A 144,179-nucleotide genomic window follows, 5' to 3' on the forward strand; every position below is an offset into this window, starting at 1 on the left:
GAGTCACATATAGGCCAGACCGGGTAAGGATGGCAGATTTCCTTCCCTAAAGGACATTAATGAACCAGAGGGGTATTTACAACAAACTGTTGTTGAAGCAAAGTCCATAACTGCTCTTAAAAAGGAATTAGAGAAAATTGAATATTAAAAAGAGCTTTACAGCCAGTGAAGGACTTTTTCACAGTGTAGTCACTGTTGTAATGTGGGAAACGGGGCAGCCAATTTCTGCACAGCAAGCTCCCACAAACAGCAATATAATAATGACCAGATAATTTGTTACTGCCGATGTTGATTGAGGAATAGACATTGGCTAGGGTACCGGGGATAACACCCCTGCTCTTCTTCGAATAGTGCTATGGGATCTTTTACATCTACCTGAGAGGGCAGACGGGGCCTCGGTTTAATGTCCCATCCAAAATTTGACAGTGCAGCACTCTCTCAGTACTACACTGGAGCGTCAGCCTAGATCTTTGTGCTCAAATTTCTGGAGTGGGACTTGAACCCACAATCTCCGACTCAGAGGCGAGGGTGCAGCAGAGAGGCACTATACTCAATGCTTTATGTGGAGAAGCATATTGGTTCACACTTGATGTGCTGAATAACCTGTTTCTCCAAAAACCTGAGCACAAAATTGAGGCTGACACTTTAGCATGGTATTGACGGAGTGCTGAACTGTCAGAGGTGCTGTCTTTTGGATGAGATGTTAAACCGAGGCCCCATCTCACGTGTATGTAAAAGATCCCACAGCACTATTCAAAGAAGAGCAAGGGAATTCTCCCCGCGGTCCTGGGGCCAATATTAATCCTTCAACCAACATCACTAAAACAGATTATCTGGTCATTATCTCGTTGCTGTTTGTGGGAGCTTGTTGTGCGCAAATTGATTGCGCTTCCTGCATTGCAACAGTGACTACACTTCAAAAGTACTTCATTAGCTGTGATCCTGACATCTTGAGGTTGTGCAAAGCACTATATAAATGCAAGTTCTTCTTCTTCTGTGCGGTAATAATCTATGATTCTATGAAAAGCTGGGTGTCACTTTTGCTCTCTATTAAGTTTTGCTGTAGTAACACTCAGTGAACTCTAGGGGAAAAACACAGCCACAACCAGTTTCTAAATGGACTGATATCACTAATGTTGGTGTTAAGCCGTGTCTTTGGCTTACATCACTCAGCCCAATTACCTATTACGAACATACGAACAGTGACGGATAGGTAAAGACCCTCTGGTCCATCGAGCCTGTCCCACACAATTGCGATACCTTGTGTATCACAACATACACTCCACCCCACCTGAAACCTTGTGATCTCCTGGGAGAGGCAAAAAAACAGATATAAAACCCAGGCCAATTTGGGAAAAAAATCTGGGAAATTCCTCTCCGACCCATCTAGGCGATCAAAACTAGTCCAGGAGATCACTCTGGCCATTACCCTACCCTTCTGTAAGAGGTATCTCCGCCGCAGCCAGAAACAAATCCAGCTTTTGCTTGAAGAAATTTAGTGAGTCTACATCCACCACATGAAACGGCAGTTTGTTCCAGAGTTCTACTATTTTCTGGGTAAAGAACCACCTCCTGATGTCTAACCTAGATCTAGCCTTATACAGCTTAAATTTGTGTCCCCTGGTCCCTCCTAACTTATTTAGTTGAAATAAACTGTCAGCTGGAACACCGTCTATTCCCTTCATATCTTATAAACCTCAATTATATCCCCCCCAAGTCTTCGCTGCTCTAAGGTCTAGAGTCCCAACTCAATATTGATTACTGAGACTCTTTTCATGAAGATGTAGAGAGACAATAAACATGACTGCATTTATTGTCCCATGGCAATGTATTCAGATAGATGGGTATCCAGTCTGTTCTGGAAATCCATTGTGGTACATCTGTCATGTAGCCTGTGCCTAAAAGGCTGGCACTGACCTCCCTTGGGCTTGGCGAGCTATTTCTGTGTCGCCCAATTCCAGGCATAGACCACATCAGCATGATGTGTGAAGAAAGTAGCTCATCAAACATTGGGAGTGCATGTCTCATCCGAACCCTACTCTCGCACACACCTTACTCTAATGTCGCTAGAAACCATCACTGCAAGTCTCTGAAATAGTACAGGTGCAACATTTGCATACCCAAGTGATGGTTATAAGATATGATACCCAATCAGCACACAGCCCTGAAAAATCCAACACTTGAATGTTTTGAAGAAAGACGTCACAAAGGGCTTTACAGCCAATGAAGTACTTTGAGTGTAGTCACTGTTGTAATGTAGGAAACGCAAGCAGCCAATTTGCGCACAGCAAGCTCCCACAAACAGCAATGTGATAATGAGCAGGTAATGGGCTGGAGATTCCCCGACATTGCGTCCGGTTTCTCGGCGATATTTTGCCGTTTTTGGCGAAAAACGGTGAACCGAGAAATTTGCTGAAGTCTTGCGCTGGCGGTTTTTAAGTACTGCTGGGGAGCGGACTGCCAGCGTGCAAGACTCAAAAAAGCACTTTCGGCAGATATTTGGCTCACAGCGCACCCGTAGATAGGACGAAGAAACCGCCCGGGAAAAACCTGGGTTGCAGCCCTTGGAACAGCGGTAGGTAAGAAGCCTGCCAAAAAGGTAAGTTAAAGTTTTTATTTTTAAATTCCTTTGCAGCGATTCGATAGTTAAGTGTCTTGTGAATGCTGCGTGATTTTTTACTTTTTGTGTTTTGGAATTTATTTTTCGAAGTGTTTTCCGCCCTTCCTAGGCCCAACTCACAGCGGTATTGGCCTCGGAGAAAAGTTGCAGAAAATTTGCGGTTTGCGCCACGAACCCTCGTGCAACGCAGACTTTTACCGCTGGGCGCATTTTATCCCGAAAGTTAGGCCCGGAATCATAGCGGTATTTTTGGTGGAAAAATACCGCTGTGACCAAAAATGGCATTTCTAGCCCACTATGTTTTTTTTTGTTGATTAAGGAATAAATATTGATCCGGACACCGGGGATAACTCCCGTGCTCTTCTTCGAAATAGTACCACGGGATCTTTTACATCCACCTGAGAGAGCAGACGGGGCCTCGATTAACATCTCATCCGAAAGACGGCACCTCCAACAGTGCAGCACTCCCTCAGCACTGCACTGGAGTGCCAGCCTAGATTTTTGTGCTCAAGTCTCTGGATTGTGTGTAGCATGTAAAGACATTAATCCTGCTCTTGCATAGTAGTGCATCTGAACAAAGAGTGAAGGAGTGGGCATGTACTGCTTCTGTGTGCAAACGTCTTTCTGCAGGGTTGTTGCTTGTGTTGGAGCAGAGGTGCCCACTCCTAACTAATGGCCAGCTCCATTTTGTGCTGGGGGCAGGGGATGGTGGGGGGGGAAGGGCGCTTTGAGGCTGAGCGAATTGATTCCTCATTAATTTACTGCCTTGTTCTCAACTCTGCCACGAGCAATGCCCAGAACTTGACAACCTGCCAACCCCATGGCATGGTCATACCTCCCAAGTGGCAATGGAAAATAGAATAAATGTTACTTGACGCAAGACTCAAGTGGCTAGGAGGGTCCTGAATGTCCGTAGGATGCCAATGAGATCCATATTGTCCTCAACAAAGACCCTCTAGACGGCAACCAGGGCTGAGACAATTTGGCCGCACTGTGTTTAATATACCCGACGGATTTATTGAATATTTTTCTGCATTGTGCTGCTTTAAAATACTTTTGCGAATATAATGCAGCGCCCTTGCTCAACCTCAGGAAAAATAGTCCTTCAAAGTGGGTATCGTTTGCATCTGAACAAATGCTGTGAAGCAGTAAATTAATGAAAATGCAGGCGAGGTTTCAAAGATTTAAAATTCAGTCCCTTCAAGATGCGCTGAACGTAAATGTTGGGCACATAGTGTAAATAAAAGTCAACTACGCATAAAATCAGGAATTAAAGTTATTTACAATCGTGATTGGGCAACGCACGATTAAAGCCACGCTTGTTTCCTAATCAGATGCTCTGGGGAGTTTTTTTGAACGCACATATGTTCTTTACATTGGCCGAGCAATTTCTCATGTACGTTTTTGACACTATGACCCTTTTATCTTTAATGAAATCAGATTGATTGCCAAATCGCTTCACCACATGCTATTTGTTATTCAGGAAAAATAAAGCTCTTGCATCACTTCGTAAACACAAAAAAATCAGTTGTTTACAATGGCAAGGGTCCCATCTGAAACATTCCGCATTTCAATCTTTGTGATCCACAGCTTACTTCAGTTTTTTTTTAAAACCGCAGGATATAAACTCGGCAACTCATTTGGTTAACTTTTTAAATGAACCCAGATACAATAGCGAAGTGGTTCCTGTGCTACGCTGCCTGGAATTGGTTATGATAAGTGCAACCTGCGATCCACAAATGCCTTTTAGTGATTTCTGCGGGCAAGGGGTTCAAGGTTGACCTCCTTTCAAGATGTCCAACGGGGTGCCCACCCCAACATCTCGTTGCTCTTGCTAGGCAAGGGTATTAAGGGATGTGGAACCAAGATAGGTAGATGGAGTCAAGATACAGATCAACCATGATCTAACTGAATGGCAGATAGGCTCGAGGGGCTGAATGGCCTAACTCTGCTCCTATGTTCCATAACAGTTTCAGGATGACCTCTGGCCCTTCAGTTAGGTGCCACTGCTCTTCTGAAAGGGCAATACATCTCCCGATTTCCCCCAATAGAACTGCACCTATTATTAATTGAAGTGGTTGCTTCCATATCGACCAGCACCAACCCATCCAAAATGTCTCTGATACCCATGTCTAACTCAGAAGCTCCCTGGTGCTGTGGCATCTTTCTTTTCGTCCATTCTCGAGATATGGGTGCCCCTAGCAAGGCCAGCATTTAGTGCCCATCCCTGGTTGCCCTTCAGAAAGTGGTGGTGGACTTTATAAGAATATAAGAACATAACCGACAAGACAGACCTTCTTCTTGAACTGCTGCAGTCCATGAGGTGAAGGTGCTCCCACAGTGCTGCTAGGGAGGGAGTTCCAGGATTTTGACCCGGCGACGATGAAGGAACGATGATACATGTCCACGCCAGGGTGGTGCGTGACTTGGAGTGGAACTTGGAGCTGATGGTGCTCACATTCACCTGCCGCCCTGGTCGGTGGTGGAGGTCGTGGGTTTGGGAGGCACTGACGGCACAGACAGGAATCCTGGGTTGGGATGGGCACAGATGTCAACGTTGCCCACCTCTACAATGATCATCCAACGATTATCTGCTCATCCTCTTTAACAAGGCAAAGAAGTTGCGAGCTGGCGAGTGCAGAAGGAGACAAACACCGGCCGACCATGACTGAGTTAGGCATGGGTATCCGAGACAGTTTGGATTGGGTTGGTGCTGATCAGTGTGGAAGCAACCACTTGAATTAATAATAGGTTCAGTTCTATTGGGGGAAATCAGGAGATGTATTGCCCTTTCAGAAGAGCAGTGGCACTTAACTGCAGGGCCAGAGGTCATCTTGAAACTGTTATTCAACATCGGAACAGAGGAAGGCCATTCAGCCCCTCGAGCCTATCTGCCATTCAGTTAGATCATGGTTGATCTGTATCCTGACTCCATCTCCCTCCCTTGGTTCCATATCTTGTAATGCACTTGCCTAACAAAAATCTATCAAACTCAGTTTTGAAAGTTTCAATTGACCTAGCATCAACAGCTTTGTGGGAGAGAGATTTCCACTGCCCTTTGTGTGAAGAAATGCTTCCTGACATCACCCCTTAATGGCCTAGCTCTAATTTTAAGGTTATGCCCCCTTGTTCTGAGCTCCCCATTCTGAGGAAATCGTTTTTCTCTAACTCCCCTATCTCTCAGAGGGTTGTAAATCTGTGGAATTCTCTGCCCCAGTGAGCTGTGGAGGCTGGGTCATTGAATATATTTAAGGTAGAGATAGACATATTTTTGAGCGATAAGGGAGTAAAGGGTAATGGGAAGCGGGCAGGGAAGTGGAGTTGAGCCCAAGATCAGATCAGCCATGATCTTATTGAATGGTGGAGCAGGCTTGAGGGGCCAAATGGTCTACTCCTGCTCCTATTTCTTATGTTCTTATGTTCTTATATCCTTTAATCATCTTAAATACCTCAATTGGATAATCCCTTGACTCTCTATGCTCTAGGAATACAAGCCTAGTCCACACAACTTTTCCTTATGACTTAACCCTTTCAGACCCCGGTAATATTCTGGTGAATCTGCACTGCATCCCCTCCAAGACGAACAGAAAGCAGAGAGTCGGGATAAATGGGTCCTTTTCCGGTTGGAAATCAGTGGTTAGTGGTGTGCCACAGGGATCAGTGCTGGGACCACAACTGTTTACAATATACATAGATGACCTAGAGGAGGGGTCAGAGTGTAGTGCAACAAAATTTGCAGATGACACTAAGATTAGTGGGAAAGCGGGTTGTGTATAGGACTCAGAGAGACTGCAAGGAGATTTGGATAGGTTAAGCGAATGGGCTAAGGTTTGGCAGATGGAATACAATGTCAGAAAGTGTGAGGTCATCCACCTTGGGAAAAAAAACAGTAAAAGGGAATATTATTTGAATGGGGAGAAATTACAACATGCTGTGGTGCAGAGGGACCTGGGGGTCCTTGTGCATGAAACTCTTCAGAAAGTGTGAGGTCATCCACCTTGGGAAAAAAAACAGTAAAAGGGAATATTATTTGAATGGGGAGAAATTACAACATGCTGCGGTGCAGAGGGACCTGGGGGTCCTTGTGCATGAATCCCAAAAGGTTAGTGTGCAGGTGCAGCAGGTAATCAGGAAGGCAAATGGAATGTTGGCCTTCATTGCGAAAGGGATGGAGTACAAAAGCAGGGAGGTGTTGCTGCAACTGTATAAGATATTGGTAAGGCCGCACCTGGAGTACTGCGTGCAGTTTTGTTCACCTTACTTAAGGAAGGATATACTAGCTTTGGAAGGGGTACAGAGACGATTCACTAGGCTGATTCGAGAAATGAGGGGGTTACCTTATGATGATAGATTGAGTTCAGAAGGATGAGGGTTGATCTTATAGAAACATTTAAAATCATGAAAGGGATAGACAAGATAGAGGCAGAGAGGTTGTTTCCATTGGTGGGGGAGACTAGAACTAGGGGGCACAGCCTCAAAATACGGAGGAGCCAATTTAAAACCGAGTTGAGAAAGAATTTCTTCTCCCAGAGGGTTGTGAATCTGTGGAATTCTCTGCCCAAGGAAGCAGTTGAGGCTAGCTCATTGAATGTTTTCAAGTCAAAGATAGATAGATTCTTAAGCAATAAGGGAATTAAGGGTTACAGGGAGAGGGCGGGTAAGTGGAGCTGAGTCCACGACCAGATCAGCCATGATCATATTGAATGGCGGAGCAGGCTCGAGGGGCTAGATGGCCTACTCCTGTTCCTAATTCTTATGTTCTTAAGACCAATATAGCCTCCCTGAGGGGCGGTGTCTAGACCTGAACACAGATCTTTAAATGGGGTCTAACCAGAGCTTTACAAAACTGTAACATAATTTTTTTTTTAAAACATGTACATATAGAAAAGGCCAATAATGGACAGCACAAAGGCCTGTGAAATAGGCCTCTGAATAGTAACCCGCCAGGAACCAACTTCCTATGGTATTTGAGTAAACAGGCATTCACCCTGCCTTCAAAGCCCCAAACAGCTTCAAGTTGTCAAAACCCGCTGTATATACGAGAGATACTCTCGGGACTCAGTAGCACCGAGTATCAGGGAAGGAAATTGTGAAAGTTTCAGGGTCATCACTATAGGCTAATTAAAATTCAGTTCTGACAGGTTTTTCCTACTATTTGTTCCACAGTTTGCTTTTCTAGCCCGGCGTTCTCGCTGTTGTGGTGAAGAGCAGTTTGCTCGGATTTTCGGCACCTCCTGTTCTACCGGATGGCCCTGCTGGTGGAAGCACCAAAGCTAGCCGAAGACAATGGCCAGAAATATCCAGCTTCCGTCCCAGCACAGGGACCAGCAGTTTGGATTTGACTGGCTATTTTTGATATTTCCAAACAACATGTGTTGCAAATTTAGATACTGTGGTCAAGGACGTGCCGGAAATATCTTCAGTTTGGCCCCTTCTTACGTTACCACTCCTTACCCATGACATTTCACTGCAGTTGGCATAAGCATAAGAAAGAAAGCAAGAACTTGCATTTAAGTAATGCCTTTTATGACTTCAGGACATCTCAAAGCGCTTTACAGTTAACTAAGTACTTTTTAAAATCTGGATTTCACAGCACCATTGGCAGCATACAAATGCACACACTCAATCTTATGCATGTGGTTTGTTCTGTCAGGACAGCGTGCAGTTTTACTTGGAGCTGGTGTACTTAGTCACCGCCTTTGTCCCTTCCGACACGGCGTGCTTGGCCAGCTCCCCGGGTAGCAGCAGGCGCACGGCGCTCTGGATCTCCCGGGAGCTGATGGTGCAGCGCTTGTTGTAATGGGCCAGGCGGGAAGCTTCACCCGCGATGGGCTCGAAAATATCGTTCACAAACGAGTTCATGATGCCCATGGCCTTGGAGGAGATGCCGGTGTCGGGGTGAACCTGCTTTATCACTTTGTAGATGTAGATGGAGTAACTCTCCTTCCTCGACTTTCTGCGCTTCTTGCCGCCCTTCGCTGAGGGTTTAGTGATGGCTTTCTTGGCGCCCTTTTTCGGAGCTGGTTTCTTCTCCTCAGGCATCGTCTTGTTCAGTCTGGGCTGCAAAATTCATTCTCAGCTGGCCGGGGAATGCCACCTTGTTGACCTATAGAAAAGAAAAATAGAATTTTCATTTATAGAGCACTTTTCACAACTTCAGGACATTCCAAAGTGCTTTACAGCCAATTAAGTACTTCTGAAATTGAGTCATTGTTATAATGTAGGAAACGCAGCAGCCAATTTGTGCACAGCAAGGCCCCACAAACAGCACGGAGATAGTGATGTTGATTTGAGGGATAAATATTGGCCAGGACACTGGGGATAACTCCCTCTGCTATTCCTCGAAATAGTGTCCTGGGATCTTTCACATCCACCTGACAGGGCAGACAGGGCCTCGGTTTAACGTCGCATCCAAAGGACGTAATTTCTAACAGTGCAGCACTCCCTCAGTACTGCAGTGATGTGTCAGCCTTTATTTTGTGCTCCGATCTCTGAAGTGAGAAGGTGAATTCGCAGTCATCTGACTCAGAGGCCAGAGTGCTATCATTGATCCTCACCCCACAAAATGGAGATGGAGGAGGTGGTGATAGGCCACACCCCCAACTTTCCAGTATGCGCTCCAACTGTAGAGTGGTGACTGATACGTCCTTACTATACAGTATAAATGCACACGAGGCCCATGCATGAGAGAAGGTCAGTCCGTGACCTGTCCTTTATTTCATAGCACTCAAGTGCAGGAAGTGGGTGGAGCTTCCCCTTTTATATCTGAAGGTCGAGGTTAGGAGTGTCTCCCACAAGTTCACCACCTAGTGGTCAGTGTTCTCAAAGTGTACAACTTAGGTCAGATTATACATGGGTTACAATGCTGGTTGAATACATGACAGTGACCAGGGAAATTTATCCCATGGGATTAAAATGTTGTTGTAAGGGGGAAATTACTGTTTAGAACAGCATTGTCTGAGTTTTGTTGCACGCAATTCACAGAACAACTAGTGAATACTGAGGATAATTCAACAATCACACTAATCTAGACTGGAACAATCTAATACTCTTCTGAACCATTATTGACAGTCAGAAACAACTATACAGCAAAAGTAATAAACAATTGCACTGAGGAGCCAGTCTAGGTTGTGTGCTGAAGTCCCTGGAGTGGAGCTATGAACTCACAACCTTCTAACTCAGAGGCGAGAATGCTACCATTGAGCCAATGCTGACACCTTGCATCTGTGGAAATATCACTTATATTCCCAATCACATGATACAATCCGCATATGTTAGTCATTAAACACACCTCACAGCTACAAAACTATTCCAATCTCCTTGTCACTTCTACACACAGAGTGTGTGTTGGAATCCTGGCCAAGTAGTGCCCCCAACTCGCACCACGTCCCGTTCACCCATCACCCTTGGACACAAAGCACTAATTTTGCAAGAGTGGCAGATCTGTGGTGAGACGGCTCATGGCACCAAGGGCTCAGAGCGCTGTTCCTCTCACTAATTCCAATAGCCGACTGACACATGTGAAACATGCCCCGGGAGCTTGGCCAGTAGCACACTTGGCTGAGGGCTGCAGAAATTCCGACAAGGCAGCTGTTATTTAAAGGGGCCACGGATCGCTGTGGAAGACAAACGCTGTGGCGGGTGACACAGCATTCGACTGATTGCCCACGGGGCTACATTAGGGACATGGTCAACACTGCATCCTTTTGATGCTGGAACGCAAGCGGTCCTGCTGCAGGGTGTGTCCCGAAAGGAGGCTGCCCTATTAGAGACACAAGGACGCCCTCATGTGAAAGTTGAGGTACAAACTGCATGGATGGAGGTAGTTCAGATGCTCACTGCAACCAGCCAGGTCTGTCGCTCCTAATAAGGAAGAGATTTGCTGCTATCAGGAGGAAGGCAAAGGAATGTGTACTCATTTGTACACACCCGTCTTGCGGGACAAATGAAATGTGGACGCAAACCTAAAGTGAGAACGACCACAAATTCTGGGAAGTGTAATTCAATACATAACCATTGGATCATGCTAGTCACAGTAAAAATAGTAAAGCAAATTACAATTTAAATAGAGAAAAATTGCAAAGCGGTTGCAGTACAGAGGGACCTGGGGTTCCTTGTGCATGAAACACAAAAAGTTAGTATGCAGGTACAGCAAGTAATCAGGAAGGCAAATGGAATGTTGGCCTTTATTGCAAGGGGGATAGAGTATAAAAGCAAAGAGGTCCTTCTACAAGTGTACAGGGTATTGATCAGGCCAGACCTAGAGTACTGTGTACAGTTTTAGTCTCCGTGTTTAAGGAAGGATATACTTGCATTGGAGGCTGTTCAGAGAAGGTTAACTAGATTGATTCTGGAGATGAGGGGGTTGACTTATGAAGATAGGTTGAGCAGGTTGGGCCTCTACATATTGGAGTTCAGAAGAATGAGAGGTGATCTTATTGAAACATATAAGATTATGAGGGGACGCGACAAGGTGGGTGCAGAGAGGATATTTCCACTCATAGGGGAGACTAGAACTATGGAACTCAGGGCTAGAACCTCCACTTTTTTTGCATGCTTAACGCCCACTTAACTCCCATTTCACTGCTGAAATGATGTATAACGCCCATATATCGCCCATTTTGGCACAAATTGGAAACTGGCGGGCATTTTTCGGAAACTTATCGGCGAGCGTTACTTTCCCCATGGGCTTAACGCTGGGAAAAAATATTACCACCCGTCCACCTTTTTGGGGCAGAATCAGCAGAATGGGCAAAATCAACGCCCATAATATCACTCAGCGCTACTTTCCGCACGGATTTAACGCCGAGATTCAATATTAATGTCCGCCCACAGTTTTTTGTCGTAAAGAGCATATTTACCGAAATTAGCGGCCATGAGATCACCCAGAGTCAATTTCACCACCTCGCACACATATCGCCCACCATATCGCTCGCCCAAAATAACACCCAGAAAAAGTGGAACTAACTGGAACTAATCACAGCGTTATGGACGCCATGTTCTAGATCACACGTCATGTCCTTTGAAAGGCTGCTGTGCTTCAACCTCGGCGGAGTTTAGATGTACTCTGCAAGTCGTTGGAGTTGATGTGAACATCTGTAAAAACATCTTGACTATACAGTGACTGATTGAAATTGAATAGGTGTCTTCGTCAGGACATTCCTTATTTGTGAGCAATCGGTGGAAAACAGAGAGCTACTGCAATGAGACCTGTCCTTTCTCACCCTCTCTTGGTGACCAAATACATGCAACAGACTCGACAACACCGAAGGAATGCTCCACTGCATTATGTGCCCAATGTAAGGCATGACAGACTAATGAGGAGGTCCAGACGTTACACCCACCGCAAGTACAAGGAGAAGATTCTTGCCTCGACTTGCCTGACAAAAAGGCAGATCTGCAGCCTGCCAGCACCATCAGTACTGCACTGTCCGTCGAGGTCAAAGTCACCGCGGCACTGTTGTTCTATGCCTCGGGTTCTTTTCAGGCCACAGCTGGCGACATTTGCGGACTTTCTCAGCATGCCACACATCGCTGCATTAGACAGGTCACTGAAGCCCTGTACGCATGCAAAAGATACTTGATCAGCTTCCCTATGACCAGGGAGGTACAGCGTGAGAGGGCTCTAAAAAAGGAGGGAGAGAGAAAACAGGGAATTATAGACCGGTCAGCCTGACCTCAGTAGTGGGTAAAATGATGGAATCAATTATTAAGGATGTCATAGCAGTGCATCTGGAAAATGGTGACATGATAGGTCCAAGTCAGCATGGATTTGTGAAAGGGAAATCATGCTTGACAAATCTTCTGGAATTTTTTGAGGATGTTTCCAGTAAAGTGGACAAAGGAGAACCAGTTGATGTGGTATATTTGGACTTTCAGAAGGCTTTCGACAAGGTCCCACACAAGAGATTAATGTGCAAAGTTAAAGCACATGGGATTGCGGGTAGTGTGCTGACGTGGATTGAGAACTGGTTGTCAGACAGGAAGCAAAGAGTAGGAGTAAACGGGTACTTTTCAGAATGGCAGGCAGTGACGAGTGGAGTGCCGCAATGTTCTGTGCTGGGGCCCCAGCTGTTTACACTGTACATTAATGATTTAGACGAAGGGATTAAATGCAGTATCTCCAAATTTGCGGATGATACTAAGTTGGGTGGCAGTGTGAGCTGCGAGGAGGATGCTATTAGGCTGCAGAGTGACTTGGATAGGTTAGGTGAGTGGGCAAATGCATGACAGATGAAGTATAATGTGGATAAATGTGAGGTTATCCACTTTGGTGATAAAAACAGAGAGACAGACTATTATCTGAATGGTGACAGATTAGGAAAAGGGAAGGTGCAACGAGACCTGGGTGTCATGGTACATCAGTCATTGAAGGTTGGCATGCAGGTACAGCAGGCGGTTAAGAAAGCAAATGGCATGTTGGCCTTCATAGCGAGGGGATTTGAATACAGGGGCAGGGAGGTGTTGCTACAGTTGTACAGGGCCTTGGTGAGGCCACACCTGGAGTATTGTGTACAGTTTTGGTCTCCTAACTTGAGGAAGGACATTCTTGCTATTGAGGGAGTGCAGCGAAGGTTCACCAGACTGATTCCCGGGATGGCGGGACTGACCTATCAAGAAAGATTGGATCAACTGGGCTTGTATTCACTGGAGTTCAGAAGAATGAGAGGGGACCTCATAGAAACGTTTAAAATTCTGACGGGTTTAGACAGGTTAGATGCAGAAAGAATGTTCCCAATGTTGGGGAAGTCCAGAACCAGGGGTCACAGTCTGAGGAAAAGGGGTAAGCCATTTAGGACCGAGATGAGGAGAAACTTCTTCACCCAGAGAGTGGTGAACCTGTGGAATTCTCTACCACAGAAAGTAGTTGAGGCCAATTCACTAAATATATTCAAAAGGGAGTTAGATGAAGTCCTTACTACTCGGGGGATCAAGGGTTATGGCGAGAAAGCAGGAAGGGGGTACTGAAGTTTCATGTTCAGCCATGAACTCATTGAATGGCGGTGCAGGCTAGAAGGGCTGAATGGCCTGCTCCTGCACCTATTTTCTATGTTTCTATGTTTCTATGTAAAATTCTCCAGAATTGCAAACTTCCCCAAGGTGCAGGGAGCAATAGACTGTACGCACATCGCAATGTGGGCACCTTTTCAGGATGCTGAGGTTTTCAGGAACCTCAAGGGATTCCACTCCCTGAATGTCCAACTGGTTGTCGACCACCAGCAAATTATACTGGCAGTCAATGCTCAATTTCCGGGCAACATCCATGATGCTCACATCCTGCGTGAGAGCACTGTATCTGACTTGTTTAACAATGAGCCACAAGGTCAATGCTGGATGCTTGGTGACAAAGGATATGGCCTCACCACCTGGCTGATGACCCCCCTGCATGACACCCGAGAGGCGATACACGAGAGCCACAGAGCAACTCGCAATATCGTGGAGAAAACCATTGGAGTCTGAAGCAGCGCTTTAGATGCCTGAACCACTCAGGAGGCGAGCTCCAATATCAACCTGAGCAGGTAGCTCAATTCATGGTGGTGTGCTCCATGCTACACAACTTGGCTATCAGGAGGGGACAAGAATTGCCTGATGAGTCTGACAGTCCACCTAACCAGAGAGAGGAAGAGGAGGATGAGGAGGCGGACCCTGACATCGGCCCAGACAATCAGGCTAATGCTGAAGCCATGCCCCCGATGCCCTGTAGACGCATGAAAGGGCCCATGGTGGCATGATAGCTGCAAGAGCCTTACGTCAGGAGCTCATCAATGATCGCTTTGCCTGAATGAACGTTGGTGTTATTTACAAGGCTGACACACTGCTGGGTGTGCCGGTCATACATCAATGGTGGGCATCACCTTGATGACAGTTAAAGTTTCAATTGAGTGAACTTAAGTGTGATTATACCCTTTGATGTTAAGGAATCACCAACGTGTAATGGTGCAGCTATCTGAGCCAATGCGCAACAAGGTTTTGTTAAATAAAAAATATTTAAAGCGAACATTAGTCTGAAATCAACAGTAATTTTGTACAACCAACCCTTTAGAAACATAGAAAATAGGTGCAGGAGTAGGCCATTCGGCCCTTCGAGCCTGCACCGCCATTCAATGAGTTCATGGCTGAACATGCAACTTCAGTACCCCATTCCTGCTTTCTCGCCATACCCCTTGATCCCCCTAGTAGTAAGGACTTCATCTAACTCCTTTTTGAATATATTTAGTGAATTGGCCTCAACAACTTTCTGTGGTAGAGAAAATTCCACAGCTTCCACACTCTCTGGGTGAAGAAGTTTCTCCTCATCTCGGTCCTAAATGGCTTACCCCTTATCCTTAGACTGTGACCCCTGGTTCTGGACTTCCCCAACATTGGGAACATTCTTCCTGCATCCAACCTGTCAAAACCCCGTCAGAATTTTAAACGTTTCTATGAGGTCCCCACTCAATCTTCTGAACTCCAGTGAATACAAGCCCAGTTGATCCAGTCTTTCTTGATAGGTCAGTCCCGCCATCCCGGGAATCAGTCTGGTGAACCTTCGCTGCACTCCCTCAATAGCAAGAATGTCCTTCCTCAGGTTAGGAGACCAAAACTGTACACAATACTTCAGGTGTGGCTTCACCAAGGCCCTGTACAACTGTAACAACACCTCCCTGCCCCTGTACTCAAATCCCCTCGCTATGAAGGCCAACATGCCATTTGCTTTCTTAACCGCCTGCTGTACCTGCATGCCAACCTTCAATGACTGATGTACCATGACACCCAGGTCTCGTTGCACCTCCCCTTTTCCTAATCACCATTCAGATAATAGTCTGTCTCTCTGTTTTTACCACCAAAGTGGATAACCTCACATTTATCCACATTATACTTTCATCTGCCATGCATTTGCCCACTCACCTAACCTATCCAAGTCACTCTGCAGCCTCATAGCATCCTCCTTGCAGCTCACACTGCCACCCAACTTAGTGTCATGTGCAAATTTGGAGATATTACATTTAATCCCCGCGTCTAAATCATTAATGTACAATGTAAACAGCTGGGGCCCCAGCACAGAACCTTGCGGTACCCCACTAGTCACTGCCTGCCATTCTGAAAAGTCCCCATTTACTCCTACTCTTTGCTTCCTGTCTGCCAACCAGTTCTCAATCCATGTCAGCATACTACCCCCAATCCCATGTGCTTTAACTTTGCACATTAATCTCTTGTGTGGGACCTTGTCGAAAGCCTTCTGAAAGTCCAAATATACCACATCAACTGGTTCTCCCTTGTCCACTCTACTGGAAACATCCTCAAAAAATTCCAGAAGATTTGTCAAGCATGATTTCCCTTTCACAAATCCATGCTGTCTTGGACCTATCATGTCACCTCTTTCCAAATGCGCTGCTATGACATCCTTAATAATTGATTCCATCATTTTACCCACTACCGATGTCAGGCTGATCGGTCTATAATTCCCTGTTTTCTCTCTCCCTCCTTTTTTAAAAAGTGGGGTTACATTGGCTACCCTCCACTCCATAGGAACTGATCCAGAGTCAATGGAATGTTGGAAAATGACTGTCAATGCATCCGCTATTTCCAAGGCCACCTCCTTAAGTACTCTGGGATGCAGTCCAACAGGCCCTGGGGATTTATCGGACTTCAATCCCATCAATTTCCCCAACACAATTTCCCGACTAATAAGGATTTCCCTCAGTTCCTCTTCCTTACTAGACCTCTGACCCCTTTTATATCCGTAAGGTTGTTTGTGTCCTCCTTCGTGAATACCGAACCAAAGTACTTGTTCAATTGGTCCGCCATTTCTTTGTTCCCCGTTATGACTTCCCCTGATTCTGACTGCAGGGGACCTACGTTTGTCTTTACTAACCTTTTTCTCTTTACATATCTATAGAAACTTTTGCAATTCGTCTTAATGTTTCCTGCAAGCTTCTTCTCGTACTCTATTTTCCCTGCCCTAATCAAACCCTTTGTCCTCCTCTGCTGAGTTCTAAATTTCTCCCAGTTCCCGGGTTCGCTGCTATTTCTGGCCAATTTGTATGCCACTTCCTTGGCTTTAATACTATCCCTGATTTCCCTTGATAGCCACGGTTGAGCCACCTTCCCTTTTTTATTTTTACACGAGACAGGAATGTACAATTGTTGTCGTTCATCCATGCGGTCTCTAAATGTCTGCCATTGCCCATCCACAGTCAACCCCTTAAGTATCATTCGCCAATCTATCCTAGCCAATTCACGCCTCATACCTTCAAAGTTAGCCTTCTTTAAGTTCTGGACCATGGTCTCTGAATTAACTGTTTCATTCTCCATCCTAATGCAGAATTCCACCATATTATGGTCACTCTTCCCCAAGGGGCCTCGCACAACGAGATTGCTAATTAATCCTCTCTCATTACACAACACCCAGTCTAAGATGGCCTCCCCCCTTAGTTGGTTCCTCGACATATTGGTCTGGAAAACCATCCCTTAAGCACTCCAGGAAATCCTCCTCCACCGTATTGCTTCCAGTTTGGTTAGCCCAATCTATGTGCATATTAAAGTCACCCATTATAACTGCTGCACCTTTATTGCATGCACCCCTAATTTCCTGTTTAATGCCCTCCCCAACATCACTACTACTGTTTGGAGGTCTGTACACAACTCCCACTAATGTTTTTTGCCCTTTGGTGTTCTGCAGCTCTACCCATATAGATTCCACATCATCCAAGCTAATGTCCTTCCTAACTATTGCATTAATCTCCTCCTTAACCAGCAATGCTACCCCACCTCCTTTTCCTTTTATTCTATCCTTCCTGAATGTTGAATACCCCTGGATGTTGAGTTCCCAGCTCTGATCATCCTGGAGCCACGTCTCTGTAATCCCAATCACATCATATTTGTTAACATCTATTTGCACAGTTAATTCATCCACCTTATTACGGATACTCCTTGCATTAAGACACAAAGCCTTCAGGCTTGTTTTTTTAACACCCTTTGTCCTTTTAGAATTTTGCTGTACAGTGGCACTTTTTGTTATTTGCCTTGGGTTTCTCTGCCCTCCACTTTTCCTCATCTCTTTTCTGTCTTTTGCTTTTGTCTCCATTTTGTTTCCCTCTGTCTCCCTGCATTGGTTCCCATCCCCCTGCCATATTAGTTTAACTCCTCCCCAACAGCACTAGCAAACACTCCCCCTAGGACATTGGTTCCGGTCCTGCCCAGGTGCAGACTGTCCGGTTTGTACTGGTCCCACCTCCCCCAGAACCAGTTCCAATGCCCCAGGAATTTGAATCCCTCCCTGCTGCACCACTGCTCAAGCCACGTATTCATCTGCACTATCCCGCGATTCCTACTCTGACTAGCACGTGGCACTGGTAGCAATCGCGAGATTACTACTTTTGAGGTCCTACTTTTTAAATTTAGTTCCTAGCTCTTTAAATTTGTTTCGTAGGACCTCATCCCTTTTTTTTACCTATGTCGTTGGTACCAATGTGCACCACGACAACTGGCTGTTCTCCCTCCCTTTTTAGAATGTCCTGCACCCGCACCGAGACATCCTTGACCCTTGCACCAGGGAGGCAACATACCATCCTGGAGTCTCGGTTGCGGCCACAGAAACGCCTATCTATTCCCCTTACAATTGAATCCCCTATCACTATCGCTCTCCCACTCTTTTTCCTGCCCTCCTGTGCAACAGAGCCAGCCACGGTGCCATGAACTTGGCTGCTGCTGCCCTCCCCTGATGAGTCATCCCCCCCAACAGTACCCAAAGCAGTGTATCTGTTTTGCAGGGGGATGATCACAGGGGACCCCTGCACTACCTTCCTTGCACTGCCCTTCCTGCTGGTCTTGCATTCCCTATCTGGCTGTGGATCCTTTACCTGCGGTACGACCAACTCGCTATACGTGCTACTCACGTCATTCTCAGCATCGTGGATGCTCCAGAGTGAATCCACCCTCAGCTCCAACTCCGCAACGCCCCCACTTCTTCTCCCCTCCTCTACCTCATCCCCTTCCCCTCCTGACTCCAAGCCACCTGGCCGAGGAACTCCTCAGGTGATGCTTCATTGGGGGGAGGGCTGCTTGGACAGATACGGGAGAGGACGGTCCCGAGGTGGGAGCAGCTCTGAGCCAGAAGCAAGATGCTGCTGCTGGCTCTCATGTGTGGTTGGCAATGGGGGTGCGGCACCTTGGGGTGCAGTGCCACGCTCTGGGACCACTGGGAGCCCTCTGCCACCAGTGTTCCTAGCTAACAGCTCCAGGGCCTCCTCCACCCCTTCCATATTATATCTTATTTGTTGGACAACAACTCGGTGCCAACTATGTACTTGGTGCTTAGAAGGCTTTTTGCTTCTGGTGAATCTTCGTCGTGCCTCCCACAACAGCCAGACAAGCACACGCCACAGCCACACACGCTTTCAGTGCCTCTGAGCTCCCTCTCTCTCTGTCTCCTCTTCTGCGCATGTCATGATGACCCTTGATCTCCTGAATCGCAGGAATCAAGCGTTGCCATGCCGTTGCTAAGGACGGCCACACTTTCCGGCAGAAGGTCAAAAAAATTTAACGCTACCGCCCATTTGATATCGCTCACGGTAACGCCCATTTTCAAAAATGGAAACTAGGTGTTTTGAGAATAGGCGAGAAGCCGCGATCTGAAAACCCTTTAACGCCCACGCTGGAAATAACGCCCATTTTTGGGCGATAAACGCAAAAAGTGGAAGTTCTAGCCCATAGTCTTAGAATAAGGGGCCACTCATTTAAAACTGAGATGAGGAGGAATTTCTTCTCTCAGAGCGTTGTAAATCTATGGAATTCTCTGCCCCAGAGAGCTGTGGAGGCAGGGTTTTTGAATATATTTAAGGTGGAGATAGACAGATTTTTGAGCGATAAGGGAGTAAAGGGTTATGGGGAGCGGGCAGGGAAGTGGAACTGAGTCCATGATCAGATCAGCCATGATCTTATTGAATGGCAGAACAGGCTCAATGGACCGAATGGCCTACTCCAGCTCCTATTTCTTATGTTCTTGAAGGTGAAGGTGACCACCAAGAAACAGCAAGTAGATGTCCTGGGTTTCAGCCTGAGGTGGTCTTCTGTTGTTGGAGGGTTTGTCAATGGACTCAGCAGGCATGGCCTGATCTCCTAAGAGCCATCCACCCGTTACTTGTTCTCCTTCAATCAATGCAGACATTGGGGATTGCCACAAAACAAAGGCTGCTTCCTGATAATGGCCCAATAGCCATTGATATGCTTTATGATGTTTCTGAACCTTGATTGATTGTAGGCACCTTCTGTTCAACTACATTGGTAAGAGAAAACTTGATTCCTACACGAGTGTCATCCAAGATGCCTTGAACTTGAAAGCTCAGTATTGTTTCCAACTAATGCCTCCTATCCACAAGGAAACAGTGAATGGCTTCCCCTCACTTGATGCACGTGTCCACTGTAAACTGCCAGATTTTGCCGTTGTCCCTTGTGGTTGCTTGCAAAAAGCTAGGCTGGCATTAAAGTTTAATGCTTTGTGGTAGCCTTCACTGTTATGGGAATAGGCAGCCCTGTTCAAGATGTTGCCGCTATATGGTAGTGGATCAGATGGCACGAGTAAGGGCTACGGTGGTGTTACTGGGCGAGTAATCCAGAGGCCTGGACTAATCCTGGCAGTTTGAGAATTTGAATTCAGTTTTTAAAATCTGGAAATAAAATGCTGTTGTTAACATGAAGCTGTCGGACTGCCGTAAAAATACAACTGGTTCACTAATGTACTCTCGGGAAGGAACTCTGCCATCCTTACCCGGTCTGGCCTATTTGTGACTCCAGTTCCACACCAATATGGTTGACTCTTAACTGCTCTTTGAAGTGGCCCAGCAAACCACTCAGTTGTATCAAGCCGCTACACTTCCACCTTTCAAGAAGGCGGCTCACCACCAGCTTCCCGAGGACAATTGGGGATGGGCAATAAATGCCGGCCTTGCCAGCGATGCCCACATCCCAAGAATGTATTAAAAAATGTTCTGTTCTGAAGCGGAGGCAGCAAACGGTTTCCTCAGACGTGGCCAGGCAAGTGTGGCATGGGTCTACAAACGTGGATCCTGGGCTATTGTCAGGCGTGGACAAAACGCCTCATGTGTCAATGCACCTGCATTTGTTGTCTCCTCGTGAATTCCTCATCCCCGTCTACATCATGTAGCACTATCAGAGCCCCAAAGAAAGTCCCTTGCTCACCCCTTTATCTGGTGTTCCTTAAAATGACAGCAGCAGCCAAGAATAATACTGGAAAATATTGGCAGAAAAGAGAAGAATATTCTGTTTTGTACATGGAGTGACACAATTAAATAGACTAGTAACTTTCTTTAACATATCAACAACAAAACATTGCATTTATATAGCACCTTTACTATAGTAAAACGTCCCACGGGGCATCACAGGAGCAATTATCAAACAACATTTGACACCGAGCCACATAGAGACATTCGGACAAATGACAAAAACTTGGGCGAAGAAAGGTAGGCTTTAAGGGGTATCTTAAAAGAAGAGAGATAGAGATACAAAAGACTTAGGGAGGGAATTCCAGAACTTAGGGCCTAGGCAGCTGAAGGCACGGCTGACAATGGAGAGGCGATGGAAATCGAGGATACACAAGAGGCCAGAATTTGAGGAACGCTGAGATCTTGACGGGGGCGGTTGTAGAGCTGGAGGAGATTACAGAGATAGGGAGGGGTGAGTTAATGGAGGGATTTCAACACAAAGATGAGAATTTTAAATCTGAGACGTTGCTGGACCGGAAGCCAATGTAGGTCAGCGAGCACAGGGGTGAGCGGGACTTGGTGCGAGTTAGGACACGGGCAGCCGAGTTTTGGATCACCTCCAGTTTACGTAGGGTAGAATGTGGGAGGCCAACCAGGAGTGCGTTGGAATAGTCAAGTCTAGAGGTAACCATTTTTCTGCCCTGCCTTCCTCTCCTCACCTTATTGATGGGTTACGGTTTGGTGGGTGCAGAATTCCTCCGGCATTTCACCCAAAAAGGCATATCCGTGAATGCTGACAGGCTATTTCATCATTGGGAGAGGAGAAGCAACCATCATTGTCTAATGTGAGCCTTTCCTCACACAGTATGCATACAGATGCACTTAACACAACCAATGTCTGCCACTAAACAAGCTAAAGGTTGAACTTACATTGCAAAACTGTTTTAATGCATTTAGGCTCCCGATGATTGTTTACACTATGGGATAGAAATCAGTGCACCAAGTATTATTTAATTTTAATATTCGTTCATAGGATGTGGGCGTAGCTGGCAAGGCCTGTATTTATTGCCCATCCCTAATTGCCCCTTGAGAAAGTGGTGGCGAGCCATCATTTCAGAGAGCAGTTAAGAGTCAATCACATTGCTGTGGGTGTGGAGTCACATGTCCTTCCCTAATCATCATGATTGGCAGTCCCTCGGAATCGAGGAAGACTTGCTTCCACTCTAAAAGTGAGTTCTCAGGTGGCTGTACAGTCCAATGTGGGAATTACAGTCTCTGTCACAGGTGGGGCAGAGAGTGGTTGAAGGAAAGGGTGGGTGGGGAGCCTGGTTTGCCGTACGCTCCTTCCGCTGCCTGAGCTTGTTTTCTACACGCTCTCAGCGACGAGACTCGAGGTGCTCAGCGCCCTCCCGGATGCACTTCCTCCACTTAGGGCGGTCTTTGGCCAGGGATTTCCAGCTGCCGGTGGGGATGTTACATTTTATCAAGGAGGCTTTGAGGATGTCCTTGAAATGTTTCCTCTGCCCACCTGGGGCTCGCTTGCCATGTAGGAGTTCCGAGTAGAGCGCTTGGTTAGAGAGTCGCGTGTCGGGCATGCAGGAAATGTGGCCCGCCCAACGGAGCTGGTCGAGCGTGGTCAGTGCTTCGATGCTGGGGATGTTGGCCTGAGCGAGTACACTGACTTTGGTGCATCTGTCCTCCCAGGAGATTTGCAGGATCTTGCATAGGCAGCATTGGTGGTACTTCTCCAGTGCTTTGAAAAAGGACATTAGCGAACCAGATGAGTTTTTACGACAATCCAGTAATTTCATGGTCACCATTGCTGCTCCTGGCTTGTTAATTCCGGATTTATTTAATTAACTGAATTTAAATTCCCCAGCTACAGTGGTGGGATTTGAACTCATGACTGGGGATTACTAGTCCAGTAGCATAACCACTATGCAACCGTACCGATTGTGCACATATACTTCAAGATCGTGGAACTGCTGCATGTTGCTGCACTGCAGACCTTCCCTGATGTTGGGGTCGGTGGTGAGTGGGCCCCACACAAGCCAGCAATGCAGACAAGCACTGGCAGCAGTATTGGATGCCACAGGCCACGGATAGGCCCATCCGTGGCCCATGGTATCCAATGCTGTTGCCAGCGCTTGTTCTCGTTTGCTGCTGTTTCCACTCTGCCTGATGGTGCAGGGGTTAAACCAACTCGAGACTCTGTGTAGCCAGAGACATTAGAGCAACCTTGCTTACAAAGAAAGAACTTGCATTTAAATCGCACCTTTCGTGACCTCAGGATGTCTCAAAGCGCTTTACAGCCAGTGAAGTAGTTTTGAAGTGCAGTCACTGTTGCCATGTAGACAGGGCCTCAGTTTAGCATCTCATCTGAATGACGGCACTGCTGCACTTCCTCGGTGCTGCACTGGAATGTCAGCCTAGATTATGCGCGCAAATCTCTGCTGAGGGACTTGAACCCACAGTCTTCTGACTCAGGGCTGAGAGTGCGACCCACTGAACCATGGCTGGCTCCAAATTGCGACACTGCTGCAGGAATCGGGAGCGGACTGCGACAGCAGGAATCGGTAGCGGTCTGCGACAGCAGCACTCCATTGCAAATGCCACATTGAGTAGTGCAAAGTCATCAAAATCATAGGCAGTCCCTTGGAATCGAGGAAGACTTGCTTCCCTCTGGTGGCTGAACAGTCCGATACGAAAGCCACAGTTTTTGTCACAGGTAAGACAGATATTCGTCGAGGGGAGGGGTGGGTGGGGCTAGTTTGCCGCGCGCTCCTTCTGCTGTCTACGCCTGACCTCTTCAGGCTCTTTGCGTTGAGACTCGAAGAACTCAACGCCCTCCCGGATGCACTTTCCCCGCCTCGGACGGTCTTTGGCCAGGGTCTCCCAGGTGTCAGTGGTGATGTCGCACTTTACCAGGGAGGCTTTGAGGGTGTCCTTGTAACGCTTCTGCTGCCCACCTTTGGCTCGTTTACCATGAAGGAGCTCCGCATAGAGCATTTGCTTCGGGAGTCTCGTATCTGGCATGCGTACTATGTGGCCTGCCCAGCGAAGCTGATTGAGTGTGGTCAGTGCTTCAATAGCCTGGACGAGGACACTGACGTTGGTGCGCCTATCCTCCCAGGAGAGTAATACTGGTGTCATTTTACCTCCTGTTGCCCGTCTGTACCCTTTAGTCTGTTTCACTTGAGATCTCCCTTTGTGAATGTTTCCCGTGCTCATTCGCGCCTTTTGCCTGTTCATATCACAAGAAAAGAGGCTGGTGTGTGCGCCTGCTTCCAGCTATCAATCATCATTACAATGTTAACTTCCCCGGGCCAGGGAGGCCAGGGGCTACTGAGGTATGGATGATGGAAGCTCTGTGACCTCGGGCCGAGATTCGGGGAAGGGCTAATTATCTTTAACAAAGCCAGCGGATTATGGGTCTCCGGGCACAGCGATACACAAGGGTGCTGTCAATTCACATTTGGTCAGGAGCCGGGGAGGCATAATTAAAGTTACAATCATGTTGGTACATCGCAGATATCACCGAGGCTGGAAAACAAGGCAACTTCAGGCATTAATGGTAAAGTATTGGTTGATATAATTTCAAACAAACTGGTTCTCGGTGAAATGGCGAGGAAATTAGAAACCAAACTTAACATGACGTTTACAAAACAGAAACACACTGGATTTCCGGTTCTGGTCATGTCGGGGCGCGAATGGCGGAGGGGTGGTAAAGTTGGCGCCGGGCAATGGTTTGCACCAGTCACAAAATTCACCAGCTGGGCCCTGAGTGTGGGGCGGAGCTCTCTCAGGTCGCTAGGCCGGCTGAGCAACTGAAAATCTCGAGCCAAAGAGCCGACCTCGGAGCCCCCTAAGAGAGGCTTGTTTGAAGAAAAGGAAATCGGCACAAAACACACACAAAATACTCCCAGTACCATGACCAGCCCACATTACGGTAAATTGCAAAAATTAAAAATAAACAAAACAATCACACGTACTTCTCTCACCACTGCCGGGACAGCTCTGATCGCATGGTTTTCCAGGCGGTCCCACTAGGGCGCGCTACGGACCGCCAGAGGGTCGCGCCAATTCAAAATTGAAGCGCAGTCGAAACCGGTGGCGTTCCACACCGACTCGGTGAACCCGGGCGGTGCTGTTCGGCGCCCCCCCCGCAAAACCGGCAACTAATTCACCCAGCGGGGCCGCTGGGAGCTGGCCGCCTGCGCGGAAACCATCCCTGCCGCCATTGCTGCCCCTATGGGGCACTAACTGGGGCACAACAGAAGACCGAAAATCCAGACCTCAGTGCTTTTCCACTGGCAATCACGGGAGACTGGGGATTGTTCCTCCCCCTCGGCCCCACGCTTGTCTGCCTCCCCATCCCTGCTCCTCCACTGCTAATGCCGCCATTCCTATCACAGTGGTTAGGAATGAGGCTACAATGAACCGGGAGCACAATTCTGGTACCGGGCTCAGAGTGCTGGCTTCAGCAGTATAGACTCAGAGAGGTAGAACACGGTCTCCCATGGTCCAAACTAAACTAGCACCGACGTTATGTAATGTATGTAAACTTACTAATGTGTAAGACTTGCCACCAGTGGGTGCACCTGTGGGAGACCCAAGGGTCACCTGCACACCCTGGGCAAGCAGGTATAAAAGGCAGTCCACCATGCTGCTTCCTCACTCTGGAGTTACATTGAAGAGACCAAGGTCACAACAGTTTGAGCTTACAGCACAGTCTTGTGGAGTTATTCTGAACATGACAGACGTAAACGCGTCCGAGAAGTGGTCCTGTCGCTAGGCGCAGTGGGATCTTCCTCATTTACAACCTGGGCTGCATTCCACAGCGCCGGTGGACGCAAACAAATGCGACCGGCCGCAATCAATGCACGTGTGGTGAACCGCAACTTAGGGCCTATGGGCTTTCTCAGCTGGCTGGGGATTAGCACCAATAGGCCAGCGAGTGGGAAAGGACCTTATCAGCCGATATAAAAAAAAACGTGCATTTATCTTTCATAACCTCGGGACATCCCAAAGTGTTTTACAGCCAATGAAATACTTTTGATGTGTAGTCAACAACAACAACAACAACTTATAATTATATAGCGCCCTTAACGTAGTGAAACATCCCAAGGACCTTCACAGGAGCATTATGAGACAAAAAAATGTGACACCAAGCCACATAAGGAGAAATTAGATCAGGTGACCAAAGGCTTGGTCAAAGAGATAGGTTTTAAGAAGCGTCTTGAAGGAGGAAAGAGAGGTTGAGAGGCAGAGAGGTTTAGCCAGGGAGTTCCAGAGCTTTTTCACTATTGTAATATAGGAAATGCAGCAGTCAATTTACACACAGCACAAGAGTACAGTAGCATAGTGGTTATGTCACTGGACTGATAATCCAGAATCCTGGACAAATAATCTGGAGATATGAGTTCAAATCCCACCACGGCAGCTGGGGAATTTAAATTCAAGTAAATAATGTAAAATAAATAAATATGATATAAAAAGCCAGTAATGGTGACCATGGAGCTAATATCCATCTGGTTCACTAATGTCCTTTAGGGAAGGAAATTTGCTATCCTTACCTGGTCTGGTCTATATGTGACTCCAGACCCATGTGCAATGTGGTTGACTCTTAACTGCCCTCTGAAATGGAGGCTCACCACCTCATTCTCGAGGGCAATTAGAGATGGCCAATAAATGCTGGCCTTGCTGGTGATGCCCACATCCCATGAACAAATACATTTTAAAAATCAAGATCTCACAAATAGCAATGTGATAATGATCAGATAATCTGGAGTTTTACTTGTTATGTTGATTGAGGGATAAATATTAGCCAGGACACCGGGGATATCTCCCCTGCTCTTCTTTGAAATAGTGCCATGGGATCTTTTAAATCCACCTGAGAGAGCAGAAGGGGCCTCGGTTTAACGTCTCATCCAAAAGAGGGGACCTCCGACAGTGCAGCACTCCCTCAGCACTACACTGGAGTGTCAGCCTAAATCGTGTGGTGAACTCTCTGGAGCGGGGTTCTGACTCAGAGCCCTAGGGCCAAGGAGTGCGAAGTTGCTGAGCACTGGGGAACGGCCAGATTTATATTTGCTGCCAGCGAAGTTGTTGCACTGGGAGATATCGAGGGAGAACCGGCTGTGGTTTGCAACTTCCCAGAGGCAATGGCCACGTCTCGTTTGGATTGCGGCGACGTCACTGAGATCAGTGTCAGCACTGTGGGGTACACAGGTATTAGAGGGGGTAATCCACAGAACACATGCATAGAACACGCGCACAGAACACGCGCACAGAGAACTCGCGCACAGAGAACTCGCGCACAGAGAACGCGCACAGAACACGCACACAGAACACACGCACAGAACGCCTGTTGCGAAGAGAAGTTAAGTGGCCCATTCAACCTTCTGTCCAATAAGATGGACAAAGAGCACACTGAGTACATGACCCTTTGCACCAGTAGTGCGATGCCCACTACAGGCCTGCCTTGCCCACAAGCTGACGATTGTCACCTTCGACACCTGCAATTCCTGCATTTGTGTCATTAACCGCAGCAGGAAAAATGCAAAGAAGAAATGTATAATCCTGTTAGTTACGATTTTTATTTATCTTTGCTACATTTTTGACATTGTGCAATTTTTAACAAAATTGACAAATTGCGCGAGAAAAATGTGCAATGGAGGAATGAAAGAATTTATATAGATGGTGAAACAACAACAACTTGCATTTATATAGCACCTTTAATATAGGCACTTCACAGGAGTATTATGAGCCAAAAAAGTAACAACAAGCTACATAAGAAAATATTAGGGCAGGTGACCAAAAGCTTGTTTAAAGAGGTAGGTTTTAAGGAGCGTCTTAAAAGAGGAAAGAGAGGCAGAGAGGCGGAGAGGTTTAGGGAGGAAGTTCCAGAGCTTGGGGCCTAGGCAACAGAAGGTATGGCCACCAATAGTTGAGCGATTATAATCAGTGTTGCTCCGGAGGGCAGAATTAGAGGAGCGCAGACATCTCGGGGGGTTGTGGGGCTGGAGGAGATTACAGAGATAGGGTTGGGTGAGGCCATGGAGGGATTTGAAAGCAAGGATGAGAATTTTGAAATCGAGGCGTTGCTTAACTGGGAGCCAATGTAGGTCAGCGAGCTCAGGGGTGATGGGTGAGCGGGACTTGGTGCGAGTTAGGAGAAGTAATCATTACCTTCTTACTGCTAACTGTCTTCTTAAACCCCTCTCCCCAGTCTCCACCCTCACCTCCGACAATAATTGTGAGAAGCTCATGGATTTCTTTGTCTCTAAGATTCAGCCACCTCTGCATCTTGCCTTCCTTCCTCTAGCCAACCGGGCCAAACTTCCTCTAAGGATCCCCCCCTGCCCTAGCCCTGACCACACATGTTTCTCCAGTTTCTCTCCGATCTCTCATAATGACCTCGCTGAGCTCATCTTGTCCATAAGACCTGTTTCCTGCTCCCTTGACCCTATTCCCACCAAACTGCTGACCACCCAACTCCCTTTTCTGGCTCCTATGTTAGCTGATATTGTTAACGGTTCTCTCTCCTCGGGTACTGTCCCCCTCTCCTTCAAATCTGCCGTCATTACCCCTCTCCTCAAAAAAACAACCCTCGACCCCTCCGTCCTTGCAAACTACCGCCCCATCTCCAACCTCCATTTCCTCTCTAAATCTTGAATGTGTTGTCACCTCCCAAATCCGTGCCCGTCTTTCCCGCAACTCCAAGTTTGAATCCCTCCAATCCGGTTTCCGCGCCTACCACAGTACCGAAACGGCTCTCATCAAAGTCACAAATGACATCCTTTGTGACTGTGACAAAGGCAAACTATCCCTCCTCATTCTTCTTGATCTGCCTGCAGCCTTTGACACGGTTGACCACTCTATTCTTCTCCAACGCCTCTCCACCATCGTCCAGCTGGGTGGGACTGCACTCGCCTGGTTCCATTCTTATCTATCTAATCGTAGCCAGAGAATCACCTGCAACGGCTTCTCTTCCCGCCCCCGCATCGTTACCTCTGGTGTCCCCCAAGGATCTATCCTTGGCCTTCTCCTATTTCTCATCTAAATGTTGCCTCTTGGCGACATCATCTGAAAACACAACGTCAGTTTCCACATGCACACTGGTGACACCCAGCTCTACCTCACCACCCCTTCTCTCAACCACCGCGCTCTCTAAAGTGTCAGACTGCTTGTCCGACATCTAGTTCTGGATGAGCAGAAATTTTCTCCAATTAAATATTGGGAAGACCGAAGCCATTGTTTTCGGCCCCTGCCACTAACTCCGTTCCCTAGACACAGACTCCATCCCTCTCCACAACTTCTGTCTGAAGCTGAACCAGACTGTCTGCAACCTTGGTGTCATATTTGACTCTGAAATGAACTTTCGATCACATATCCGCGGCATAACTAAGACTGCCTATTTCCACCTTCATAACATCAGCCGTCTTTACCCTTGCCTCAGCTCATCCACTGCTGAAACCCTCATCCATGTCTTTATTACCTCGAGACTTGACTATTCCAATGCACTCTTGGCTGGCCTCCCAAATTCTACCCTATGTAAACTAGAGGTGATCCAAAATTCGGCTGCCCGTGTCCTAAGTCCCATTCACCCATCACCCCTGCACTCGCTGAACTACATTGGCTCCCGGTTAAGCAACACCTTGATTTCAAAATTCTCATCCTGTTTACAAGTACCTCCATAGCCTCATCCCTCCCTATCTCTGTAATCCCTTTCAGCCCCACAACCCCCCCCCACCGAGATGTCTGCGCTCCTCTAATTATGCCCTCTTGAGCATCCCTGATTATAATCGCTCAACCATCGGTGGCCGTGTCTTCAGCTGCCTGGGCCCCAAGCTCTGGAACTCCCTCCCTAAACCTCTCCGCCTCTCTACCTCTCTTTCCTACTTTAAGATTCTCTTAAATCCTAACTCTTTGACCAAGCTTTTGGTCACCTGTGCTAATTTCTCCTTATGTGGCCTGGTGTCAAAATTTGGTCTCATAATATTCCTGTGAAGTGCCTTGGGACACTTCACTATGTTAAAGGCGCTATATAAATACAAGTTTTTGATCTGGTTGTTGTTCTTAAATAACCAGGCGCTTGCTGCACTCAGCTCAACAATCCAGTGCGTTCAGGGATAGGTGTGTTGCAACAGCTCTGTAGAACACGGATATAACTTAATGGAGTAATTCTGCGATCAGGCACAGTGTGCACTGCTGTCATTTCACACAATAGGAACACTGCTCTGGCTGGCAGCACCGCCATCATATTCCACCTTTTGTTCAACAACAATACGTTGCATTTATGTAGCACCATTCACATGGTAAAATGTGCTTCATAGGAACGTATTGGACACTGGGCCAGATAAACAGGTATTGAGATAGAATGAGGTAAGTTTTAAGGAGTGTCTTCAAGGAGGAAAGAGAGGTAAAAGAAAGAAAGAAAAAAAGACTTGCATTTATATAGCACCTTTCATGACCACCGGATGTCTCAAAGTGCTTTACAGCCAATGAAATACTTTTTTGGACCACAGTCACTGTTGTAATGTGGGAAACATGGCAGCTAACTTGCGCACAGCAAACTCCCACAAACAGCAACAGATAATCTGCTTTTGTTATGTTGGTTGAGGGATAAATACTGGCCAGGACACCGGGGATAACTCCCCTGCTCTTCTTCGAAATAGCGCCATGGGATCCACCTGACAGAGCAGTCGGGGCCTCGGTTTAATGTCTCATCCAAATGACGACACCTCCGACAGTGCAGCACTCCCTCAGTACTGCACTGGGAGTGTCAGCCTAGATTTATGTGCTCAAGTCCCTGGTAGAGAGATTTAGGGAGGGAATTCCAGAGCTTAGGGCCTAGGCAGCTGAAGGCTCGGAATCCAATGGTGGGACGATGAAAATCGGGGATGTTCAAGAGGCCAGAATTGGAGGAGCGCTGATAGCTCAGCAGGTAGTAGGGCTTGAGCAGGTTACAGGGATAGGGAGGGGTGAGGCCATGCAGGCATTTGAAAACAAGGATGAGAATTTTAAAATCAAAATATGTGCAGGCTGCAAAAAGTCAGAGCTGGATGATTAATTCTTGGGGCCTGGGGCACAAATATTTAGCGCCCTCCCCCCATCTGCACCCCCCCCCCCCAATCCATTGAAACACAAACTGCTACAACAAATACCAGCATTTATAATGAATCTGCTGCCTCTGCCACAGTCCCTCCTCACTGTTGTTTTAAACGCGAGGCGGGAGTGGAGGAGGTGCAGACACTCTGGGAACCCTGAGGATTGACAGGGTAGGTGCTGAGAGGTTGTTTCCCCTGGGCTGGGGTGTCTAGAACTAGGGGGCACAGTCTCAAGATAAGGAGTCGGCCATTTAGGACCGACATGGGGAGGAATTTCTTCACTCAGAGGGCTGTGAATCTTTGGAATTCTCTGCCCCAGAGGGCTGTGGATGCTGAGTCTCTGAATATATTCAAGGCTGAGATCGATAGATTTTTGGAGTCTAGGAGAATCAAGGTATATGGAGATCGGACGGGAAAGTGGAGTTGAGGTCGATGATCAGCCATGATCTTATTGAATGGCAGAGCAGGCTTGAGGGGCCACAGGGCCTACTCCTGCTCCTATTTCTTATATTCTTACATGGCGTGAATGCTGCTCGCATCGTTTTTCTGTCATTTCCGCGGCTTACTCATGGCGGAAGAGTGGGAGAAGTTACATCAGAAATTCCCCCGCTAGGTTTCGTATCAAACAACACACTTAAAGAGTTAATGGCTACAATCAGTTCATTCACAATTCCCTGTGCAGTATGCAAACCTGCTGGCAGAGCTGTGAATAATTATGCAAATGAACTGACCCCAGAGAATTGAGTGCCATTAGCACATTTCCTTTCTGGCAGCACTTGCTCTAGCTCTTAACCATTTAGAACTGGCTTACACCAGTGCGCCGATTATCAGCCCCGGTGGCTCATTAACATTGATTTCCCCTGCCGAAGAGGATGCGGCCAGAGGGAGCCAAAAGACAACAGATTACTGATTCTGCCAGCTGACTAGAGAGCCGCACCTCCTCAGGCCCGAGACGCACAAGCGACCCCCGGAATCCATTCCCAAATTCAATGGGGAAAATCAGACTCTAACCCCCTGCCTGCTCCAGTATCATTGTCAGCAAATGTGCTGTCACTGAGCCACATAGACCCTGGGCGATACTCAGTTAGCCAAAGACATCTTCGACTGTAGCAGGGCCGCCATATTCGGCCTCGCTGATTGAGGAGGACAGAACAAATAAAAATCAAGGTGTCTATCCTGACCAATAGTTTATTCCTGATAATCTATCCTGATCACTAGTCTATTCCTGATCAACAGTCTATTCCTGATCAATAATCTATCCTGATCAACAGTCTATTCCAGATCAGCAGTATATTCGTGATCAATAGTCTATTCCTGATCAATAATTTATCCTGATCAATAGTCTATTCCTGATCTATAGTCTATTCTGATCAATAGCCTATTCCTGATCAATAATCATTCCCGATCAATAGCCTATTCGTGATCAATAGCCTATTTGTGATCAATAGTCTATTCTGATCAATAGCCTATTCCTGATCAACAAACTATCCTGATCAATAGTCTATTCCTGATCAACAGTCTATTCCTGATCAACAGTCTATCCTGATCAATAGTCTATTCCTGATCAACAATCTATTCCTGATCAATAGTCTATTCGCGATCAATAGTCTATCCTGATCAAGTCTATCCCTGATCAATAGTCTATCCTGATCAATAGTCTATTTATGATCAACAGTCTATTCCTAATCAATAGTCTATTCCTGATCAATAGTTTATTCCTGATCAATAGTCTATCCTGATCAAGTCTATTCCTGATCAATAGTCTATCCTGATCAATAGTCTATTCCTGATCAATAGTCTATCCTGATCAACAGTCTATGCCTGATCAATAGTCATTCCTGATCAATAGTCTATTCCTGATCAACAGTCTATCCCTGATCAACAGTCCAATTCTGATCAATAGTCTATCCTGATCAATAGTCTATTCCTGATCAATAGTCTATTCCTGATCAACAGTCCAATTCTGATCAATAGTCTATCCTGATCAATAGTCTATTCCTGATCAATAGTCTATTCCTGATCAACAGTCTATTCCTGATCAATAATCTATTCCTGATCAATAGTCTATTCCTGATCAAACCTAGAAAATGCAAGTGTGCAGATGTCAGCTGAGTCAGGATTGAGTTGGACTGTGACACTCCCTGCCCTCCTGCCACAACTGAATAGCCTGCTGACATTTCCTGTCTAAACTCATACATAGTGGACTAAGGGTTTATTTCCATAGGTGGAGGGGTCTATTACGAGGGGGCATAGTTTTATAGTGGTTGGTGGAAGGTTTAGAGGGGATTTGAGGGGGGCCTTCTTTACGCAGAGGGTTGTGGGGATCTGGAACTCGCTGCCTGGAAGAGTGGTGGATGCAGAAACCCTCACCACTTTTAAGAGATGGTTAAAGTGCAGTAACCTGCAGGGTTACAGACCTGGAGATGGTAATTGGGATTAGACTGGATGACCTTTGGTTGGACGACGCAGATATAATGGTAAGTACTGCAGGGAATAGAATACGGCCAGGGTGATCTCCTGGACTAATGTCGATTGCCTGGATAGGTCGGAGAGGAATTTTCCCAGATTTTTTTCTCCCTAAATTGACCTGGGTTTTTATCTGGTTTTTGCCTCTCCCAGGACATCACATGGCTCCGGTTGGGGTGGAGTGTAGATGTTTTCAGTATAAGGGGTGTCGCAGTTGTGTGAGGCGGACTGGTTGGGCTGGGTGCTCTTTGCCTTTCCGTCATTGTTCATAGCTTTATATGTAACCTTTAGGACTGCTGACCAAGGGCCTTGCGGCTCTTTGTCAGCCGGCGCGGGCACGATGGGCCGAAATGGCCTCCTTTCTGTGCTGTAAATGACTCTATGTTTCTATGAAAAATATCTACTAGGGTGAGGTACCAGAGTGCGCCCAGCATGTCGAGGTGCCAGAAGTTATGATGAACCTTTATAAAACACTGGTTTGGCCTCAACTGGAGTATGGTGCCCAATTCTGGGCACCGCACTTTAGGAAGGATGTAAAGGCCTTGGAGAGGGCGCAGAAAAGATTTTAGAGAATGATTGCAGGAATGAGGGACTTCTGTTGCGTGGATAGACTGGAGAAGCTGAGGTTATTCTGCTTAGAGCAGAGAAGGTTGAGAGGAGATTTGATCGAGGTGTTCAAAACCATGAGGGGTCTGGACAGAGTAGATAGAAGAAACTGTTCCCATTGGCGGAAGGGTCGAGAACCAGAGGGCATAGTTTTAAGGTGATTGGCAAAAGCGAGTGTTTAGGATCTGGAATGCACTGACTGAAAGGGTGGTGGAGGCAGACTCAATCGTCGCTTTCAAAAGGGATATTTTTCCTTTTGTTTTGCCTCTCCCGGGAGATTACATGGTTGCTGAGTGATTGGAAGTATCTCGCTATGATGCTTCAGGCACCTTGCGTTGTGGGGCAGCCTTGATGGACCAGCTGGTCTTTATCTGCCCATCATTTTCATATCTTCGTATATTGTCCCTTCCCTGTCATCTACTTACCACCAGGACACCTCTCTTCTCATCCCTGCCCTTGCCTACATAACCTGAAATCCTTCTGTGTTAATTCGCGTGAGCAGCTTGGCTGCCACTCCAGACCCAAGCCCTTCTATACTCCTTCTTTTCCTTCCTAGAATCATAGAATCATAGACATTTACAGCACGGAAGGAAGCCATTTTGGCCCATCGTGTCTGCACCAGCCGACCAAGAGTTACCCAGCCTAATCCCACTTTCCAGCTCTTGGTCCGTAGCCCTGTAGGTTATGGCACTTTAAGTGCACATCCAAGTGTTTTTTAAATGTGGTGAGGGTTTCTGCCTCTACTATCCTTTCAGGCAGTGAGTTCCAGACCCCCACCACCCTCTGGGTGAAGAAATTTCCCCTCAAATCCCCACTAAACCTTCTACCAATTACTTTAAATCTGTGCTCCCTGGTTGTTGACCCTTCTGCCAAGGGAAATTGGTCCGTCCTATCCACTCTACCATACCCCTATAATTCTATACACCTCAATCAGGTCTCCCCTCAGCCTCTCCTATCTTTCCTCATAGCCAACATTCTCCAGTCCAGGCAACATTCGTATAAATCTCCTCTGCACACTTTCCAGTGCAATCACATCTTTCCTGTATTATGGTGAACAGAACTGCATGCCATACCCAAGCTGCAGCCGAATCAACCTCCTTGCTCTTGTATTCCATGCCTCGACTAATAAAGGCAAGTATTCCATATGCCTTCTTAACCACCTTATCTACCTGGCCTGCTACCTTCAGGGACCTGTGGACCTGCACTCCAAGATCCCTTTGTTCCTCTACACTTTTCAGTGTTGTATCATTTAATGTGTATTCCCTTACCTTGTTAGACCTCCCCAAATACATTACCTCACACTTATCTGGATTGAATTCCATTTGCCACTGTTCTGCCCAACTGACCAGTACCTTGATATCTTCCTGCAGTCCGCAGCTTTCTTCTTTATCAACCACACAGCCTATTTTAGTGTCATCTGCAAACTTCTTAATCATACCCCCAACATTCAAGTCCATCATCATCATCAGCATCATCATCATCACAGGCAGTCCCTCGGAATTGAGGAAGACTTGCTTGCACTCTTAGCATGAGTTCTTAGGTAGCTGTACAGTCCAATACGAGAACCACAGTCTCTGTCACAGGTGGGACAGACAGTGGTTGAAGGAAAGGGTGGGCAGGGAGTCTGGTTTGCCGGATGCTCCTTCCGCTGCCTGCGCTTGAATTCTGCATGCTCTCAGCGACGAGACTCGAGGTGCTCAGCGCCCTCCCAAATGCACTTCCTCCATTTAGGGCGATCTTTGGCCAGGGACTCCCAGGTGTCAGTGGGGATGTCGCACTTTATCAGGGAGGTTTTGAGGGTGTCCTTGTAATGTTTCTGCTGCCCACCTCTGGCTCGTTTGCCGTGGACGAGTTCTGAGTAGAACGCTTGCTTTGAGAGTCTCGTGTCTGGCATGCGAACTATGTGGCCTGCCCAGCGGAGCTGATCAAGTGTGGTCAGCTCTTCAATGCTGGGGATGTTGGCCTGGACGAGGATATTAACATTCAAGTCCAAGTCATTGATATATACCACAAAAAGTAAGGGACCTAGCATTGAGCCCTACAGAACCCCACTGGATACAGCCTTCTAGTCACAAAACACCCATCAACCATAACCCTTTGCTTCCTGGCTCAGTCATTTTTGGATCCAACTTGCCACTTTGCCCTGGATCCCATGGGCTTTTACTTTCGTGACCAGTCTGCCATGTGGGACCTTATCAAAAGGCATTGCTAAAATCCATATACACTATATCATATGTATTGCCCTTATCGACCCTCCTGGTTACCTCCTCGAAAAATTCAATCAAGTTAGTCAGACACAACCATCCCTTAACTAATCCATGCTGACTGTCCTTGATTAATCCATGTCTTTCCAAATGAAGATTTATCCTGTCCCTCAGAACTTTTTCCAATAGTTTTCCGACCACTGAGGTTAGGCTGACTGGCCTGTAATTACTTGGTCTATTCCTTTCTCCCTTTTTAAACAAAGGTACAACATTAGCAGCCCTCCAGTCCTCTGGCACCACACCTGTAGCCAGAGAGGACTGGAAAATGATGGTCAGAGCCTCTGCTATTTCCTCTTTTGCTTCTTGCTTCTCTTAACAGCCTGGGGTACATTTCATCCAGGCCCTGGGGATTTATCCACTTTTAAAGCTGCTCAGCCCCTTAATACTTCCTCTCTCACTATGCTTATCTCTTCTAATATTTCACACTCCTCCTCCCTCATTGCAAAGTCTGCATCACCCGTCTCTTTTGTGAAAACTGATGCAAAGTATTCATTAAGAATCATACCCATGTCTTCTGCCTCTACACACAGATTTCCTTTGTGGTCTCTAATAAGCCCCACTCTTTCTCTAATTATCCTCTTGCTCTTAATGTATTTATAAAACACCTTTGGGTTTTCCCTGATTTTACTTGTCAACGTTCTTTCATGCTCTCTCTTTGCTTTCCTGATATCTTTTTTTCTTTATCTTACCCTGTATGTCTCTTGACATCCAGGGGGCTCTAGATTTGTTAGCCCCACCCTATTTTTAAGGGAACATACTTGCTTTGTACCCTCAGGATCTGCTCCTTGAATGCCTCCCACTGCTCTGACACTGATTTACCATCAAGAAGCCATTTCCAATCCACTTTAGCCAAATCCCATCTCAGCTCAGCAAAATTGGCTTTACCCCAATTGAGAACTTTTATTCCTGGTCCCCCTTTGTCCTTTTCCATAACTACCCTAAATCTTACTGAATTATGATCACTAGCACCAAAATGCTCTCCCACTGATACCCCTTCCACCTGCCCCTCTTCATTCCCCAAAAACAAGTCCAGAACTTCTTGGCCTCTCTCTCCTGGTTCCTCCCCAGGGCATCATGTTGGGATCACTACAGTTCCTATTTTCGATCAATGACTTGGATTCAGAATCGCAATGCAGTCCGATTTGCAGATGACGCCGAACTAAGAGGAGCAATTGAACTAAAGGAAGCACCTCAGGAATTACAGAACGGGTTAAGCAAAATATGTGGGTGGACCAAACAAAGGCAGATGAAAGTTAATGCAAGCAAATGTAATGAATGGCACATACAAAGACAAAATGGGTGACCTATCTACTTAAAGACTCCATTCTGTGTAGTGTTAGGACTAAGCCATTTAGGGAATTCAGAGAGCTGATCTTATCGAAACGTATAAGATTATGAGGGGGCTTGACAAGGTAGATGCAGAGAGGATGTTTCTACTGATGGGGGAGACTAGAACTAGAGGGCATGATCTTAGAATAAGGGGCCGCCCATTTAAGACTGAGATGAGGAAAAATGTATTTTCTCAGAGGGTTGTAAATTTGTGGAAGTCGCTGCCTCAGAGAGCTGTGGAAGCTGGGGCATTGAATAAATTTAAGACAGAAACAGACAGTTTCTTAAACGTTAAGGGGATAAGAGGTTATGGGGAGCGGGTGGGGAAGTGGACCTGAGTCCATGATCGGATCAGCCATGATCTTACTGAATGGCGGAGCAGGCTCGAGGGGCCGTATGGCCTACTCCTGTTCCTATTTCTTATGTTCTTATGTCTGGAAGGTGATCTTATGGAGGTTTATAAGATAATAAACACTTTGGGAAAGGTTAATCTGAAATGCTATTTTCAATTATACAGTGGGTATAGAACAAGGGCACATAGGTTGAATTGAGTAAAAGCTAATTGAAGTACAGATATCAGGCAGTTCCATGCAGTGAGTGATCAACACTTGGAACAGACATCCAGTTGAAGCAATGGAGGTAAAAAATCTCTGAATCATTTAACAAACAATGGATAGAAACATAGAAACATAGAAAATAGGTGCAGGAGTAGGCCATTCGGCCCTTCTAGCCTGCACCGCCATTCAATGAGTTCATGGCTGAACATGCTACTTCAGTACCCCATTCCTGCTTTCTTGCCATACCCCTTGATCCCCCGAGTAGTAAGGACTACATCTAACTCCCTTTTTGAATATATTTAGTGAATTGGCCTCAACAACTTTCTGTGGTAGAGAATTCCACAAGTTCACCACTCTCTGGGTGAAGAAGTTTCTCCTCATCTCGGTCCTAAATGGCTTACCCCTTATCCTTAGACTGTGACCTCTGGTTCTGGACTTCCCCAACATTGTGAACATTCTTCCTGCATCTAACCTGTCTAAACCCATCAGAATTTTAAACGTTTCTATCAGGTCCCCTCTCATTCTTCTGAACTCCAGTGAATACAAGCCCAGTTGATTTAGTCTTTCTTGATAGATCAGTCCCGCCATACCGGGAATCAGTCTGGTGAACAAAAATGGGCTGACTGATCTTCATCTGAAAATATCTTGTGAATATTAATTGCTTAGTGTCGTAGTCAGATGATCCATCACCCCTGTGCTCGCTGACCTACATTGGCTCCTGGTTAAGCAATGCCTCGATTTCAAAATTCTCATCCTTATTTACAAATCCCTCCGTGGCCCTCGCCCCTCCCTATCTCTGTATTCGCCTCCAGCCCCACAACCCCCGAGATGTCTGCGCTCCTCTAATTCTGCCCTCTTGAGCAATCCCTGATTATAATCGTTCAACCATTGGTGGTCGTACCTTCTGTTGCCTAGGCCCCAAGCTCTGGAACTCCCTCTCTAAACCTCTCCGCCTCTCTACCTCTCTACCTCTCTTTCCTCCTTCAAGACGCTCCTTAAAACCTAGCTCTTTGACCTGAGCTTTAGGTCACCTGCGCTAATCTTTCTTTATGGGGCTCGGTGTCAATTTTTTTTAATCTCATAATGCTCCTGTGAAGCGCCTTGGGACATTTCACTACGTTAAAGGTGCTATATAAATACAAACAGTTTGATTACAATACCGAATAGATCCCAGTGATCTGGTCAATACCAGGTATTGCCACTAGATGGATTGGAGAGAGATGCTTGTTCGCTTTGTACTAGTGTCAATAAAGTTTTTTGCCTTTGAGAGAACTGCCATGGCTGTCATGTGTGTGCTTGCTCAGACTGCCGAAGTGAGATGGCTGAAGATCGCTTAGGATGATCATGTGATGCCATCGACACAATGCTGGAGCAGTATTTTCTTTGGCAAAACCAAGTTGACTTTATTGGATTTAACCAGATATACCTTCACAGTATAAGGGTGCCATTATGTGGCAGGTCCAGCCTGGGATTGAAGCCTGGATTGTGCGATGTGCCGGCAGACCTGAGTTATTGCCGGCTTCAGGCAGCAACAAAGGAGCTCTGTGCACACACGGAATTGCATGTGTGCAGACCTTCAGTCACTAGTTAAACTCTAATGTTGGGTGAGCGCAGACAGGATTGACAGCTCTCAGCTACCAAAAAAACATTCAAGTTGAAGTTTAAAACGTTCCCAGTGGAACGCCCACGACCTTTTACGACTTGCCTCGGCACCAGGCTGGTGTTTCGCTGCTGGGGTCTGGAGTCCGCGAGCTATGAAAATACATCTGGGAGGGGGGGGCAGGGTGAGTGGAGGCGGGGTGAGGGGCGGGGGCAGGGTGAGGGGGAGGCGGGGTGAGGGAGAGGCGGGGTGAGGGGGGCTGCCCTCACACTGCTTACCTCTAGTGCTTTTAGGGATTAGATTGTACGTCCAACTCCCGAGCCACAATGCTGCTTTTGCACCGATGTTTTTCTGAAACCCTTTCCTATTAATAGAACGGAACTACGCTACAACAGCCCGATAAAGCCCCAAGGTGTCAGCCTTCGCTCAGTGGGTAGCACTCTTTAATCTGAGTCAGAAGCTTGTGGGTTCAAGTCCCGCTCCAGAGACCTGAGCACATAAATCTAGGCTGACACTCCCAGTGCAGTGCTGAGGGAGTGTTGCACTGTCGGAAGTGGCGTTTCTCAAATGAAAGGTTAAACCGAGGCCCCGCCTGCTCTCTCAGGTGGATGTAAAAGATCCCATGGCACTATTTCGAAGAAGAGCAGGGGAGTTATCCCCGGTGTCCTGACCAATATTTATCCCTCAATCAACATAACTAAAACAAATTATCTGGTCATTATCACATTGCTGTTTGTGTGCGCAAATTGGCTGCCGCGTTTCCTACATTACAGCAGTGACTACACTCCAAAAATATTTAAATGGCTGTAAAGCGCTTTGGGATGTCCTGAGGTTGTTAAAGGCGCTATATAAATGCAAGATCTTTCTTCTTTCCTCGGTTACAGTACATGTCCATTAATGAGCTCAGGTAATTAAAGGCTCTTCAAAAAAGGGAGCAGTGGTTTTTGGGAAAGACAGTTTTGCATAATTAGCTGTGCCTATCTCCCAATTGTTTAAGGTGCCGCCTGACTCAAATGTTTTGACTTTTGAGACACAAACGGGCCAATGATCCCCTTCATTTTTTGGGGGGCGGGGGAGGGTGTGCACGGTTCTTTCAAAGAGCTGCGTGGCCCATTCAGCTTCGCGCACGCGCAAAATCTAACGTTGGAAAAGCCGGCCCTGGGCTGCGCAGGACCGGCAGAGAGCTGCAACTTAGAGGGAACATTGAAAGGGACACTTCTAGGGGAAGCTGGGTGAGCAACTGAGGGGGCAAGGTATAGAAGCACCTCCGACAGTGCAGCACTCCCTCAGCACTGCACTGGAGTGTCAGCCAGGATTTTATGCTCAAGTCTCTGGATAGAAAGCCAAAAATCAGCTTCACCACGAGAATATGGTGGGAAAACAGCGATGCATTTCAGTGCCTTTGGCACAATGGTAAATAAATGAGAAGAGTTTTCCAAAATGTTTTCATAAAGCTGCTGCCCCTTTAAAGCGGCCACTGTAAACATTGATATTATTTACAACACAAATGTTGACAGCAATACTTCTTCATCCCAACATTTTCATATTATGTAATGCTGATAGTGTTAGCTGAAGTGGGATGGGAGGAGGCTTGTGTGGAGCATAAACAGCGGCATAAACCAGTTGGGCCGAATGGCCTGTTTGTGCTGTAAATACTTTGTAATACTTTGCAACAGAGAAACCATTCACATATATGTCCTTAGGCCAAGAGCAGCTAACACTGCCAGGCATGTACATACAAGATTCATAGTCTATAGAATCATAGAAAATTACGTGACAGAAGGTACTTGTTTGTATATAGTAGTAATTACCGTCCAGATACTAAAATGCATAAATGCATGACAGATTTTCCACCCTCAAATAAAACTTGACCTACTCAAAGTGCTGGGTTCCCTCTGATGCCAGCTCATGGGTAAACTCCCAAGTGCTCCCTACAAAGTTATCTCAGTGATTGATTTCCACACATATCATTAAAACGTGTTGATTCGAAAGGATACGGCATAAGTAAGCACAACAATCCCAGCATCATTTTCCGGAAGATTCTGGAATAGGGAAGTGGAATTGAGGCCAGGAGTTCACCCCTCTTGAGAAAGGACTTTAGGTTTAAGATAGAGAAAAGCTAAACCAACTATATTACAGGGACGCTGAATACAACCTCATGTTCTGGGTATAGAAAGAAAGATTTTCATTTCTACAGTGCTTTTCATGACCTCAGAATGTCCCAAAGCACTTTACAGCCAATGAAGTACTTTTTGAAGAGTGGTCACTGTTGTAATGTAGGAAATGCAGCAGCCAATTTACACTGTAAGCGGTTTCCCTTAGGTGTTTTCGACACCCCCCCACGTTACACTAGTTCTAGACCTGGGAGTGATTACTGTACTGAACAGATGAATGAGTCACGGACAAATACCTCGGTCTCAACCGGCAATGCTTTATTAAAGCTAAACACACACCTGCATCCAGTAAAACCACACACACCCTGGTGTGTAAAACAAACAAATGCAGTACAATATACAGTGTGGCCTGTCTAACAGGCCCCTAACGCAAAGTACCCACATATAAAACACCCCCCCCATAAACCCCTAAGAATTTGGTTGGGAGAACATACGATACCCCCTCACACCATGGCTGTGATCTTAAAAGATGTGTGTGCAGAAATGCTCACCAATTTCATTGGCTTACTCACTGCTTCTTCCAATGAAAAGGTGTCTCTTCTGGTTTCTTCTCTCCGTCCCAATACAGAGGGTTGGATTCTTGTCGGGGCGAAGCAGCGAGGGAAGAGAGAGAGAGGTTTCCTGTGGGTGTGTCTTCTGCTTTTACCCAATAAAGTTCCTTGTTTTTGAGGCTTCCTGTGTTTGAGTCCAGTGATGGGTTTTCGCTTCCAGGCAGTCTGGGCTTAATGGCTCTCTATTGTTCTAGTAACTCATCCAGGTAATTGGTCCGATCACTGATTGACAAGGTCACCTTGCCTAACAATTGACTCCATTAGCCCACCTCCTGCCTTATGTTGGCCATTGTCATTCCAGACTCCCTGCCCATCATTCTAAGTCCAACATGGAGCAGCACCTGGGCCCCTCCCACAAACAGCTTCCAGCTTTCTTTCTGTGGTGAGAAAAATATTAAACGCAATGTCCAGACAATGTCCAATATATCCTTGGGGATTCGATGCTTCCAGTCCTTACAGCACACAGTTATGACCAGATCATCTGTTTTAGCGATGTTGGTTGAAGGCTAAATATTGGCCGGGATGCCGGGGAGAACTTCCCTGCTCTTCTTTGGAATAGTGCCATGGGATCTTTTACATCCACCTGAGAGAGCAGACGGAGCCTCAGTTTAATGTCACATCCGAATGACGGCACCTCCAACAGTGCAGCACTCCCTCAGCACTGCACTGGAGTGTCAGCCTAGATTTTGTTCTCAAGTCTTTGGATAGAAGGCGAAGAGTCAGCTTCACCACGAGAATATTGTCAGCAAATAAATCAAAAGAGTTTGCCAAACATTTGTCATAAAGGTGCTGTCCTTTTAACGCTGCCACTGTAAACATTGATATTATTTACAATACAGGGGTCCACAGGAATACTTCTTCATACCAACATTTTCATATTACACAATTTCATTGTAGCCACTGTCTGACATCAACATCAATAGGTAGAGGTGTTTATAGACACAATTATAAGGGGAAATAAGGGACAGAGAATGTTGTTTTCTGTCTCTGCCTTATTTCAATATTCAATGAGCTAGAAATTCAGTTCTCATCGAAAACGGTATTTTTTCACCAAAATTACCATTATCGCTTCGCTATCGCTATCAGACCGGAAATTCCCGCTTTAATTTGCGTAGCGGTAACAGTCGGCATTGCACGAGGATTCGCAGTGCAAACCGCGATCCTCGCCAACTTTAGTCCGAAGCCGATACCGCTGCGAGTTGGGCCGTGGGAGGGCGGGGAAACACCAAAATATAAATTGGAAAAAACAAAAAAGCAAAATTCACAAAACATTTACAAGTCACTTATCGATCAAATCGCTGAAAAAGAATTTTAAAATAAAAATTTTAACCTACCTTTTTTGCAGGTCTTCATACTTACCGCTGCTCCAAGGGCTGCAACGCAGCTTTTTACATGTCGGTATTTTTTGCGCAGAATACGGGTGCGGAGAGAGCCAAATGTTTGGCGAAAACGCTATTTCGGGTCTTGCATGGCAGCGCTCCTCTCTCCAGCCATATTTGAAAACCGCTGCTGCAAAACGTAACCAAAATTCCCGCCAACCGGATTTTCGCCAAATATGGTGAAATAGCACCCAAACAAACGGTCGCAAAGTCGACAAATTTCTAGCCCAATATGTAAATGGTCATGTAAATGACTTGAAATGTAGAAGCGGATTTAAGAACCCGGGAGAGACAGGCGGTGAGAATAAGCAGGAACGTTGCCACCATGCACTGTCCATGGGGGAGAGAGCAGGAAGGCGATCTGTGCCTGGACCACACCGCTCTGATACCAACGGCAAAGGCCTCCACAACAAGTGGATTGTGGATGGATTCTCTCTCCTGTGCTCTTTACCCTTCCAAAAGAGCGAGGGCACTTACAAACTGTGGATGAGTGGAATATTTCCTTCTTACCTCAGCCCAAAGCATCTGGCAAAATGACTGCTAACGCAGGGTGACCTTTTTATGATTACGCTACACATAGATTAATAGATAGGTGGCAGTTGTGGCAATATCAATTTATCACTGAGACGGAAATCATGTCAGATTTTCCCTGTATCGGCATCTGTGCCAATCTAGCAGCAAATCACGATCAGCTACCCTGAAGACCAACAGTGGAATTCCATAATACTCAAGCATGGTTCCACTGTCCATTAACATCTATCGTCTTGGCCTGAGTAGGATTAGCACCAATTATTTAAAGAATCTTCTCAACTCTACAACTGGGGGGGCGGGGGGGGGGGAGGTCCACGTCTATTAGTTTGATAGAGGGCAGGCTCGCTTCCACAAGGTCCCTTAATGAATTCCTTCAAGCGAAAGCTAGACCTGTTTCTGGCTGGGGCGGGCATCACCTCTTACAGAAGGGAATGTAATGGCCACGATGATCTCCTGGACTAGTTTCGATCGCCTAGATGGGTCAGGAGGAATTTCCCAGATTTTTTCCCCTAAATTGGCCAGGGTTTTTTAATCTGTTTTTTTTTTTGCCTCTCCCAGGGGGTCACATGGTTCCGGGTGGGGTGGAGTGTATATGTTGTGATACACAAGGTATCGCAATTGTGTGGGACAGGCTCGATGGACCCAGATAGTCTTTGCCTGTCCATCATTGTTCATAATGATGTGGGGGGTGGGGAGAGAGAGAGAGAACAAGCATGAGAGAGAGAGAGTGATATAGGTAGAGAACGAGCACGAAAGAGAGAGAGAGAGAGAGAGAGAGAGAGAGAGACAACGAGCACGAAAGAGAGAGAGAGAACAAGCACGAGAGAGAGAGAATTAGGATAAGAGATAGATAGAGAGAATGAGTATGTGAGAGAGAGAGAGAAAGAGAGAATGAGCACGAGAGAGAGAGAGTGATATAGATAGAGAATGAGTATGAGAGAGAAAGAGAGAGAGAGAGAGAACGAGCACAAGAGACAGAGAAAGAGAATGAGCACGAGGGAGAGAGAGCGATAGAGATAGATAGATGACTTTCATTGCCAATCTGTATAGGATCAATGTGAGCCCAGTGCTTTATTAAAAGGGGATACATTTTACCCACGATACCAACCGCTCACCAAGGTCACGTGGTCTGTTTGATTAGAAGCATTACAAAAATCTAACTTAAGAATGTAGTACAGGTATTAAAAATTCAAACACTAGAATTTGGTGGTTGACAAAGACCTCCCCTCCCCCACCCCCGCAATGATTCCTCAATACTTATGTGCGCATCTTTTCCTACTAGCTAGCTAGATGAAGGAACGGCGATATATTTCCAAGTCAGGCTGGTGTGTGACTTGGAGGGGAACTTGGAGGTGATGGTGTTCCCATGCGCCTGCTGCCCTTGTCCTTCGAGGTGGTAGAGGCTGTGGGTTTGGGAGGTGCTGCCGAAGAAGCCTTGGCGAGTTGCTGCAGTGCATCCTGTAGATGGTGCACACTGCAGCCACGGTGCGCCGGTGGCGGAGCGAATGTTTAAGGTGGAGGATAGGGTGCTAATCAAGCGGGCTGATTCGTCCTGGACAGTGTCGCACTTCTTGAGTGTTGTTGGAGCTGCACTCATCCAGGCAAGTGGAGAAAATACCATCACACTCCTGACTTGTGCCTTGCAGATGGTGGAAAGGCTTTGGGGAGTCAGGAGGTGAGACATTAGCCGCAGAATACCCAGCCTCTGACCCGCTCTTGTTGCCACAGTATATATGGGGCTGCTCTAGTTAAGTTTCTGGTCAATGGTGACCCCCAGGATGTTGATGGTGAGGGAGTCACTTGGCAATGGTTTATTTCTTCTCCGTAGCCTGGTTTCTGCCCCAGCTGAAATCAGCTAAGTCAGCACAGAACCTGAGACCTCTTGGCATGCTGAACCCGAACCCGAACCCTCACATTTCTGTTTTTTAAAACAAAACGGCAGCTGGAGATAGTACCACTCCGCCTAATTATACAGAAACCCAAATGAGTGAACAATGTGCATTTATTGCATGGCAGACTCCAACACAGATCCTAGCAACGGTCTCGGAAATTGGAAACTGCGACCATAACCTGGAAAAGGATGAGGAAAAACACCTCATAAAGGATTGCTTGTGAGCTGAGAGAGACCGACCTTTGAGATAAGTTTTTGCACATATTGAAAATCAATTAAATTATATTAGATATTGGATTTCAGCTCAGTTCACAATGTCGCCCATTATTCAAGATGTTTTCTTCTAAAACAAAACTGGCAGTGGATCAAAGGTTATAGAGGTACGCTTTAGATTCTCCAGTAATTCGAGGTAGTGATGTCATATGTTTCATTTACTTAGAAGCCATTAATGCTTAGAATAACCAATTTATTGCACTGTGGAGTTGTAGTTATGTCTTAAAATGATATACACTTGGACAAAGACCTCCTTGTTCCTTCCACAATGAGCATTATGAGTGGAGCACAAATATCAATTGTGCTATCAATTTGTGCTTAAAAAAATATATAACCCACTACATTACATTCCGTGCCGATGCATTTGAGCGGTTCATTTGTGCACTTATCAAGAAAATGGCTACATTCTTGTGGCAAAAACCCAAGAATTTGCACTAATAACTGTATTTTTTTACGACAGGCGTGCTGCTAAACAGCTAGATACAAAAGACAGGCAACTCTTAAAGGGCCACCGACAAAATCATCTTTGCTCGCCCGTTTGGTTGAAGATCAGAGTGATCTGATCAACAATGCAATTGTTGCTTGTATTGTTTGGTCCATTTTTTAAAATACCACCTGCGCTACCTGAAAAGGGCAGTGGGAAGGAAGCAGATTCAACAGTAACTTTCTAAAGGGAGTTGGATTAGATACTTGAAAAGGATAAATTTGCAGGGCTACAGGGAAAGAGCAGGAGGAGTGAGACTAAGTTGGATAGAGAAAGAAAGACTTGCATTTCTATCATGCCTTTCACAACCACCAGATGTCACAAAGCGCTTTACAGCCAATGAAGTACTTTTTTTGAAGTGTAGTCACTGTTGGAATGTAGGAAATGTGGCAGCCAATTTTTCCCACAAACCGCAATGTGATAATGACCAGATAATCTGTTTTTGTGATGTTGATTGAGGGATAAATATTGGCCAGGACACCGGGAATAACTACACTGCTCTTCTTTGAAATAGTGCCAGGGGATCTTTAACATCCAGCTGAGAGCGCAGACGGGGCCTCGGTTTAACATCTCATCCGAAAGGCGGCACACCTCAGACAGTGTAGCACTGTACTGGAGTGTCAGCCTGGATTTTTGTGCTCAAGTCTCTGGAGTGTGACTTGCATCCACAACCTTGTGACTCAGAGGCGAGTGTGCTGCCCACTGAGCCACTGATTGACACACCAGTACAGGCACGATGGGCCGAAAGGCCTCTCCTTCTATGCTGTATGATTGTATGAAAAATCTGGAGCTAAACAGCGAACGCAGATATGGAGCGTTGAGTATGGTGACTGTTGCCATGTGACTTTTCCTATTGGCGGGATGGCTTTGCCAGAAACCCAGCCGATAGAATGGAACATTTTCAATCATTACACTCCTGAGCTTTGCCAAGGAATAAGCCTGGCTGAAAAGCCTTCACTGAGGTGATAAAATCTCCATAAACAACATTAATTACACAACACGTAGCGAATTAGTCACCTACTTTATTGGCCTAGAACATTGCTATTTTGCAACAAAATCTGACCTAACCCTTCTGTCGGAGGCATTTCTGAACAAGAAAGACTTGTTTTAAAAAAAAATTGGCTGCCACATTTAGAATTATTTCATTTCTTGGTTAAAAAATGTAAACTTGTTTTTGTTACTATTTAGACCTAGAAATTCAGATCGTTTGCCCCTCCCGTTAGCATCCCCGGGGGCATGAACGACCTTTCGCCCGGGTACAGCGCCACTAACAACTCCCGGTAAATTCCGCGGGAGTTTATCGGCGGTGGTAACCCGTGGCTCCCCGCTCCGCTGCGCCAGCGATGACCACATCATCACCGCGTGCAACGCTCCATTAGCACCCCGGACGCTAAATTGGTATCGCCCCCTGAAGCTGCGCCGGACGATGACAGCGATAGCGCCAGGGGACGTGAATCGGGCGGTCAGCTGCTCGCGGGGCGTTAGTTAAAGGGGAGGCTCAGAGCTTGCGAAAAAAACAATTGTCCGATTTTTGGGCGCCGCGATCGCGGGGGTCTGTGCTGCAATCAGTCGGCCCAGCACTCTGCTGGAGTGTCGGGCTGTTGGAACGGCACCCTCGCTCCCCTGTGGTCAAGGTAGGTGCCTTTCATTACTGCAAAGTTTGCAGCTTGGATCTTTCCTTTAATTAAGGGGAGAGCCCCTCCTATGCGGCAGCGCTACGCAGCCTAACGCGTAGTGCTGTGTCCTGCTCCCAACGCGTCCGCCCCAGAAAGGAAGAGGAGCACGTTATTTTGCGCTCCACTTTTATTTCGGGGGCGGCAACCCCAATATCTCGCAAGAGGCCAGACTTCTGCCCCTGGCGCAAAGTCTCGCCTCTCACAAGTGTTACCGTTCCCAACAGGAATTGCTCCCCCCTTTGAATTTTAAGTGCATGTCAAAAGACCGTGACAAGTGTACAATTCAGATCTTAAACTAGTAGGGCATGGAAAAGAAACACACTCAGTTCAACAGGACAATATACAAAGGAAAAGGTGACAGTTACCTCACAACTACGCTATACGTCCACTGACAAAGTATAGTCATGGAGAAGGCTGGGAGCAAAATGAGCAGTAGTCATTAGGAGGTGTTACGGATTTAATCCTATGTTACATGTACTATTAGCAAAGGTCAGGAACTTTAGCAGCCATACATTACTGTGGAGGTGCAGTTGCCATGGCACTGCGCTACAAGTGAATTGGTGGAATGCCAATTATTTGGTAATTGTCCTTCATCTCCTCAGTGCCATGATGGACTCTCGTTCCTCCACTTCTGTCCTTTGATCAGCAACTGTGTGATTTGTGAACACGGAGCCTGGCCAACCATAATTCTCTGGCCCTTCCAAAAGGAGATGGGAGAGGCAGAGCTGAATGGCCGCCGCAAGACAAAGACACAGAGTTCTATAATCAGTGGGGAAGGGAGTAAATTTTTCACAGCCATTGTCCATCTGGCGACATTTCATTACAGCCCGCACCCTTTAAAGGAGCTCGCTAAGAAATTGTCTGCTGGGAAAAAAAGGCCTGCATGTAGTGTTCAAATGCAACTCTTTCCCCTGTGGAGTAATACACCGTGAAGATTCTTTCTCCGCTGACTTGATAAACTGGGCTCAAGTGGACCGTCGACGTGCTGTGTTTGCTTTCTGTTCCATGTCATTTTCAGTTACTATTACCTCATGTTTCCTCCTGTGCGGTGAGTTTAGATTTAGAAGTGTGTGTGTGTTTTTCTCGCTCTCGTCATATTTCCTTTTTTATCCCCAAAAAAAGCGGGGTTGATGTCATGGGTACCTGCACCGCTTCCAGATAAACCCTTTTAATGGTCCGCTTTTACGCTAGTGGAATATTTATGCTGGAAGCCCATGCTAAATGGTGATGATGTTCACACAATACACCTGCTGTTACACACAGAAGGCTGCCCCTCTCCTCCTTGTTTCTCTGCAAGCATATCAAAGGAGGTTTTCTGTTAGGAATTTATACCCTGCTACAGGAAGCCTTTCTGAATAGTAGAGGGGGGGAAAAAAGCTCTTTGTTGTGATTTCTTTACTTAAAATGTAAGTCACTCTCAACGCTCACTACATGTGCATACCATATGTCACTTTGGTCTTCATTAATATTGTGTAATAGGCTGTGGCCTTAATTAGGAAGAAGTAATTAAGATCAACACTGATTGCATCCAATTTTGCTTAAAGGGATCCTCAGGGATAACGCCCTTCAGTAATCCCTGCGATCTGTTGCTTCTGAAGTTCTTGACCTTTTTGTATAACCTGGGATTAAAAGGTGAAAAGTAGCACCCGCATTGAGATTCCAATGAATTCGTCTTCAAGTACAAAAAATATTTGTTTTATGAATGACGTAAAGAAATGTGTTTTTTTTTAAGCATCTCACCTCCCAGTTGCAGTCACTGCCATTCTGCTGAGGTTTCTAAGGCTGAAGCGAGGTTGTTTGATGTTCCTTCAGTTACTCCTAGCCCTCAGTAACACTCCTCCATCTATGGTGGTTATTCCTTGGTGCTATGAGGAATACTGGCAGATGAAGCCAAGCCAGGAAACATTGGCTCTGAAATTCCTGGGCAATGGGAGGGAGAATGCAAATTTGGTGGAGGGGGATAATTCGGAATAGGACCCGATTCCACTGGGTCTTTTGACCCCTTTTGCTTTCTAAAAACGTTCTGAAATTCAGACGGGCAAAGGCGAGCAGTCTTTTGACGTTGGCCCTTTTTGACCTGCTGCCATAGAAAGAGGTGGGATTTGGGCTGGAGGGTGTACAACGTCCACCACGAGAACTCCCTCCAGTTTTGCCTTTCCTAGTGTAATGTCTGCCCCTGTTGTTTGTAGAGCTGTTGCACCGTGAGTGGCTTAGCCAGTCACGTGATATTCACAAGACTCAATAAAACCCCAGTTAATTGAGTTCAGGTTCTCCACGATGAGGTGTGCAGTTGTGAGCCTGGTGGATGAACTGGTAGTGTTCAGTTTGATTGTTAGACCTTTGCTAATAAACCAGCTAGTTCTTTACAGCAAGTGTGTAGCTGTGAATTCTTAAGAAAAAGAACACATGAAGCAAAACACTCCACCTATGGCACGAGTAAAGCACGGCTGTGTGAAGCAGTATTGGGTTGGGGACCCAATGGCACAATTCCCTGGCAGCAAGCGATTGCGGAGCGACCCGACTGCAGTTAGGAAAGCAGCTCCTGGATAAAATCCCAGAATTTTTCTTTAAAAATTCAAGCCTGAAACGCCCGTCCCCCTCACCCCACTTCTGCCCTCACAACCCAGAGACAGAGCTCGGCCATACCTGACCTACTGAAGGGCAGATGTCCAGGGAGTCCTACCAATGGCTTTTGTGTAAATGACTTTGACCCTGGGAGTTTGGACCCGGTGAGCACTGTGTCAGCTCAGACAGGCGGGGGTGGGGCGAGACGTGGGTAACCTGACCCCGCCGCACGCTGTGCCATGGAATGGGGCCCCAGAAATTGCAGGGTCAGGGCACAGTCTCTGATAGGTTGCAAAATAAAGATGGCAGCTTTGAGGGGGACAGCAGTTGCCATGTGGTAATTGAAAGAACATAGGAACCGGAGTAGGCCATTCAGCCCCTCGACACTGTTCCACCATTCAATGAAATCTAACTCCACGGGGTTTGAAGCTGACTGGGGTTGGGTATATACCCATATTCCTTTCAATTGAATGAAATTGAAAGACATAAATCATCACCCTGAATACAGAAAGGGGAGGGGTATGAGGACAGATTGGAAAGGCTGGGTTTGTTAGAACAGAGGAGGATGAGAGGAGACCTCATTGAGGTATACAAAATCTTGAGGGGCCTGGACATAGTGGATTGTAAGGGCCTATTTCCATTGATTGTGATTCCTGTGATTGAAAGGCTACATTAGAGGGAGCAGCGTGCCGAGGCCTGGCCCGGCCTGGAAATCAGCGCAGTCCCAGCCTGCAAGACCATCAGCAGGCCGGGGCCATGGGAGGGAGCAGCATCCGGCAGCATACCACTGCAGGAGGGCGACTGCTGCGAAGTCAGGTCGCTGACTGCAGTGCGGGCAGGCACAGCAGGAGGGGCGAAGGAGCGACAAGAGTTTGTAGATGGAAGTGACCGAGGCCCAGGAGAAGCGTGAGTATGGGTCCCAGAAGAGGCGAGGGCCCAGGGGCAGCACGGGCCAGCCCACACTGCGATATGTGTGCGCACTAGGTCCTTGCAGCAGAGCTAGTCTCCAGTCGTCTTGGATAACCCTTGCCACTAGACCAAGACCTAGCTCTGTCAAGTCCGTGTGGTGGCTGGTGTGCAACGGCCACCACACATTAAAAAAATCCACGCACAGGCATCTTCCACCCTCCAAGATGTAGTTCAGGATCTGGAATATTAGGTCCTTCATTGAAACACCTGTGAACTCATTCCTTTTTGGGGTGTGGAAGCAAGTCATCCTCGCTTCGAGGGACTGCCTATGATGATGATGATGATGATTTCCATTGGTAGAGGGGTTTATTATGAGGGGGCATAGTTTTAAGGTGGGTGGTGAAAGGTTTAGAGGGGATTTGAGGGGGGGCTTCTTTACGCAGTGGGTTGTGGAGATCTGGAATTCGCTGCCTGGAAGAGTGGTGGATGCAGAAACCCTCACCACTTTTAAGAGATGGTTGGATGGGCACTTAAAGTGCAGTAACCTGCAGGGTTACGGATCCAGAGCTGGTAATTAGGATTAGACTGGATGACCTTTTGTTGGCCGATGCAGTATTAATGGTAAGTACTGCAGGGAATCGAATATGGCCAGGGTGATCTCCTTGCCTAGTGTCGATTGCCTGGATGGGTCGGAGAGGAATTTTCCCAATTTTTTTTCTTCCTACATTGGCTTGGGTTTTTATCTGGTTTTTGCCTCTCCAGGAGATCATATGGCTCCGGTTGAGGTGGAGTGTAAAATGTTTCAGTACAAGGGGTGTCGCAGTTGTGTGGGGCGGACTGGTTGGGCTGGGTGCTCTTTGCCTTTCCGTCATTGTTCATAGGTTTATATGTAACCTTTAGGGCTGCTGACCAAGGGCCATGTGGCTCTTTGTCGGCCGGCGCGGACACGATGTAAATTCCTATGTTTCTAGAACTGCTCTAGGACAAGGACATTCTGGCAGGATTGTGGCTGATGGCGCTGTGTGACACAACCACTCACAGATGTGAACCAGCAGCATGAGGTGGCTCACACTCTGATTGTTGCTTCCTACCCTGCAGGAAATGCAGGCATCAATAAACCCCTCCCTCAAAATCGATATCTGAGCAAACTTCACGGTTTGTCTACAAGTACCATGATAGTTCCATTAAAATCGCCCCAAAATATGTCTAGTATTGTTGTTCCACTAACAATCAATGACGTGTAGAAGAACTAGGGAGATTTTCCACTTTAGCGATGGAGAGAGTTAAGTATTATTTTTAAATTATTTGTTATTGGGATGTGGAAATCGCTGGCAAGGCTTATATTTATTGCCCACCCCTAATTGGCCTGAGTAGTTTGATACAACTGAGGGGCTTACTAGGCCACATCAGAGTTCATCATCATCAGAGGCAGTCCCTCGAAACGAGGAAACAGAACATAAGAATATAAGAAATAGGAACAGGAGTAGGCCATACGTCCCCTCAAGCCTGTTTCGCCATTCAATGAGATCATGGCTGATCTGATCATGGACTCAGCTCCACTTCCCTGCCTGCTCCCCATAACCCCTTATCCCCTTATCGTTTTTGTTTTAAATTTATTCAATGTCCCAGCTTCCACAGCTCTCTGAGGCAGTGAATTCCACAGATCCACAACCCTCTGAGAGAATAAATGTCTCCTCATCTCTGTTTTAAATGGGCGGCCCCTTATTCTAAGATCATGCCCTCTAGTTCTATCCTCCCCCATCAGTGGAAACATCCTCTCTGCATCCACCTTGTCAAGCCCCCTCATAATCTTATACGTTTCGATAAGATCACCTCTCATTCTTCTGAATTCCAATGAGTATAGGCCAAACCTACTCAACCTTTCCTCATAGTCAACCCCCTCATCCCCAGAATCAACCTAGTGAACCTTCTCTGAACTGCCTCCAAAGCAAGTATATCCTTTCGTAAATATGGAAACCAAAACTGCACACAGTATTCCAGGTGTGGCCTCACCAATACCCTGTATAGCTGTAGCAAGACTTCCCTGCTTTTATACTCCACCCCCTTTGCAATAAAGGCCAAGATACCATTGGCCTTCCTGATCACTTGCTGTACCTGCATACTATCCTTTTGTGTTTCATGCACAAGTACCCCCAGGTCCCGCTGTACTGCGGCACTTTGTAATCTTTCTCCATTTAAATAATAACTTTCATTTTTTTTCTGCCAAAGTGCATGCCCTCACACGTTCCACGCCAAAAAGGGATGAGTTCACAGGTGATTCAATGAAGGACCTAATATTCCAGATCTCGAACTAAATCTTGAAGGGTGGAAGGTGCCTGTGCGTGAATTTTTTTAATGTGTGGTGGCCGTTGCACCCCAGCCACCACACGGGTTTGACAGAGTTAGGTCTTGGTCCAGTGGCAAGGGTTAACCAAGACAAAAAAAATTTAGAGGGAACATCAGAGGTAGTTAAGTGTCAACCATGTTGGAGTGGGACTGGAGTCAATTACAGACCAGACGGCAGGTTCCCTTCCCTAAAAGAACATTGGTGAACCAGTTGGCTCTTTACAACAGCTTCATGTTCACTTTTACTGATGCCGTGCTTTTTAATTCCAGATTTTTAAAACTTAATTCAAATTCTCAAACTGGCCTGGTGGGAGATGAACTCACATTTCCTAGATTATTACGGCCATCCAATCCTCCACGCCCAATTTTCCTCTATGGGCTCCATCCAGGCACTGCTTTATACTCAAGCGTTAAGAGCAAAATATGCTCCAGTAATTCCAGCGACGTATGTTTTAACTTATTCCAAAATATTCTGAAGGGAATCTGTGGAGGCTGAGGAGGAGCAGGAGGGGATGCAAATTCAGATTCTGCAGACCTGTGTATCATGCTGTGAAATTGCATTGCGAAGACTAAGATGAACTGCATACACAAGACTCCCGAAACATACAAGGTTCCCTGCTGTCATCATGCAATCAACCCCCAGATACCACATACAAGGCTGCTTTCTAACTCTTTGTCGAAGGCCACTCTATCTCTGCCAGACTACAGATAAACGCCCAGAGGATGTAAGGAGCCACAAATCTCCTGGGAGCCAAGGGTGATGGAGAGGTGGACTTACTTGTATTACAAGTGGAACAACTGCATGGTGCGATTAGATGTTGCCAGGCTTGGAAATTTGACTATTAGTAAGTAGTTCTTTTCGGAGGACTAATCAATCTCAGTATGGAGTTACAGAACATCAGATAAAAGGCACTGAAAGACCATTGTACTTTTCGGAGGATCACAAGATACTTACAGATGAGGAAGGCCATTCGGCCCATCTTAATACATCCATCCAGAACAACACGACATTCCCCACCCTGCTGCATCTTGTGGTTTTTACAATGATTCTGGCGTTTTCATCCCAACCACTCTGCCTGGAGTCCATTCCAAATGTTGGTCAGCCTCTGCATGAAGAAGAGCCTCCTGGTATCAGTCCTAAAGTTGTTTGCTACTAACCTGAACCTGTGAGTGACCCCCATGTCCTATTTCTACTGTATATTTTAAAGTAGAATTGCTGATGATCCTTTTCCAGGCCGTTTACTATCCGGTAACATCACCCTAGGTGCCTCCATCCCATGTTGAAAAACCCAAGGGCGGAATTTTCGGTTCTGCTCATCTCGGGGCGGTAATGGCGGCGGGGCGGTAAAGTTTGCGCCCGGGAACAGTTTGCGCCTCAGTCAGCAAAATTCATCAGCTGGGCCCTGAGTGTGGGGCGGGGTGCTGAGGGAGGCGGAGCAAGCGAAAATCTCGAGCTAAACAGCCGGCCTCGGAGTGCTGTAAGTGAGGCCTGGGAGGGGAAGGGAAAGAAACCTGAAAAAAAGCACCCAAAACATTCCCAATGCATAGCCCACACCGCCACAACATAAATCGCAAAATGAAATAAACAACAATCGCACTTACCCGAGGTGGACATTACTTACCCCGCTGCAGCCGCTGCAGGTCAGATTGCCCGTTTTCACAGACGGAGCGCTACAGATCGGGCGGCAGCCAAAAGTCAAGCTGGTGTCGCAACCAGGGGTGTTGCACACCGGCTCGCCTCTTCCGGGCGGTAATGCTCTGCGCCCTGTCGATACCGGCACCAAAAGTCCTGGCGGGACACTAGAATGCTTACCGCTACCATCGCCACCACTGCGGAGCACTAACAGGGGCAGCAGAAGACTGAAAATCCAGCCCCAAGTCTCTTCAGTCTTTCCTCATAATTCAAACACTGGGATCAGCTCTTCTCTACATTGTCTCTGGTGCTTGTATCTGTCCTGTGCCTCAGTGACCAGAACTGGACACAGTACTCAAGGTGCATCCTGCCAAGAGCACAGTGCAGTTTGACCACAACTTCCTCCGCTTTCACTTATTGACGATGTAGTTCTGTTAGCTGCTGCACAGACATGTTGAGCTTCGAGTCAATCAAGACTCCTCGGTCTCTTTCCACTTCATCCTCGTGAAATAAATACAAAGTAATGGTTACCAAAATTGGACACCCTACCCCCGAGGGGCTGAGGCCAATCATAGCTCACCAACCGCTGCCTGATTCAGGGCAGCCAAGCCAGCATGGGTCAGGTATCAAACCTGGCACCTTTTGGTTTAATGGCTTGGTGCTACATAAGGTGGTACCTTCACCCGGTTAGTCCAGCAGTGTCCAACCTTTTAGAGCAAGCAGCCAGTTACAGATGGCGCGACCAGTGAGTGGGCCCCATACCATTGCACAAAAATTTGAGGCCCCAGATACAAAAACGCAAGACAGTCTCCCTTGTTCTGGACGCCCCCAGCAGGGGGAATAGTTCCTCTCTGTCCACCTTATCAAATCCTTTAAACGGCTCAATTAGATCAAAATAGCTTCACCCTCATGGTGAGGCATGGGGCGAGTGGCGTGATTCGACTGCCCACCATGCATCCCATATCCACCTGGGGTTAAGATCGAACCACAAGTTTCAGATATCCAACTGGTGCCCCCTTTCACCCAGATGTGTGCAGCTCACAGTCGGGTCTGTGGGCATCTCTTCAACCCCTATTCCCCAGGAACCTTTGAATATTGTTTTGAAGATGGTGCTATCTAATAAATTTCAGAACACACTTTTACTTCACAGTCGCTAATTTCAGTCTACATTTGGAGCCAACAACAACACCAACAACTTTCATTTATATAGTGTAGTAAAACGTGTTATCAAACAAAGTTGACACCGAGCCACATAAAGAGATATTAGGACAGATGACCAAAAGTTTGGTCAAAGAGATAGGTTTTAAGGAGCAGCTTAAAATAGGAGAGAGAGGTAGAGAAGTGGAGAGGTTTAGGGAGGGAGTTCCAGAGCTTTGGGGCCCAGGCAGCTGAAGGCACGGCCACCGATGGTGGATCGATGGAAATCGGAGATGCGGAAGAGGGCAGAGTTGGAGGAGTGCAGAGATCTCAGAGGGTTGGAAGAGATTATAGAGATAGGGAGGGCAAGGCCATGGAAGGACTTGAAAACAAGAATGACAATTCTAAAATTGAGGCGTTGCCAGATGGGGAGATAATGTAGGTCAGCGAGCACAGTGGTGATGGGTGAGCAGGACTTGGTGCGAGTGAGGATCGCAGGCGAATTGCCTGCAATCTTCTCTCCATTGATTGCAATGTGGGAATAATTGTGCGCAGTTCACTGCGATATTCTATATGCACTGGCGGAAGGGCACATTCTCCAGCCCCAGCTCACACGCTAAATATTAACCCCAAGCTCAACTATTTCCTATGCTCTGTCATCCTGTTCTATTCCCTTCATGTGGGACTGAAAAAAATAACTTGCACCTTACATGATCTCAGGAAGCCCCAAAGCACTTTTCAGCCAATGAAGTACTTTTTGAAGTGTAGTCACTGTTGTAATGTAGGAAGCGTGCCAGCCAATTGGCCAACAGCAAGCTCCCACAAACAGTATTGTGATAGTGACCAGATGATCTATTTAAGTAGTGTTAGTTGAGTGCTGAATATTGACCAGGACAATGGGGAGAACTCCCCTGCTCTTCCTCAGATAGTGTCCTGAGATCTTTTATGTCCACCTGAGAGGGGAAGGTGGGGCCTCGATTTAACATCTCATCTGAAAGACAGCACCTCCGACAGTGCAGTGTCCTTCATTACTGCACTGGAGTGTCAGCTTCGGTTGTGTGCTCAAATCTTTGGACTGGATCTTGAACCCACAACCATGTGACTCAGAGACGAGAGTGCTACCAACTGAGCCATGGGTGACACCTAAGTGATGCCCACATGTGTCTGGGTCTGTAATGTTCCCATGGGTCTATTTCTACTTCTATTTCTCATCTACAGGCTACCCCTTGGAAATATCATCTAAAAATACATCAGGTCCCACATGTACACTGCCGATACTCAGCTCTATCTCACCACCACCACTCTTGACTCTTCCACTGTCTCTGATTTGTCACGCTGCTTGTCTGACATCTAATACTGGATGAGCAGAAATTTCCTCCAACTAATATTGGGAAGACTGAAGGCATTGCCTTTGGTCCGCACCATAAATTCTGTTCCCTGACCATTGTTTCCATCCCTGCCTGAAGCCGAGCCTGACCGTGTGCAACCTTGGTGTTGTGTTTGACCCTGAGATGAGCTTCCAACCACACATCCTCTTCATCAGCAAAACTGCCTACTTGGACCTCCGTAACATCACCCGACTCCAACCCTGCTTTAACTCATCTGCTGCTGAAACCCTCATCCATGCCTTTGTTCCTCCAGACTTGACTATTAAAACGCTCTCCTGGCCAGCCTCCCATCTTCCACCTTACATAAACTTGTGCTTATCCAAAACTCTGCTGTCCATATCTAAACTCGCACCAATTTTCGTTCACCCATCACCTCTGCCTTAGAAACATAGTAACAGGAGTAGTCCATTTAGCCCCTCAAGCCTGTTTCTCCATTCAATGAGATCACGGCTGATCTGTGACCTAACTCCAAATACCCACCTTTGCCCCAGATCCCTTAATTCCTTTGCTTAACAGAAATCTATCAATCTCAGGTTTAAAATTAACAATTGATCTAGCATCAATTGCCTTTTGCTGAAGAGAGTTCCAAACTTCTATCACTATTTGTGTGTCAAAGTATTTCCTAATTTCACTCCTGAAAGGCCTGGCTCTAGTTTTTATGCTATGTCCCCTAGACCTTGATTAACAACCAACAGAAATAGTTTATTTCTATCTACCCTACGAGTTCCCCTTAATATCTTGAAAATGTTGTTCAAATCATCCCCTAATCTTCTAAATTCCAGGGAATCCAACCCTAGTTTGTGTAATCTCTCCTCGTAATTTAACCCTTGGAGTCCAGTAAATCTACGCTGCACTCCCTCCAAGGCCAATATATCCTCCAGGTGTGGTCTAACCAGGACTTCATATAGCTGCAGCATGACTTCTAACCCCTTGTATTCTCATCATCATTATCATCATCATAGGCAGTCCCTCGAAATCGAGGACGACTTCTCTAAAAGTGAGTTTGCAGGTGGCTGTACAGTCCAATCCAGGAATTACAGTCTCTGTCACAGATGGGACAGAGAGTAGTTGAAGGAAAGGGTGGGTGAGGAGTTTGGTTTGCCGCACGCTCCTTCCGCTGCCTGCGCTTGTTTTCTGCATGCTCTCGGCGACGAGACTCAAGGTGCTCAACGCCCTCCTGGATGCTCTTCCTCCACCTAGGGCGGTCTTGGGCCAGGGATTCCCAGGTGCCGGTGAAGAAGTTGCACTTTATCAAGGAGGCTTTGAGGGTGTCCTTGAAACGTTTCCTCTGCCCATCTGGGGCTCGCTTCCCGTGTTGGAGTTCCGAGTAGAGCACTTGCTTTGGGAGTCTTGTGTCGGGCATGCGGACGACGTGGCCCGCCCAACGGAGCTGGTCGAGAGTGGTCAGTGCTTCGATGCTGTATTCTAGTTCCTTGTATTCTAGTCTTCTAGATAGAAACACAGAAACATAGAAAATAGGTGCAGGAGTAGGCCATTCGGCCCTTCTAGCCTGCACCGCCATTCAATGAGTTCATGGCTGAACATGCAACTTCAGTACCCCATTCCTGCTTTCTCACCATACCCCTTGATTCCCCTAGTAGTAAGGACTTCATCTAACTCCTTTTTGAATATATTTAGTGAATTGGCCTCAACAACTTTCTGTGGTAGAGAATTCCACAGGTTCACCACTCTCTGGATGAAGAAATTCCTCCTCATTTCAGTCCTAAATGGCTTCCCCCTTATCCTTAGACTGTGTCCCCTGGTTCTGGACTTTCCCAACATTGGGAACATTCTTCCTGCATCTAACCTGTCTAACCCCGTCAGAATTTTAAACGTTTCTATGAGGTCCCCTCTCATTCTTCTGAACTCCAGTGAATACAAGCCCAGTTGATCCAGTCTTTCTTGATAGGTCAGTCCTGCCATCCCGGGAATCAGTCTGGTGAACCTTCGCTGCACTCCCTCAATAGCAAGAATGTCCTTCCTCAGGTTAGGAGACCAAAACTGTACACAATACTCCAGGTGTGGCCTCACCAAGGCCCTGTACAATTGTAGCAACACCTCCCTGCCCCTGTACTCAAATCCCCTCGCTATGAAGGCCAACATGCCATTTGCTTTCTTAACCGCCTGCTGTACCTGCATGCCAACCTTCAATGACTGATGTACCATGACACCCAGGTCTCTTTGCACCTCCCCTTTTCCTAATCTGTCACCATTCAGATAATAGTCTGTCTCTCTGTTTTTACCACCAAAGTGGATAACCTCACATTTATCCACATTATACTTCATCTGCCATGCATTTGCCCACTCACCTAACCTATCCAAGTCGCTCTGCAGCCTCATAGCATCCTCCTCGCAGCTCACACTGCCACCCAACTTAGTGTCATCCGCAAATTTGGAGATACTACATTGAATCCCCTCGTCTAAATCATTAATGTACAGTGTAAACAGCTGGGGCCCCAGCACAGAACCTTGCGGTACCCCACTAGTCACTGCCTGCCATTCTGAAAAGTCCCCATTTACTCCTACTCTTTGCTTCCTGTCTGACAATCAGTTCTCAATCCATGTCAGCACACTACCCCCAATCCCATGTGCTTTAACTTTGCACATTAATCTCTTGTGTGGGACCTTGTCGAAAGCCTTCTGAAAGTCCAAATATACCACATCAACTGGTTCTCCCTTGTCCACTCTACTGGAAACATCCTCAAAAAATTCCAGAAGATTTGTCAAGCATGATTTCCCTTTCACAAATCCATGCTGACTTGGACCTATCATATTACCTCTTTCCAAATGCACTGCTATGACATCCTTAATAATTGATTCCATCATTTTACCCACTACCGATGTCAGGCTGACCGGTCTATAATTCCCTGTTTTCTCTCTCCCTCCTTTTTTAAAAAGTGGGGTTACATTGGCTACCCTCCACTCCATAGGAACTGATCCAGAGTCAATGGAATGTTGGAAAATGACTGTCAATGCCTCCACTATTTCCAAGGCCACCTCCTTAAGTACTCTGGGATGTAGTCCATCAGGCCCTGGGGATTTATCGGCCTTCAATCCCATCAATTTCCCCAACACAATTTCCTGACTAATAAGGATTTCCCTCAGTTCCTCCTCCTTACTACACCCTCCGACCCCTTTTATATCCGGAAGGTTGTTTGTGTCATCCTCAGTGAATACCGAACCAAAGTACTTGTTCAATTGGTCCGCCATTTCTTTGTTCCCCGTTATGACTTCCCCTGATTCTGACTGCAGGGGACCTACGTTTGTCTTTACTAACCTTTTTCTCTTTACATATCTATAGAAACTTTTGCAATCCGTCTTAATGTTCCCTGCAAACTTCTTCTCGTACTCCATTTTCCCTGCCCTAATCAAACCCTTTGTCCTCCTCTGCTGAGTTCTAAATTCCTCCCAGTCCCCGGGTTCGCTGCTATTTATGACCAATTTGTATGCCACTTCCTTGGCTTTAATGCTATCCCTGATTTCCCTTGATAGCCACGGTTGAGCCACCTTCCCTTTTTTATTTTTACGCCAGACAGGAATGTACAATTGTTGTAGTTCATCCATGCGGTCTCTAAATGTCTGCCATTGCCCATCCACAGTCAACCCCTTCAGCATCCTTCGCCAATCTATCCTAGCCAATTCACGCCTCATACCTTCAAAGTTACCCTTCTTTAAGTTCTGGACCATGGTCTCTGAATTAACTGTTTCATTCTCCATCCTAATGCAGAATTCCACCATATTATGGTCACTCTTCCCCAAGGGACCTCGCACAATGAGGTTGCTAATTAATCCTCTCTCATTACACAACACCCAGTCTAACATGGACTCCCCCCTAGTTGGTTCCTCGACATATTGGTCTAAAAAACCATCACTTATGCACTCCAGGAAATCCTCCTCCACCGTATTGCTTCCAGTTTGGTTAACCCAATCTATGTGCATATTAAAGTCACCCATTATAACTGCTGCACCTTTATTGCACGCATCCCTAATTTCATGTTTGATGCCCTCCCCAACATCACTACTACTGTTTGGAGGTCTGTACACAACTCCCACTAACGTTTTTTGCCCTTTAGTATTCTGCAGCTCTACCCATATAGATTCCACATCATCCAAGCTAATGTCCTTCCGAACTATTGCCTTAATTTGCTCCTTAACCAGCAATGCTACCCCACCTCCTTTTCCTTTTATTCTATCTTTCCTGAATGTTGAATACCCCTGGATGTTGAGTTCCCAGCCCTGATCATCCTGGAGCCACGTCTCCGTAATCCCAATCACATCATATTTGTTAACATATTTGCACAGTTAATTCATCCACCTTATTGCGGATACTCCTTGCATTAAGACATAACGGCCAACATTCCAGTAGCCTTTTTGATTATTTTTTTGTACCTGTCCATGACATTTTAATGATCTATGTACATGAACCCCCAAATCTCTTTGGACCTCTTCTGCTTCTAACTTTTCAACATTTCGAAAGGACACTGATCTACACTGGCTTTCAGTCTGACAACGGCCAAATTTTAAAATCCTCATCCTTGTTTTCAAATCCCTCCATGGCCTCATCTTTCCCTATCTCTGTAACCTCCTCCAGCCCTACAAGCCTTCAAGATCTTTGCACTTCTCCAATTCTGGCCTCTTGCTTTCAGCTGCCTGGGCCCTAAGCTCTGGAACTTCCTCCCTAGACCTCTCTGCCTCTCTAGCTCTCTCTCCTCCTTTAAAATGCCCCTTAAAACCTCCCTCTTAGACCTAGTTTTTGGTCATCTGTTCTTCTGTGGCTCGGTGTCAACATTTTTGTTTATTGATAACGTTCCTGTGAAGCGCCTTGGGATGTTCTGCTGCGTGAAGGTGCTATAGAAATGCAACTTGTTGTTGAATCAGACGGAGCTTAATAGAGGCGTCTTCGACAGTACTCTCCCACCCTCGGATTTCTATTGCTTCACACCCCACTAAATAAATATGCACATAGTTGTGAATTCCTGCCGACACCAATGCTTGGGGTCCTTGATATTATGTTCGCATTCTGAGCATCTGACCTTCAAGCAGTATAATTATTTGGCAATGCATTGTTGCCCTTCTAAAATTAATGTAGGTTTCTATAATTCATGCGTATAACATTTACAAGCCTCAAGCAGATTTCGAGATTTGAATGATTTTCTTCTTTCTCCTCCAGAGCTGTGGATGTGTAAAATTGGCTCCCAGCTAAAGCTTTTTAAAAGGTGTCAATTAACACCTTTCAAAAAGAGCTGAATGAGCATCTGGTTAAGAATGGGATTGAGAGCTCGTACGATAAGCGCCAACAGAGATGAATAAATGGTGTGAGGAACCCGAGCTGCGAAGCCCTTGGAAATATCAAGCCAAAGCACGCAATTGGTCAACAATGAATAATACAAGCAGTGAGATTAGTTTGGAATACTGGATGGTTGCCTTGCTTACCTTTGGCAGGTGAAATAAACTCTTCAGAATCGTTCCTCGGGACATTTAATGGGTTGGGGCAGAGTCCACGACAGAGCCCGCTACTTGTTCCACGGAAGGAACGAGTTGCGTCAAACAAAGTCACTTTTCTTGCTTCGAGCTTTCTGCTATTTAAATAAAATATGCATTAGTTGTAAATGATCAAACATATTGGGGCAGGTTCTCCTGTTCATGTGCCTGTGGATGTCGGATCACATGGACATGGCCAATGCAGGAAAATCCAGTGGAGAGGACTGCATGCAGAGAAGGGCTCCCATCCAATTTTCTGTCCATTTAATTTTCTGGATGGAACAATAAAAGGGATTCCATTAGGGATTTGCCCTCCTCCATCCACATTTAATTCTCCTGCATAAGCTGTACTCAATCCAATAGCCCCAGGAGCAGGAACAGAAAAATCTGCCCCACTATTTAAATTCATTGGACAAAGCAAATAAACCTACAACTCAAAATACAGAAGGACCTACAAGGCACAAGTCAGGAGTGTGATGGAATACTGTCCACTCGCCTGGATGAGCGCGGCTCCAACAATACTCAAGAAGCTCGACATCATCCAGGACAAAGAAATCCGCTTGATTGGCACCCCATTCACCACCTTAAACATTCACTCCCTCCACCACCGGCGCACCGTGGCTGCAGTGTGTACCATCTACAAGATACACTGCAGCAACTCGCCAAGGCTTCTTTGCAGCACCTCTCAAACCCGCGACCTCTAGCACCTCGAAGGACAAGGGCAGTAGGTGCAAGGGAGAACCACCCAATCTCCAAGTTCCCCTCCAAGTCACACACCATCCTGACTTGGAAATATATCGCCGTTCCTTCATCGTTGCTGAGTCAAAGTCCTGGAACTCCCTCCCTAACAGTGCTATGGGAGCACCTTCACCACACGGACTCCAGTGGTTCAAGAACGCGGCTCACCACCACCTTCTCAAGGGTATTTAGAGATGGGCAATAAATGCTGGCCTTGCCACGACGCCCACATCCCATGAATACATTTTTTTAAAGATATTGTCCATTAAACTATATCAGCAGCAGTGATGTGGATACATTCCTTTGTGTCCTTATTTTAGAACATCGAGAATCATCGTCTTCAGGTGGGACGGTGTGGTAATAAATGCAATTTCTTTCTTTAATGTATCATGGTTGTCAGCCAGAGCTCTTTGGGTAACACCCTCGCCTCTGACACAGAAGGTTGTGGTTTCAGATGAGATGTTAAACCGAGGCCCCGCCTGCCCTCTCAGGTGGGTGTAAAAGATCCCATGGCACTATTTCAAAAAAGAGCAGGGGAGTTATCCCCGGTGTCCTGGCCAATATTTATCTCTCAATCAACATCACTAAAACAGATTATCTGGTCATTAACACATTGCTGTTTGTGGGAGCTTGCTGTGCACAAATTGGCTGGCATGTTTCCTACATAACAACAGTGACTACACTTCAAAAAGTACTTCATTGGCTGTGAAGCACTATGGGACGTCCAGTGGTCGGGACAGGCACGATAGAAATGCAAGTCTTTCTATGGGTTGTTGAGATTTAAACAGCTTTTATATATGAAATGGCCGCGATCAAGTGGTAGAACAGAGACAATAGGGGTGGGAATAATATCTGGAGATATGAGGCAGTTGACAATGTCAGCAAGCAAGTGGCCAAGAAGGCGAGGTGAGCTAGTTAGGAGTTGGCACAACAGAGGTCATGGTCGCAAGTGGTGGGCTTCAGGGGGAAAATGCGACTGATGAGAGAAAAGAGAGTTTTGGGAAAGAAGTTGCTGAGTGTTGGGAAGAAAGGGAAGAACATACTGTAGTAGAAAGATGTTCAAAAATATATCATATAATACTTCACCTTTCAAACCACTCAATCATTTCCTTTGTCAAATAACTACCCAATTATTTGAGACTTTTTGGGAGCTGTGTATGGAGGTTTTTATTTTATTCCTTCTGGGATGTGGGCATCGCTGGCAAGGCTGGCATTTATTGCCCATCCCTAATCGCCCTTGAGAAGGTGGTGGTGAGCCACCTTTTTGAACCACTGCAGTCCGTGTGGTGAAGGTGCTCCCACAGTGCTGTTAGGGAGGGAGTTCCAGAATTTTATCCCAGCGACGATAAAGGAACGGCAATATACTTCCAAGTCAGGATGGTGTGTGACTTGGAGAGGAACTTGGAGGTTGGGTGGTGTTCCCATGCATCTGCTGCCCTTGTCCTTCTAGGTGGTAGAGGTCGCAGGTGTGGGAGGTGCTGCCGAAGAAGCCTTGGCGAGTTGCTGCAGTGCATCTTGTAGATGGTGCACACTGCAACCATGGTGCGCAGGTGGTGGAGGGTGTGAATGTTGGAAGGTGTTGGATGGGCTGCCAATCAAGCAGGCTGCTTTGCCCTGGATGGTGTCGAGTTTCTTGAGTGTTGTTGGAGCTGCAGTGGAGAGTATTCCATCACACTCCTGACTCGTGCCTTGTAGATGGTGGAAAGTCTTTACGGGGTCAGGAGGTGAGATACTTGCCACAGAATACCCAGCCTCTGACCCACTCTTGCTGCCACAGTAAAGTGGTCCAGTTAAGTTTCTGGTCAATGGTCCTCAGAATTAGAGGAGCGCAGACATCTCGGGGGGTTGTGTGGCTGGAGGGGATTAGAGTTAGGGACGGGCGAGGCCATGGAGGGATTTGAAAATAAGAATGAGAATTTTGAAATCGAGGCGTTGCTTAACCAGAGATCAATGTAGGTCAGCGAGAACAGGGGTGATGGGTGAGCGGGGCTTGGTGCGAGTTAGGAAATGGGAAGCGGAGTTTTGGATCACCTCCAGTTTACGTAGTGTAGAATGTGGGAGGCCAGCCAGGAGTGCGTTGGAATAGTCAGGTCGAGAGGTAACAAAGGCATGGATGAGGGTTTCAGCAGCGGATGAGTTGAGGCAAGGGCGGAGACGGGTGATGTTACGGAGGTGGAAATAGGAGGTCTTAGCTATGCTGCGGATATTTGGTTGAAATCTTATTTCAGGATCAAATATGACACCAAGGTTGCGAACAGTCTCTACAAAAGAGAAGGCTGAGGGGGTGACCTGGCAGAGGTCTTCAAGATTATGAAAGGGTTTTATAGGTTAGATGTAGAGAAGATGTTTCCACTTGCAGGCGAGACCAGAACTAGGGGCCATAAATATAGGACAGTCACTAATAAGTCCAATCGGGAACTCAGGAGAAACCTCTTTACCCAGAGAGTGGTGAGAATGTGAAACTCGCTGCCACAGGGAGTGGTTGAGGCGAATAGCATAGTTGCATTTAAGGGGAAGCTGGATAAGCACATGAGGGACAAAAGAATAGAAGGATGTGTTGATGGGGTTAGATAAAGAGGTCTGGGAAGAGGCCCGTTTGCAGCAAACACCTGCATGGACCTGTTGGGCCGAATGGCCTGTTTCTGTGCTGTAAATACTTTGTAACACTCTATGAAACATCCCAAAACATTTCATGCAATAAACTACTTTTGAAGTGCAACTACTGTTACTATGTAGTCTTAAATGTAGCCAAGGCAATGGCGGAGGGAGGGGGCGGGGAGGGGGGGTGGGGGGGGGGCGCTTACAGTAGCCTTGAGAGGGGGGATCAGGGAGAAATCAGCCAGTATTCCTGCTCGTGATCACAAACGTGTGTGAGTGGATACTGATTGAGGACACAATCCAGTTCAACTCTGACTCTCTCCTCCCACAGTTGAACAGCCTATTGGTGCTTAACTGCTATTTTTTCACACAAATGTTGTGGAAATTTGAAATTTTCTTCTCCAAATGGCTGCGGATATTGGGACAATTGAAGTTTTCAAGACTGAGATCGATAGATTTTTCTTGCGGGTAAATGGAGTTGCGGTTCAGATCAGCCATGTTCTAATTGAATGGCAGAGCAGGCCTACTCCTTTTCCTATGTCCCTATGTCATGAATCATGCATGAAGTGGGGTATTCATCATCAAAGGCAGTCCCTCGGAATCGAGGAAGACTTGCTTCCATTACTGAAGTGAGCTTTTTGGTGGCTGAACAGTCCAATAAGAGAGTCACATAATCTGTCACAGGTCGAACAGATAGTCATTGAGGGAAGGGGTGGGTGGGACTGGTTTGCTGCATGCTCTTTCCGCTGCCTGCGCTTGATTTCTGCATGTTCTCGGCAGTGAGACTCGAGATGCTCAGCACCCTCTCGGATGCACTTCCTCCACTTAGGGCGGTCTTGAGCCAAAGACTCCCAGGTGTCAGTGGGGATGTCGCACTTTATCAGGGAGGTTTTGAGGGTGTCCTTGTAGCGTTGCCGCTGCCCATCTTTGGCTCGTTTGCTGTGAAGGAGCTCCGAGTAGAGCAGTTGTTTTGGGAGTCTCATGTCTGGCATGCGGACAATGTGGCCTGCCCAGCGGAACTGATCGAGTGTGGTCAGTGCTTCAATGCTGGGGATGTTGGTGTGGTCGAGGACGCTAACGTTGGTGCGCCTGTCCTCCCAGGGGATTTGTAGGATCTTGCGGAGACATCTTTGGTGATATTTCTCCAGCGACTTGAGGTGTCTGCTGTACATAGTCCATGTCTCTGAGCCATACAGGAGGGCAGGTATTACTACAGCCCCGTAGACCATGAGCTTAGTGGCAGTTTTAAGGGCCTGGTCTTCAAACACTCTTTTCCTCAGGCGGCCTCAGGTGGTGCACTGGAGGCTGTGTTAGATCTCGTCGTGGATGCCTGCTCTTGTTGATGGGAGGCTCCTGAGAAAAGGGAAGTGGTCCATGATGTCCAGGGCCGGGCCGTGATCTTGATGACTGGGGGGCAGTGCTGTGCGGTGAGGACAGGCTGGTGGAGGACCTTTGTCTTACGGATGTTTAGCGTAAGGTCCATGTTTTCGTATGCCTCAGTAAATACGTCGACTATGTCCTGGAGTTCAGCCTCCGTGTGTGCACAGACGCAGGCGTCGTCCGCATACTGTAGCTCGACGACAGAGGTTGGGGTGGTCTTGGACCTGGCCTGGAGACGGCGAAGGTTGAACAAGTTCCCGCTGGTTCTGTAGTTTAGTTCCACTCCAGCGGGGAGCTTGTTGACTGTGAGACAGGGCATGGCGGCGAGAATTGGGGTATTGGAGGGCTGCTGGCACATGTGGAACGTTACCTCGTGGTGAATCGCCACCTTCAAGAAAGTTGCGTAAAACGCTAGAGGGGAAAAAACACTACAGAATGATGACATTGATTCCCTATGCTTCATCTACCCACACAATGCATCAACCTTCACTCAAAAAGAATACGCAAAGAAATCAGTAGCATTTAAAATAATGCCATGTTACTATTTTAAAATTTGACAATGGTCAGATCTTCTTCTGACGAGATAGATTGGCATCCATTCTCCTTAATGTAGGAGCAACATAATAGACGCTGCCATCGGCAAGACAACCAGGTGTTTCACACCATTAGGCAACTCGACAATAGGTCAGCCTTTTCTTTTCACTAACAGCAGATGGTTGCAGCGACACAAGAGTGTGATTAGAACCATATATGATTCAAAGATAATAGATTGGAACCTTCAATGGTACTTCAAAAGCCCGAGGCTCAATTCTGAAATGCAGACATAATCATCAAATGAAACAGAATTACTAATGCCGATGATGAATATATCTACATCCGTCTTCTTTAATTGGATGGTCTCAATGCTGCAATTTTTCCCCTTTAGCTGCTATAATCACCGATAATGATCAACTTTCAGGCTTCTGATTACTAGAAAAATGTTTCAGATTTGTTTTTTTTATAGCAATGAAAATTATAACAGAGTAACCACAAAAATTACCACCATTACAGGGGATATTCATGATCCGATCCCTAAGGTGCTTGTCCACTGAGAAAACCCATCAAGTTACATTAGTCCTTCATTCAATAGAACTGTCAGTCCATGTTTAAGAATATGGAAAATATTCCCCAATCAGATATTGATTTCGTTCCTTGTTTAATTTGGTACTTAAATACTAAACCCAAAGCAATTACGCTGATTTTTTAAAATGTTTTTATTAAAAATTATTGAGAAGTGTGTTCAATGGCCAAAGTCCACAGTGTAGGACACCAGCAAGTTTGAGAAGAACGGGAGAGAAGATGATCGACATCAAGAGGTAGTGAGATACCAAGCACGGGTTTTAAAACATAAGAACATAAGAAATAGGAGCAGGAGTAGGCCATTTGGCCCCTCAAGCCTGCTCCGCCATTCAATAAGATCATGGCTGATCTGATCATGAACTCAACTCCACATCCCTGCCCGCTCCCCATAACCCTGAACTCCCTTTTCGTTCAAAAATCTCTATCTCCACCTTAAATATATTCAATGGCCCAACCTCCACAGCTCTCTGGGATAGAGAATTCCAAAGATTCATGATCCTCTGAGAGAAGAAATTCCTCCTCATCTCCGTTTTAAATGAGCGACCCCTTATTCTTAAACTATGTCCCCTAGTTCTAGATTTACCCACGAGGGGAAACATCCTCTCTGCATCTACCCTGTCAAGCCCCCTCAGAATCTTATTCATTTCAATAAGATCACCTCTCAGTCTTTTAAACTCCAGTGAGTATAGGCCCAACATGCCCAACCTTTCTTCATATGACAACCCCTTCATCTCAGGAATCAACCTAGTGAACCTTCTCTGAACAGCCTCCAATGCAAGTATATCCTTCCTTAAATAAGGAGACCAAAACTATACGCAGTACTCCAGGTGTGGCCTCACCAATACCCTGTACAGTTGTAGCAGGACTTCTCTGCTTTTATACTCTCTCCCCTTTGGCCAACATTCTATTTGCCTTCCTAACTACTTGCTGTACCTGCGTACTAACTTTTTGTGGTTTATGTACAAGGACCCCAGATCCCTCTGTACCACAGTATTTTATAATCTCTCCCCATTTAAATAATAATTTGTTTTATTTTTCCTACCAAAGTGGATAACCTCACATTTCCCCACATTATACTCCATCTGCCAAATTTGTGCCCATTCACTTAGCCTGTATCCCTTTGTCGATTCTCCTCACAACTTGCTTTCCCACCTCTCTTTGTATCATCAGCAAATTTGGCTACATTACACTCGGTCCCTTCATCCAAGTCATAAAAGACTGCAGACAGCAGGTAGTAGAGTAGACTGAGGGAGAGCAGCAGTTCCATATCTGGGGTTATGGTGAAAATGGTGCGTTGGTACATAGAGGAGGAAAAGTAGGGTGGAAAATCTGGGAGCTTAGGAGGAACAAGCAAATAAACGTTCAGAGCAAAATAAAGGTAAAAAAAAATACAATAGAACAACAACAACAACTTGTATTTATATAGCGCCTTTGATGTAGTGAAACATCCCAAAGTGCTTCACAGGAGTATTATGCGATATTAGTTTAACACCGAGCTGTATAAGTAGAAATTTACGCAGGTGAAGTATGTGTTAAGGAGCATCTTGAAGGAGGAAAGAGAGGTAGAGAGGCAGAGAGGTTTAGGCAGAGAGTTCCTGAGCTTGGGGCCTAAGCAACAGAAGACACGGCCACCAATAATCAGGGATGCGCAAGAGGGCAGAATTAGAGGAGCACATACATCTCTGGGGGTTGTGGGGCTAGGAGAGATTACAGAGATAGGGAGGGGAAAGAGGTAGAAAGAGGTACAAAGCTAGAGGGGTCAGAAGAATTCCTTAACGGACAACAGGTTGCTTCTTTGTATCCTGTCCAAGGGCATGAGACATGAGCTAAAAGAGCTTTCCAATTTTGTGAACAATATTAAAATATTGGATGGACTTGGTCATTATGGAAGATTGCAAGCTGCTGGGAAAGAAATATTTAGCACCAACAGTTTCCAGGAGGCTGCTTCAGTAATTGGGGGGAGCGGGAGAGGTGGAGGGCTGTTAAATTTTATGAGATAATGTACCTGGCATGGAGCTTGGCTTGACGTGAGTGCACAGCGGGAAGTCGGGCCTGGAATGTTGCCATGCCTGATTCTCGCCATCCATTAGTCTTACTGGCCAGTAACTCATGCTGGCCCTGAACAAGCACACTGATCCCTACACCTGAATACCAGATATGTACTTGGGCAAAACTCTCAGAGGGGTCTATGAGGAAACTGTGAAATCAGCCGTATCAAAATGACCTAAGCATTCAATGAGACCCTGAAGGTTTTGGTTGAGATTCAACTCTGGGTCATACCTCTTGATAAAATGATCTTTCTTATTAAGCTGACATAATGGTGACAGACAGTAACTCTTCTTTACCTATGGCAGACAGGACTGTCAAAGATCCATTCGTCAAATGCTTCAGAGACCACCTCAGTTTCTTCAAAATGGTTAGAATAGTTTAAATATTTGAACTCACTTTTTATTGCACAACAGGCACCTTTCACTTCTGGTTCAGAAGGCTGTGGTTACAAGTCCCGTACCAGGAGATTGAGTTCAGAATCTGCAGTGATCTTCCAATGCAGGACTGAGGCAGTACAGCATTGTCAAAGATGCTGCCCTGCGGATACAATGTTAAACCAAGATCCCATCGACCTGTTCAAGTGGGATGTTATGGATCCTATGACACTATTCAATAAAGAACAGGGTGTTCTCAATATTCATTTGTCCCATATTCCTCCCTTAATCATTACCAGCAAAAACTGGTCAATTATCTAATTGCTGCTCTTTTGGATTTTTGGATCATGCTGTGTGGAAAATGGCTGCTGCTTTTAGCTGTATAACAATGACTGCCCTCCAAAATAATTCTTAAAAAAGAAAAGAAAGACTTGCATTTATATAGCGCCTTTCATGACCCCCAGGACATCTCAAAGCGCTTTACAGCCAATGAAGTACTTTTTAAGTAAAGCCACTGTTGTAATGTAGCAGCCAAATTGTGCACAGCAAGCTTCCACAAACAGCACCGTGATAATGATCATATAATCTGTTTTTAGTGATGTGGATTGAGGGATAACTATTGGCAAGGAGAACTCCTTTTCTCTTTATCAAAATAGTGCCATGGGATCTTTTACATTCACCTGAGAGCGCAGACGGGAGTCTCGATTTAACGTCTCATCCGAAAGACGGCACATCTGACAGTGCAGCACTCCCTCAGAGCTGCACTAGAGTGTCAGCCTGGATTTATGTGCTCATGTCACTGGAGTGGGACTTGAACCCACAACCTTCTGACTCAGAGGCGAGAGTGCTACCCACTGAGCCAGAGCTGACACACGTGAAGTGATTTGGCATGATATGTTGAAGTGGTATGTAAAGGCAAGTCTTCATTTCTTCCAATAAAATCATTCCAAATCTTTGAAATATAATTCTTACCTTGCTTGATGAAACAGTGTTTAGGACCTGTTGCTTACGATGAGTGATAAAAGCTGATTCCCAGATTCGGCCCTTCCAGCAAGGAACATTTCTAGGTGGGAGAGCTCGTTCACAAGTCTCAGGCTGATTTCCATCCATTTGTTTCAACTATTTTAGTTGTGCACTTTAAACAAATGCCCCCTGCAAGGGGGGGTCACACTCCAAAATACATTTTTTTCCAGTGCCCCTTTTTTTTGGGGGGGTGGGGGGTTTAGGGCACTAAAAACAGAAATTATACAAGTGCCCCCTGGCTAAAAGGTGGGGGCACTAAAACTGGCAAATTGAATAAATTAAACTTTAAACTTAAATGATCAAATTAAAATGTGGTTGCCGGGGCTGATGATGCACTCCAGTCTCTCTGGCGCCCACCTCTCGCGCGAACATCGCGTGCTCCACCTCCAGGGACATCCTGGCTCGGATGTAACCGCGGAAGAGAGGCAGGCAGTCGGGCTGAACGACCCCCTCGACCTCCCGCTGCCTGGACCGGCTGATGGCCCCCTTGGCCGTGCCTCCATTTGTTTCATGTTTAATAAAGAGAAATGAATGAAGTTAATGGATCATTGGTGACTATCTCATTCACTCTCTCATCCATGTATCTCACCTGTGAGCATCTGCTTCATGGCCCAGAATTGTATTTGTTCAGCTGCAGCACTCTGGGCTACTATTACAGAACTGGGTCAATGGGTGCCAGTCGTTCACTGAACTCGTTGATATCCTTTCAGTACCTGTATTGTGAGATCGTATTGTGTCGTACCAAATGACATTGCTTACTCAATGCTGCACACTAGTTTCCTGTTTGATAGTTAGCTGTAACTGAAAGCGAGTTGCTCTGTTCCATCCTTTTGTGTTTTATAATTGAGTTCTGCTTCCCAACTAAACTGTCCACCAATTGTCCAAGTTTGTTTCACAATGGAGGAGGCGCCCTCATCTCAGTGGTTAATGGCAAGTAATCGAGTTGCTTAATTTTGGCCTTGTTCAAACAGTGCAGCAAAACATTAAGTAGAGAAATGAAGATGAAGGCAAAACAATTCAAAGTTGCTGAATTCAAAAACCAACAACATCCAAAAACAGATGATCTGGTCATTATCACATTGCTGCTTGTGGGAGCTTGCTGTGCGCAAACTGCCACTGCGTTTCCGACATTACAACAGCGACTACACTCCAAAAAGTGCTTTGTTGGCTGTAAGTCGGGTTTACAATCCTTCAGGATTGTCCTGGAGTCTCCAGGGATTGATCTTTGGGTCACTGCTGGGAGAACAATCATCGGGACCTTAAAAAAATGTAACATCGCCACCGACTCTTAGAATCCCTGGCCCAAGACCGCTCAAAGTGGAGGAAAAGCATTCGTGAAAGTGCCAAACGCTTCGACTCTCTTCGTCGGGAGCCAAGTACAAACAGCGGAAGGAGCGTATGACAAATCTCGCACCCCACCCACCCGTCCCCCCAACCTGCCCAACCCGTGACAGAGACTGTAGGTCCCACTTGGACTCATCAGTCACCTGAGAACTCATTTTAGTGTGGAAACAAGTCATCCTCGACTCCGGGGGACTGCTGAAGAAGAAAAAGTGGGACATTAAAACAAATTGTGTGTGTTTTAAAATTTTCTTTGAACACTTTCACTTATTAGTTATAAAGAAACATGGGACATGGACAAAAGGGGCTGGTTGACTGGTTGACTGAAATTGAGAATCATCCAGTCGGTTGATGAAGACTCTGTTCACTCTCATTGGCCGCGGAAAGGCGGTGCGCCATGAAGATGGACATATTGGTCGACCAATAGTAGAGGTAAGGCAGGTCATGTGATAAAACCTACAGAAATAGGTCCAAGCCGAGTTGGCAACCCTGGCTGTAAGGCGCTTCGGGACATCCTGAGGTCCTGAAAGGCGCTATATAAATGCAAGTCTTCCTTGTTTTCCCCTTTTCTTTTAGCACCCAGTTCCCTGTTTGCTGTTTCATTTGTGTTGCTTGCTTCAAATTATTGGACGGTTCCATTTTTTTGTACAAAAGAAAGAATGGAAAAAATCAGGAATGGACTGTAGAATAATCCTTCTTAGGTTGTGAGATTGATTTGTGTGTGATAGGAGGTGATTGGTGTTAGCAGGCTGTGTAACAAGGAGAATCTCGGCCCAGGCTTATGTCCCATACAAATTCCAGCAGATAACCAGCGATAATTGGAAGTTGATAATGGAGGTTCCACCGCATTTTAATAATCGGTCATGCGGTTAATTTAAATTTCATGCTTTCCAAGTTATTGCGAATATAGTTATTATAAAAAATGATAGCAGGACAGTTCCATGCATTCACCTCCCATTCAGCAGAACAACGACATGTCTTAGTGCTACTTTGAATTCAGCCGACAATGTTAATATTGGTTTAATTATGGCGCTCAGCTCTGCCACAACTGATTAAAATAGAAGGTGTTATTTTCCAACTTTGCACTCACTACGAGAGTCTTGCCCACTGAGAGCACATATTGGAAGCTACATTTGTGCACTGTGTTCGATTTTCTGACCTTAACAGTGCACAGCAGTTTCCAGTGCTTTGTCATGCATGCAAATCATGCCTCATATTCAAAAAATACATAATAAGAAAAAAAAATAATGGCGCTGAAATTCCGATCTCCCGGGTCCGTAATAAGTTTCTACGGACCCAGGAAGACTTCGGAATACCCGATTTTCGGCGTGCAATACGCATGCGCTGAAAACGGCTTTTCCAATCTGTCAAGTTTCTGGCTTGACAGATCTCGCGCATATCGGGAGCGAGGACACTGGCAGGGCAAGATTTCCGATATTTACGCATATCTTGCCCAGAAAATGTCCTCAAAAATCTTGCGCCTGAAAAAGCAGGCAGATAGCCTACTTTTACAGGCGTAAGTGTTTAAAAATACACAAAAACATTTTAAAATAAAGTTATAAAAACACATTTTATTATTAAAAACCCTCCCCACTACGGTAAGTTTATTTTAAGGCATAATTAAAAAAACTTAAAAAAAAAATATTTTCCCAACTGTATTTTTTAATTTTTTTTATTAATGTTTTGTGTGTTTGGGGCGGGGGGGGGGGTTCTCATTCATAATAATTGGAACTCCAACTTAGTTCCCATCATTTTGAATGAGAAAATACTGCACCTTGGTTGGCTGCCCAGAGCCATGTGACTACAGCTCCAGCATACGGGACTTCCCAATGTGCACGCGCTCCGATGCGCAGTGAGTGAAGGCCTCAGGATCGGAAGTTCGAGCGAGCGCAGCACCTTCAGGTAAGTGCGCATTTTTTTTCCTTTTTTCAGTAGTTTGCCCACGGGAAGACCTCGATCGGAATTTCAGGCCCAATATTATGTCTGTTTTCAGAGAAATTGTCCCAGCAAAGAAATCCTCCTGCTACTTTGAGACATTCTTACAGTATAGCAATGAATTCAAACGCCACTTCAGCATCGTCTCCTCAGACCTCCAACCCTACGATCTCCATTCTAAACCCTGGTACATTTCTGCCTTGTTAGGCACTCTTAAGAGGTACGTACGTTTTTTGTTGCCCTTATCACACAACACATTTGTACCTACAGTGCTCATGTGTTATCTCCCGACACTTCCACTTGACTGCTGATCACCAAGTACACTTCATATTCTACCCTACGTAAATTAGAGGTGATCCAAAACCCAGCGGCCCATGTCCTAACTCGTACCAAGTCCCGCTAACCGATATTGGCTCCCGGTTAAGCAACGCCTCGATTTCAAACTTTTTGTCCTTATTTTCAAATCACTCCATGGCCTCGCCCCTCCCTATCTCTGTAATACCCTCCAGCCCCACAACCCCCCCCCCCCCCGAGATGTCTGCTCTCCTCTAATTCTGCCCTCTTGAGCATCCCTGATTATAATCGCTCAACCATTGGTGGACGTGCCTTCTGTTGCCTAGGCCCCAAGCTCTGGATCTCCCTCCCTAAACCTCTCCGCCTCTCTTTCTTCCTTCAAGACGGAACTCTTTGACCAAGCTTTTGGTCACCTGCGCTAATGTCTACTTATGCAGCTCGGTGTCAAATTTATGTCTCATAATACTCCTATGGAAGCGTCTTGGGATATTTCACTACGTTAAAGGCACTATATAAATACAAGTTGTTGTTGTTGTTGTAGGATTACAAACAGAGATGGTAAAACTGGCTCCGCCAATTGCCCAGTGAATAAATGCACTGCTCAAAATAGTACTCTGGCAGGCAGCCAAGTAAGGTACCCGGTTTAGTCCTTGCTCTCTGCAGAAATATGCGATCTCAGCTCAACAATTGGCCACAACATCCCCAGGGCAAAGATTGAATGAATGAAAATAACTTTGCCTAGTAATGCTCAGCCTTTCCGCTGGCCGTTAAGGCCCGTTTCGGCGTGAGAAAATGGCGGCTGCCTCACTGCCGCCCACCTCCGGCGCGGGACTCGGTGGCCGCCATTTTGGTAAGGGCCGTAGCGCTGCCATTGGCAGATCTTTCCCCAGAAATGTAAGTCAGCAGAGCGTGCACGCCCATGCTGAAATAAAAGATGATACAAAGCAGGCTTTCCAATCTAGCTTTATATATCGATCCATCCAATATAATATCAAGAAATCAATTCATCACCCATGTGCATTCTCATAGTGAATGTCTGTGTGTGCCTTTGCCTATCCTACTGATGTCATGCAGTGCTACCCCAGTGGCTGCAGCATGGCTGATGGAAGGCTGCTGATAGCCTTGCTGGTGAACCTTGATAAGCATTAAATCAAGTGATGGCTTCTTCTGTTGCTGCTTCTTCTGCTTCTTCCTCCTCTTCCTCCATCTCTTCCTCCTCACCCTCCACTGGCTGAGCCAGCTGGATTTCTTGGGTGTGTGGAATGAGGAAGGCACAGGGGTAGAGTTGTGGTGAGGGGAGGGCGGGAAAGCAAGAGGTGCATGCGTACACCATGCGCACCTTGTGAATCACAAGATACTGAGGTGGAAGTGGGATTGTGAGAAGGAGAATGACATGAGGATACCAGAATCTTTTATCCTTTCAGCCCCGCTGTTGGCCAAGGGCTCAGCCATGCTTCTGTCAAGAATGGCCAGCACCGTCTCTTCCAAGGTGGTGAGGTGAAGCTCGGAATGGGAGATGTGCCTCGTGTTTGCTGCAGATTATTGGTAGGTGAGTGATGGGCGGGGGGGCGGATGTGCAATGAGCAATGTATGTGGCTCGTGATGCAGTTGGTAGGAGACAGCTTTCAAAGATGCATTCACTGACCATAACCACTGATCTGAGGTCATGAAGCTTCTTTGGGCACTGGAGCCAGGTCGTGGGGGTGGCAGTGATGGCCTCAGTGATCTGGTCCCACAGCCTTCTTTCTGGAGGGCCTCTTGGCCCCTGTGGGTAGAGGACCTCTCTTGCAGTGTTGATCCCCTGCACAAGGCTGGAGTGCTGTGTGCGAGGCCCTGGGTGACCCTTCCCTGGCTTGTTGAGGCATTTGTTTTAGTGCTGAAGCACTTTTCCCAGTTTTCTATGGTGCAAAATTGAGTTCAGCTTTATGAGCTGAAAACTGCCATTTGGGAATTATTTTTAAAGATTCAGAAGTGGAGCACTAAGGGCTTAAAAACTGCCTATTTAAAAAATATATATATATTATCCTTTTGGAAGGCAGTTCCCCTTTAACAGACCGATACTGCTTTCTAAACTTTAAGACAATGCTGCTCTTGCTTCAGGGACACTACAGCCACGCAACATTGGGCCCCCTGCTGAGAGTTGCGCCGGAAAATCAGTCTTGCAAAGTACGTTTAGTGCTGGAGTAAGTTAAATTAGCAGGCAGCACCAAAATACGGGTGCTATGATTTCGGGCAGCCACTAACTTTGGCCCATGGTGGCACCAGCAGGTTTCCGGCCTACTGCACTTTCCAGGCCCTTGTATTTATATAGTGCCTTTCACGTCCTGTGAATACCCTAAAATGCTCCACAGCCAATGGATTGCGTTCAAAGTGTCATCATTGTTATGTGGCAAACATGGCAGCCAATCTGTGCACAATAAAGCCACACAGCAACAACAACAACTTGTATTTATATAGCACCTTTAACATAGTGAAACGTCCCAAGGCACTTCACAGAGGTATTATGGGAGAAAATTTGACACTGAGCTGCATAAGTAGAAATTAGCACAGGTGACCAAAAGCTTGGTCAAAAAGATATGTTTTAAGGAGCATCTTGAAGGAGGAAAGAGAGAGTTGCTCAGGAGGGCGGAATTAGAATTAAATAATCAGTTCATGTGCTTTGGTGGTGTTGGTTGAAAGATGAATTCTGCCCACACACCAGGAGAACTCCCTTGCATTCTTCAAATAACGCCATGGGATCATTTTACACAGAAAAATTCAACCATCCCCAATCATAATTGCTCTCCTGGATGTCACACTCAGCTGTATTGCCCCTACAATGAATATCAAGGTCAGAGTTCACATATGTGGCCAATGAGGTGAGGTTCCAGAGGGGGCTTCCAGGAGGTATGAGTCAGCACCTTCAGCAAAAGAGGGAAGCAAATCAGAAGAAAATAAAAGAGATGGTAAATCAGTGGAAAAAAACTTAAAAGCAGGGACTGGCTTTTTGGTTTGCTGCCGCTTCTGTTTTCACCCCGGAGGGGCGTTAATGGCGGTGGAAAGCATTTGCGGTCGGGCAGCCAGCTTTCAGTGCCCCGTCTGGACATTCGCTGGTGGGTTCATGGAGCAGTACCGCCCGGGAGAGGCGAACCAGTGTTCAATGCCCCTGGTTGCGACACCTGCTTGAAATTTTAAATTTGCCCGATACGTAGCGCCCCGCAGCGCGCCCGAGTGGGACCGCCTGGGAAAGCTGGTATTCCGAGATATACCGGTCACAGGGCGGGAAGGAATGTCGACCCGAGGCTAGTGTGATTGTTTTTTTATTTTTGCGATTCATGTTGTGGTGGCATCAATCAAATAGTGGGAATGTTTTTGGTAGGGGTTTTTTTTTCCAGAGTTTTTTTCCCCACGGAAAACTTAGGGCGCTCCGAAGCCGGCTGCCAACTTTGGGATTTTCAGTTGCTCAGCCGGCCTAGTGCCCGAAGACCAGGTGTGGAACTCCTCCCTTAGCGCTCCGCTCCACACTCATGGCCCAGCCGGTGAATTTTGCGGCTGGAGATGCAAACCTTTTCCCCAGCGCAAAATTTACCGTCCCGTCTGGGTTAACGCCTCAACAAAGGCGCGACCAAATTTCCACCCCCAGGACTTTCTCATGAGGCCTCATCATGGACTGCATATAGTGTTAAAAGATGTTGTCATTGCATAGAGCTTTCTGGTTCATAACACTTGAAACCCACTGAGTGAGGCCCAATTGTTTTTCGGCCCCAGTTTTGGCACCATCCAGTACCTTGTAAACAATTCTCCAACCACTTAGCAACAACTGCTCTGCATTTTGATCATTTGGAGTTCTTGCTGTCATTACAAACCGCAGGCCTAACCCCTGCACTCGCACAAACCTGTAATTAGATTTACGCAGGACGCAGCCCAACGGGCTTGGGTTGATTTGTGGTTCTCCCTGCACTGGGCCCTGTTTGCAGAAAATGTCGAGGCGCTCGGAAGCAATTTGCATTCCTGCTGACCTTGTGAGAACACTTGTGAGGGGCTTGTCTTCATTTTTAAAGGCAGATTTTAACAAACTCTCTCCCCCAAGCATCTGTCTTTCTGTCCTATACAACTATGTAATGCATACGCAATAATAAGCCCGATGGTAAAGTTTCCAGCACATTATTTACAAAATAGTATTTTACCACAGAACCTCAATTTTAAGCCCCCCCCCCCCCACCCCTCCATGAGCAGGGGAGAGTCAAGGGGACAAGTTAAAATATCAAAATCAAGAAACCCAACCCCATTCCAGCCCCTTTAACTTTTAATAGGCAGAAATCAGGCCACTGACGATGGCAAAAGGCAGGCAGGGGCCTAATTAACATGCCTGATGACATCATTGGTGCCGCAACTTATCTTTAACGAGGAGCGAGGGGGAGGCCCAAGCTGTCGACTCCCGGAGTGCTATCGACCCCGTTCTTTCAGCAGGAGAGCTCCCCTCAGGCCTTCGATCTCCCCAGCCCTAATGGGAAAAATGGAAAGAGCAGAATACCTTTTTAAAAAGGTGGGAGACTGGTAAATGTTGGTGTTCAGAGGGACATCGGTGTCCTTCTACACGAATCACAGAAAGTTAACACGCGGGTACAGCAAGCAATTAGGAAGGCACAAGTGTAAGGAGGTATTGCTGCAATTATATAGGGCTTCAGTGAAACCACACCTATTGTGTACAGTATTGGTCTCTTTACCTAAAGAAGGATATACTTGCCTTGGAGGCAGCCACAAATTCTGCCCTCTTGAGCACACCTGATTATAACTGTTCGACCATTGGTGGCCGTGCCTTCAGCTGCCTGGGCCCTAAGCTCTGGAACTCCCTCCCTAAACCTCTCCGCCTCTTGACCTCTCTTTCCTCCTTTAAGGCGCTCCTTAAAGCCTACCTCTTTGACCAAGCTTTTGGTTATCTGCCGTAATTTCTTCTTATGTGGCTCGGTGCCAAATTTATTTGTTTTGTCATAACACTGCTATGAAGCACCTTGGGACACTTTACTATATTAAAAGGTGCTATATAAATAAAAGTTGTTGTTGCAGTAGATTAAATCCTGGGATGAGAAGGCTGTCATATCAGAAGAGATTTTGTAGAATGGGCCTCTATTCCCTGATGTTTAGAAGAATGAGAGGTGATCGCAATTAAATGTATAAAATTCTTAGTGGGCTTAACAGGGTAGATGCTGAGAGATTATTTCCCCTGGCTGGAGAATCTAAAACTCGGGATCACAGTCTTGGGATAAAGGGTTGGCCATTTAGGACTGAGATGAGAAATTGCTTCACTCAGAGGGTGGTGAATCTTTGGAATTCTCTAGCCAGAGGGCTGTGGATGCTCAGTTATTGAGTATATTCAAGGCTGAGATCAATAGATTTTTGGACACTGGGAATCAAGGGATACAGGAAAAGGGTGGGAATGGGGAGTTGAGGTTGAAGATCAGCCATGATCTTATTGAATAGCGGAGCAGGCTCGAGGGGCCAAATGGCCTACTCCTGCTTCATACGTTTTTCTGATCACTTCCCAGAGACTTCCCTCCTCCCCCCTCCCTTCCCCCTCCAGTCTCACCCCACCCTCCAAATCACGAGCCCCAACCCCCCCAACCCGGTCCCAATCGTGAGCCTGGAGCTGATGCATCTGTCCGAGAGCTCGCCGACTGGCAGGCGGTAGACAGCCCAACAATATTATAATGTGGTCCTGCCGCGAAGATCGGCAGCACCTCCGCGTCCCCGCCCTTGCCGAGTTCTTCAGCCAATCACGTGCTCCCCGCAGCCTCCCTGGCTCCCCATTAATATCGTGGCCCACTGATACCTAACAAATTCACAGCTCAGTGGTGGATTTTCAGAATCTCAACACGATGAAGGGGTTTGCACTCTGCAGAGATCCTATCCTCATGAAATAATCATTGAGGTTTGACTAATAATTCAATATCTTCAAAAATAACTGATACACAAACAGCCCCAACATTGGCAAACCTCAACAAGTGAGTTAACAGTGTCCATGCTTAGCCATGCCTCAGTCAGCATCACTCTCGCCTCTGAGTCAGAAGATTGTGGATTCAAGGCCCATTCCAAAGACTTGAGCTCAAAATCTAGGCTGACACTCCAATGCAGTACTGAGGTGCCATGTATATACATTCTGTTTGCAGCCACCAGATGGCATCATTGTTGGAGGCCACTGAGCAGTACGCACATGGTGCTGCTCAGGTATAAAAGGCCAGCCATTTTGTGAGTCAGGCATTTTGTGCCTAAATAAAGCAGAGCCAAGGTTGTACCTTGCTTAATTAAACAGTACTCAGTTTGAACCTTTATTGCATATATAATACGAGGGAAGGCTGCCTTTTGGATGAGACGTTAAACCGAGGTCCCATCTGCTCTCTCAAGTGGCTGTAAAAGATCCCATGAAACTATTCAAAGAAGAGCAGAGTTCTCATCGGTATACTGGCCAATATTTATCCCTCAACCAATATCACTAAAACAGATTATCAAATGATCTATATCCCATTGCTGTTTATGAGACCTTGTTGTGTCCAAATTACAACAACAACTATGCTTCAAAAAGTACTTCATTGACTGTCAAATGCTTCAAGACATTCTGAGGAGCAGTTGGTTTAGGAATTAAATCATTTGAATGCAAGAGAAACATGATGATTAAAGGAGAATAATCAATTGATTGAATTTCTGTTACTTGTTCCATTCTTCCTTAAAATCAAAGCTTAATAAACATTCAGATAACGACTGATACCATTGATCTCTGAAAAATGATGCAGATGATTTTAAATGAAGTGTCACTAACTTCCTAACCAATATTATGATTGTTGCCTCTTTACAACCAAATTGGTTGCAGCTGCACAATGTAAGGTCTTATTAAGTTGACTGTTTTAGTGTTCAATTCAATCACATGCAGGTAGAGTCTTACATGCTGAAAAAGTTTGAGTACAGTATATACTTCCATGTGTTTGTTCCTCCCAAAAATAGGACTGCAATATAGATGGTGCTTATAGCCTTTAGCAGTGGAACCATTAACATAAAGACAGACAGTTGAGGGGCCAGAAGAAATGGTGAAAATTGAGAGAGGACAGACTCATAACCATTGGGGCACTAGGGTTATGCAATAAGAACATAAAAAATTGGAGTAGGAGTAGGCCATTCGGACCCTCGAGCCTGCTCCGCCATTCAATATCATGGCTGATCTTCTACCTCCACTCCACTTTCCTGCACTATCTCCATATCCCTTAATTTCAAAAAACCTATCAATCTCTGTCTTGAATATACTCAATGATTCAGCATCCACAGCCCTCGGGTCGAGAATTCCAAAGATTCACCACCATCTGACTAAAGAAATTTCTCCTCATCTCAGTCCAAAATAGCCGACCCGTTATGCTGTGACCCCTGGTTCTAGATTCCCCAGCCATGTGAAACATCTACCCTGTCAAGCCCTGTAAGAATTTTCTATGTTTCAACATCACCTCTCATTCTTCTAAACTCTAGAGAATATAGGCCTAATAATTTTGTCCAAGTCAGAGAAAAATACAGCAATTAAGACCACAGATGGACAACTTTAGCTGCAAGTAGAGCCTCATTAATTGGCATTATCTCTAACTGGATAAAGATGGTGCACATTGAAGAAGAACAAGAGGCAGGAAACAAAGGACATTCTTCACAACTTTCATTGGAACCGCTAAATGAAAATCTGTTGTACTTCACAGCTTCGAAAGTGTGCAGCATGCTATACATATATATATATATATACAGGCAACTCTCGATTATCCGGGTCCCTCGGGGATTGGGCTATGCCGGTTTTTCCGTTGGGGTGAGTCTACATTTTAAAGTTAAAACTTTAATGAATAAATACAATCGTTAGGGCAAGTTTAAATTTATAAGTTAAAACATTAATGAATCAATACAAACGGTAACAAAAGATGGACATTACCAGCATGCATGTACAGGTTCTGTGCCTGGAACCTGGTGCCGGTCCTGTCCCCGTTCCCAACGTCAGCGGCGGCCACGAGAGACAGCGGCTGCAGTAGCGTACACACACACACCGGCAGAGGAGGGTGACTTTTACAGTGAGTGTGAGAGAAAGAATGTGTGAGAGAGAGTGAATGAGCAAATACAAATGAGCTCAGTGTTTGGAAGGAGATTGTTCCAAATTATTTGGAGCTGTCTTTTCACTTGTTAGCAACATAATTTGAAATCCCATTACAACTGTTTCCCATTGAATTCGTGTACGGATAAAGGAGAGTTGTGTGTATATGTGTGTGTATGTGTGTGTATATATATATAAAAATATATATATTTTTTTAATTTTTTTTTTTTAGCCAATCGTTCCAATTCTTTGTCAAATCACAAACGCCAGAGGTCACCTTGCACACATCAAGGATCACTCTGCGCCAATGCTCTTAGCCAAAAGGCCTAGAGCCACTGCACCATTCCTGGAAGTACTGCAATACCAGGTTCGTGCCATGGAGGTGGATGGGTCAGGTCCCCCACACACACCTCCGTGGAGGTGGATGGGTCAGGTCCCCCACACACCTCCGTGGAGGTGGATGGGTCAAGCCACCCAACCCACCTCCTATTTCCAAAAAGCAAGCATATACCTTCCTGATCCAGGGAGAACCACTTTGGGATCATGGTGGCCACTCCCCTGTCAGGTCAGTTACGCATGATCTTAGCCAAAAGGCCGAGAAGCGATAAATATATATGTATTCCAAGCTGAGGCATATTATTGCCTCCTCCCTGTTTAGATGCATTTCTAGATAGGTTTGCAAACCTGTGCCTAGTTCTCTAAGTTATGCTGTTTGTTCTTGACCTCCAGCTGGGTCCTTGATTGGTCAACACTTCGTGAACGTTCTACGTGACATTCCGTTATGTCAGGCTCCCCCGACCCTTTCCCCTCGGTGAGCTCCTCCTGTTTAATGTATATGGCAGTATGTATGAAAATGAGCATCACAAACAGGAGTATAAAACCAACCATGAAAAAAGTTATCATGGGGAGAAAAGGGGAGTGCCAGAAATTCGGAAATGTACAGGGAAGGAGCTGGATAGGGAGATCTATGAAATGAAATAGAGGAAGGCTAAGAAGCAGCTAAGAAATGTAATGGAAAATATAAAGGAACATAACAAAGCGTTCTTTATGCGTATCAGGAGCAAAAGCAAAACACAGTGATCTTGGGCCATTTACCAATGTCTGAGGATGGGGTAGTGACAGAATTACTGAATCATTATTTTGTGACTGTTTTTACCATTGAAGAGGGTGGGGAGGGAGGTGTCTGAGCTGAGAGAGGAGGATAAGTGAGCAAACAGACTCAAAGTGCTCCGTATCACAAAGGAAATCACAGTAGACAGGATTAGGAAGTTGAAAGTATATAAGGTTCCAGGTTCTGACAGTTTCAGTCCAAGCGCGCTGATGAAAGTTGGACGAGGAGATTAGAGGCGCATGGGAACACCGCCACCTCCAAGTTCCCCTCCAAGCCATGCACCATCCTGACTTGGAAATAGATCAGCCGTTCCTTCATAGTCGCTGGGTCAAAATCCTGGAACTCCCTCCCGAACGGCACCACACGGACTGCAGCGGTTCAAGAAGGCGGCTCACCACCACCTTCTCGAGGGTAATTAGGGATGGGCAATAAATGCCGGCCTTTCCAGTGACACCCACATCCTGGAAATGTATTTTTAAAAAGCCCTCACCAATGTCATCCAAGGCTCGTTGGAATTGGGTAATCCCATTGGATTGGAAAGTAGCAAATGTGACTTCCACCTTTAAAAAGAAGCAAGGGATGAACCCCCAGGTTACAGGCCCATGAGCCTTACCTCACATGGGGAATGTGTCCAACACACTGATTGAAGGAGAATGTAAGCAATAACCTAGAAGGACATGGTCTGATTTGAAAGCTTGGATTCAGAAGGAAAACATTGTGTCTGACCAAATTCATGTGCCCCTTTAGGAGGATTTCTATCTGGAATTCAGGAAGGCACTGGATGCTGTCTCACATACCAGGTGCATGCCCAGAGGATGGAATCTTATCATAGAATGGTACAGCACAGAAGGAGGCCATTCGGGCCCCCCATGCCTGTGCCGGCTCTTTGGTAGCGCTATCCAATTAGTCCCACTCCCTTGCTCGCTCTTATTTTAAACCCCCCAGAGCCATAACCTTCCCTATCTCTGTAACCTCCTCCAGCTGTACAACCACTTCTCCCCTACTCCAAACTCTCCATTCTGGCCCCAAATGCATCCCCCCCCAGAACAGAGATGTAATAATTAGAAGTGGTTTCCTGAGGCCGATTCCTGAAGCCAGAGGGTTGAATTAAGAGGAAAGATCGCTTTCTCTCAGACTTTACTTTCTGGAAAAGATAAGGGTGGGAGGAATTTGATAGAAGTTTATAAGACTTTCACAGATATGAAAAGTTTGGATTCAGGAAAGTTCGGCCATCAGGCACATGATTCAATGACTAGGGGACATAGTTCACAGTTAATGGTGTTTAAAGAAAATAGGATGTTTAGGCAACATTTGTTTAGTAAAAGGATGATGGAATTGTGCAACAGATGTCCCAGGGGGAAGGCAGGCAGGAAGAGGGCAGTTTACAGAAAAGAACTGAATGAATTCCTGTTCGGAAATGGGTTACAGCACTATTAAATGCAGAATTCTGGTTGGGAAATTAATGAGGTTAGATGGAGCAATGGCCTTCTCCAATGCAATACTGTGTTACTGTGGGTCATAATTTGAGGCCCCGATGGGCATGTACAAGGTGCATACGCACCCGTAAGGGCCATGCAAGTCCCGCGGGAAACCCCAGAACTTGCGATCTGTCAAGAATCTTGGGGGCGCTAACGGGAGGGGTAAATGACCCCAATTTCTGCCCTTGTACTTTTAATTAGTCTTGAGTAACTACCTTACAGATGGAATCGTAAACCAGCTTCCTGTTGGATAAAACACTGTGGGCCATTGCTATTTGGCCATCTCTATAAATCATCTGTAATTATTATTACATTATGTTTCTTTTTCATTAAGTTTTGACTCCTCCCAGTGTTAGGATCTGGTCTTTCTGCTACCATCGGACTCATGTTTCCTGGAGCACTGGGAATCAGCAGAAAGAAAGCAACTGGATGTTGGTTTAAACTGTTGAGGAATCGAGGTGAAGATCTAAAGCCTATGGTGCAAGTCGTGCTGAAGGTTGGAAAGAACAGGAAAGAAGATGGGGCATATCCAGAATTTTTGGGTGGGCGATGCCAACTGTGGGTAGGTTATAGAACGAAGTGGTGACTAAAGGAGGTTGGGAATTCCACAGTACTTGAATTGCTGGGAAAGAAAGAGATGCGATGAGAGGAATGTAATAAACAGTTTGAATTGCCAGCACCAGCGAATAGAGAATCGTTAAACGTTTCTGCTGGTGTTAACTCCCTCAGCCGATAAAGGTGACACCGTTAATTATAGAGCAGATTATCACACTGGCACCAAACCCAGGAATATCCCAGCAAAATCCCACAAACCTACGTTAGAATTTTTTTGAACAAAGTAGTCTCTACCTTTTATTGAAGTGTTGACAGAACAGTGACATTATACAGACATCACATTCACATTTAGTTTACCACTAGATCTGCTGCATGGAACTTGAAACATTTGATACCACCTGTCCTATAATGAACAGGAAATTCAGATATTTATTTTCTGCTAATATAAATGTAAGAAGTTGATCTCTGCTATTTTATACACAGTATTGTAACATTCATTAAACCGTGTCTCGGGTGCAGAATAGGACAGGGAATAGGAAAATATAATTACCAAAATGATGTTACTTGATAGTCCACAGAACAGATTCACAGATGATCTCTTATCCATTTGTTCTAACCAATACCTTTTCACATCCTATAGGATATAAGGGACCTTTTATTGTATATTGGCAGTAAAAGAAAAGACTTTCATTTATATAGCACCTTTCATAACCTCAGGATGTCCCAAAGCACTTTACAGTCAATGAAGTGCTTTTTGAAGTGTAGTCATTGTTTTAAAGCAGGAATCGCGGCATCCAATTTACACACAGCAAGCTCCCACAAACAGCATTGTGATAATGGCCAGATAATTTGTTTTAGTGATGTTGATTCAGGGATAAATCTTGATCAAGACAACGGGGATAACTGCCCTGCACTTCTTTGAAATAGTGCCGTGGAATCTTTTACGCCCACCTGAGTGAGCAGACGGGACCTTGGTTCAACGTCTCATCTGAAAGACAGCACCTCCAACAGTGTAACGGTAATGAATATTTTGAAGTGTAGCCACTGTTGTAATGTAGGGAAAAGTAATAAAAGCGTACAAATGATTTAATTACTACTGAAATTGTTGTATTTGTAAATGTCCGATGCAGACCAGAGATGTAACACACCCAGAATGGAGAACCTGGCAGTCAACATCCAGGCCCAGGGAAAGGAGGCACCCCCTTAGCAAGGGTCACCAACCCTGGTCGGGTGTATTCCTGGAGGTTTCACCACAAGATCTCCCATCTGGAACTGCCCCGCTCCCCCCACTCTCTCGCCATTGCTCCATCTTCCAGCCCCAGTGCCTTCTCCCGCCATTTGCAAAGAGAGCAGAATATTTGGGGGGAGTTTTAACGTGGATCAGCGCGTGAGTTTGGCTGTGGGTGAGGGAGTTAAGTTCGCCAAAAATGTTATCGCGTGAGGAAGTCGGCTCCAGCCCGCCGATTTCCAGGTCTAACTCAAGCGCGTTGGGCTGGTTGGACGTAATCACCTCAGGAGAGGTAGCTTAGCTATTAATATATGTGTGGCTTAGTGGGTAGCACCCTCGCTTCTGAGTCGGAAGGTTGTGGGTTCAAGTCCCACTCCAGGGACTTGAGCACATAAATCTAGGCTGACACTCCAGTGCAGAGCTGAGGGAAACATAGAAATTAGGTGCAGGTGCAGGTGTAGGCCATTCGGCCCTTCAAGCCTGCACTGTTGGAGGTGCCGTCTTTCAGATGAGATGTTAAACCGAGGCCCCGTCTGCTCTCTCAGGTGGATTTAAAAAATCCCATGGCACTATTTCAAAGAAGAGCAAGGGAGTTATCCCCGGTGTCCTGGCCAAAATTTATCCCTCAATCAACATAATAAAAACAGAGGATCTGGTCATTATCACATTGCTGTTTGTGGGAGCTTGCTGTGCGCAAATTGGCTGCCGTGTTTCCCACATTACAACAGTGACTACACTCCAAAAGCCTTGAAACACCTGGTGGCCGAGAAAGTCACTATATAAATGCAAGTCTTTTTTTTAATTGTTCAAATTGGAGCAATATTCAAACACACTTTTAAATTTAATGGCACATCCACGAGTTTCCCGGGCTTCCTGAAAGTCGCCAGTGAAAGCAAAGCGAGAGCAGAAACGGCATTCGTGGGGCGGATTAAAGGTCATGTAATTACTGCAATAAATACTCAGTGCTCAGTGCTGTGTCCTTACCTACTGGTGGGAAGGGTTTTGTTCACTGCACTTTTGCTGAGAGCTTACTTTCTGCACTTTGGAGGTTTTCAGTATCAGATCAGGATGGGCAGCACCATGGTGCCTTAGATTGAAGGCCAAGCAAAGAGCAAGGTGACCAGCAGCAGTGTTACTGCTGGAAGACCTGCAGCCGGATATCAGCGAGAGGGGGGCAGAGAGTGGTCAGAAAGGGGGGGCAGGGAGACGGGCAAGGAGGGGAGCAGAGAGGGGGGCAGAGAGGGGAGCATGGAGGGGGCAGAAGAGAGGGGGCAGCAGGGAGAGGAGCAGACAGGGAGGCAGAGAGGAGGCAGCGAGGGGAGGCAGGGAGGGAGCAGAGAGGGGCAAAGAGAAGTGCAGAGAGGGTGGCAGAGGAGAGGGGGTGTGGAGACAGGGGGTCAGAGAGGGGGCAGAGAAAGGAGCAGCAGAGAGGGGGCTGCAGGGAGGGGGCAGCAGAACGAGGCGGAGAGAGAGGGAGCAGCAGAGCGGGGAGCGGCGCAGGGGTCGATCTCGCAGGGGGCACTTCCTGCAGGCAAAGGCTGAGCGTCCTTGACCTGTTGAAACAGCAGTGCCTCCAGAGGCTCAAGTTGTCGCGTCAGGTGGTGACAGACATCTGCAGCCTCCTAGAAGAAGACCTGCCCCCTGCTGGACCTGGTGACCACGAGTTACCGGTGGCCATCAAATTGACAGCAGCAATTAGCTTCTTTTGTCTCCGGATCCTTCCAAGGCTCTGCCAGGGACACATCCAGGATCTCCCCGTCTACTCTTGCTCACTTGTGAACTGCGAGATGCCAGGTAAAACCCAACTATCTGCCTAACTGCTCCCACCGAAGCACGAGTATCTGACCTGGTGTACCCTCAGAACGAATCAGCTCCTCTGAGGATTCATCTTCCACAAGGTCCACGCACATCTGCTCAATGTGTGAAGGCCCTGTTAGAGAGAAGAAATATGAACTAGTACAGGCGAGGTGAGAATGTTGCAACTTACCATGATGAAGATGATCATATTTCACTCGCTGCAGAAATCAAGTTAACATGACTGAGTGTTGTATGATATGTATATGCATTATATTTGATTCTGTCACCAGGTAGCTGGGAGGTCCCCGTCTCCCCATCTAGGATGGCCAGGGACAACACCAACTTTTATTTAATAGCGCCTTTAACATAGTAAAACATCCTAAGGCACTTTACAGCAGTGTTATAAGATAAAATAAATCAATTTGACACCGAACCACATAAGAAGAAATTACGGCAGATGACCAAAAGCTTTGTCAAAGAAATAGGTTTTAAGGAGCACCTTAAAGGAGGAAAGAGAGGTAGACAGGTGGAGAGATGCCACTGGTCTCTCACACTGCCTCCTCGCCAGTTGTCAGTTGTCAGATCTGTTGAGGACCCTGTCCAGTTCTCTCCCTCTCCCTGGTGTTCTGAGCTCTCGTCTCTTGCAATGAGCGAGTGTAATGGCCTGTGTTCACCCGATGAATGGAGTGCATTTGGTGAGGGTGACTATCAGGGAGAGGCATGGCATTGCATAAGGATGAGGGCGAGTGGGAGTGGCGGATGGATAGATGAGGGTGTGAGAAAGCGCATAGAAAGAGAAGGAAGGGTGTAGTTGCAAGGTAATTGGGTGCGAGGAGTGATGTAATGGAGTGGGCTTGAGAAGGCAGAGTGAGGGCGTGAGGTGATGAGCACAGCAGGATGTAGGAGAATGTGCAACACACCTTTCCTGACTTGGTTAGGTCATTAAAGCAGGTCCTGCACTGAATCCAAGATGGTGGTAGTAGATTCATGCAGCTGACCTCCAGGGCCACTTGCAGCTACATCTTCTCTGTGTCAGCAGCAGGCTGTCTCCTCCCGTTGCTGAGGAAAAGTATCTCTCTCCTACTCCTCACTTCCCCCAGCAGTACATTAATGGAGGTGTCCTTAGAGCATTCTGAATCCATTCTCACAGTTCCTCCAAATTCCACCTTCAGATTGGCCCTCTATATACTGGAGTTGAGCTCCAATCTCGCAGCTCCTCATCACGCCTACTGCCGCACGATCAACACCAAACCCAGGAGTAACATAATAATGAGGTGCCTGCATTAACATGGCACAAATAGACACGCTGAACTTACGTCCAGGTTTCCCACGCGATATCGGACGCCCACCCCCTGCTCCCAACATACCTCCGAGCTAATATCGGGGCCTTTGATACCCAGTTGGATTAATCTTGACTGTTGGTGAAATAGCCCTTTATCCCCATCTGCAATATTTTTACAACTAATAACTGAAAGTGTTGAAAGAAAATGAAAAAAAACCCGCAATGTTTTTGTTCCTGGGTTTGCTGGCGGCAGTGGGTTGGAGATTAATTGTCCATTCTTGGAGACTCCAGGGCAGTCCTGGAGGGTTGACAACCCTCGACTCTGCACTGGCACCACTGTGAAATAAATAGAATATAAAGCGCACCTTGCGAGCCTGCGTTGTGTTATGTGTTCCCTGGTGTGGGGGGCACTGGCAAAGCCAGCGTTTATTGCCCATCCCTAATTGCGCTGAGAAGGAGTTGGCAGTCGGCCTCCTCCAGCCGGTACTGCAGCCCTTGTGGCCAAAGTGCACAGACAGTTGTTTCTTTGTATCAGGGAGAGGCTCGCCGGGTCAGAGGGCACTAAGAGTCAATCGCCTTGTGCGGGACTGCAGTCATGTGTAGGTAAGAAGGGGGCAGGACCTCTTCCCCAAAGAACGTAAGGATATACTTGCTTTGGAGGCAGTTCAGAGAAGGTTCACTAGGTGGATTCTGGAGATGAGAGGGTTGACTTATGAGGAAAGGTTGAGGAGGTTGGGTCTCTACTTATTGGAATTCAGAAGAATGAGAGGTGATCTTATTGAAATGTATAAGATTATGGGGGGGCTTGACAAGATGGATGCAGAGAGGATGTTTCCACTGATGGGGGAGACTAGAACTAGAGGGCACGATCTTAGAATAAGGGGCCGCCCATTTAAAACTGAGATGAGAAGGAATTTCTTCTCTGAGGGTTGTGAATCTGTAGAATTTGCTGCCTCAGAGAGCTGTGGAAGCTGGGACATTGAATAAATTTAAGACCGAAATAGACAGTTTCTTAAACGATAAGGGGATAAGGGGTTATGGAGAGCGGGCAGGGAAGTGGAGCTGAGTCCATGATCGGATCAGCCATGATCGTATTGAATGGCGGAGCAGGCTCGAGGGGCCGTATGGCCTACTCCTGCTCCTATTTCTTATGTTTTTATGGAACCAGTTGGGCTTCTATGAAATCTGGCAACGCTCGTGGTGGTTTTTGTCTGGTGTCGCTCCATAAATGACCCGATTTATTGAATTCAATCGGACAACTTGTTGGTATTTGTACTCACGACTTCTGGGTTGCCAGCCCAGGCCTATAATCACTAAGAAACACTTGCATTTATATAGCGCCTTCCACAACCACCACCGGACGTCCCAAAGCGCTTTACAGCCAATGAAGTGTAGTCACTGTTGTAATGTAGGAAACTCGACTACCATCCCTAACATTTGACATGTCAGCGCCCATTGTTTAATCACACGAACCTCAGGAATGAAATGCATTAGTTGTATGCACGGTCCAAGCCACTGAATCAATCTTTTAATCTGTGTGCACCTGTTTTACTTCACTGCTACGAACCTCTCTTTCATTTGTATTTACTTACTCCTTATAGTACGTCTGGCTATCCTCATTTACTTTCATTTCCTCCTCGTTTTTTTTCTACCTTTTGTTTTTCTTAATTTGTTTCTCCTGGGCTGCCGAAGCCTGCTTAATATTATTTCGCTGGCAGATTGAGCTGCTGGTGTGAGGTTGCGCTGGAACGGCATGTACTTTACTTTGCAAATGCCACGGGTAAAATGAAGTATAATTTCAATCATATACATCTCCAAGATAAAACGCAACGCTGTCTCTCTCAATCAGTCTCAGCAAGAGCAGGGAAGTTTTCCAAAACAAAGGAACAATTCTGCATATACAGTATCTAATTTCTTGCTAGTGTATTTATTATCTTTGAATGTAAGGCACCGATTGGTCAGTTTTTATCAAAAATGAAAGCTCTGCTGAATTATTGTAATCAATATTTCAAACAAAGGAAATTGCACAAATGAGGCATATTTATATATAAAAGAATCTTTGCATCAAGGACCCATTTTGTCTCTACTTTGGCGGTCATGTTTATACATAGGAATTGCTAGACAATAAACGACCTGGGGGGAGAAATTGGGCTCCTTTGTGCCTCCAGTTAGCACCTCCAGGGGCGATAACAGGACGCAAATGGCTTTGCGACCGGGTGCGGCGAGATCAGCGATGGCGGGAGTTTTGCGGCGGGGGTACGGCGATGCGCCCCGATCTCCTTCGTGATGTCATCGCCCCCAGGTAGCGCCCCGGACGCAAACTTGTGTTCCGCCCCCCTGCAGCATCGCCGGGGCAGAAACACCGACGGCTGCAGGAGGCGTCCATCGAGAGGCCGGGCGCTTCGGGTGCGATGCTTAAAGGTGAGGCGGTCAAGGTAAGGACATAAAAAATCTCAAGTCTCTCTTCCCAAATTTTTTGACCTTGTTTCCTGCCCACGATTAATCAGCCCGGCACTCTGCTGCAGTGCATTGGGCCGGATCGCGGTTGCTGTCGGGGAGAAGGTAAGTCGTCTTTTGCAGAGCCTGCAGCGATGGCCTTTCCCTTTAAGGGAGGGAGGGCGCCTTTCAACCCATTGCGCACGCTGCACACCTACACCCCGCCTGCTGCCTCTTGCGCTCCAGGAAGGAAGTAGAGCGTGTGATTTAGTGCTCCCCTTCCTTCCTGGTGCACTCCCCAATTTCTCCCCACCAAGATCCATCGAGTTCACCTTCTACCATCCTGGTAGTCACACGATACAATAATAATGGAATTGTTGACTAATCGTAGCAATCAATGAGTCTACAGCAGACCCAGACACGACATGAGGAGAGGTGGAGAGCTTGGGGAACCACAGCACGCTGCACTCACCACACGCCATGTCTCAAATTACTCATATCGTGTTATTTCACTGAAATAAATCTATCTAATTTGCATTTCCGCCATCTCCCTCGGAAGCCTGTTCCATAGATTGACCACTCGCTCACTGAAATATATTTCAGCAGATTCGTTTTGAATTTACCCCCTTTCAAGTGAAGGCCGTGTTCTGGAGAAGATGAAACAGCTTGTCAAGGTGGACATTATTTAGTCCTTATCGGAATCTAAAGCAGCGATCATAACACCTCTCAATCTTTGCTTTTCCAGCGAGAACATGCTGATTTACATAATTGCAGATGTCACCGGTATATATGCAAATTTCTTACAGACAATTGGCTCAAATTTCTTATTCATAAAATCGCAATAATTCACAAAATGAGGAGGTAAGCTACATACTCATAACATACGAGAAAATCAGATGGCAAAACTGCCAATAAGGAGCTACCAAAGACAAGATGAGTACGAGCTGTCTGCAAAATTGACCAATGAGAGAATAACGAGAGGAACCAATAAAATTGCACCAAACATCTTCTGCAAATACTTTTCACCTCCATCTTGCTATCTCCACTAAGCTGTGCTGTTGCCACTGGATATAAGGTTTGTGACACAATAAAATGCATTAGAAAATTAAATACAATGTAGGAAAGGTGATTCAAGTTACCTATAAGAAAGACTTGGATTTATATAGCGCCTTTCACGACCACCGGACATCTCAAAGCGCTTTACAGTCGATGAAGTACTTTTGGAGTGTAGTCACTGTTGTAATGTAAGAAACGCGGCAGCCAATTTGCGCACAGCAAGATCCCACAAACAGCAATGTTATGACCAGATAATCTGTTTTTGTTATGTTGACTGAGGGATAAATATTGGCCAGGACACCGGGGATAACTCTCCTGCTCCTCTTCGAAATAGTGCCGTGAGATCTTTTACGTCCACCGGCGAGGGCAGACTGGGCCTTGGTTTAACGTCTCATCCGAAAGACGGCACCTCCAACAATGCAGCACTTCCTGAGCACTGCACTGGAATGTCAGCCCAAATTTTTTATGTGCTCAAGTTCCTGGAGTGGGACTTGAATCCACAATCTTCTTAACCTATGGTTAAACTTAACTGTGGTATAACTCCCATGTGCTTTCTACGATTGACCAAACAATTAGCCATTCGCAAAACATACCAAGACTTCTTATTCTAAGCTCTTCTCCACTCCAGTGTATTGATGGAAAATTCTGATGTTTAAACGTGTTTTTGGGGACAGTGAAAGTAACCAGAATTGATTTTGCGCAGAACAGCAGTACAAAACTAAAATGCATACCTTTTAACATTTACTGAGGAAATTTTCCTGACAAAAGCAATGATAAAATTCATGAGCTAATTTAGTTAGTACATACAGCATGTTGCATTTATGGCAAATTAAAAGTTACATCTAAAATATGGTATTGTTTAAGCTTTATATTTTGTAAAGCACGCTAAATACTTACAACAGCTGCATTTCATTCATTTACATTTATCTCGGTGAATGAAAAGAACAAACAGTTAAACAAATTAATATAAACAGTGAACATGTTGGAAGGACCATCCCTTCTTCAAAGGTGGAGGAAAGCTCTAAATATAATTTCTGAGTCTTCTACTTGTTTATTGGAGTAGAAACTTTAGTAACATTCACAAAAAGAGAAAATGCCCATCTTTATTCTCATCCTTGATTTCAAATCTCTCCATAGGAACACAGAAATACAGAAACATAGAAATTTACAGGGCAGAAGTAGGCCATTTCGGCCCATCATGTCCCCGCCGGCTGTCAAAGAGCCGCACGACTCGGTCAGCAGGCCTGAAGGTTATATATAAACCTATGAACAATAAACAATGGTCTCACCCCTCCCTATCTCTGTGATCTCCACTAGACCCACAACCCCCTGAGATATCTGCAGTCCTCCAATTCTGGCCTCGTGAGCATCCCTGATTATAATCACTCCACCACTGGTGGCCGTGACTTCTGTTGCCTGGGCCCTAAGTTCTGGAACTCCCTGCCTAAACCTCTCCGCCTCTCTACCTCTCTTTCCACCTTTATGATGCTCCTTAAAGCCTACTTCTGTGTGCTCTGATATCTCCGTATGTGGCTCGGTGTCGAAGTTTATTTAAGAACACTCCTGTGAAGAGCCTTGGGGTGTTTTACTATGTTAAATTGAAGTTGTTCTTGTTGCACAGTGCATGTTTGAAGGCTGTTCAGCAATGGGGTAAGTCAATGTTGAGTATGACCCTGTGCTCATCCAATGTCTATACATGGTCATTTTCCAGTAGGGGCTATCGGATGGCAAACACTGGCCGATTCTCTCTCCTCTTTAACCCAAAGATACCCCTATAGTGCTTCTCCTCTCACTCAGTACAAACTAGGAACGTTCCTGCTCCACATAGCTCACTGGTAAACCACGTGATGCCTTTACCACCGAGCCCCCAAGTGAAAAGATCTTTAAACAAGAAGTATTTCATCAATCCCAATTTTCTGAAAATGAGAACTTGGTCTCCATTTCTTTCATAACTTTTGGCTCTTTTACTGGTTGTAATCTTTTTATTCATTTTAAGGTTTTATATAACCAACAAAAATATTAGCCTGTAATGTGCGCCGTACAATGTTATTGTACAAACCTTGAACTAGTTTGTATCAAATTCTTCTGCCCACTCCTTTAATTGAGGCATTAGCCTTTGGGCATTGAAGCAAGCTCCATTGAAACAATGGATGAGAAAATATGATTGGAGCACGTTAATGGAATTGTCTCATAATATCTCAATAAAATTCACAGCCTATAATAATCAGAATAACAAAGAAAAATATATGTACTCCCATCAAGCTGGAGGCGAATGCGAACACAGACCATCAATTAATGACTAAATGACTAGTAATTCACAGTTTCCGTATCAAGCTGCTGCTTCAGGTAATTTGATTTTAAAATTTTGAGTTTATTTTCCCCGCAAAGTTGTGTGAGCGGATCCCGGGGAATAAATGTTTCGGTCGTTGGCCATTGAGGCTAATCAGGTTTGCGCGGGTAAAGTTACCACTGCGGCAATGAAGAAGTGTTTTACGGATAATGAGATCCCCTGAAGCAAGGATTGGGTGTGTGGTCTGAGAGAACCTGAAGACGGCTGGAGTCATTTTGCAAGATCATTTCAAGCGAGCAGCCAAAGAATTAAGGCAACATAATGGGACCAGGTGGCCACTAACTGCTGCAGACAAGAAACAAGTATTTAAGGAGGGAGAGGTGGGGGGAGGAAAGGAGTAATCGCCACCTTTTAATCAGAGGTAGCTTTCTTAGGGCAAGTGAGGGATTTAGCCAGAAGCCACAGGAGTTACTCACATTAACAACAACAGAAACACCGATGACCATTCCACTGAGCTAATAAGTATTTTACTGGAGTTAATAATCACATACAGTGCTTGGGAAAGAAATGATTGCGGCTGTTTAATAATGTGCCTTTGTGTTCTTGCTCTTTCGCTATCATATGAAATCTTTGCAGGGTTTAGTCTGTATGTCTCATCTGGAATGAGTCCCTCAATCATATTCAGCACTTCTAAAGCCTGCTGTGATTGCCAATATACTCCATTCAAGACTGACTTAAGAACATTCTGCTTTGAACTGCATAACCAGAGCAAATCGCTCGAAACCTGCCTCAATAAAAGGGTAGAACAGCAATGTTCTTTCTTCAGCAGGTTGACATGAATGTCTGGAAAACTCTTACACTTGAAAAGACAGGAGATCTATTAAAACAGATTACGTTCAATAAAACTGCCTCTAAAATCGATATAATCTAACTCGACTGTAACGATTAAGCTACAGACTGCAGTTAAGGGGATGAGTGACACTGCGCTGTATCATAGTAAACCGGTTGCTCCTGAATGCATTTACGCAGGTTTTGCACAGGGACCCCGATTCACTTCAACCACCAGACTGTCCACGCTCAAGAGCTGCATTTTGCTGATGTAATCACATAAATTTGTTCATCCCATCAAGAGGGAAAACTGCAGGCGTGACTTCAGGTTTGATTTATTCGAGGAGTATTGCATCCAGTGCGTCTCCAACCTGTTTCCTGTTTATACTGTTGCGTATTTAGTGCTGAGAAGCCTGGGTGAAGGCCCGAGACCGATAATGCCTTCAAGGTTGAAAAAAGCAGGAGAGAAGCTGCAGTAAATCAAAAGGAATCATTCAGGTGGTGATAAGTGTGGCTTTTACCAGTCTGTAAGTTGTAGGAGGAAGGCAAGAATTAGGCCAATGATGAGATCCATAGTTCCAAGGCCTTGGAAACAAATGGTTTCTATGTTATGGTTTATACAGTGAGACATCACTGAATACTTTTCACCATAGGTGTTGGTTTTCCTTGCATTCATTTGCTGGGGTGTCGTTTCTTCCTTATCAAGATGAAGAACATGACTGCTGGGGAATGGAATGCTTTTCCAATATAAGAGGGTACAGACTAGATTCAAAAGACCTTTCTATGCCCCAAACCTCAGGGGACTATCACCTTTGTGCATTTCACACGCATCCTTGTGCCATTCCTGAGCAAGACTGCCAATGAGTCATAAGAACATAAGAACATAAGAAATAGGAGCAGGAGTAGGCCATACAGCCCCTCGAGCCTGCTCCGCCATTCAATAAGATCATGGCTGATCTGATCATGGACTCAGCTCCACTTCCCCGCCCGCTCCCCATAACCCCTTATCGCCTTATCATTTAAGAAACTGTCTATTTCTGTCTTAAATTTATTCAATATCCCAGCTTCCACAGCTCTCTGAGGCAGTGAATTCCACAGATTTACAACCCTCTGAGAGAAGAAATTTCTCCTCATCTCTGTTTTAAATGGATGGCCCCTTATTCTAAGATCATGCCCTCTAGTTCTAGTCTCCCCCATCAGTGGAAACATCCTCTCTGTATCCACCTTGTCAAGCCCCCGTCATAATCGTATACGTTTCGATAAGATCACCTCTCATTCTTCTGATTTCCAATGAGTAGAAGCCCAACCTACTCAACCTTTCCTCATAAGTCAACCCCGATTGAGATTGCCCAATCCGTGCTTCACTCTAGGAAGATCACAACCAGCAAAGAGACGGGACTTATATGCATTAGTCTGGGCCAGATCAAACCCAGGACCCAGAAGTGAGAGATTAGTGTTAAAACCCACCACACCAACCAGGACTTCTGTCAAACAGCAAAATTATCCAACTGCATGTTTCCATCGAGTGATTAGAAATGATATCATTATGGCCATACAGAAAGTAGTATTGTTAGCATTATAGCAGAAGTGCTGTCGCTGCTTTGGCAGAAATTATGACATCTTCAGCAGGCTATTCTTTTCAAAGGATTGTATTTGTGTTCGCAAAGCTGAGGATTTCTCAAGAACCGAGTGCAATGCTAGATCTTTGATGTTTAGAGGATTGTGTATATTGGTGGATGGGCGATCAATCCGGGATTGGCTGGTATTGTTTTTATGTATTGGAAGGTCAGGCATTATCGTAAAAGAAAGCAAGTCTTGCAATTATATAGATCCTTTCATGACCACCAGATCGCTCAAAGCGCTTTACAGCCAATGAAGTACTTTTGAATTGTAGTCACTGTTGTAATCTAGGAAACGCGGCAGCCAATTTGCACACGGCAAGCTCCCACAAACAGCAATGTGATAATGACCAGATAATCTGTTTTGGTTATGTTGATCGAGGGATAAATAATGGCCAGAATACTGGAGATAATTCCCCTGCTCTTCTTCAAAATAGTGCCATTGGATTTTTTCCGTCCACCTGAGAGAGCAGACGAGGCCTCGGTTTAACATCTCATCCGAAAGACAGCACCTCCGACAGTGCAGCACTCCTTCATACTGCACTGGAGCATCAGCCTAGAATTATGTGCTTGAGTCCCTGGAGTGGGACTTGAACCCACAACCTTCTGACCCAGAGGCAAGAGTGCTGCCCACTGAGCCACAGCTGACACATTTTAGGAAATGAGTCTTTCATTATATTCAGACTTAGAATTTATCAAATTTGGGCAGGTATTATACAAAGCAACTGATTACTTTGCATAGCAGTTACGCACTGTGAGGATGCATGTATTCATTTCTTACACCATTTTATTTGTATGGTTTATTGCAAATTACCATTTAATTCATGTTTGGGTGAGAAAACTGCTTCTTTAAAAGTCAAGAAATAATGAAATGTATTGTCGGGAGAGATAGAGGAACTCGAGATTCAATTAAAGAGTACAGCCAAATGTCAGGTCAGGGTAGGAGAAATGAAGGAATGGAAGGGGGTTGGTGTTAGGTGGAACAATGTTAGTTGGGAGGATGAAGTGGCATACAAGGGCAGGGAGTGGCGGGAGGGTGGGACAGTAGTGAGGATGATACGAGGTGTGTTTGGGCAGGGAACAGCAATGGAGAGGAAGGTCAGTGGGGTATATGGGAAGGGTAATGAAGGGGGTGGTGTGGAGGGGGGGGGGGGTAGAAATCGCAGGTTTTCTCAGCAGGGTAGAAACAATACAGAATAGAGTTACGGGTGTCTGGGCAGGATAGTCGGCATACAAACTGGATTAGTGTCTGAACAGCACTGTATTGACAGACGTCTTTTGACATGGTACAGAAGAGATTTACAAGAATGGTCCCAGGGATGAGGGAACACAGATATGTGGATAGACTGGAGAAGCTGGGGTTATTCTCCTTAGACCAGAGAAGAGGAAACTTGGTAGAGGTGTTTAAAATCACGAACGTGTTTAGATAGAGTAAATAAAGAGAAACTGTATCCACTAGTCGATAACCAGAGGGCACAGATTTAAGGTGATTGGCAAAAGAACCAGAGGCAACACGAGGAAAAACTTCTTTGCAAAGCGAGTGGTTCGGATCTGGAACACACTGCCTGATAGGGTGGTGGAGACAGATGCAACAGTAGCCTTCAAAAGGGAAATGGATAAATACTTGAGGGAGAAGAAAATTGCCGGGATATGTGGAAAGAGCGGGGATTGGGACTAACGGGATTGCTCTTCGAAAGAGCCAGCATAGACTCGATGGGCCAAATGTCCTCCTTCTGCACTGTACTATTCTATGATTCCATGGGAAGGCCTGAAACATTATCTGTTTGTCCCACAGATGCTGCCTGTCCTGCTGAATATTCGCAGCTTTTTCTGTTTTCATTTTCAGACTTGCAGTATCTGCGGTGTTTTAGATTTTTGTCTGAAAATGCTCTACTTCGTGCACTGCACAGCATAGAATCATAGAATCGTAGAAAATTATGGCACAGAAGGAGGCCATTCGGCCCATCGTGTCTGTGCCCGTCAAAAAGGAGCTATCCAGCCTAATCCACCTTTCAGCACTGGGTCCGTAGCCCTGTAAGATATGGCTCTTTAAATCTACATCCAAGTTCCTTTTAAATGTGATGAGGGTTTCTGCCTCTACCACCCTTTCAGGCAGTGAGTTCCAGACCCCACCACCCTCTGGGTGAAGACATTTTTCCTCATCTCTCCTTTAATCCTTCCACCAACTGCTTTAAATCTATGCCCCCTGGTTATTGACCCCTCTGCTAAGGGAAATAGGTCTTTCCTTTCCACGCTATCTCGGCCCCTCATAGTTTTGTACACCTCAATTAAATCTCCCCTCAGCCTCCTCTGTTCCAAGGAAAATAACCCCAGCCTATCTAATCCTTCCTCATAGCTAAAGTTTTCCAGTCCTGGTAACATCCTCGTAAATATCCTCTGCACCCTTTCTAGTGCAATCGCATCCTTCCTGTAACGTGGTGACTGGAACTGCACACAGTACTCAAGCTGTGGCCTAACTAGTGTTAGAAACAGTTCTAGCATAACTTCCCTGCTCTTGTAGTCGATACCTCAGTTAATAAAGGAAAGCATTCCATATGCGTTTTAAACTACATTATCGACCTGTCCTGCTACCGTTAAGGATCTATGGACATAAACTCCAAGGTCCCTCTGTTCCTCCGCATCTCTCAGTATCCTCCCAATTATTGTGTATCCCTTGCCTTGTTGCCCCTCCCCAAATGCATTACCTCACACTTTTCCGCATTGAATTTCATTTGCCACTTTTCTGCCCAACTGATCAGTTCATCGATATCTTCCTGCAGTCTGAAGCTTTTCTCCTCACTGTCAACCACACGGCCAATTTTTGTATCATCTGCAAATGCCTTTATCGTGGCCCCTACATTTAAGTCTAAATCATTAATATATACCATAAAAAGGAAGGGACCAAGTACTGAGCCCCGTGGAACCCCACTGGAAACACCCTCCCAGTCACAAAAACTCCCCTCAACCATTAACCTTTGCTTCCTGCCACTGAACCAATTTTGGATCCAATTTGCCACTTTGCCCTGGATCCCATGGGCTTTACCTTGGATCCCATGGGCTTTTACTTTTTCCCATGGGACTTTTACTCAGTGCCCTGTAGGTTATTTGAAACAGTTTTTCAATACTACAGTCGCACACTGGATTAAAATCGTATCATGGAATTCATGTCCAATGATGTTTTACAACAGTCTGAGATGGTTTGTTGTAGTCCTCATATAAATCATGTGCTCCTATGTCACAGAAATCCCGCATGTAATTTCCATTCCTGCTAACATAACCTGTTTGGAAAAAGCCCCCTGCTGCTGAACAAAAATAATGAATTGGTAGGAATTTACAGTAAAATATGAGCCAGAATGGTTTTTTTTGGTACAGTTTCTGAGATATAAAGGCATTTCATATCATCACTGCTTTTACTTTCCTCGCGTTTGGTAAACGAGAAACAAGGGGGGATTATACAGAAGGCAGGTCCGAGAAAGTTGTGTTATTAACAAACTGATGTGTCCAGTTTGGGCGGGAAAGTATTGATTTAACCGCAGTGAATGGAAATCGAGAACCGATTGGAATTTTCAAATTCTCTTCTTGCAACTGAAAATTGTCGCGTGGAAAGAATTTGGGTGGAACGTTCTACGAGGTTTAATAGGGTTATTTTTCTGTTCGGAGATATGCAGTAATAGCTAACTTCACATAGATTGGGATTCAGCCCTGTGGGAGCAGCAGCTTTTTAACTCCAGTCCCAGCAGTAATTGAGAGAGCACAGTTGCACTTTCAGCCTGGAGCCAAGCTGTAGGGTTTGCTACAAAGACCTCTGGCCTTTAGCTCTTGCATTTCAAAGTCATCTCCTTACAATGATACACAGCACATGACAATGTAGCTCCTCAGAAGGAGTCAGGCTCGTTTTTTTTGGTGGGGGGAATTATGGAGATCTGACAACACCCTACTTCTGTAGCCTTTCGCTCACAAAGGGTGTTGCCTGAGCAAGGGGGATTCTTTATTTCCTCTGGTTTAAGAAATGAAGGGTGCAGACGGCAATGCAGGTTCAAGGGTCAACTGAGTACCCTGACCTACTGAGCAAAATGCATCTGAGGTGCAAGAAATCAGTGACAGCAAGTCAATCGGTCTGCACTCGTTCAGTTTGGACCCATCTCGCTGCATCATCAATCAAGAGCTGTGACAATCCGCCCATATACTTCAGCTCTTTGCAACTTGCCCACAGAGGTTACAGGAACTTGTTTCATTGCAATAACCTTATCGAGAACATTGTGCAGGACAATTTTTGTGCGTTGCAGGTAAACGCACGAAGGAGACTCTCCATTTCTGAATAACTGCCCAATGATCACTAGAGCTGGTTCATTTCACAATGAAAGGCCAAAAGAAAACGCAAACTGATACTTGATCGAATTAAACATTTTATTTATCCATTGTCCACAACAGTCAGTACGTCACAAACATTCCTTCTCTTTTCTTGCATGTTCCTCCCTACTTAAGAGTTTACAGATTATTTCCCAGCCTATCAGTTTGTTTTTGGTTAGTTTACGTAGAAGAAAAAAGTTAGCAGGGCATGTAAATGTGAGAAGATCACATTCTCGGTGGTAAATATGCAAAGACAAAAGAGGCTGTAAGGCTCTTCAGTGAGATGTGGAACATTGTCCAGCGAGAGTGCCACAAAAGGCAGTCACACACAGAGAGCCATAATTCAAATGGCCAGCAGTACAGAGACATGCAGCTAGTGGGAAGCTAATTATGATTGACAGATCGCCAGAGATCAAAGGCTGCTTTCCTCTGGGTGCCAAACTGGTCACAGTCCCAAAGAGTTAACAGAAACCCTATACAAGCATTCTCAAAAGTCTCATTTACTGTCAAACACAGGAATGATACATCAGCACTATTGTCAATATGTGTCTTGGCAAATTGTTCAGTACAGTGGAGCCTAAAGCCTGCTTGTGATCGAGATAAAGATAGATTTTCATGTGCCTGTGTGTGGCGTGTGGTATGTAGGGGGGTGGTGGGGGAGTATTTCACTAACTTAAGCGCCTTTAGAAATATTATTAAAGTACCAAACCCTACATGCTGAATTTAATTGAATCAGTTGCTTGGATTGATACACTTCCATTATCTAAAAGTTTCTTTTTATATAAATGTATAATATTTTAAATAATGACAAAAAAGACAAACGCTTTGTAGATATGTATATATATATATAACCTGTAGAAGTATAAATATTCTGTTAATATTATTTAATGCTTTATACGAGTCTCTTCTAATTTTCTCTCACTTGGGATCTGACTGAAACTTACAAGGATGTCTTTCTCATTCATTCGCACCAGGACGAGAGCTGGTAATTCACGACTCCCTCGTCATCTCTCTTTTGGGCTGCAAACAGAAGATGGACAACCAATCCCCGCACCCCGCCCCCTGCCTGTGGCTCTGATGGTAAATGTAATGTCAAATAAAACCTGAGCTATGTAGTAGCACCAGAATTACACCAGGGCTTAAGGGGTTCAATTAGGAGGACTGGTTGCATATGCTGGGCTTGAGTGTAGAAGGTTGAGGGGTGATCTAGCCAAGGTGTTTAAAATGACAACAGGATTGGATAGAGTAGATAGGTGGAATACAAAACAAGGGGGCGTAATCTTAAAACTAGAGCCAGGACATTTTGGAGGGCAATCAGGAAGCACTTTTTCACACAAAGGGTAGTGGAAATCTGGAACTCTTTTGCAGATAAGCATTGGTTAGAATCAGCACTACACAATGTATGCATGTATGTATACAACCTCCCCTCCTAAACACAGGGCTGAGATTACATGGAATATTTAAATACAGCCACTGACTGTTAGCAATGCAAACACTTAGGAATCCCTAGGTGCATTGACAGCATCAAATCAAAGTGCAGGCACTGCGTTTATAAATAAATGATACTGTCCCTATATTGCACTTTCGATGTACTCACAACAGAAAATCCAACAGATCAGCTCCTTTCCATACCGATTATGTCCGAAATACATTTACTGGCAAAGACTGACTTCCATTGACACAGCAGGAGTCAACACTTTTCTATCAGTACAAAACACACTCACTACATAAAAGAACAGTAAGAAGCACTCAATAACAACAACAACTTTTACGTAAATCGCGCCTTTAACGTAGTAAAATGTCCTTGATGGACACCAGAGGTAACTGCAAATGTAATGCCCCTATTTAAAAAAGGAGGCCGACAAAAAGCAGGGAACTATAGACCAGTTAGTCTAACATCTGTGTTTGGGAAAATGTTGGAGTCCATTATTAAAGAATTGGTAGCGGAACATTTGGAAAAGCATAATTCGGTCAGGCAGAGTCAGCATGGATTTATGAAGGGGAAGTCATGTTTGACATGCTAGAATTCTTTGAGGATGTAACGAGAAGGGTGGATAAAGGGGAACCAGTGGATGTGGTGTATTTGGATTTCCAGAAGGCATTTGACAAGGTGCCACATAAAAGGTTACTGCACAAGATAAAAGTTCACGGGGATAGCATGGATAGAGGATTGGCTAACTAACAGAGAACAGAGAGTTGGGATAAATGGTTGATTCTTGGGTTGGCAATCAGTAATTAGTGGGGTACCGCAGGGTTCAGTGCTGGGACATCAACTATTTACAATCTATATTAACGACTTGGAAGAAGGGACCGAGTGTAACGTAGCCAAGTTTGCTGACAATACAAAGATGGGAGGAACAGCAATGTGTGAGGAGGACACAGGAAATCTGCAAAAGGACATAGACAGGCTAAGTGAGTGGGCAAAAATTTGGCAGATGGAGAATAATGTCGGAAAGTGTGAGATCATGCACTTTGGCAGAAAAAAAAAATCAAAGAGCATGTTATTATTTAAATGGAGAAAGATTGCAAAGTACTGCAGTACAGCGGGACCTGGGGGTACTTGTGCATGAAGCACAAAAGGTTAGTATGCAGATACAGCACGTGATCAGGAAGGCCAATGGAATCTTGGCTTTTATTGCAAGGGGGATGGAGTATAAAAGCATGGAAGTCTTGCTACAGTTATACAGGATATTGGTGAGGTCACACCTGGAATACTGCGTGCAGTTTCATTTCCATATTTACGAAAGGATATATTTGCTTTGGAGGCAGCTCAGAGAACGTTCACTAGGTTGATTCTAGAGATGAGGGGGTTGACCTATGAGGAAAGGTTGAGTAGGTTGGGCCTCTACTCATTGGAATTCAGAAGATTGAGAGGTGATCTTTGTCATTTATTCAAATATCATTGTAACCCATGTATAAGCTGACCTAAGTTGTACACCTTGAGAACATTGACCACAAGGGGGTGAACTTGTGGGAGACACTCCTAACCTGGACTTTCAGGTATAAAAGGGGAAGCTCCAACCACCTTCATCACTTGAGGTCTTAATAAAGATAATAAAGGTAACTGGTCACAGAGTGACCTTCTCTCAAGTATGGGTCTCATGTGCATTTATACTGTATAGTAAGGACATATCATTGGCGACGAGAAACTTGGATTTAAACCAAGCGAGCATGGCCACTAGCAACACAGAAGAGAGGTACTGTTTTGGTGATGATTGCGACGACTTTATTGAGAGAAGACAGCAAAGTTTTGTCACTAAGGAATAGTTGGGACAGGATTCGCCGACAAACGCAGGGCTCATCTCCTGACAGTTTGTGGATCCAGAACGTACTCCCTGATGAAGGACCTTCTAGCGCCAGAGAAGCTGGCGGACAAGACGTTCGAAGAGCTCAGTAAGTTGATCGGGGAACACCTTAAACCGGCGAGCAGCCTCTACTCATTGGAATTCAGAAGATTGAGAGGTGATCTTTGTCATTTATTCAACTATCATTGTAACCCATGTATAAGCTGACCTAAGTTGTACACCTTGAGATCATTGACCACAAGGGGGTGAACTTGTGGGAGACACTCACCGGCGGCGAGAAGGGCAAAGCGTTCCAGACTTCATGGCAGATCTCCAGCGACTGGCGAGTCTATGTAAGTTCCCAGATGCATGCAGAGCGGAGATGCTGCGAGACTTTTTTATTGAGGGCATCGGGCACACTGGGGTTTTCAGGAAACTGATTGAGACCAAAGACTTGACCTTGGAAGTGGCGGCTCTGATAGCCCTGACATTTATCTCAGGGGAGGAAGAGACCAGACTGATGTATGACAAAAATCTTGGTTCAAATGCAGCAAATGACCTGGGAGTCAACATTGTTAACGCGGCACACAGTTCTCTAGGCAGACAAGGGCAATCGGACATGCCCCAACATGTAGTCGAACCCAAAGGGGGGAGTTCAACAGAGAATATGGCTAGCTGAATGGCAATTCATGCCATCACAATGGACAATGCGGCCAGTAATGGGGCCATCAACACCTGTTAATGGTGCGCTTAAGGACAGTTACAGAGACAGTCAGAGACGATCGACTGGTAATGGACTTTTTGTTTCCAACAACGGGGTTTCCAGCTCATGCTGGAGGTGTGGAGGCAGACACCCAGCCAGAGCTTGCAGGTATCAGCAATACACCTGCAGAAACTGCAACGTCAGCGGTCACTTGGCACGTATGTGCAGGAAGCCTGCAGCCAGGTTGATGTACGAGGAGGATGGGCCCGATGTAAGCCCTACGAGGCCAAATGAATACTGGGGGACATCGCTGGAAGCTGAAGTTCAGTGAGTTCATGTGGAGCACATATACAGTTCATATACCAGGACGCCACCGATAATGATGAAAGTGCTCCTCAATGGCATCCCAGTATTAATGGAGCTAGACATAGGGGCCAGCCAGTCCCTGATGAGTATCAAACAGTTCGAAAGGTTGTGGGTGTCCAAGGCCAGGAGGTCAAAATTATTGCCGATTGATGCACTGCTACGGATATATACAAAGGAGATCATTCCGGTGCTAGGCAGCACCACGGTAGTCGTGACCCACAAAGATTCGGAGAACAGCTTGCCACTCTGGATTGTCCTGGGAGACGGTCCTGCACTACTGGGGAGGAGTTGGCTTGCTGTCATGAACGGAAATGGGGCGATGTCAAAGCAATATCCTCTGTGGAGCGAGTATCATGCTCACAGATCCTGGACAAATTTGACTCATTATTTCAACCTGGCATCAGCACTTTCATGGGGGCCAAGGTAGTGATTCACATAAACCCGGACGCCAGGCCAGTACATCACAAGGCCAGAGCGGTGCCGTACGTGATGCGGGAAAAGATAGAATGCGAATTGGACCGCCTGCTGAGGGAAGGCATCATCTCGCCAGTCGAATTCAGTGACTGGGCGAGTCCGATCGTGCCGGTGCTCAAGGCGGATGGATCGGTCAGGATATGTGGCGATTACAAGGCCACCATAAATCGGGTGTCACTCCAAGACCAGTACCCGCTACCGAGAGCGGAGGACCTCTTTGAGACCCTATCCGGTGGCAAACTTTTTTCAAAATTGGACCTGACCTCAGCTTACATGACCAGGAGCTGGCGAGTGAGTCGAAGAAGCTGACCACCATCATGACACACAAGGAGTTGTTTGAGTACAACAGATGTCCGTTCGGGATTCGTTCGGCCGCCGCGATCTTTCAGCGAAATATGGAAAGCCTCCTCAAGTCGATTCCAAGGACGGTGGTTTTTCAGGACAACATCCTCATCGCGGGTTGCGATACTAAAGAACACCTTCACAACCTGGAGGAGGTGCTACGCAGACTGGACCGGGTAGGGCTGCGACTGAAAAAGGCGAAGTGCGTCTTCTTAGCTCCAGAGGTAGAATTCCTGGGGAGGAGGGTAGCAGCAGACGGGATCAGACCTACTGCGTCCAAAAGGGAAGCGATCCAGAGAGCACCCAGACCCCATAACACAACGGAGCTGCCTGGGGCTCCTGAACTATTTTGGTAACTTTCTTCCCAAATTGAGCACGCTGCTAGAGCCGCTACACGTGCTCCTACGCAAAGGTCGCGATTGGGTCTTGGGGAACAGCCAGGAAAGGGCTTTTGATCGAGCATGCAATTTGTTATGCTCCAACAAACTGTTAACGTTATATGACCCATGTAAGAAACTTGTTTTAATGTGCGATGCATCGTCCTATGGGGTCAGGTGTGTGTTGCAGCATGTGAATGCCAAGGGTCAGTTACAGCCGGTAGCTTATGCCTCCAGAAGTCTGTCCCAGGCAGAAAGGGGCTACGGTATGGTAGAAAAGGAGCGCTTGTATGTGTATATGCAGTAAAAAAAAATGCACCAGTACCTGTTTGGCAGGAAATTTGAGCTGGAGACAGATCACAAACCCCTCACGTCCCTTTTGGCCGACAACAAGGCCATAAATGCAAAAGCATCGGCCCGCATACAGAGGTGGGCACTCACGTTAGCCGCTGATGATTACACAATTCAGCACAAACCGGGCACTGAAAACTGCGCCGATGCACTCAGCAAGCTCCCACTAACCACCACTGAGGGGGCAACTGAGCATGATGCTGAGATGGTCATGGCTGTTGAAGATTTCGAAAGCGAAGGATCACCTGTGACAGCCCGTCTGATTAAAGTCTGGACAAATAAAGATCCGCTACTGTCGTTAGTAAAGAAATGTGTCCTGAATGGGGACTGGGCAGCCACGTACAGGCATGCCCTGAGGAATTTAAACCGTTTCATAGGCGCAAGGATGAACTCTCGATTCAGGCCGATTGCCTACTGAGGGGAAACCGCGTAGTCATGGCCCGGATGGGCAGAGAGGTGTTTATCAGAAAACTTCACAATGAGCACCCGGGCATTGTCATGATGAAGGCAATTGCCAGGTCACACGTTTGGTGGGTGGCCAGGGATAGATGCAGACCTGGAACTTTGTGTTCGCAGGTGCAACACGTGTGCTCAGCTGGGCAACGCACCCAGGGAAAGTCCCCCTTAGCCCCTGGTCCTGGCCTGCCAAGCCATGGTCACGCATCCATGTGGACTACACAGGTCTTTTCATGGGAAAATTTTTTTGGTTGTAGTAGACGCCTACTCCAAATGGATTGAGTGTGCCATTTTAAATTCAAGCACATCCTCTGCCACGGTAGAAAGTCTACGGACAATGTTCGCCGCCCATGGTCTAGCGGATATCTTGGTCAGCGTTAATGGCCCATGCTTCACAAGCACAGAATTCCAGGACTTCATGGCAGGCAATGGAATCAACCATGTCAGAACAGCACCGTTCAAGCCGGCCTCAAACAGCCAGGCAGAACAAGCAGTGCAGATAATCCAACAGGGGATGCTCATAATCCAACAGGGGATGTTCAGAATCCAAGGGGGTTCCCTACAAAGCCGCTTATCACGCCTCCTGTTGGCCAATAGATCCCGACCACACTCGATCACAGGGGTTCCACCCGCAGAGCTGCGGTACCGCAAACAGCAGACACTCAGGCCAGCGCCCAACAGCCGAAGCCCCAACTCAGGCGCTCTACAAGGGAGCGTAAACCACCAGAGAGACTTAACCTGTGATCCCAATAAGACTTTAGGGGGGAGGTGATGTCATGTATTCAACTATTATTGTAACCCATGTATAAGGTGACCTAAGTTGTACACCTTGAGAACATTGACCACAGGGGGCGAACTTGTAGGAGACACTCCCAACCTGGATTTTCAGGTATAAAAGGGGAAGCTCCACCCACCTTCATCACTTGAGGTCTTGGTAATAAAGGTAACTGGTCACAGAATGACCTTCTCTCAAGTATGGGCCTCATGTGCATTTATACTGTATAGTAAGGACATATCAATCTTATCGAAACATGTAAGATTATGAGGGGGCTTGACAAGGTGGATGCAGAGAAAATATTTCCACGATGAGGGATGTTATATATGCATGTGTGTAGTCACTCTCTGTGTAGTCACTGTATAGTTGCATAAGATGGAGACTTGTTACCTGATGTACTATCAATAAGGTTTACACTGTGTATATACTATGCTGGCACTACTAGAGGGTGCAACTGGTGGAGACCGGGGTTTCCTGCCCCTGTGGCACAGGCTGTCAACCAGAGGGCACTGTGGTGGGAGACCTGCATAGGGTGTACTGCTGACCAGTTGTGGACCTGAGGCCTACCGCCTTGTCAGGGACTTGCTGGCACCCACGCAGTCCAAGGATAAGACATACGATGAGCTGACTGAACTAATTCGCGACCAACTAAAACCAAAACAGAGCATCCTCATGGCCAGGCACAGATTCTACACTCACTGCAGACCTGAGGGCCAGCAGATTGAAAAATATGCTGCCGACCTCAGAAGACTTGCGGCACCATGTGATTTTGGCACGCACCTCAATGAAGCTTTGCAAGACATCTTCGTTATAGGAATTGGCCACGAGGGCCTCCTTCACAAGCTATTATATGCCAACACCACAGTCAACCTGCAGAAGGCCATCAGCATTAGTCAGGCGTTCATGTCCTCGACCTGTAACACCAAGCAAATTATTCATCCTATGGACTCAAACCCGGCAAGTACTGTACAAAGAATGGTGCCTTTCAAAGGCAAGACTGTAGAACGTGGCTCTGCCCAGGTCAGAGAGCACAGACCTTAGGGTTCCAGAACTCAGAGTCCGCTGAGGGGTGCTAATCGAGTAGTCCATGCTGGCATTGCAGAGGAAACCATAGGGCTCACCAGTGTCGGTTTGCTAAGTACTTATGCAAAGCCTGTAACACGAAGGACCACTTCCAGCATATGTGTAAAAGAAATACGACTCACCGTCTAGCAGAGGAGTCGGTAGATGACTTTGAATCCAGCGGGGAGTATGATGATTTGGCCAGAGAGGCAGCTCAGCCCCAAGAAGAAGTGTATGGAGTGTATACTGCACCACCGATTGTCCTCCAGTGAAGATGGAAGTTGAGATAAACGGTATTCCAGTCTTCATGGAAGTGGATACGGAAGCGAGGCAGTCAGTGATGAGCCACGATGTCTTTGAGAGGCTATGGAATGAAAAACGACCCGAGCTGGTTCCAGTACAGGAAAAGTTGCACACCTACACCAAGGTGCTGATCCCAGTCCTTGGTAGTGCGGATATAAGTGTAATCCATAATGGCGTCGTGCACAAGTTACCTCTGTGGATTGTTGCAGGTGATAGTCCAACGCTACTCGGAAGAAGGTGGATGGGGAAGATCCAGTGGAAATGGGAAGACCTCTTCACTCCAGCAATCGATGTCCCCCGTGCTCAGAGGCAGAGCAAAACCTCACCTTCGCTTGGGCCAGGCACCAGAGAACAGACCAGCGCAGCACCTGAGGCACCTGAGACCGTCCATCATGACTGCGTGGCAATGATCCGACTGGAATAACCTAAAAGTACCTTCCCGCTCCAGTGGCAGGACTCCTGGGGAGGAAGATCGAATTCACAGGCACTCTTCCAGCTTTTATGGCAGAATCGTGGAGGAGAAGGATCAAGGCAGTCAACCTCGAGGACAGAAGCAAGATGGCTCCCTGCTGCAGTGAGGTGCAGCGTGGCTGAAACAAAAGATGGCCGCGGCCAGACCACGAGGTGCAACGCTGAGGGACCAACACGTGGTGTCTAACAAAGGATTTGATTGGGGTAAAGCCAACAGGGTTCTCTTAAAGGAGACCTGCAACCAACTGAACTTAAAGAGACATTGTATGCATGGCAATCAATGTAACGACCCGATTTAGATTCTGAACAAAATGTTGTTGTGAGATGTCTGGAATAGAGTATCCCCAAAAGTAGCAAGCTAGTGAATTTGGGAGGGTAAAGGTACTGATCCTGATGCCCTGCCCCAGGTGTCCCCACAAGTTATAGGCCAGCGACCTCAGGAGGGTGAAGGCACTGATCCTGATACCCTGCCCCAGGTCTATCCCATGCTGCAGGCACCCGATGGCACTATTCGCCATGGACCTGGAAACGAAAACGGCGCCAATACGCGCAGTCGGCCGCCGTTGCCCACCACCTGGGTGGAGACGGTGCAGCCCCCAGACCCAGTCGCTACCTCGGCCATGTCCGGGATCGAAAGGTCAGAACCAACGAGTTCCCCAAACGGGACCTGGAACAGCCAGGTTCCCAACACCGTGAGAGAGCAGGCAGAAGATTCTGCAGTCCTCAAAGGAGAATAGGGAGGCCACACACATCTGTGGCTCTTCCCACCACTAAGCAATGGCAAAGCCCCTGAGTCCTGGCTAGGTGAGCGAACCAAGCCCACCCCGCTAACAGGGGGCGCAGCGCCGCTATCAGATGACTAGGACCCTGTCCGGTTGTTCTGCAACCTGTGTCCTCGCATACCTGTATTGCTACCTCAGTACTTACCATGACTGAACCATGAATGCAATCTATCCAATCCTGGCGCACGACCGCAAAATGTAATAAATGTCACTGAACCAAGGTGTCACAATACAAACTGTAACTTCCTTTCTTTCTACTTGCACTGTGTCTGATCCTGTATGTTGATGTAACAGGCCTGCTGCATGATCTCGCTGTGTGGGGGGGGGCGAGCGGAAATGGATGTATGTAGCAATGGACTCACACATGGATCACACCCAGAACCCACTAGAACCTCCACTATATCATCGAACCATCCAAACTGGTAACCACTACCCAACGTTGTGGCAAAAGGACTTGGGGGTTAACGGAGAGAGTCAAGCCAAAGCACAGCCAAGGTGCAAGGGTTATTGGCACTTAAGTCTGCGGAGATCTAAGCCAGAGCACAAAGGTAATCAGCTCAAAGGACTTGGGGGAGAGTGATGTTATATATGCAGACTATAGATATACTCTCTGTGTAGTCACTGTATAGTTGCATAAGATGGAGACTTGTTATCTGATGTACTCTCAATAAGGTTTACACTGTGCATATACTAAACTGGCACCACTAGAGGGTGCAACTGGTGGAGACTGGGGTTTCTTGCCCGTGTGGCAGAGGCTCTCCGCCAAAGGGCACTGCGGTGGGAGACCTGAGAGTCACCTGCATAGGTGTGCAAGGCCCAGTATAAAAGGCTACCCACCATGCTTGTGCCTCACTCTGGAGTTACAAATAAAGGACCAAGGTCACTACAGCCTTAGTACAACACATTGCCTTGTGGAGTCATTCATCAGTGCATTACAGACATAACAGTCTGTACAGATGAATTAACTGTGCAAATAGATGTTAACAAGTATGATGTGATTGGGATTACGGAGACGTGGCTCCAGGATGATCAGGGCTGGGAACTCAACATCCAGGGGTATTCAACATTCAGGAAAGATAGAATAAAAGGAAAAGGAGGTGGGGTAGCATTGCTGGTTAAGGAGCAAATTAAGGCAATAGTTCGGAAGGACATTAGCATGGAAGATGTGGAATCTATATGGGTAGAGCTGCAGAATACCAAAGGGCAAAAAACGTTAGTGGGAGTTGTGTACAGACCTCCAAACAGTAGTAGTGATGTTGGGGAGGGCATCAAACATGAAATTAGGGGTGCGTGCAATAAAGGTGCAGCAGTTATAATGGGTGACTTTAATATGCACATAGATTGGGTTAACCAAACTGGAAGCAATACGGTGGAGGAGGATTTCCTGGAGTGCATAAGGGATGGTTTTTTAGACCAATATGTCGAGGAACCAACTAGCGGGGAGGCCATCTTAGACTGGGTGTTGTGTAATGAGAGAGGATTAATTAGCAATCTCGTTGTGCGAGGCCCCTTGGGGAAGAGTGACCATAATATGGTGGAATTCTGCATTAGGATGGAGAATGAAACAGTTAATTTAGAGACCATGGTCCAGAACTTAAAGAAGGGTAACTTTGAAGGTATGAGGCGTGAATTGGCTAGGATAGATTGGCGAATGATACTGAAGGGGCTGACTGTGGATGGGCAATGGCAGACATTTAGAGACCGCATGGATGAACGACAACAATTGTACATTCCTGTCTGGCGTAAAAATAAAAAAGGGAAGGTGGCTCAACCGTGGCTATCAAGGGAAATCAGGGATAGTATTAAAGCCAAGGAAGTGGCATACATAGAAACATAGAAACATAGAAAATAGGTGCAGGAGTAGGCCATTCGGCCCTTCTAGCCTGCACCGCCATTCAATGAGTTCATGGCTGAACATTCAACTTCAGTACCCCATTCCTGCTTTCTCGCCATACCCCTTGATCCCCCTAGCAGTAAGGACCTCATCTAACTCCTTTTTGAATATATTTAGTGAATTGGCCTCAACAACTTTCTGTGGTAGAGAATTCCACAGGTTCACCACTCTCTGGGTGAAGAAGTTCCTCCGCATCTCGGTCCTAAATGGCTTACCCCTTATCCTTAGACTGTGACCCCTGGTTCTGGACTTCCCCAACATTGGGAACATTCTTCCTGCATCTAACCTGTCTAACCCCGTCAGAATTTTATATGTTTCTATGAGGTCCCCTCTCATTCTTCTGAACTCCAGTGAATACAAGCTCCAGAAATAGCAGCGAACCCGGGGACTGGAAGAATTTTAGAACTCAGCAGAGGAGGACAAAGGGTTTGATTAGGGCAGGGAAAATGGAGTACGAGAAGAAGTTTGCAGGGAACATTAAGACGGATTGCAAAAGTTTCTATAGATATGTAAAGAGAAAAAGGTTAGTAAAGACAAACGTAGGTCCCCTGCAGTCAGAATCAGGGGAAGTCATAACGGGGAACAAAGAAATCGCGGACCAATTGAACAAGTACTTTGGTTCGGTATTCACTAAGGAGGACACAAACAACCTTCCGGATATAAAAGGGGTCGGAGGGTCTAGTAAGGAGGAGGAACTGAGGGAAATCCTTATTAGTCGGGAAATTGTGTTGGGGAAACTGATGGGATTGAAGGCCGATAAATCCCCAGGGCCTGATGGACTGCATCCCAGAGTACTTAAGGAAGTGGCCTTGGAAATAGTGGATGCATTGACAGTCATTTTCCAACATTCCATTGACTCTGGATCAGTTCCTATGGAGTGGAGGGTAGCCAATGTAACCCCACTTTTTTAAAAAGGGGGGAGAAAGAAAACAGGGAATTATAGACCAGTCAGCCTGACATCGGTAGTGGGTAAAATGATGGAATCAGTTATTAAGGATGTCATAGCAGTGCATTTGGAAAGAGGTGATATGATAGGTCCAAGTCAGCATGGATTTGTGAAAGGGAAATCATGCTTGACAAATCTTCTGGAATTTTTTGAGGATGTTTCCAGTAGAGTGGACAAGGGAGAACCAGTTGATGTGGTATATTTGGACTTTCAGAAGGCTTTCGACAAGGTCACACAAGAGATTAATGTGCAAAGTTAAAGCACATGGGATTGGGGGTAGTGCGCTGACATGGATTGAGAACTGGTTGGCAGGCAGGAAGCAAAGAGTAGGAGTAAATGGGGACTTTTCAGAATGGCAGGCAGTGACTAGTGGGGTACCGCAAGGTTCTGTGCTGGGGCCCCAGCTGTTTACATTGTACATTAATGATTTAGACGAGGGGATTAAATGTAATATCTCCAAATTTGCGGATGACACTAAGTTGGGTGGCAGTGTGAGCTGCGAGGAGGATGCTATGAGGCTGCAGAGTGACTTGGATAGGTTAGGTGAGTGGGCAAATGCATGGCAGATGAAGTATAATGTGGATAAATGTGAGGTTATCCACTTTGGTGGTAAAAACAGAGAAACAGACTATTATCTGAATGGTGACAGATTAGGAAAAGGGGAGGTGCAAAGAGACCTGGGTGTCATGGTACATCAGTCATTGAAGGTTGGCATGCAGGTACAGCAGGCGGTTAAGAAAGCAAATGGCATGTTGGCCTTCATAGCGAGGGATTTGAGTACAGGGGCAGGGAGGTGTTACTACAGTTGTACAGGGCCTTGGTGAGGCCACACCTGGAGTATTGTGTACAGTTTTGGTCTCCTAACCTGAGGAAGGACATTCTTGCTATTGAGGGAGTGCAGCGAAGGTTCACCAGACTGATTCCCGGGATGGTGGGACTGACCTATCAAGAAAGACTTGATCAACTGGGCTTGTATTCACTGGAGTTCAGACGAATGAGAGGGGACCTCATAGAAACGTTTAAAATTCTAATGGGGTTAGATAGGTTAGATGCAGGAAGAATGTTCCCAATGTTGGGGAAGTCCAGAACCAGGGGACACAGTCTAAGGATAAGGGGTAAGCCATTTAGGACCGAGATGAGGAGGAATTTCTTCACCCAGAGAGTGGTGAACCTGTGGAATTCTCTACCACAGAAAGTTGTTGAGGCCAGTTCACTGAATATATTCAAAAAGGAGTTAGATGAAGTCCTTACTACTTCAAGGGATCAAGGGGTATGGCGAGAAAGCAGGAATGGGGTACTGAAGCTGCATGTTCAGCCACGAACTCATTGAATGGCTTTGCAGGCTAGAAGGACCGAATGGCCTACTCCTGCACCTATTTTCTATGTTTCTATGTTTCTATGTTTCTAACAGGGGAGACTAGAACTAGGGGGCATAATCTTAGAATAAGGGGCCGCCCAGTTAAAACTGAGACGAGGAGAAATTTATTTTCTCAGAAGATTGTAAATCTGTGGAATCCGCTGCCTCAGAGAGCTGTGGAAGCTGGGACATTGAATACATTTAAGACAGAGATAGACAGTTTCTTAACCGATAAGGGAATAAGGGGTTATGGGGAGCGGGCAGGGAAGTGGTGCTGAGTCCATGATCGGATCAGCCAAGATCGTATAAAATGGCGGAGCAGGCTCAAGGGACCGTATGGTCTACTCCTGCTCCTATTTGTTATGTTCTTATGTTCCTATGTTCTTATGTAATGATGCGGGAGTGGGAAGAGAAGCCATTGCAGGAGATTTTCTGGCTATGATTAGGTAGATGAGAATGGAACCAGGCGAGTGCAGTCCTGCCCAGCTGGACAATGGTGGAGAGGCGTTGGAGTTGGATGGAGTGGTCACTCAGCACAATTGAACCCACCACAACAGTGCAACTAGTGGCCCCGATTTTAACTCCAGCTGGATTCCCCGCTCAGGCCTGAGTTACAATTACAGTCAGGTCTCATTGTTGTCACAACATGCACATGTAAAGAAGGACCTTGTTGGCTTCGGGCACATGTCCTTGCTGCCTACTCAGGGGAGCAGATTATAATTGCATATCTTCCTTTATCCTCAACCGAGGATTCCCCTCCGCCGTGGTTAACATGGCCCTCGACCATGGCCGTACTATTTCCCGCAGCTCTGCTTTCACCCCTTCCCCTCCCTCATTGAACCACGGGTTCCTCCTGTCCTCATCTTTCACCCCACCAGCCTTCACGTTCAACGGATCATCCTCCGCCATTTCCACCACCTCCAGCGTGATCCCACCACCAATCACATCTTCCCCTCCCCTCCCCTCTCAGCGTTCTGAAGAGACCGTTCCCTCCGCGACACCCTGGTCAATTCCGCAGTCACCCCAGCACCCCTCACCTTCGCGTGGCACCTTCCCGTGCAAGCGCAGAAGATGCAACACCTGCCCTTTTACCTCCTCCCTTCCCACTGTCCAGGACCCCAAACAATCCTTCCAGGTAAATCAGTGATTTACTTGTACTTCTTTCAATTTAGTATACTGTATTCGCTGCTCACGATGTGGTTCCTCTACATTGGGGAGATGAAGCATAGCTTTGCGGAACACCTCCGTTCAGTCCGTAAGTGTGACCCCAAGTTTCCGGTCGCCTGTCACTTTAATTCTCCACTCCACTCCCACTCTGACCTCTCCGTCCTCGGTCTCCTACACTGTTCCAATGAAGCTTAACGCAAGCTCAAGGAACAGCACCTCATCTTTCGATTGAATGGTTTACAGCCTTCTGGACTCAACATCGAGTTGATCAATTTCAGACCTTAACCTCTGCCCCAATCTTTTCAGACGGCATTTGATTCTGCCATTCTGCCATTCCCATTTGCAGCATTTAATCTCTCCGGCGTCCACCCTATCACAGACCGTCCCTTTTGTTCTTTCTTCCCTACCCCTCTTCCCCTTTCCCTGCCACTGCACCTGGACCTGGTTACATCTGTTACATCTCTAACTTTTTCCAGCTCTGACAAAGGGTCACAGACCGGAAACGTCAACTCTGTTTCTCTCTCCACAGATGCTGCCTGGTCTCCCGATGGTTCAGCATTTTCTGTTTTAGTTTCGGATTCCAGCATCCGCGGTATTTTGCTGTTATAATTGCAGGTTTTGCGATCATGGGGTTTTTCGGACAGGTAAGAGCCAGGGCGATTTTAACTGCCCGCCCGCCAGGTTTCTGCTGAGCGAGTCAGGTTAAAATCTGCTCCCCAACTGTTTGCTACCCACTTATGCTGATGCTTAACTGCTGGTAGCAAATGCAGTGTAACAACAGCACGATGGAGAGCTCTGCATTCCCTTGCAGGAGAGGGTTGAGGAGATGCGGGCGTGGTGTGGCGACCCTTCAGCCTCTGACCTGGCATGGCAAATTCAGGATCAGTGCCAGGACCCAACTCCTCATCTTATACATGCACCATGCAACGTAAGCGCCTCTGTGTATGGCAGAGTCTTCCAGTATAAGTGTCAGCCAGTGTCTCAGTGGGAGGCACTCTCGCCACTGTCGGAAAGTTGTGGGTTCAAGTCCCATTCCAGGGACTTGACCACAAAAAAAGTCTAGGCTGACCCTCCTTTCCCTGGGCCTGGATGTTGACTGCCTGGTTCTCTATACTGGGTGGTTTTATATCATTGGCCTGCATCGGACAGTCGCAAATACAACTATTTAACTAGTAATTAAATCATTTTGCATGCTATTATTGAATTTCTCTACATTACAACAGTGGCTACATTTCAAAATACTTCATTACTGAGGGAGTGTCGCACTGCTGGAGGTGCCGTCTTTCAGATGAAACTTTAAACCGAGGCCCTGGCTGCTCTCTCGGGTGGACGAAAGAGATCCCATGGCACTATTTCGAAGAAGAGCAGGGGAGTTTTCCCCGGTATCCTGGCCAATATTTCATCATCATCATAGGCAGTCCCTTGGAGTCGAGGATGACTTGCTTCCACACTAGAAATGAGTTCTCTGTCACAGGTGGGGCAGACGTTGGGGTTGAAGGAACGGGTGGGTGGGGGGCCTGGGTTGCCACGCACTTCTTCCGCTGTCGATACTCGGCTTCAGCTTGCTCTCGGCGAAGAGACTCGAGGTGTTCAGCGCCTTCCCGGATGCTTCTCTACTTTGGGTGGTCTTGGGCCAGGGATTCTCAGGTGTCGGTGGGGATGTTGCACTTTATCAAGGAGGCTTTGAGGTGTCCTTGAAACGTTTCCTCTGCCCACCTGGGGCTCGCTTGCCGTGTCGGAGCTCCGAGTGGAGCGCTTGTTTTGGGAGTCTCATACCTGGCATGTGGGCGATGTGGCCCATCCAATGAAGCTGATCAAGGGTCGTCAGTGCTTCGATACTGGGGATGTTGGGAATGTTGGCCTGAGCGAGAGCACTGATGTTGGTGCGCCGATCCTGCCAATGGATTTGGAGGATCTTGCAGAGGCAGCACTGGTGGTACTTCTCCAGTGTTTTGAGAGGCCTGCTGTACGTAGTCCCTGAAGCATATAGGAGGGCAGGTATCACCACTGCTCTGTAGACCATGAGCTTGGTGCCGGGTTTGAGGTCTTGGTCTTCAAACACTCTCTTCCTCGGGCGACCGAAGGTTTCACTGGCACACTGAAGGCAGTGTTGGACTTCGTTGTTGAGGTCTGCCCTTGTTCACAGTAGGCTCCCAAGGTATGGAAAATGATCCACGTTGTCCAAGGCCTCGTCGTGGATGTTGATAACCGGGGGGCAGTGCTGTGTGGCGGGGTCAGGCTGGTAGAGGACCTTTGTCTTACGGATGTTTAGTGTAAGGCCCATGCTCTCGTACGCCTTGGTAAATGTGTTGACGATGGCTTGGAGTTCAGCCTCCGGGTGTTTGCAGACGCAGGCGTCATCTGCCTACTGTGGTTTAATGACGGGGGATGGGACGACCTTGGATCTGGCCTGGAGATGGCGGCGGTTGAACAGATTCCCGTTTGTCCTGTAATTTAGTTCCGCACCAGCGGGGAGCTTGCCGAGGGTGAGATGAAGCATTGCAGCAAGGAAGATCGAGAAAGCGCCGGTGTGATGTCACAGCCTTGCTTGACCCCGGTCCGAATGTGGAATGGGTCTGTGGTGGATGTGTTGGCCAATATTTGTCCCTCAATCAACACAACAAAAACAGATTCTCTGGTCATTATCACATTGCTGTTTGTGGGAGCTTGCAGTGAGCAAAATTGGCAGCCGCGTTTCCTACATTACAACAGTGACTACACTCCAAAAGTAATTAGTTGGCTGTAAAGCGCTTTGGGACATCCGGTGGTCGTGAAGGGCACTATATAAATGCAAGTCTTTCTTTCTTCTTTATAAAATTTGCCATCACAACATAAAAACACGAGTTCAGGACTGGCTGGCGAACAGTTCTTTGTTGTAACAGAATGAAAGCAAAGCATTCTGAGGCTTTATTGCGGAACCTCCAGTGATGGGGCATTAAACTGGGACAAATTACTTTGATTACAAACTTCCCCAGCAAGCAGCAAATTGTCACTATTGGCTCTGGGACTGTAAATTGCTGTGTTTTTTTTCACCAGCATGGATATCCTGCCCATAAAAAGATTATTTTTTAAACATCAATGTTAGCATTCTGGAACATTGTTCTGTAGGTGGTCTCACTAAATTAAAAAGCAAATGGTCGCTGAGTAAAACTTGGCACATCCCACAGCTGTGTCGCAGAAAAGAACATTTCATCCTTTCCGTAAATGGTTCTGCATTGTAATGCTTCCTAAAGGAATATCACAAGAAATATAGGCTGTCCCTATTTTAACAGGAAGATTGCGCCGTCATTTCTTGAGCCAAGATAAATGATATGCTTGGCTCAGAAAACTCCCTGTTGCCTGCCACGAATATACAGTATTAATTTTCCATGTATTTCTTTCTTGTGTAGAAAGAAAAATGACATTTGCGGCTACAATAAGACTATTATCACGTCCGTCTGGGCCCAGAAGAGCCGAGGGCCCAGGGGCAGCACGGGCCAGCCCACACTGCGATATGTGTGTGCACTAGGTCCGTGCAGCAGAGCTGGTCTCCAGTTGTCCACTGGACCAAGACCTAGCTCTGTCAACCCGTGTGGTGGCTGGCGTGCAATGGTCACCACACGTTAAAAAAATCCACGCACAGGCATCGTCCTCCCCTTCAACTGGAGTTCAGGACTGGAACATCTGGTCCTTCATTGAACATTTGTGAACTCATGTCGAAGCAAGTCATCCTCGTTCGAAGGACCGCCTATGATGATGATTATCACGTTGCTGTTTCTGGGATCTTGCCATGTGAAAAATGGCTGCCGCATTTCCGACATTACAGCAGCACCTACACTTCAAAAAGTACTTCATTGGCTATAAAGCACTTTGGAACATCCTGGGGTCGAGAAAGACGCTATAGAAATGCAAGTCTTTCTTTTTTAGAAACGAGACTCTTCAATGGTTCGTGAATACTAGAAGACTTCTCCAGCATTTGTATTTTTCGCAGAATATCAAAATTAAAGTTCTGGAGTCCCAAGCTGTGGTTTTTGGAAGTGTATGATGGTATATCCTTGTACCGTCACTGTTGTGCGGGGAGTTATTACGGCTGTATTCGCTTTTGCTGTTCAAAGATCAGAAACATAAGCCTCATGTTTCGGAACCATGCTGGAGAGTGGATTTTCCGCCACGATCCTGCCCCAAAGAAATGGATGGGATCACGGTGGAGAATGAGGAAAGTTGTGGTGGTGAGGCCTACAGCCGAGACGGGGAATTTCCTCACTCTGCAAGGCTCTGCCGGCCACTCCTTCCCCTGGTCGCTCCTTGAGAATGGTGGCGGGTCGCCAGAGAATGTCCCTCCTGAACACCCCACAACAACAACTTGTATTTATATAGCACCTTTAATGTCGTGAAACATCCCAAGGCGCTTCACAGGAGTATTGAAAGACAAACAATTTCGACACCGAGCCACATAAGGAGAAATTAGGGCAGGTGACCAAAAGCTTGGTCAAAGAGGTAGGTTTTAAGGAGCGTCTTGAAGGAGGAAAGAGAGGTAGAGAGGTGGATAGGTTTAGGCAGGGAACTCAGTCTAGGCAACAGAAGGCACGGCCACCGATGGTTGAGCGATTACAATCAGGGATGCTCAAGAGGGCAGAATTAGAGGAGCGCAGACATCTCGGGAGGTTGTGGGGATGGAGGAGAATACAGAGATAGGGAGGGGCTGGGCCATGAAGGGATTTGAAAACAAGGATGAGAAGTTTGAAATCGAGGCGTTGCTTAACCGGGAGCCAATGTAGATCAGCGAGCACAGGGGTGATGAGTGAGCGGGACTTGGTGCGGGTTAGGACATGGGCTGCTGAGTTTTGGATCACCTCTAGTTTATGTCGGGTAGAATGTGGGAGGCCAACCAGGAGTGTGTTGGAGTAGTCACGTCTAGAGATAATAAAGGCATGGATGAGGGTTTCAGCAGCAGATGAGCTGAGGCAGGGGCGGAGACGGCGATGTTACGGAGGTGGAAATAGACGATGCCGAGGGCCACCATGTGAGGCCCTGGGAAGCGGAAGTGGTGGTTTTGGGTTCCTCCAGTGGAGGTAGAGAGCCGTGTGGCGGCCTTGGGGGTGAAATTGGGTGCCTTTACACTTCACAGATGCGCCTCCAGGGGCGCTGACAGAGTGTAAATGTCTTTGCGACCGGGCGCTTCGTTGACTCCCGTCATATTGGGCGGGAGTTTTTTGGCGGCGCTACGGTGTTGCTCCTTTGCCTGGAGATCACGACGTCTTCACCACGCACATTGTCCCAGTAGCGTCGTGGACCCAAAATTGACTTCTGCCCCCTGCAGCATCGCCGGGCAGCTGCAGGATGCGAGGATCGGGCGGCCGGCCATTACCGGGGCGATGATTAAAGGCAAGGTGGCCAAAGTAAGTAAAAAAAAAAAAAACACTTACCTTTCTTCTTCCAGTTTTTTTTGCGGGTTCCTGCCGGTGATCGATCAGCTGGCACTCTGCTTGATCCCCTCATTGCTGCCGTGGTGGTCCAGGTAAGTACTCCTTATATTACAGAGCCTGCAGCGATGGCGCTGCCCTTTGAGAGGGGAGGAGCCTTTGAACACGGCAGCGCTGCACGGCCCAGTGTGCATCGCTGCTGATCTCATCGCCCCCCACTACTGCCGATTGCACTCCAAGAATGAAGTGGAGTGTTTGATTTAGCTTGATTTAGAATCCACTTCCGTCTTGGATAGTAAACATCACATTTTTTTTTAATTTTGAAATCGTTAGCGCCTGGGGCTAACTTTTCGAACTTTTAGCGTCCCAGGCGGGGCGATAGTGAATCTCTCTCCCCTTGTCTCCCCTCTGGCCGCCAGTGACTGACACAGTGTAGGCCACAGTCTATGGTGGTAAGACCCCCAACTCTACAACAAGACTTTACAAAGCTTCTGGCATAGCTGAAGAGTTCTACTCAAAGGTGCAGTGAGAGGGGTTCTCAAAGAGGTTGTGTTTAAATTACATCACTGCGACAGAGGGAGATTTACTGTGCCTGTATCACATTTGGAAGTGCCACTTCATGCAAAATTTAGAAGGAAAAAATTATAATTTCCAGCTTGTCTTTTGGATCACGGATGACAAACTGTTGTGAGAACAGAAAGACAATACCTTAGCACTGGAGATTTAATGGGTTTTTTCCTTGCCGAAGGGATTGAAAAATGAGAGCAAGTCTCTCAAAACAACAGGAAGAACAATTATTTTCCTGCCCAGGAAATGTAATTGTGTGGGCTCTGCAAAGTGAGGAACGTTAATGAAAAGTATGAAGCACTTTCCAAGCACTCAGATGTCAGCATCAGACATTCCCAGGTCAAAGTCTCTCTCCTCTTCCCCCACCCCAGTCTCAGAGGAGTTCCCCTCTGCTGCACCAGTGTGACACCTTTGCACTTCCCACACCAATCATCCTGCTGGCTCTCCGAGCAAAATCGTCAACTTTGTCCCAAACTGGTGGCACTTTTGTGCTTCAAGCCCATGCCTATTGGGAACTGCAGTATGAGAGTGGAAAGACTTGCATTTCTATAGCACTTATCAGGAGCTCACGACGCCCCAAAGCGCTTTGCCCGCCAATGAAATAGTTCTCTTTTTAAAAAGCGCAGTCACTGCTGTAATGTAGGAAACACGGCAGCTAATTTGTGCACAGTAAGCTCCCACAGACAGCATCATGATGATATCCAGATAATCTGTTTTTAGTGACGTTGGTTGAGGGATAGATATTGAGGAGAACTCTACTGCTCTTTTTCAAAAAATGGGCATCCTGTTAGTATATGGGTTTTCATTACAGGCACTTTGTGGGTCTATAGGCTAGACTTTTCACTTCTCATTGCCCATCTAAGGCTCATATATCGCCCAAAACGGATCCCTATCGCCCATTTTCACCAAAAAATGGAAACTAGGCCCAAAACATCACTGAGAAATAGTTGCTTTTCCCAGGCTTTACAGAAGGAAATGGGCACTCCGTCGCCATTTTGAAGATCGGAGGAAGGTGGAGGCAACTGAAAAAAATGAGCTAGAGAGTTGTGAGGTATTTATAGAGTTATTTATAGATAGATCAACTCGGAATAGTCGTGTGTTTTATTAGCAGCTTTGCGTGTTTTCAGGGGCTCCTGTTGGCTTTTGGGTAGAACGGTTTGCAGGATTTCCATGGGGGTTCCTTGCAGGCACAGTATGGGCTTCAAGGAGATTTTTGTGGGTATCCTTTGAGTTTCCTGGGGTAAGACTGTGGAATGCAGGGGAGAAGATTGCCTTGAGCACCACCTATCTGTGTTTCTTTGTATTGCATCATTTCTTCAGCAGCGCCTCCCAAACCCACGAGCTCTACCACCTAGAAGAACAAGGGCAGCAGGTTCAAGGGAGCACCATCACCTCCAAGTTCCCCTCCAAGTCACACACTATCTTGACTTGGACATATATCACCCGTTCCTTCATCGTCGCTGGGTCAAAGTCTTGGAACTCGCTCCCTAACAGCACTGTGGGAGCACCTTTACCACACAGACTGCAGCGGTTCAACAAGGCGGCTTATCGCCACCTTCTCAAGGGCAATTCATGGGCAATAAATGCCGGCCTTGCCAGCGACGCCCACATCCCGAGAATGATTTTTTTTAAAAGGCTGCCAGTGGTATAATGTGACTTGTCAGCTGTGTGGCTTAGTGGGCAGCACTCTCACCTCTGAGTCAGAAGGTTGTGGGTTCAAGTCTCACTCCAGGAACTTGAGCACATAAATCTAAGCTGACACTCCAGTGCAGTGCTGAGGGAGTGCTGCACTGTCGGAGGTGCCGGCATTTAGATGAGATGTTAAACCAAGGTCTGCTCTCTCAGGTGGACATAAAAGATCCCATGGCATTATTTCAAAGAAGAGCAGGGAAGTTATCCCCAGTGTCCCTGGCCAATATTTATCCCTCAATCAACATAACAAAAAAACAGATTATCTGGTCATGATCAAGTTGCTGTTTGTGGGAGCTTGCTGTGTGCAAATTGGCTGCCGCGTTTCCCACATTACAACAGTGACTACGCTCCAAAGGCTGTAAAGGGCTTTGAGATGTCTGATGGTCGTGAAAGGCGCTATATAAATGCAAGTCTTTTTTTTTCAAAGCTAGACAGGTGGCAAGGCTTAGCAAAGGGGAGGGAGGCTTGTAGGGTTCCTAGTTATTATTGGCTGCATTACCCACCATACATACAGCAACGTCAGCGTCAGACTCCCAGATGAGCAGAACCCTCACTAAAATGACAGGCAGGAAATTAGTTGAAATATTTTTCGGTTTCAGTCAGTTAAAAACGAAACTATTTATATAATAAAAAATTCAGTGATGTGGCCCGGCTCATTTGCCAAGGGATAGTGCTGCATTATGCAGTCGAACTTATACACAGTATAATCTCTGCATCTGTTTAGTTCTCGTTGACAACCACCTGTCACAATGCCCAAATGTGCCGGATTATTAATTCTAGTTATTTGTTTATTCTAGTTAACTTGGTGCCCAAGGCGCAGCAAGCTATCTGCCCATCAACCGGTGGCTGCTGACATTTCTGTTTTGCCTCTCCGTGTAGGCAAAGCTGGTCTGCGAGTTATTTTGGGGTTTATACAGAACTGACTGCAGTTTTAACTTGCCCTGTCCCTACCGTACCATCACTAGCCAGAGAGTACTGAAGGGCTCTTTCAACAGTCATGTTGTCAATCATTTAAGCATAACTTGTCTGTGCTGACTGGAATTTCAATCTTTCCACTCTGAGGTACTTGTATCCCAATATCCCCCAAAGATCAGGAATCTGGAAAATATCACTTCGAGCCAAAAAGATCCTCCCAGCCTGTGAATGTGATGCCTCCAAGACCAGCGTTTCAGTGTCAGGAGTTTAGCCCTGCACGCTGCAGTAAACAGAGGTCTTCTACCCAGGTCCCCAGAGGAATATGATGAATTGGAGTGGCACCTGAGTCCATCAGAGGCTGACACATTGATGTGCTGAATGCATCCCAAATTACCATTGAATGTTCTTCATTCTTGTGGTTCTGCAAATTGCAGGGCAGGCCTGCCAGAGCACGCATGGAACAATTTTTACGGTCCTCATCAGACATTGAGCTAAATATTCAACGATTGTAAAAAAAAAAATCCTCAGAGTTTGCAGCGAAAGATACAGATGGGCTGGGGCAGGGATGGAGGTGGTTGATGTTACGGAGGTTGAAGTAGGCTGTCTTTGCGACGGAGAGGATCTAAAGCGTGGGGTCTTACTTGACACCAAGTTTGCCAACAGTCTGCTTCAACCTGAGACAGTGGCTGGCAGAATGGGGGCGGGGGGGGAATGGAATCAGCGCCAAGAGTACGGAGTTTGTGGTGAGAGCTGAAGACAGTGGCAATGGTCATCCCAACGTTCAACTGGAGGAAATTGCGACTCGTCCAAGATTGGATGTTGGACGAGAAGTCTGACAGCGCAGACACAGTTGACTAGTCGAGAGTGGTGCTGGAGTAATAGAGCTGGGTGCCGTTAGTGTAGATGTGGAAGCTAACCCCACGTGTTTGGAGGATGTTGCCAAGGGGCAGCACGCAGATGAGGAAGAGGAAGGGGAAAGGATAGATCCTCCGGAGGTAATGGTGTAGAGGCAAGAAGAGAAGCCGTTTCTCAAGGTGCTCCTGGAACTCAGTTTGATCAACTTCGAGGGTTGGAGAGAAATGTTCCCGAAATTCTTTTCTTCCATCAATTGGTCTTGGGTTTTGGTTAGTCTGGGACTGTTTCCCCTCGCAGATGACTATTTGGCTGCTGGTGGATGGGGAGCATTAGGATCATGATGTTCAATTGCCCCTGACTGTATAGGTCATATTCCATTGACCAGCTGGTCATGTCCTGCCTGTCACTTTCCTTTTGCTCGTAAATGTCTCTGATACTGTGTTTCACTAGACTTTTGGCACATGACTTAAACAACCTTTAACATAGTAAAACTTCCCAAGGCACTTCACAAGATTGTTATAAGATAAAAATTTAACACCGAGCCACATAAGATAAAATTACAGCAGATGACCAAAAGCTTGGTCAAAAAGGTAGGTTTTAAGGAGCGTCTTAAAGAAGGAAAGAGATGTAGAGAGGCGGAGAGGTTTAGGGAGGGAGTTCCAGAGCTTGGGGCCCAGGCAGCTGAATGAAGCTAAAGTCTCATATCATTAAAAATGGTGCACCAAAATTATAATCACAGGTAAAATATAAGTATAAAGCACATTTAATAGCAAACAAATAACGCTGATACCAATATAATCCTCGCCAATATAATCTTCAACAATATAATCATCCAATTTTTATGTATTTGTCTAAAGATCCCTCTAGGCTATAACCAACACATGGCTATATAAATTATCTGTGAGGGATTTTTTCAGATAGATTACACTTTAATTCTTGAGGCAAAGTACATGATACGCGTGGCCCAAAATAGTCCCTGTAATATCCCTCAGTTCAGTGTAACATCTCCCAGTTCAGTGTAACATCTCCCAACTACACTAGCCCTACCTGCCTACCAGCTTTACTGCCACATAAGATGACTTGCTGCTGCCAAATAAATGACAGCAGAATTACTGTAGTACCTTTAACATAATGAAACGCCCGAAGGCGCTTCACAGGAGTATTTCTCAATCCTAGAGGATACTTTACTAGGTGATCATTTATTAATCCTGTCTTATAACACAGTACCAGATTAAAGATAGCCTGCTCCCTGGTTGGTTCCGCAACGTACTGTTCAAGGAAACTATCCCAGATATACTCTATGAACTCTTCCTCAATGTTACCGTCGCCAATTTGCTTTGTCCAATCAATACAAAGGTTAAAATCACCCGTGATTAATGCCATTCCTTTTTCACAAGCCTCCATTATTTCTTGATTTATACTCTGTCCAACACTGTAGCTACTGTTAGGGGGCCTATAGACTATGCCCACTAGTGACTTATTCCCCTTATTATTCCTTATCTCCACCCAAACTGATTCAATATCTTGATCTTCTGAGCCAATATCATTTCTCACTAACGCCCTGATCTCATCCTTTATTAACAGTGCTACCCCACCTTCTTTTCCTTGCTGTCTGTCCTTCCGAAATGTCAAATACCCCGAATATTTAGTTCCCAGTCCTGGTCACTTTGCAACCACGCCTCTGTAATGGCTATCAGATCATACCCATTTGTATATATTTGTGTCGTCAACTCATCTATTTTGTTATGAATGCTACATGCATTCAGTTAAAGAGCTTTTAAATTTGTTTTTTTTACCAGTTTTTCCTGCTTTCACCCCACTTTCTGATTCACCTTTATGTTTATACATTCTGTCCCTTCCTGGCACGCTCTGGTTTTCATTTCCCCCAGTGCTACCCTGATCTATTGCCTTCTCTTTAGTCTTTGAATTTTAAATTTCCGCTCACCTGAACCCTCCCCCCCACTAATTAGTTTAAAGCCCTCTCTACAGCCCTAGTTATTCGATTCACCAGGACCCTAGTCCCAGCACGGTCTAAGTCGAGCCCGTCCCAACAGAACTGCTGCCTCTTACCCCAGTACTGGTGCCAGTGTCCCACAAACCAAAACCCATTTCTCCCACACCACGTGTTTAACTCTCTCATCTTATTTATCCGATGCTCAGGTAGTAATCCAGAGATTATTACCTTTGTGGTTCTGCTTTTTAATTTGACCCCAAGCTGCTCATACTCCCTCAGCAGAACCTCTTTGTTTATCCTATCTATGTCGTTGGTACCCACGTGGACCATGACAACTGGATCTTTCCCCTCCCACTCTAAGTTCCTCCCCAGCCCAGAGGAGATGTCCTTAACCCTGGCACCGGGCAGGCAACACAGCCTTCAGGATTCACGTTCTCGGCTGCAGAGAACAGTAGCTACCCCCTAATGATACTGTCCCCTACCACTACAACTACAACATTTCTTTTTTACTCCCCCCACTTGAATGGCCCCCTGTACAACGGTGCTGTGGTCAGTTTGCTCATCCTCCCTGCAGTCCCTGCTCTTCACACAGGGAGTAAGAGCCTCGAACCTGTTGGACAAGAGCAAGGGCTGAGGCTCCTCCATCACTCCATCCTGAGTCCCCATACCTGCCTCACTCGTAGTCACACCCTCCTGTCCCTGACCACGGATCGACTTTGAATTAATTTATCTAATTGGTGTGACTAGCTCCTGGATCGCGGAGTCCAGGTAACTCTCCCCCTCCCTGATGTGTCTACAGCTCGGATTCCAGCTCATCAACACAGAGCCGAAGTTCCTCAAGCTGCAGACACTTGCAAACCTCTAGTTTGCGCAGTGGAATAGTGTTCTGAATGTTGAAGATAACGTGCTCCTGTATCGCTGGTACAGGTGTGTTAGTACAATTCACAAGTGGACAGATTATATTGTTAACTGGACACTGCATGACAACTCCCATTTGTGTGTTCAACCTCATTCAAAATTTACCTACAATGGCTGTTGGGTTCCCAGTAATTGACTACAGAATTATTTCTTGGTAAACTTGCAGTATTGACCATCACTATTGGTCCTTCCGTGAAGGTCACTCTGTATCAATGATGTTGAGTGTACATGCAGTCACAGCCAACAGTGTCAACATATTAGGAAACCTAACAACAATCAATACATATTATTACTTATTGCTATTCTGGAGTGGTTCAGTGATAGAATCAACCTCTGGTTGAAGCTAGTCCCTGCCCTCCTCTCCCACTCACCATCCAGCCCCTGTTGCCAGATTCAAATGGAGTTCTCATTGTAGTTGAGAAAATCGGGTTATCATTCAGAACGGTCCAGGCCGTATGCCGTGTTGGAGATTCATCTGACGCACCATTGTGGAAGCAATCACAACAATAATCACAATGAGGCTTGTTTCAGCTAGCTTCACTCCTTATACAAGATAAGCCAAGGCAATTTGAATCAATATTTCTTACGCAATACATCTTACGTTGCTGGCAAAGATGCTACCTTAGACAAGCATTACACAACATTATAGCCACCCTATTTGGTCTACAGGCCACAGTCAAGAGATCAGATTCAAGGTGTGGGTCACAGTAAACTGGACCAGTATAATTCTAGATATATATATATATATATCCCAGGATGTGTAGAAATAAGAGATCCTCAATTATACCTGAGGTCTTCCGATGAGATATTGTCTGGAACTAGAACATCCAGTAAACTTACTCATTTCAGATAATATTTCCTCAGCAACATATGTCTTAAGTTGCTTCCGTACTGAAAGGTACTAAAGACAAACTCTCGGGGGAAAGCATACTCTGAGTCCAGCACAATACCCACCTAAAATTGAATTATACCCCTGCCCCTCCACCAATCTCTGAATCTCTGAAACTTCCCCCTAAACTCCTACAAGAATTCACCTCTTGATAATTCTCAGTGGGTAGCACGCTCGCCTCTGAGTCAGAAGGTTGTGGGTTCAGGTCCCATTCCAGGGACTTGAGCACAAAAATCTAGGCGGACACTCCAGTGCAGTGCTGAGGGAGTGTTTCAGAAGTGCCATCTTTCGGATGAGACGTTAAACCGAGGCCCCGTCTGTCCTCTCTCTCAGGTGGACCTAAAGGATCCCATGACACAATTTCGAAGAAGAGCAGGGGAGTTATCGCCGTTGTCTTGGGGCCAGTACTTATCCCTCAATCAACATAATTAAAAAAAAACAGATTATCTGGTCATTATCACATTACTGTTTGTGAGAGCTTGCTGTGTGCACAAATTGGCTGCCGCATTTCCCACATTACAACAGTGACTACACTCCAAAAGTACTTCATTGGCTGTAAAGCGCCTTAAGAAGATGGTTGTGAAAGGTGCTATATAAATGTAGATCTTTCCTCCTTTACAGTATTTAATATTAAAACCTGTACTATTCCACTTGACCAGTTGCTTTCCATGGTCCCATTGTATTTCATAGAAAGAAGAAAGAAAGAAATAAAGACTTGAGTTCATATAACTCCTTTCACGACCACTGGACATCGCAAAGCGTTTTACAAGCAATGACGTACTTTTGGAGTATGGTCACTGTTGTAATGTGGGAAAATGTGGCAGCCCACTTGCGCACAGCAAGTTCCCACACACAGCAACGTGATAACGTGTTTTGGTTATGTTGATTGAGGGATAAACATTGGAGAGCAGACGGGACCTCGGTTTAACGTCTCATCCGAAAGACAGCACCTCCGACAGTGCAGCACTCCCTCAGCACTGCACTGGAGCGTCAGCCTAGATTTATGTGCTCAAGCCCCTTCTGACTCAGAGGCGAGTATGCTACTCACTGAGCCGCAGCTGACACTTAGAATATTTGGTCATCCATATTTTCACTTTTCATTATTATATTTTGACTTTATTTTAAGCAGCTATTATTGAAAATGCTGAGCACTTTTCCTGACCCATAGTCCCACTCAAGTTTTATTAATGTCCTACTCAACTGTTCATGTCTTCAGGATTTTAACATCCTAGACCATATCTCCTCTTAACATTTTCTCCATTGCAATTCAGTTCAGATTATTGGCTAAGACACACAGGCAAGTATCTTATTACAACTGAAAAACAAGAATTGGAATGGTGATGGCCATGCAATGTGATAAAAAAATTCAGAAACAAATAGAAAAAGAATTTTTAAAGGAAAGGCATTTAAAATCGATCAGCAAGTGTAACTTGGCAGTGCTCCATTTAAACTCAAATTTTAATAAACAGAATGTTATATTTAAATCCACCTTGACAAGTGGCTTTTCACGGTCCCATTGTATTCCGTAGAATATTTGATCATCCATGCTTTCCTGGTATAAATAAAGATTGGGAGAGATGTAAAGTGAGCTGCCATCTTGCCATCATTGCTTTTACATTATCGCATTAAGTCAAGATCTACTCCCAAATTGCTAAAAAGTGAACTAACCATAGAATATTCTACGAACGTTATTTTCTTAAATTGGACATTATCGAAGTTGTCAATGCAATATAAACATCACTATTACAGTTGGAGAAAACCTCACCATACAGATCAAGGGGCCTAAATTCAGAGTCTCAGTAAGACCCGTTACTGTCTGATCGCGGTGGCCATGCGGCGGAATTCTGTGGCCGCTGCTTTGTGGTCAACTGGCCGCCCCGACCCAAATTTAAGCCGGGGATTTTTCGGCCTGGTCCCGATTCTGCCCCGATGCTGATGACCGCTGTAAGCGCCTCATCAGAACGCGCACCACCGCTCTGCCTCACCTGAAAAATGCACCCACCAAAGTTCAGGTCGAGAAATCGTAGCCCCGCTGCGCGTTGCCCCGACAGCTTTCTGTGTCGATGCATCTTATCTGCAGTGTGTGCAGCCCGGCAGCGCGGTGGCCCTTCAAGGGGAGGGCCCACTGCCGCGGCCGCCATGTGGTTATTTTTGCTGGCCAACTTCTCGATCGGCCGGCAACTCAGTGCCCACGTCTTTGGAGTGGGAGCTTGAGCCCATGACCTTAGGTGCTAGATTTTCGGATTTCGGCAGAAACGGTAGTTTTTCGCCAAAATTTCTGTTTGCGCTGCGCTATTTTCGGCCTTTACATCTGGTAAAGTCGGCGTTGAATATAGCAGGAGTCGTTAGCGGCACGCACCTGGGCGAAAAGTCATTTGCGCCCCATTAGCACCCCTTGGGGTCACCAATGGGAGGCACAAATGCCCCGAATTTCTAGGCTCTTATCTTTTTCTTTTAACTTTTCACATTTTTTTAATTATGCAGTCACAGTCGCTTTGTTAAAAAATTATATGGGGCGCTTTATGTTTCTGAGACCCAGCATCAGGTGAGTAATTACAGTATTTTGACAAGATATCTGCAGATGGTTCATTTGACTGAGCCTTAAAACATTCCGTCCCGTAGAAATCCCGGGCCTCTGCTTCCCGCGGGCGCCTGACAGTAAAAGGTAAAAAAGATGCGCACTGACCTGTTCCTGCTGCACCCACCAGCGATCTCGGTCCTGAGGCCTCTTCTCCCTGCGCATTCCGTATGCTGGAGCTGGAGTCACATGACACTGGGCAGCCAATCCGGGTACAGTATTTTCTCATTCATAACAATGGTAAATTGGAGTTCCCATTATTATGATTGAGAAACACCCCCCCAAACACCCAAACATAAATAAAAAATAGAAAAAATCCACCACATATTTAAGATTCATTTAAATTAAAGTTAATAAATGTCTTATAAAAAAAATTTATTTTTCCAATTTTTAAAAAAGTTTTTTAGTTATGGTTTAAAATAAACTTACCTTAGTGGGCAGAGTTTTTAACGTTAAAATGTGTTTTTAAAATTTTATTTTTCTATGTTTTTGTATGTTTTAAAACTGTAACAGTAGGCTATGCGCCTGCTTTTATCAGACGCAAGAGTTTTCAGGACATCCGCTGGGCAAGATATGGGTAAATACCACAATCTTGCCCATGCGAATGTCCGGGGCTCGAGCTTGACAGATCGGAAAAGCCGGTTATCGGCTTATGCGCATTGTGTGCTGAAAAGCGGCTTTTACGATGCCTCCCCGGGTCCGTACATGCTCCGTATAGACCCAGGGAGGCCGGGATTTCTAGGCCGTTATAAATTCTGAAACCACGCGTGCAGTACAACAAATGGTTCGCAGGTCAACGTCGGGTGAAATGTTTAAAAATGGCCAATCTACTCATGTGGTGGCCTGAAATATCCTGTGGGGGTTTAAGCGGGAAGATAGGCCGATATCACTGATGCCAATTTACACTGAAATTTCCTGTGGAACTAATTGCACTACGCCGAAGCCCAACTTAATTGAAACTTAATGATGAAATGCCCTCTGCGTCCATGATATATCAGTTAGTTCCAACACTTACAGAAAGTTCTGGACGACATTTAGGTTTGGGCTGATAAGTGGCAAGTAACATTCTCGCCACACAGGTGCCAGGCAATATTTATCTCCAACAAGAGACAGCCTAACCACCGCCCCATGATATTCAACAGCATTACTATCACCGAATCCCCCAACATCATCATCCTGGGCGGGTCATCATTGACCAGAAACTTAACTGGATCAGCCACATCAATACTGTGGCAACAAGAGCAGGTCAGAGGTTGTTATTCTGCGGCGAGTGTCTCACCTCCTGACTCCCCATGCCTTTCGACTATCTACAAGGCACAAGTCAGGAGTGTGATGGAATACTCTCCACTTGCCTGGGTGAGTGCAGCTCCAACAATACTCGAGAAACTCGTCACCATCCAGGACAGAGCAGCCCGCTTGATTGGCATCCCATCCACCACCTTAAACACTCACTCCCTCCATCACCAACGTACTATGGCTGCAGTGTGTACCATCTACAAGATGCACTGCAGCAACTCGCCAAGGCTTCTTTGGCAGCACCTCCCAAACCCATGACCTCTACCACGTAGAAGGACAAGGGCAGCAGGTGCATGGGAACACCACCATTTCCACATTCCCCTCCAAGTCACACACCATCCTGACTTGGAAATATATCGCTGTTCCTTGATCGTCGTTTGGTCAAAATCCAGGAACTCCATCCCTAACAGCACTGTGGAAGAACCTTCACCACACGGACTGCAGCGGTTCAAGAAGGCGGCTCACCATCATCTTCTCAAGGGGCAATTAGGGACGGGCAATAAATGCCGGCCTTGCCAGCAACGCCCACATCCCATGAACAAATTTTTTAAAAATTACATTGTGGTTGGATCCGATTTGTCCGTGTTGGCGTTGTGGGGGAAATCACCAGCACCAGCAGTGCCAATTTAAGCAATACAGTTGCAAGGGCTGTCTGAGAGTGGGGCATCTCCAGCACAAGTGTCTGCAGATGAGCAAGCGTGCTGCAACACACCATGTGGAGGATGATGGTCAGACTAGCGCGGATCTGGATACACAATCCGAGATACCAGAGGAGGAAGTGTATGGACTGTACTCGTTTCTAACTAACTAGCAAACCGATAATGATCAACATGAAATTTAATGGGGTGCTGGTATCAACGGAACTGGACACAGGGTCGAGTCAATCGATAATGAACCAAAGGGCATTTGACAAGCTGTGGGATACTAAGGCTGTGAGGCCCAGGCTGAATCCAGTCAATGCCAAATTGCGCACGTACACCAAAGAACTCATAACAGTGATTGGCAGTGCCACAATTAAAGTGTGGTATGAAGGTGCGGTTCATGAGTTACTGCTATGGATTGTCCCAGGCAATGGCCCAACTCTGTTTGGCAGGAACTGGCTTGAAAAAATCAGATGCGATTGGAACGACATCAAGGTGTTATCATCGGAGAAAGATACATGTGCTCAAGTACTGAGCAAGTTCCCCTCGCTGTTCGAACCAGGCATCAGCAACTTCACGGGAGCAAAGGTGCAGATCCACATGGACTCGGATGCAAGACCCGTCCATCATAAAGCTCGGGCAGTTCCGTATATGACGAGGGAGAAAGTCGAAATCGAACTGGACAGACTCCAGCGTGAAGGGATCATATCACCGGTTGAATTTAATGAATGGGCCAGCCCCATTGATCCTGTACTGATAAGTGATGACACAGTCAGAATCTGTGGAGACTACGAGGCTACGATAAACAGGGTTTCAAAACCGGATCAGTATCCATTACCGAAGGTTGATGACTTCTTTGCAAAGCTAGCCGGGGGGAAGTCGTTCACCAAACTGGACTTGATGTCAGCCTCCATGACACAGGAATTGGTCGAGACGTCGAAGAGACTTACGTGCATTAACACACATAAAGACTGTTTATTTACCACAGGTGCCCTTTTGGAATTCGCTCGGCTGCAGCAATATTTCAGAGGAACATGTAGAGTCTACTGAAGTCGGTTCCCAGAACCGTCTTGTTCCAAGATGACATCCTGATCACAGGTCGTGACTCTGAGTAACATCTGAACAACCTGGAAGAGATTCTACATCGTCTGGACAAAGTGGGACTCAGATTGAAATGCTCAGAATGTGTCTTCATGGCACCAGAGATCGAATTCCTGGGAAGGAAAATTTCTGCTGACAGCCTCAGGCCCACGGACGCAAAAACCAAGGCCATTAAGAATGCACCCTGCCGCAGAATGTGACGGTGCTGCGTTCATTCCTAGGTCTACTCAACTACTTCGGTAACTTCCTACCTAAATTGAACATCCTTTTAGAACCACTGCACCTGCTGCTAAGAAAAGGTGACAACTGGGTGTGGGGTGCGTCTCAAGACAGAGCTTTTGAGAAAGCCACTAATCTGCTTTGCTCTAACAAGCTGCATTATGACCCATGTAAGCGTCTAGTATTGGCCTGTGATGCTTCGTCATATGGAATTGGTTGCGTACTCCAACAAGCTAATGTCGGGTAAACTTCAACCAGTCGCGTATGCTTCAAAAGGTTTGTCTAAAGCGGAAAGAGCCTACAGCATGGTAGAGAAAGAAGCACTAGCCTGTGTGTATGAGGTTAAAAAGATGCATGAGTAACTGTTTGGTCTTCGGTTTGAACTGGAGACAGATCGCAAGCCGCTCATTTCACTGTTTTCTGAAAACAAAGGTATCAATACCAATGCTTCATCACGCATCCAGAGGTGAGTGCTGACATTATCCGCTTATGATTATGTCATTCGCCATAGATCTGGCACCGAGAATTGTGCTGATGTTTTGAGCCCACACCGGAGGTGGAAACGCCACATCTGGTGGACTATTGTTAGTTATGGATGCCTTTGAGAGTGAAGGAACCCCTGTCACGGCTCAACAAGTTAAGACCTGAACCAGCCAGGACCCAATTTTATCGGTGGTGAAGAGTTGCACCCTCAAAGATGATTTGTCTGCAATACCCAAGCAAATGTGCAAGGAGACCAAACCTTACATTCGTCGCAAAGGCGAGCTGTCTATTCAGTCGGATTGTATACTGTGGGGCATTTGTGTTGTTATGCCCAAGGGAGAGAGAAATTTGTACGTGAGCTACATAGCACACATCCCAGCATTATAATGATGAAAGCCATTGCCAGGTCTCATGTATGGTGGCCGGGAATTGACTCTGAGCTGGAATCATGTGTGCATCAGTGCAACACTTGCATGCAGCTCAGCAAAGCACCAACGAAATCGCCGCTGAGTCTGTGGTCATGGCCGTCCAAACCATGGTCCAGGATCCACACAGACTTTGCAGGTCTCTTCCTGGGGAAGATGTTTTTAGTTGTGGTGGATGCATATTTGAAGTGGATAGAATGTATAATCATGTCATCCAGCATATCCACAGCTACCATTGAGAATCTGTGTCATGTTCGCGACACATGGTTTGCCTGACATCGGATCGTGTTTCACCAGTCAGGAGTTTCAAGAGTTCATGAAACTCAATGGTATCAAACATGTAAGGTCAGCCACATTCAAACCTGCATCCAATAGGCAAGCAGAACGAGTTATCCAAATCATAAAGCAGAGTATGAAGCGAGTAACCCAAGGGTCACTGCAGACCCGTCTGTCATGCATACTGCTTAGTTACAGGACAAGACCACACACGCGTACTGGGGTCTCGCCTGCTGAACTAATGATGAAGAGAGGTCTTAAGACCAAGCCATCTCTTGTACACTCTGACTTGAATAATCATGTTGAATATAGAAGACAAAGTCAGCAAGGGTATCACGATCGCACAGCTGTGTCACGCGATATTTCTATAAATTATCCTGTACATGTTTTGAATTATGGTCAGGGTCCCAAGTGGATCACTCGTACTGTCATGGCCAAGGAGGGCAACAGAGTATTTATTGTCAAGCTCAAAAATGGGCAAACATGCAGGAAACATATGGATCAGACAAAGCTGTGGCACACAGACGAACCAGAATAGTCGAAGGAAGAGACAATCGACGACCAATCAATCTAACCCCCAGTCATCAGAGGACTCAGTGGTCATCAGTGAATCGGGACTTTCAATCACTGACATGTTCAATGAAAATGGACTTTCAGTCCCTGACATGGCCATTGCCATTCCCACCAGGTCAGCCACCCAGCCACCAGTCACAACAGACTCTGAACACTCACCCAAGGCTGGAGCTGAACTGAGACGGTCAACCCGGAAGCGTAAAACACCGGACCGTCTCAATTTGTAAAAGATTGTGTTAATATCTCAGAGGGGGATATTATGTACTTTTGGGATCACTAGCCACTAGATGGCGTCACTGTTGGAGGCCATAAAAGGCCAGGGTATTAAAGGCCAGTCATTTTGTATATTAGTCACTTTGGGCCTTAATAAAGCAGAGCTAAGGTCATACCTCATGGAGTTAAACAGTTATTGCATACACAACAAAGGGGAAGCTGGATACGTACATGAGGGAGAAAAGAATAGAAGGATATGTTGATAGGCTGAGATGAAGTTAGGTGGGAGGAGGCTTGTGTGGAGCATGAACATCGACCGGCATAGACCTGTTGGGCTGAATGACCTGTTTCTGTAACATTCGATGTAATTCCATGTAAGCTACCTGGAAACTACATCTTTCCTCTTCCCAACCCACAACCCCCTTAAAAAGCCCTACTCGGGGATGGTGGCCACCTAACATGCAAGGAACAGCTTCCATGGGAGCATCGATCTGTGAACTATGTCGCCGCACTTGGAATCAAATTGCTTGTGGCATTTCGGACCCGAGTCTACAAAACGAATCTAAGACAACTCCAACAGGTAAAGATTAATCAGAATGAATAGCTTTTGTGTCTTTATTTCAGACAATGGTGCTTCTCAACTTTCTTCCACATAAAAATGTTGTTTCTTTTTTTCTGCAACGGGTATTCGCTGTAAGTTAAATTCAAACCCTGTTGCAGGCATCTGCTTCATTGTTTTCCAAATGAATTGAAGAGTTAAATGAAAGCTTGCATTAATATTAGGGTTTGACTGTTCAAAAACAGTCAGCTTTAATTCTCTGATCGACCTATAGTTTTCGTGTTGGCAAATGCCTTATCTTAATGAAAGTGCAATATTATTAAATTAGAAATCGCAAAGATAAGCCACTTGCTCTTTTTTAACAATGAATTATTTCCACTTTTTACTCTGTAAGTGGAATTTGGCGATCTACACAACCCAATAATCTCGTGCAAAAATGTTTTGCTGACGAAGATTTGTAGCAATCAAGATTTTAAATAATTTAGAATTCAGTTTTGTGAGTTTTTCGGAAATATCTGCCATGGAAGTTTGTCATGTCCAGTTATTGTTTTTTACACAGGAACAGGAGGAGGCCATTCAGCCCCTCGAGCCTGTTCCGCCATTCAATGAGATCATGGCTGATCGGCGACTGAACTCCATACACCTTCATATTTTTGGTTAACAAAAATCTATCAATCTCAGATTTAAAATTAATAATTGACCTAGCATCAATTGTTATTAGCGGAAGAGAGTTCCAAACTTCTACCACCCTTTGTGTGTAGAAGTGTTTCCTAATTTCACTCCTGAAAGCTACATCACGGCAAGCGAGCCCCAGGAGGGCAGAGAAAACGCTTCAAGGACAACCTCAAAGCCTCCTTGAAAAAGTGCAACATCCCCACCGACTCTTGGGAATCCCTGGCCCAAGGCCGCTCAAAGTGGAGGAGAAGCAGCCGAGAAGGCACCGAACACCTCGAGTCTCTTCGCCGGGAGCACGCGGAAGCCAAGTGCAAACAGCGGAAGGAGCGTACAACAAGCACCCCACCCACCCGTCGCTCCAACCACCGTCTGCCCCACCTGTGACAGAGTCTGTAGGTCCTGCACTGGTCTCATCAGTCACCGGAGAACTCATGTTAGTGTGGAAGTAAGTCATCCTCGACTCTGGGGGACTGCCTATGAAGAAGACACTGCTGCACTCAGTGTAACACTGCAAACCTTGCTTGTTTTGGCTTTGCAGTATCTTGAAATATCCGGTGTAAATGGACTACAAATACAGCACAAGGATTGCCACAGTAATAAAAGAAAATGATCAATGGGCATTGAATCTTAACTGAATATGACATTTATGTTTCAGAAGGTGAAATTAAACAACCACCCATTAATCTAACACACGAACGCATGCATCTTCTATAGAAAATGCACCAAGATGACTACAAAGTAAAATTTGTGCCTACATGTAGGAACTAATCATCGAAAATGTGCTGATATTTACTGTTAACTCTTTTTATTCATTTGAATGGGCCTGCTACTGACTGAAAGCAAGAGGAGCGAGCACGTGAGCCAGGGACCTAATTGTTTCAGCAATTGGGATTTCTTTGCTGATGATAGTAAAATGTAGGCTACACAATGAAATAAAAGTCAGTTCTGCTGACATTGTGCCGCAAATTCCAGCCTCGCCGAGTCCGTACGACATACGCACAGACCCGGCAAGGCCTCGCAAAAGCCGGTTTTCGGCACACAATGCCGAGAGCCAGCTTTTCCGATCTGTCAATATTTCTCTTGACAGATTCTCCACATCCCCAGGAGAAGGACATTCGGCGGGAGAGATTGGGCTGTTTGCCCAACTCATGCCCAGCGAATGTCCGTCAAACTTTTACACCTGGTAAAAGCAGGCGTATAGCTTACTTTTGCCAGCATAAGAGTTTTAATATGTATAAAAATTCAATTTTATCATACATTTTTATGTTAAAGAGCCTGTCCGTTTGGGTAAGTTTGTTTTTAATCCTATTAAAACACATTAAAAAAAATTCCCAAAAATATATATTTTTTTAAACATTTAATTACATTTAATTTTAATTAATTTTAAATATGTGAGGTGTTTTTTAAATTTATTGTGCTGTGTTTCTTGTCTTAGGAGGGTTTTCTCGTTGATAGTAATGGGATCTCGCACAAACGGAGTTCCCATTTTTATCAATAAGAATACTAGCTAGTGATTGGTGTGGTCCAGACCCACGTGAGTCCAGCATTTTCGTACGTACGAGAAAGTTATCCCCCCGTACACTGCGCATCGAATGAAGGCCTCCGACCACAATCGTGGGTTCCTCCGGGACCACCAGGTATTTTCGCATAATTTTTTCGGGTTGCGGGCGTTCGTCTGACTGCAATTTTCCCCCCA

At 46.2% G+C, this 144,179-nt stretch overlaps 1 protein-coding gene and 1 non-coding gene across 5 annotated transcripts; both read right to left on the bottom strand.

Annotated features, from left to right (window-relative positions):
• Window positions 1-8,173: 8,173 nt before the first annotated feature.
• On the bottom strand, window positions 8,174-81,507 carry LOC139234714 (histone H2B-like). 4 transcript variants are annotated; one of them, XM_070865391.1, is made up of 3 exons: window positions 74,046-74,063; window positions 64,128-64,273; window positions 8,174-8,726 (listed from the first exon to the last, which is right to left on the bottom strand). In XM_070865391.1, the coding sequence occupies exon 3, from the start codon at window positions 8,660-8,662 to the stop codon at window positions 8,288-8,290; it is 375 nt and encodes a 124-aa protein (XP_070721492.1). In that variant the 5' UTR covers window positions 8,663-8,726; window positions 64,128-64,273; window positions 74,046-74,063; the 3' UTR covers window positions 8,174-8,287. The 4 variants fall into 4 exon arrangements, with proteins under 4 accessions (XP_070721492.1, XP_070721494.1, XP_070721493.1 ...); XM_070865393.1 differs by lacking the exons at window positions 64,128-64,273; window positions 74,046-74,063 and adding an exon at window positions 81,375-81,507; XM_070865392.1 differs by lacking the exons at window positions 64,128-64,273; window positions 74,046-74,063 and adding an exon at window positions 56,350-56,416.
• Window positions 81,508-85,521: 4,014 nt separating this feature from the next.
• Window positions 85,522-85,718, bottom strand: LOC139235206 (U2 spliceosomal RNA). The gene has a single exon (XR_011588433.1). It is a non-coding gene; the product is annotated as a U2 spliceosomal RNA (small nuclear RNA).
• Window positions 85,719-144,179: the final 58,461 nt, after the last annotated feature.

The sequence above is a fragment of the Pristiophorus japonicus genome, chromosome 22, assembly GCF_044704955.1.
Source record: "Pristiophorus japonicus isolate sPriJap1 chromosome 22, sPriJap1.hap1, whole genome shotgun sequence".
Classification (NCBI taxonomy): Eukaryota; Metazoa; Chordata; class Chondrichthyes; family Pristiophoridae; genus Pristiophorus; species Pristiophorus japonicus.

Coding starts and splice junctions, on each gene's coding strand:
- LOC139234714 (XM_070865393.1), bottom strand. CDS start 8,662: ATGCCTGAGGAGAAGAAACCAGCTCCGAAAAAGGGCGCCAAGAAAGCC.